The sequence below is a fragment of the Salvelinus sp. IW2-2015 genome, linkage group LG18 (assembly GCF_002910315.2).
Source record: "Salvelinus sp. IW2-2015 linkage group LG18, ASM291031v2, whole genome shotgun sequence".
Lineage (NCBI taxonomy): Eukaryota > Metazoa > Chordata > Actinopteri > Salmoniformes > Salmonidae > Salvelinus > Salvelinus sp. IW2-2015.
In genome coordinates this window covers 12584752-12727871 of record NC_036858.1, presented here as the reverse complement: position 1 = coordinate 12727871, position 143120 = coordinate 12584752, and the positions used below count along the sequence as shown (strand labels likewise).

Here is a 143120-nt window from a genome sequence, read left to right as displayed (position 1 = left end):
TTGAATGTGACAGGTAAATGAAGGGTAATGTCTGAGTAAGGTTACTGACTAGCTATGTGCCTCCCCCGCTTAGGACGGTGACATTACTGGGAAAGCTGACAGGAGCCCTGCTCTTCTCTCTGAACAAGGAGGACCTACGACAAGTCCTACCAGACGAGGGCGCCAGAGTGTACAGCCAGCTCACTGTGCAGAAAGCACTGTTGGAGGTACTGCTCCACCTTTTGTTGGTTAATACACGTTGGAATTCTTTAGTAGGCAACCTATGATGATTGCAGTGTTCCTCAGTATTAACTTACGCATAAGACTAATACATTTCCCAACAGTTTTACTCCAGTCGTACGCAGTTTTAAATCCATAATGTCCCTGGTTGTGTCGTCTTTCCATGTTTTGAACTAATTTGAAGTTCTGTTCTCCCAGGACGCCCGGAAGGCCACTGAGCTGGAGGCAGTGATGGAAAAACAGAAGATGAAGATGGATCTGAAGCTGGAGAGTAGCACACTATAAGACTCACGTTTCAGACATCATGTGTCACTCCCCCATAAGGAAGACTACAACTAAAAGAGAAAAATGCCTGCACACTGGCTTGATTCTATCTTACAAACATTCAAAAACTGTCAGATGTAACATTATGCAAATGTTATGCTTGCTCTTCCAAGCCAGACTGTGGAGTCTTGAATCCAGGCTTTCCTTTTTGTTGCAAATGCTTGCTTCAATTAAAACTTTTTAGGATAAAYTGTCCTCTGTTAAGCCAATGTACAATGTGCATCCGTAATCTTTGCTATATTCTATAATATTTTCTCCTTTCTATGTTGACTTAGAAACATTTGTGCATTGTACCAATTACACCTGCTATTTGCAGACTAACTTAACGTATACTGTATCTACTCGTCTTGTTTATGTCTGTTATTTATACACTCACACAATATATTAGAAGATAAATACTTTTCTTTGAGTAGAACATACATTTTACACTTAGGCCCTGAGCAAAGATCTCAGGTAAATAGATTAATACAATTCTGGGATTTTTATTCAGGCTTCAGACAAAATCATCTTCTAGCAAAATAATACGAACAGACCTGACCAATAATAGAGCTGGCATCCATTAGGAAAAGTGATCTATTCCTTTATGTGTGTTTGCATCCAATTTCAAGTGACTGACATACATGAACCAACATATTCAGAAGATGTACAAGCTGCGGATTCAGCATCAAAATACTGGAAAGTAAAACGAACATAAGCAGGTACTTAGGATATTGTTCCCAGCACCAAGTGTCATAGTCCAAAACCAGGGTAACGTGGCTGACTACCTGGGTAACGTGGCTGACTACCTGGGTAACGTAGCTGACTACCTGGGTAACGTAGCTGACTACCTGGGTAACGTAGCTGACTACCAGGGTAACGCAGCTGACTTCTAGGGTCACATACAGTTATTCTCAATCCAAAACAGCATTTCCTACTCATTCCATTGGAGAGAAATGCAAAGTCCATCATGTCTACTACACACAAATACAGACTTCACATAACATGAAAACTTGGAACTAACTTGTAAAATTCTATAAAAAAAATAATACTCCATTTGTGAACACAAAGGCAAATAAAATCTAAAGCGTAAGAAAATCCTGTCCGTATTATGACATATTCAATCGAACTGCTACAATCTCTCCAGATATAAATGTCCCGTCAGTCAGTCTAGGCCACAACTATAGAAGCAAAGGGTATTTCACAAGCTGACAGAAATGAGCTCACTAATGTTCACAACTGACCAAATTCCTTTTGTATTTCCAAATGTCCTGATCCAGTCAAACAACAATATGTTTTAGTTGATCAATCTTATAATCTGTTCTGCACATATCCGACCTATGATTACTGGAATGTTAAATATTTTTTGCAACTTTAAATGGCAAATTACTGCGACCAGCATTGTGAAATAGCCTCTAGGAAGGGAAGGAAGCCTCGCAGAGAGAAGCCAATCTAAGGCAGTATGCCAAGTCGTGTTCATTAGGGAACTAATTAAAAACCTTTCGCTACATTTTTACGGGAAAGCAAAAATGTGCTTTTCTTATTGGACAAATCCAGATGACCCCTCCCTGTTTCAGTCCGGTTTCTTCCGTTTGGTGCCCAATGAACACGACCCAGGACAGTATGCAGGAAGTATGATTAAGCAGTGTCTCAATCCCACAGCAATCCTGACAATTTAAAAAGAACAGTATCAAAACACAGAAACATTTAAATGCTCTATTCTTTAAGTTTATGGTTCATTCAATGGTCATTCATTTATCCTTTCTATAGCTACCACTTAACATGTATATTTAGGATCGTTTCATAGAATATATATATATATATAAAATCAAATGTATTGCAATCAACAGCCTTCACTTAAAACATATGCTGGCAAGACTTTGTGCACCCCCACAACATTCAACAACTACCATCCCCCACACCCTTATCCCAGGATATATTTGAATGCATGAAATATATACAGTCCCAGTCAAAAAGCCACAACACAACTAATTGGATCAAACGTATTAAGGGAAGAAATACAACAAATTAACTTAACAAGGCACACCTGTTAATTGAAATGCATTCCAGGTGACTACCTCATAAGGCTGGTTGAAAGAATGCCAAGAGTGTGCAAAACTGTTGTCTAGGCAAAGGGTGGCTACTTTGAAGAATCTCAAATATAAAATATATTTTGATTTGTGTAACACTTTTTTGGGTTACTACATGATTCCATGTGTGTTATTTCATAGTTTGAAGTCTGCACTATTATTCTACAATGTAGAAAATGGTAAAAAATAAAGAAAAACCCTCGAATGAGTAGGTGTGTCTAAACTTAACTGGTACTGTATATATTTGCGCAATATACAATATATACACACACCTGTGGTCATATAAGGTCTATTTATTTGGGACACAGTGGGTTGGCTGGAATATCTCAAATCAAAACGTCTCTGGACATTGCTGTTAAGAGAGTCCTTATAGATATGTGGACAGGTATGAAAGAGAGAAAAGGAGGTTGTGTTTTGAGGATGGATAGCAAGAGTCCTCAGAGGCCCCCGGTGTCTCTGTCCCTGTCCTGTGCCCGGCGGGAGTCCGTCCTCCCGTTCTGATCCCTGCTGTCTTGTCGCCGCTCGGAGGATCCCCTCTTCCTGCTTCGCTCCCGTGAACGGTCTCTGGAGGAGCGCTCTCGATCCCTGGACGACCTGGAACCGTTCCACACGGTCTTGTTACACACACATCTAACGTGCACTTATTATGAGAATAACTTTTATTATTGTGTACATGTCTGAGTAATGAGATGACGTATGTATGTATGTATGTGTGTGTGTGTGTGTGTGTGTGTGTTCTCCTACTTGTGTATGGTGCTGGGCTCGTGGCGGTGGCCCTTGCTGCAGGATCGGGAGTGGCGTCTCGTCCTCTCCCGGTCCCTGGAGCGCGAGCGGGAGGAACGCCGCCTCTCCCGAGACGAGGAACGGGAACGCCGTCTCCTACGTTCGCGAGAGCGGGACCTGCAGCATAGACACAGAAAACTCCTATATACAGTAATAAACTATGATATTGTGTATCTAATATAGTTCATATGGCAGCAGATGGCCCATACTAACCTATGTTCCCTGCTCCGTTCCCTGCTCCGTGATTTGGTCCTATAAAAACGACAGAAAACAATTAAGATGCCTCTGTGAAAATCTTAATTTGCCTCCACATACAGTACATAAATCAATATTTTCCCCCCCAAAGAAGTTCTGCCATCACCACCAACATGTTTATAAACCATGTGCCCATGTCAATTTAATTATTTCTGAAAAGTTAAGTCCTGTACCCACCTCTTCTTCATCATCTCTTCCTTCTCTTTCTCTTCTCGCCTCTTGAGACGATCCTGGTTCCTCTTCTCCTGCTTGTCAGTGACTATTTTCTGCCAAAAAAAAAAAAAGAGCAATGGCATTACCCGAAGTCTTAACATCAATTTGTTCTCGTGTTAATAAATTCTAACGTGAAAAAGTCCTTACTGCAAAATTCAAAGGAATCCAAAAGACAGACGTTGGCAGTGCTTTTAATCCCAATCAATGTCCTTGTATAATCTTCAAAACGGGAAATCAGTTAAAAAAAATTAAATAAAAAACTCCCCAGGTGTATTCAGCAACCTATGTGGTCTGAGGTGGTTCAGAGCATACCTTCAGGGCTTCCAGTTTCTCCCTGATCTGGATGAAGCCCAGGTGCAGCTTCCCGCCAAAGTGGTCGGCCAGGCGACGGTCGTTGTCGTGGAGACCCAGGTAGGCAGAGCATACCTCGCAGACACGGAGCTTCTGCTGCTGGAAACTGGAGGCAGGCATGGAGTTTCTGTACTCCTCCTGAGAAGCAGAGAACAGAAAATATGAAAGAGAATGAGTCAGCAAAAGAAAGAATGGGGTCGAGTTCATTATGGTGAAAATTAAGTGAAACCGGATGGTTCCCCCTAAACTTGTCCAATAAGAAGGCAATTTGAATGTTCCATTGCAAAATGTTTTTACTAAGGTGTGCCCTGATGAACACAGCCCAGGTTTATAGTCAGGATGAGTTAAATGGAAACTAGATGTGTTGTGAGGAAAACATCCCCTCACCTCGGCATCCCTCTTCCTGCTGCGGACCTTTTCCACTTCCTGTAGGATCAGCTGGGCTTCATCTACATTCCCCTCGGCTCCCAGCTGCTCTGCCTTGGCCAGGAGCTTCCCGATCTCTTCATTCAGCTCGTGGACAGTCTCTGCCTAGAGAGTCAGACACACACACAATCAGTCTGGATCAGAACGTTTCCAACATGTCCTTACATTCCACAATAAGGTTCATCTTGCTTCCTGATGAAGACAGCTTGGCTGTCGAAACGTTGGGTATTACATTTTTGCATCTGAGCTCCTAGAGAGTGTGCGGCTCTCCTTTATTTTCAAGTTTTCTACTCCGCTAGCCAGCACCTCGCCTAAATAGGTGTGCGTTTCTTTTTCTTCTAGACTCATCTTGCTTTCTTACCTTTGCAGCCACCTCCGCACTGATCTCATCCTGAGTCTCCACCAGTCGTTTCTTGGCCAACTCTGTTCTACGATCGCAATCAGCGATGAAAGACTCCAGGTGATCCACAGCCTACAGTCAACCACAGAAAAGTCAATGACATACAAGTCAATGGAACACGGACTGGTGCACAGGTAAAATGAACAACACTGAATCAAAATATAAAAACGCAACATGCAAAGCTATTGGTCCCATGTTTTATGACCTGAAATAGAAAATCCCAGAAATGTTCCCATTCGCACAAAAAGCACATCTCTCTCATTTTGTGCATAAATTTGTTTGCGTCCCTGTTCGTGAGCATTTCTCCTTTGCTAATATAATTCATCCACCTGACAGATGTGGCATATCAAGAAGCTAATTAAACATCATGATCATTACACAGGTGCACTTTGTGCTGGGGTTAATAAAAGGCCACTAAAATGTGAAGTTGTGTCATAAAACACAATGCCACAGATGTCTCAAGTTTTGAAGGAGCGTGCAATTGGCATGCTGACTGCAAGAATGTCCACCAGAGCTGTTGCCAGAGAATTTAATGTTAATTTCTCGACCATAAGCCGAGTACGTCCAAATGGCCTCACAACCGCATACCCACGTGTATGGCGTTGTGCGGGCGAGCGGTTTGCTGATGCCAACGTTGCGAACAGAGTTCCCCATGGTGGTGGTGGGGTTGTGGTATGGACAAGCATAACCTACGGACAACAATGGCAATTTGAATGCACAGAGATACCGTAATGAGATCCTGAGGCCCATTGTCGTGCCATTCATCAGTCACCATCACCACAATCAACAGCCTGAACAACTCCATGCGAAGGAGATGTGTCGCGCTGCATGAGGAAAATGGCAGTCACACCAGACACTGACTGGTTTCTGATCTACGCCCCTACCTTTAAGGTATCTGTGACCAACAGATGTATATCTGTATTCCCAGTCATATGAAATCCATAGATTAGGGCCTAACGAATTTATTCCAATTGACTGACTTCCTTAAATTAATTAACCCAGTAAAATCTTTGAAATTGTTGCAATGTTGAGTTTACATCTTTGTTCAGAACAAGTACAAATTACTTGGCACGGAAGGGATGAATGAAGTTGTATTTCATTGAACTGACTGTGAACATCACTTACGTCAAGCTCAAAGAAGAGTTCCCTCGCCTTGGAGGCGATTTCATAGTCGGCCCGGAGCGCCAGGTCGTGGGTCTTCGCACATTCTCCCAGATCCATACGCTGTCGATGAAGTCAGTCAGCTAGTCAAGACACAGCCACAGTTCCTGCATAATCTGCGGCAAACTACTTTAGAAAGTAGTTTACGGTCACTGCATTCAAATATTCAGAATCGATCAACCAATATTACTGACTAGACTTGAACTGCAATAAATCATATGGGAGGACGCGGCGCTTAGTCTGCTTACAGTTCCAGAGAGGATGTCGTGGGGACAGCAGTTCAGGAGATGGCTTTTGCAGACCCGCTCGTCAGTGAACTTGACCCTCTGCCGCGTCTCGTCCCCTGAAACATGCAAAAAGCAACAGTCAGAAATAGCTCACATAGCTATTGGTCCACTAGAGCGAGRTATCCAATGCTTTATACCCATATTAGGGTAAAGGGGCAAAGACTTGACAATTTTTATACAACTGCATCTTGGGATTCTCTTTATTGGGGTAAAATGAACATAGATATATTCAGCTAGAATGCATCAAGTGACAGAATGTGTGCCTTTTGGACAGTATTCAACGACATCCACGTTGTCTTAAGATATCCCAAAATGTGGCTTTGTAAAAACATTTTTACGTGTTTAAAGCCAAACCTTAGGTAATCTTAAACCTGACCCAGGTTTACCAGTCAGCGTTTTATCTGGTAAACATTGGGGGCTGCATTGGGACCAGAGTGGTGTGTCCCTTAAGGCTTGCTGTATTTTCTGCTGTAACCTAGAGGCTTACCTTACCAGAGCCTCGATACTACATTAAGAATATGGTTGTGCTAAGACAGTGACTTGCCACTCTCGTCATGGCTTTCTGAAAGCACCTGTTCAACTGAAGAATATAGGCCTATAGAAAAATCCAACAGCCAAATGGTTGTAAGCCTACTGTATGGGTGTTTTTAATGATTGACAAGGACAGGCTCATGAGGCTCCCTTGGTCTCATGACATTGTCACTCAGCTTAACTGGGATATGTCACCGTAACAGCTGTTACGGCGTCAGCTAGATCTCCTAACTTCAACAAAATGAGACCATTTAAAATAGATTCAGGCCTAGCCTATAGTTGGCGCCAACGAAGTCCCTGACACAAATGGAACATTGAAAGAAAACCCAAGAAAAAGGTTAGCTTTATACACACTGCGAGCTGCAACATACTGTACCCATCTGCATTCTCCAAGACCTCAGCTGCAGAATTTTAAACCCGCTGTAGAAAAGTATAAATGGGGACAGTTCTTGCTCAAACCTGTAGTAAGGAAGCGTGGAATGATACACAAGTAAGATTGTAAAGATCTGTGCAAAGCTTTCCGATGGCTAATATCGTCTCTGCTTGACAATAAACGTGGCTTTCAACGCAACCAGGCAACGTCTTAATTCAAGCTGCAACTACTTCCAAATTGTAATTCAAAGTGTCATTGAAGGTTTTAATATCCATTGTTGTGATGCTAAAAAAAAAGAAGGTACAACTTCYGGGAAAGAAAACAATTGTTTGGATTATTATTATTCATAACAGCTTTAAAAATCATGTGTGACTCACGGCTCGATGAACATGAGGCTTTTCTGCAACTCCTTTGCAGATTGATGTAGGCTGGCAAAGATACACTGAACCTTCATGAATGAAATAAAGGGGCCACAATTGTTCAGTTTGTATGCAACATATGTACGGGAAGAATTTGTATTCATCTCAACACACACACAAACTCTCGACACAAACTCACTTTGTTAGGCTGATTAAAGCCCAAAAAAGAACCATGGACTGGAGTCGGTTTATCCGACTTTACATGTCACCATTGTAGGCATGACATCCTTACTAAATGGCAGCTGTTATGTTTTCAATGTTTGTATCCGTGTAGCCTAATTTGACACCTTTATTAATGTTTTCTATTATTAATAAGCCGGGACTAATTGCATTCTATAGCGACAGCTTGAGAGATATTGCTGTACCTGTTTTGGACCTTATCCGTACAATTTGTAGACAGCCGACGCTGTTTGTGTCGCAGAGGGGTGACCAAGAAAGTATTACATCCAATTGTTTGACGCTACCGCCACCCCCGCCAAACGAATTCAAAAGATGGATTCCCGAGCTGTGCACTCGCATGGCACACTCTCACCTCTAGACAGGTAAATACAGACTGTCTGTAATTATAACAACACTTCCTGTCACGAGCTGAAGCACAACAGAATGGGCACGGCGCAGCCACCCACACGGATCAACAGAACAGTCTTGTTCGACAGTGCAGGCGACTGCCGACTGACCAACAAATTTTAGTTATTTATTTCACCTTTATTTAACCAGGTAGGCAAATTGAGAACACGTTCTCATTTACAATTGCGACCTGGCCAAGATAAAGCAAAGCAGTTCGACACATACAACAACACATAGTTACACATGGAGTAAAACAAACATACAGTCAATAATACAGTGAAAAATAAGTCTATATACAATGTGAGCAAGTGAGGTGAGATAAGGGAGGTGAAGGCAAACAAAATATATATATAAATAAAAATATAAAAAGGCCATGGTGGCGAAGTAAATACAATATAGCAAGTAAAAAAAACTAAAAAAAACACTGGAATGGTTGGTTTGCAGTGGAAGAAAGTGTAAAGTAGAGATAGAAATAATGGGGTGCAAAGGAGCAAAATAAATAAATAAATACAGTAGGTAAAGAGGTAGTTGGGCTATGTACAGGTGCAGTAATCTATGAGCTGCTCTGACAGCTGAGCTGCTCTGACAGCTGGTGCTTAAAGCTAGTGAGGGAGATAAGTGTTTCCAGTTTCAGAGATTTTTGTAGTTCGTTCCAGTCATTGGCAGCAGAGAACTGGAAGGAGAGGCGGCCAAAGGAAGAATTGGTTTTGGGGGTGACCAGAGAGATATACCTGCTGGAGCGCATGCTACAGGTAGGTGCTGCTATGGTGACCAGCGAGCTGAGATAAGGAGATAAAATCACCTTGCATCATAAATAACGACTCATTATTATTTGTAGAGCAATCAGTCGGTCACAATTTACCCGTGGTACATCAAGATTGATGCTCTCGAACGCGGCTAGCAACATTAATGGGTATCGCAGCCGCTGCAGAGGTTGGCAGCACCGTGCCCCTTTCGTTGGGCTAGTGCTCAGGACAGGAAGTGGTATGATTGCAGACAGTCTGTTTACCTGTCTAGAAGCAAAAGCGTGAGTCCATCTTTGAATTAGATTGGGAGGGKGTGAAGGTAGCGTCAAACAATTGGATGTAATACTTTCTTGGGCACTGCAAGCAATGTTTTTAATCAGAACAGTCTACGGATACCGTCCAACGTGGGACACGTGCTGCTAAATACAGGTAGAGCAAAGGGTCGGGTGCATATCTCACAAGCTGTTACTATAGAATGCCCTAAGACAGAAGGCTACTGTTAAAATAACTGTACTTACTGTTATTGACTGTATATGTGACGGCAAGCTTCGTAGGGCTAGTATCCTTGTAGCCAGATACGTCATTTACTATGGAAGTGGTGCTTGTACAAATGCTACACAATACTAGATACTGTGCACTGTATGACTAACTGTTTTAACCTCCTGTCAAGGACTTGCAGACTCTCTAGATATCCTTACTGACTATTTAGTATTTACAAGATAGGCTAGCTTTGTTATCCTATACTGCATGTAGGCCTTGCTAAATATAATTAGCTTCAGGGTTGGGGTTAATTCAGTTTCAATTCCAGTCAATTCAGAAAGTAAACCAAATTGTAATTCAATTTTTTTCTAATTGAAAATTATTTAAGAGAATTGGAATGGGATGTGCACTTCCTGAATTTACTGGAATTTAAATGGAATTGACCCCAACCCTGGCTAGCTATGTATCTAACTGAACAACATAAGAACGTGGATGTGTGTAGTAAAAATACATTCGATTGAAATGTATTAGTTATAACATGAGTTTTATCCCCGCTTTTTCAGGGACCACTTAAACTCAGGGTCCCCCAGGGGGGCGTCTAGATGATCATTACTTATCTAGCCAGCTGGTCAATCAACAATGAATGCCAGAGTGGACGTCATTAACTATGGATACAAACATTAAATCGCGAAACAACAACTAGGCCGGAGACAGATCATGATTGAGCTGATTTTATGTCAAACAGCCGTCCTCTTGTACGCCATTCATTCAAGATATGTCCAACTGAAACACGCCACAAAAACGAGTTAGCTAGATAGTAAACTAGCTAGCTAGAATGCTAAGTGCAAGTCACTGGCTCACACATATTAGGCTGCGTTCAGACAGGCAGAAATTCAGATTTTTTTTCACTAATTAATTCATTCGTATTTTGACCAATCAGATCAGTTCTGAAAACGATCTGATGTGAAAAGATCTCATGTGATTGGTAAAAAGACAAATTAGTGGAAAAAACATCAGAATTGGCCTGCCTGTGTAAACGCAGCCTTAGAAAAGTATCTCTGAATGGCTCCATCTTTTAGCTAGCAAGCTAGTCACCGCCGTTTTGCTACTCACCATCCCTCGCTGTCCCCATTAGTTGATCGAGCAAAGCTCTCATTTGAGCTTGGGCCGACATTGCTGTGGGTTAATTCTTCAAAGCTTCACACAAAACAGAAGGTTCCACGATCTATGGTATCCTATATTATTAATGCAATATGTTTATTATTTGGACAAGCTTCTTCAACGACCTCGTCAGCTCCTTCTTTCTTTGCTAAGGAAATGACGACACTTCCTCTATGCTAGAATTGGCCAATTGGAGTGGCTTGGTAACGAACCAATCACAGCCACTTGAGCTCAAATTAGCTCGTTTCACGACGGTGCACGCAATCGGGGATCCTTGGGATGTCCCTATCCCCATTGAAGCTGAAACGTAAAATGGGTAGGGTTGGGTCGTCCCAATGATCCCAGATTGCAATGACTATTTCACGATAGCTAGTAGGGCCTGTCAAGGTGTGAATTGTTTACGCAGGTGAAGTTGGATTGACAGTTCTCGATCAAACAAAGACACGGACAGAAGTAGCTTCTAAAGTAAGATAAAAAATAAATCAACTACTTGAAATAAATTAGACATTTATTTAAGGGCTCGAAATTGAATGGTGAACCTATCTAGATAGTTAGCTAACTAGTCTAGTCTGAGAGAATGCCAACGAATAGGTTTTGAGCCTGTAACGCGTTATCTAACGGTAGCTACTATGGCTAGCTATGCTAACTAGCTAGAAGTTGTGGTATCTTGACCAGGCTTTCAATGAAATTAACTCGCTAAATTGACATGTTATACATTATTACCGCAGCCAAATAACGCTAGCTAATTCTTAATCTAGGTTACCCAGAAGTAAAATTCTCTCGCGAAAGTTTATTTGACTGTTTCATCTGTCCACGACAATATGTTCATGAGAGATTAGTTAGTTCTTTGTTTGCGGAAGTGGTGAATCCAGAACCCAAACGGAGTCAGGGTGTATAGCTAGAATTAAACACTGAAATTGTACCTCAGGATATAATCAGTGCATGCTGTTACATGGTAGCTAGCTAGCTAAGGTCATGGGTTAATCATGTTATTGTTTTGTTCAGAAATTTCTGGAGGCAAACTTGAAAATGTTTGGAGTGAGATGGTGCGAGTGTGGAAATGGCTGGAGTCCCACAGGCAGACAGGAATACATTTGGTACTGTGTCAGTGCTGAGGGGGCAGTACAGGTTTGTGTCCTTTCCACCACATTTTCTCTGTGTTTAGGTCTGTTCGGGCTATGACACATTGCTGAAGAGATAATGGAGCCAACAGACCATGCCACAGAAGCCGACCCCCTGAAGAGGGAGGAGGATGGGGTTGAGGGCGGTGGAACGGCACCACCAGCGCAGACCAAGAAGAAGAGTTTGGGTCTGGCCAAGTTGTCCCACTGGAGGACGGCTGCCTTCTTCCTCTCCCTCTTCCTCTGCCTCATCATCGTCTTCGCCTTCTCTTTCATCATCCCCTGTCCCGTCCGTCCGCAATACCTCACCTTCTGGAACCGCACCTTCCCCCAAGCAGGTGAGGAAGAGATACAGTGACACAATAGACCAGAGAAGGCCAGTTAAGAAGTTATTTAACCCCTGTGTTTTGCACTATGGACTGGATGAAAAAGTCTCAATCTCCATGAAAATAGCATTTAGTACAGGACCAGGTTATAACTGTCTGTGAAAACAACCCTAGATGTACTGTTTGTTTCTTTACCCAAAAGGTTAAGCTTACTTCCTTTCCTTTCTCTCACAGCCACCTATGATTTCCTGGCCATTGAGGATGCAAGCAAAGACAAAGTGATGGACGTGTTGTTTGTCCTGAAGGCCCAGGAGGGCAGTCAGAACATTAGTTGTTTTGCTGAAGGTACTAGGAATACAGGTCTTACAGCAAATGCTTCATGCTTTGTCTTGCTAAAGGCCCATTGCAGTCAAAGTTATGTTTTCCCTGTGTTTAAGTATTATATTGTAGATAGCTGATGAAACTAACACTGTAAAAGGTTGAACAAATATTGTGTTATTCCCTGATAGCTTCTGGTTTAAAATACAATCTACACAGGACCTTCTAATCAGCAGGTTTGCATGGGTGGGAGTGTCAGCTTTCCATGGTGACATCCCGATTCTAGTTAAATAAAATAACTTTCTGGGAGTGAACAGAATGTTTTATATCAGAATTCTTGCCTGAGAAAGTTTTTTTTTTTAACAAAAAACTTTTTTCACATTTGAATGGAAATCTATAACAGTTAAGTACTTAGTTGTTACTTAGAAATAATTTGATATTAATATAAAAATGGCTGCATTGGGCATATAAGCATAATAATGAGGAGTATGTAGCTGCTTTTGTAGAATGGTTTCATTGAGATTGCAATAAAAGTAGAGGCTGCCAGCCAAAGATTCCCAGAAGACAAGCTAAAGTCCCCTCAATACAGAGATACTGTTTAATAATTCCTACTGTAATTGTTCTAACCAATATATTGTCTGCTGTGTCATTGTAAAATCTGTAGCTTGGCAGTGTCTGTGAGATTCACGTGTGCTGTATGACTTCCAGGTCTGGACACACCTTGTGTGTTTGTGTCGGCGGTAGCAGGGACCAACGGGGAGACTCTGTGGGAGCGGCCCTTGGCCCCTGAGTTCCACTGGGCCAATTATGGTCTGGACGGGCTGAGAGAGATGGACAGAGGCTGCCTTCTGTCCCATTCCAACCAGCTCACTGCTATCGACAAATACACTAGTGAGTGACTTAGATTCTCGTTTACTCACCTCCATCTCTACTAAAGTCACACTTCAAGCAATTATACTTTCTCTCCTCACAACTCTCATACTGCACAAATATGTGCCTTCATATCCCACTTTTGCGTAGTTTGGTCAGTGTCTCATCACTATTTTGTAACCAGACTCACTTCATAGAAAAGTGGGACAAACGGTCTTCCTACATATTTTTTAAAATGATTTCTAATGAAGGTGGGTTGTAGCTGTGAATGCATTCTGAATACCTGGTATTTCTGTACAGGAGTGGTGACGTGGGCGCGGCTCCAGCCTCCCAACCTGAGGAGTACCTTACCTGTCCTCAGTGTCTCAGACCTGGATGGGGACGGGGTAAGCGACGTGGCTCTGGTGGCGCCCAGCCCAACGCAGGTAAACCTCAGAGGCGTCCTCGATGTCTCAGTTTAGTCGCACTCACCAGCTGTGTTCCGTATGACGACCGCTCAGACTAGAGGATGCGATATTACAGGATTTTCACTGTTTCCGTTTTATACCTTTGCTTTAAAACACAGGAAAATAATGCATGAGAAAATGTGTGCTTCACACATGAAATGGCAACCTCTGTGCCAGTACCTTTCAACAGAAGACCTCAAGACAGTTTGTTCTATTGTTATTYGTTGCGCTCTAGACACAGCTGGTGATCCTCTCGGGGAAGACCGGTGTCCAGATTGGCTCAGAGGTGGTTCTTGACACCGCTGAGTGTGCCATGCATCTCCTCCATTCCACAGGGAAAGGCTCCAACTATGTACTGCTCCAGAAAGGTGAGCAAGCCATTTGCCAAAGCCTGCTAGTGAGCTCATTTATAGATCTGTTGTCAATAATTCACTGACCAAACTATTGATCTCATAACATTCTATGTGATAGAACACATTGATTTCAGTCCTACTGTATGTGACCTTGTCCAACGGTCAGTGAGCTATCCCAGTACATTGATTTAAGGGTCCTATATGGCCAGTTGGCTACAGCCCACAGCATATTGATGTCCGTGTAATGTTATAGGACTGTTGTCACTGCCCTTTGTCCCCTCTCCCCAGACTCGGGGTTGTATGGCCTGGCCCTGTGGAGGATTGCAGCCCAGGCTAAGGCAGGCATGGAAAAAGGCCTCAAGAAGGACAAGCACTGGGAGCGCAAAGCCAATGACTCCTCTGGCCTTGTATCAATCTATGAGTAAGCTGGAGCAGCAGCTAGACGCTAATACACAATTCTCACAATGCCTCAAAATGTCACAGCTTGGGAGCAAAACGTAACACCAATACACCAATTGTTTAGTGGTTAAATGATCATTTCTTATGTCTTATGTCCAATAACCTGGACAGAAATTAATTGCTAATGCTAACATGGAAGCTTTCCTTTGATGTTCATTCCTCCTCTGCAGGTCTGGGTCATTGAGACGTGTTGAGGACAGGAAAGGCAGAGGGTCTCTCCAACCTGCTACTGGTCACTGGGGGTAGTGTGGTGCTGATAGATGGCGACAGTCTGAACTTACTGTGGAGAGTCAACACCAGCACAGTCCTCAGGTAAAAATAAAACGTCATCACCCTACACACTGGTTAGTTAGTTAACATTGTCATGTAGCGTACTCTACACAGTTTTGAATGGTCATATCATAACTAACAACCTCCTCGTATTCATTAACATTTGTAATAAATTGCCACGCTCTGCATTGTGTGTGTGTGTGTGTGTGACGACAACTATGATAACCAAGGTATTTGGGCCAATGTCGTGTACTGACTGGGAGGGTTTTAAGTACAGTACCAGTCAAAAGTTTGACTGGTACTCATTCAAGGGTTTTTCTTTATTTTTACTATTTTCTACATTGTAGAATAATAGTGAAGACATCATAGCTATGAAATAACACATATGGAATTATGTAGTAACCAAAAAAGTGTTAAACAAATCAAAATATATTTTATATTCTTCAAAGTAGCCACCCTTTGCCTTGATGACAGCTTTGCACACTCTTGGCMTWMTCTCAACCAGCTTCATGARGTAGTYACCTGRAATGCAYKTSAMTKWWMAKTSAMRTGCATTYCAGGTRACTACYTCATGAAGCTGGTTGAGAKWAKGCCAAGAGTGTGCAAAGCTGTCATCAAGGCAAAGGGTGGCTACTTTGAAGAATATAAAATATATTTTGATTTGTTTAACACTTTTTTGGTTACTACATAATTCCATATGTGTTATTTCATCGTTTTGATATCTTCACTATTATTCTACAATGTAGAAAATCAAGAAAAACCCTTGAATGAGTAGGTGTGTCCAAACTTTTGACTGGTACTGTACGTTTCTCCTCTCCACTCAGCGAGCCTTCTTTTGGCCACTTCAACAAAGATGGCACACTCGACATAGTGATCGAGGAGGACATTGGCAACCGCATTAAAAGGGTATGTGGGGACCAGCTTGGAAGCAATAGAAGAGACTCAATTTACCTGCTTGGTATTTCATCCCTTTTTGTTTTTCCACTCCTAGCTGCATTTGCATTGAATGTGACATCTACCCCTGCTCTGTGTGCATTGTAGGTGGTGATCCTGGACGGAAACACAGGAGGTACAGTGTGGGAGGTCAACCTACTGGCCAGCCCCAACTCACCCAAGCCAGCCTCAGTCAACACCATCAACTCCTTCTCTGTGTTCATGTTCTGGGGGCTGATGCCCTCCGAGGCCAACACTACAGTGAGTACAGTGACTCTATGMGAACGGATCATTCACTGATCTTCATCTCGTTACATCTTCCTCTGTGTTCACGGAACCTTAGCCTGAGAATCTGAAGGCTTGCGTTAGCTTCCCGAGTTAATGCCTAGGATTCAGCTCAGTGGGCTAGCACAGGGTTGTGGCATGCAGAATACCCGGGTTCGAACCCAGGTCGATCCCATTCACATCTGTCATAGTGGTGCTGTTTAGACACGCTGACCTGTTTCTAAAAGAATGCTTTCCTACCAGAGGGATTTGAGTGAGGAGCGGCGCTCCTACATGCTGTATCCCCACTACTCCACAGTTCTCCTGGAGAAGAGCAACGTCATGGACCACATCATCGCATTTAAAGGTGAGCTACATGATTGAGCGAAACAATGTCATTATGCGGGACCGGTGAACCGTCTCAATAGCTCGGCTGTCTGAAAACGTTATTACCGCACCGCCCTCTCAGGGAGGAGGGACCTTGGATCTTTTCCTCCAATGCGCTTTGAGAGGAAGGTGAGGAATTGAGAGGAAAAAGGACTTGGGATGCAAGGATTTGACGTCTAGTAACGTTTTCAGACAGCCCTAGTCTACTGTACTTGAGGATAATGACTATTCTCTAAGTCTACATGACTTGTTGTCCATGTGTTTTCTGCCTGTCCTAGCCACCCTGTTGGAGCGGGGGCGCCACGCCTGCTACATCATGTTGACGGGGCCCGAGGGGGAGGGGACCGAGGGGACGGTGGACCTTAGCAAGCGCAAACTGAAACAGGACGTCACCGACAGCCGGGTCCTCCGCCTGGGCTCCATAAGCAGCAAAGACACTAACGAGGAAATCAAAGAGGCCTTCCAGAGACTGCGTTTCAGCGATGAGTGACAGGACACTGTTACCATGACAACATTGCTGCTGATATCGAAACTGTGTTACAATAGATATGACAACCGTTACTGCTGACAATCAACCAACTGTGTAGCTATGGTTACCTTAAAGCTGACTACTAAACCTTCTTCTGCTGACCTTGTATTCAGACTGTCCCATCATGACAATCAGATTAATTTAGCTCAGTTTTCTTAGTGTGGAAATAGGCACAGTAGCGGCAGACTTGGCTTTGGGTCTATGCAACCAATAACTGCACTAATCACAGAAAACTGCCAGGGTATACCAACCAGGCAATATGGTATTATGAGGTACTGTATCTGAATTAATTTATGCACAACTAGTAGGCTACCGTGTGGGATAGTTTTTAGAAACCTTTGCTGTAGCAACTTCAGCCTCTGTAAAGGTGGCTAAAGTGACTAAGTATTTATGTTATGCAACAAAGAGGCACTAAAAGCCCCAAAGAGCAGCATGGGCAACCCTGTGGTTAGTGGAGATATCTTAAGGGTACTGCTTCCATATAAAATTACAAGTCATAGCCTTATATTGTAGCCAGAGGTACTGTGGTAGATGACAATCAGATGAAACTAGTAGCAGGTACAGTACTATTCCAAGTTGCTGTAAATTAGGGTATTTTTAAATGTACATTGACAGAGCTGTAGGCCCTGTATGAGGGACTCAAGCCTTGAAAGTTGAACGTTTCTGGTGATCTGTGTTGACGTTCAAATCAGGCAAAAGATGACGGGAAAAGGAAAGCTTCAGAAAATCTTATGGGCTACCCCCCCCCCCCATCTCTTTAAAAAAAAAAATGCTTTAAAGTGATCTTGTATGGGAATGAGGGTTTAATAGTTTGCCTTATACATTAATATATTGAACCTTCTTTTTGAGATGATTTTTCCTTCTCATTTGACTTATCTATTCATCTCTAAAAACATTTTTTCAGATCTGCGCGAGCCGACACCCGCATAGCTGTTTTTGCGGTGTTGGAGGAGGAACTTTGGGTTCTATTCAATCCGTATCACAGAAGTTCAGCTTTGCAGCGTGATTGAAATGTAAAGGGATTGTTCGTGCTTTAGCGGAAACTGCATTCACGGTAAGCGCTACATGTCGGCTCAATCGGAAATGATCTTTACATTTCTATCGCTGAATCTGCAACTAGAAATAACTATTGGTTTTCTGGTTCGTTAAAAGAGCTAAACTTAGATATGTTTTTGTTGGGTTAATAAATTAGACCATGCCCATTTCAAGCTTATCTTTCAAAAAAAAGTTACATCAGAATATTTAGCTAAGTTAGCTGGCTAACTCATTGATCCTATTTTGTAGTATACCCCCCCAGCTCTCGAAGTCCCTGACTTAAGTCACAACTTGCTGTGTAGTTGCGTATCAGCCAGACTAGGTGGAACTGCATGAGCCGTCAAATCCGCAAGCTGCTCCAAGCATAACTGGTGCCACATTCAAAACAACTGGGAACTTGGAAATGGCCAACTTCAGTGCATTCAAAACAACTGAACTCGTAAAAAAAAAAAAAAGCTCAGACTGGGGGAAAATTGATTTGAATGGTCATTCAGCTCGGAATTCCAACTCGGGAACTCTGGCCTCATTCTAGAGCTCTGACTTTCCGACCTAAAGATCACTGAAGTCATGATTTGACCTCTTATTTTTCCAAGTTCCCAGTTGTTTTGAACGCAGCATGGGAACTCTGGGAAAAATACGAGGTCAAATCATGATGTCTGCAGTGGTGGAAAAGGTGCTCAATTGTCATACTTGAGTAAAAGTTAAGATGCCTTAATAGAAAATGACTCAAGTAAAAGTGAGTCACCCAGTAAAATACTAATTGAGTAAAAGTATCTGGTTTTAAATGTACAGTAGTTGAAAAAGTACTCAATTGTCATAAGTAAAAGTTGTACATACATTTTTTTATATTAAGCAAACCCGATATCACAATTTTCTTGTTTTTTTAAATGATGTACAATCAGGGGAACACTCCAACACTCATAATTTACAAACGCAGTATTTGTGTTTTGTGAGTTCACCAGATCAGAGGCAGTAGGGATGACAATGCGTTGTATTGATAGGTGCTTGAGTTGGACCATAATGCTGTCCAGCATGAGCATTCTCAATGTAAAGAGTAGGCTACTTTTGGGTGTCTGGGAAAATGTATGAGAGTAAAAACAAAGTACATATTTTCTTTAGGAATGTAGGGGAGTAAAAGATGTCAAAATAGTAAAGTACAGATAGCCCCAAAAAACGACTTATGTAGTACTTCAAAGTATTTTTTATTTAGTTACTTTACACCACTGGATGTCGGTGATATCCAGGTCGTAAAGTCAGACCTCTAGAAAGGGGCCGAGTTCCCGAGTTGGATGACCGTTCAAAACTATTTTTCCCAGTCAGAGCAACAAAAAATGTGAGTTCCCAGTTGTCTTGGACGCAACATATACCTATAGCGGACATTGGCTAAAGCATAAATCATAGTCCACAGACGCAAGGACGCGATAGTCCTGCTTCCCATAATAACATAGCTACATGTCTCTGGCACCATCATCCGCGGGGGATTTACAGCTCGAACGAGCCCTCCCCACAATGCCCAACCAACGCGACTCCCGGTATGTGTCTTCTACTCATTAGAATGAATGATGCAATGATTCACCACTCTGTACTTGCTTGTTTTGTTACATGAACTAAAATTAGGCTTTAGGTGAATTAAGAATTTTTAGCAACCAGGAAATGGCGGAGTGATTTCTGCATATTGTACCTTTGACACGAGTGGGATGGTTGTGGCTTCATGACAAATCACAAGAGAACCTGCAGACGGATTTGACATCTCCAGCTCAGTTACACCGTCAAAACGTAATCTATTGGGGTGTCTGCTATTGCCGGTTAATGCTTGATCTGATTTGAATCTAGGCCTAAATTATGTTGCAATTTCAAATATTATAAATTGAATTAGAAAAAGTACATCATGAATGAAGCTGTGTTATGGTGGCAAGCGAGTTTGAAAACAGGATACATATTAGTCGTTACTATACACAATGACAGTGTATAGTTTGGTCTATAGCATAATCATTTACTCCATTTACTTATGTTAAAGAAAGGGAAGTACGGAATTGTAACAGCAAATCCACTACTCTACATGGGTTGACTAGGGGTCGTTCACATCTCACTAGGGCCAGCTTTATTACTTCATCAATGGGCGCATTCGAGTGGATCACTTTTTTCAAGGCGTTTCAAAGTGTGTTGCATTATGTGTATAAAAATGGTCAGACTTGCGACTACAACAACCAAACGTCATGCACTTTCGACTGCAAATATCTGCAGTTTCTCTGCAGAACCAAAGCTTTGTGGGAGACAACCTTTTTCTGTTTTCTTGGAAGCAAAAGGCACTACATGCTCATAAATGGTTGATGTGGCCACCTATCATTGGTTATTATCAATGCATGTTTACTTTTCTGGGTGGATGACTATTTAGCATTTAAATACATTTTTATTCTTACAATTGAATTACATAGGCATATACATGTGATCCAAATTTCTAGCATAAATAAATTAAATATCCTACTCGTGACAATATACCTAATGTATTTATCTAGATGTTACTGTAATGTTGTCCAATGTTATAGCCTACAATTTGTCTTGTCTGCAATATTGCCTTCACCAAACAAATTCAAATGTCTTGATCATCTATTAAGTGTGTAAATAAAATGGAATACACTGAACAAAAATATAAACGTAAAGTGTTGGTCCCATGTTACATGAGCTGAAATAAAAAATCTCATTTTCCTTACACACAAAAAGTGTATTTCTCATGTTGTGCACACCTTTGTTTACATCCCCGTTAGTSAGCATTTCTCCTTTGCCAAAATAATTTAATGTTCATTTCTCTACCATATGCTGTCTCCAACATTGTTTTGGAGAATTTGGCAGTACGTCCAACTGGCCTCACAACCGCAGACCACGTGTAACCACGCCAGCCCAGGACCTCCACATCTGGGTTCTTCACCTGGGGAATCGTCTGAGGGGGGTGGGGTGCTGAGGAGTATTTCTGTCTGTAATAAAGCCATATTGTGGGAAACAACTCATTCTGATTGGCTGGGCCTGGCTCCCCAGTGGAGGGGCCTATGCCCTCCAAGGCCCACCCATCGCTGCACCCCTGCCCAGTCATTGGAAATCCATAGATTAGGGCCTAATGAATTTATTTAAATTGACTAATTTCCTTATATGAACTGTAACTCAGTAAAATCTTTGAAATTGTTGCATGTTGGTGTTTATATTTTTTGTTCAGTAAAGATATTGTAGACTACACATGGGTTATTGTAGGGGATTTCTACACTAGCAATTTTAGAGGCTTAAATCTGTGTCTGGGAAACTCATAGCCAGTATGAGAGATGATGTACATGTATAGTCTAATCTGTTTCTGTASAGTGAGTGTTTTGTCCTTCATGTGATTGAATGAAAGTATGTTAATTACATGCTTACTGACAAAAGCAATGTAAATGTTGAAAATTAATGAACTCCAGCCTGTAGTGATGCTGACATGCAATTAATTACCACACACTAAGAATCTTTATGGACTCCATCTAATCCGACCTGTTACAATTCACAAATACTAATCAGGAAGGTACACATAATGGCAATCAACAGAGCATATCCCATATGCTGCAAAAACACATATGTTCTCATTCTAGTAGCGTATGCATTCCCCACCTGGTTATATATTGAGAAAACCATCACAAAAATACAAAACAAGTTAGAAAGAGCTTGCCAAGTGGGTGGGCCTATTTCCTCATGACTTGCATTTCCTCTAATTTCCTGTTGATCATGTTCAGCTTCATGTAGGAGAAGTGGAATTTTGACAATAATCCACAATAACAAAGGTGAATGCCATGTCTGCAAGAACAGCACTTGTCTGACTTGCATATGTATCTCCCCCGAATCTACTCCTCAAATTCCGTCTACAGTCGGCTAACCACTCAAACGCGCCCAATGATATACCTATAACTGTAGGCTATAGTTTCCGCACTGAGCAGAATAATCTTTACGCATGGTGCTGGGAGGGAGAACGAGCGCTCACGTCTCACCCCGGTTGTGTCTATTGGCATGATGTTTCCCCATGACTTGCATTGGGTATAGGCATTTGGATACAAATATCCGATCCTTTTTGAGGAGGAGAATGTAACATCTTTCCTCGCGGAGTTTTAGACCGAATCCTACATTCGACATTATGTTGCATTCTATTTATTATTATTTAACCTTTATTTAACCAGGCAAGTCAGTTTAGAACAAATTCTTATTTACAATGACGGCGTACCCCGGCCAAACCCGGACGACGCTGGGCCAATTGTGCGCCGCCCTATGGGACTCCCAATCACGGCCGGATGTGATGCAGCCTGGATTCGAACCAATGCCTCTTGCATTGAGATGCAGCGCCTTAGACCGCTGCGCCACTCGGGTCTAGAGCAGACTCGTCCAGAAAAGGGAAAGTTCAATGTCTGAAGAGATGGAGACTGTTGCGCAGTGACGGTTGTCTCGGCGTTTGTTTGGGTTCATTTGAAAATGATCTTTATAGTGTAGGAAAAAATAAAAAAGTTTGTATATGGTTATTGTTTTACAAACCGACAGAACGATTAAACCAGCTCAGACATACGAATGATAGCCCGCATGTGTTGATGGATGTCTGTCCATCTATATCCATCGATTGATCAATAGGCGCATCTGAATAGCAGCAATTGTAACTTTAACTTGGCAATGGATTTGCATCCATTCCATGTCCCAAAATGGTACCCAAATACAGCTGGCTAAAATTCAACTCATTCAACCTAGCCTATCTTCATTAAATTCATTCACCAAAAGTTATCAGTGTAACATACTGTACAGATTACAGTTATTATTTACAAATAAAAACTTTTTTTCTGTCTTATCTAACCTATTTTGGCATTAGGCCAGGCCTATATCAATTATCTACTAGTAACAGGCGGACAGAATTCCTGTTAAACTGCCACTTCCTCAACTGCAAAATGTAGGCTATCATGTTTTGCCATACACCTATAATATCACACAAATGATGGCAATTACCATATTTTGGGTAAAATTAAAGGTTTCCAGTGATTTATCCTTAGTTGTATGTGATCGATCTTGCACATGATTAAACTATCTCAGTCATTCCAATGTGACCTGCGTCCGCCATACCGTTTTGATAGGACTGCACGGCTACAACATCCACAAGACCAGCGCGCGCGCAAGGGCGCACTCCAGTCATCAGCCAAGGGAACCTACGCGTGGTGTTCGGGTATCATCATCGTCAGTACAATAGTCACTTTGAACAACGCAGCACTTGCCACAAAGGTAAATATTTGTTACATTTTTAGTATAAGCCTAAATAAAAATCTGCCTATATTAGGCCTACACCATATTTTATGCAACACGAATATAGTGTTTTAAGGTGGGAAGMTTCTGAAAATGAAACCATGAGCAAACAAGTCGATCATTCGCCTAGTTATTTTATTTCCTCATTTGCTTGCGAGTGACTTGTTTATCGTATACAACACTCTAAATTAACAGACAAAAAAACGTAATTAGGACTAATTCATATTGATTAAGAAGGCTACTTCTTAGATATGGGTGATTATGCTTAAGAACATTGTATTGGCGTTCCTATTAGTCTATTGTATTTCTGTATTATTGTACCTAAATACCAATTCGTCTAATTAAGTTCTGTAATGTAGAAAAGTGGCCATTGTATTAGGCTTGTGGCGCCCCACTTCTATCCTCAGTGACAACATTTGGTCTGTAACCACAGAAATGCTTATTGGTACTTTTCCTTAAAAATCGACACTTAGGTCGTAGACAATTGAAATTAKACTATTTTGTCTGTAGTGTAGCCTAAACATAGCCTCATCATACCTGCTAAGGAGCTTTTTAGTCACCTTCACTCAGGGCCGGCCTTTGCCTTTTGGGGGCCCTAAGCGAGATTTGGTTGGGGGGGGCACCTCGTGAAAAAACATTTTAGTGGCCCCCCCCTCTTGACGATAAAGAGAAACATTTAAGTTTTAAAGTACATTTCCTGCAATTCTACACATTTTGCTATGGGGTGGAGAGAACATTTTGCAATTGTATAACAATTTTCATGCAATTCTACTGAATTTCAATTCTACAAATTTTGCCATGGGCCAGAGAGAAACATTTAGCAGTTTTACAGCGAATTTCCTGAAATTCTACACATTTTGCTATGGGGCGGACAGAACATGTAAAAAAATGTATAACACATTTCATGCAATTCTACTCATTTTGCCATGGGGCAGAGACATTTTGTTCTTTAGTTTTACAGCTAACTTCCTGCAATCCTACATATTTTGCCATCGGGTGGAGAGAACTTTTTGCAGTTTTAAAGCTAATTTCCTGCAATTCCAAACATTTTGCCATGACTTATGCAATGTTAATATGCTATCTGAGTGAGAATGATGAACAAAATCAAAATGGGCCCCCTGGAGGTCAGGGCCCATGGACACRTGCCCTGCGTGTCCGGTTGGTTTTCGGCCATGATTACTACAAGTTTAGATAGCTGGCTAAACTAACTACCAATCAAAAAATTGTCAGCTGACATGGCCAATTGAGTGACTGTTAGTGACTGACATAACAAGAGAAAAACTGCTGATGCACAACCACATTTCGAAATTGCACCTGCTATATTCTATTATTCTTACTCTCAGTAAGGTGAGAACATGACTGAGTTGCCAAAAATGTATAATAAACACACACACACACACATACGTATAATATATAGTGTGTGTGTGTGTGTACGTACATACATACGTACATACATATATTTCTATATATTTTTGGGTCGGGGCCCCCTAGCTGGCGGGAGCCCTAAGCAACTGCTTATGTCGCTTATGCCTGGGGTCGGCCCTGCCTTCAATTGATAGCGTCATTGTAGGCTTTTGACAGAGGTTATTCCATTTTCTTGCATCCTCCTCATTCAAGCATGTTTTCCCGACAGAACTAAAAATGGCAGAGGATATTGCGACTAAGCTCCAGAACTACCGCACTGCTCCCTTCGATGCCAGATTCCCCAATCAAAATCAGACAAGGAACTGCTTCTACAACTATCTGGGTAAGTCTGGACTCCAAGGTCAAAGTCTAGGACTCTGGTCCTGTAGTCATACCAGTCACGTAGGCAAGTACAGATAAATCCTTTATCTATCCAGTGCTTTTCTTAATTGTGAATGTGTTTAGTGTGTGCCAATTCATTTTGTGGACAGAACCATGTCCTTGTGGAAAACGTCTATTTTAGAATGTGTGTCAAAAAGGTGATTCATTTACCTGGTAAAATAAGGGTTCAAATTAAAGACCCTGACCGTAACCTTTTTAGAGGACTGTAATCCAATTTTTTATATTTACACAAGACCACTGACAAGACCACAACCCTTGCCCCGAACTCATTGACGTGCACATTTTTCCCCTAACATCCCCATTGTTGTCGCTATATTTATAGATTATCATCGCTGCCAAAAATCCCTGGACGCCAAAGGAGTCGACACTGCCCCGTGTGACTGGTATAAGAGGGTCTACAAATCACTGTGCCCCATTTCCTGGGTAATGCTTTTAAGATATTATTTCATTAGCTAAAAGTCCTTAAGTGAATTGGAAAGGATTTCTGAAGTAGACCTACAGTATTGATAACACAATCTGTGGGTTGACTGACTGGTCTATAAGTACATTGAGGTCATTTGAGGTCATGTGTCCATTGCTCATCCTGTTACACATTTTTCTTCACTTAAAAAGCWAAACAACAGGCTATTATGGTACATAGTGTGATTTGCTACACTTAACTGAATTTCAAGCATGGCTTTTTTATTTTTTATTAAAGAGGTTACTGGGTTCAAAGGGTTATAGACATCATTTGAAGGGGGGTCTGTCTTCAACTATTGCTGGTACAACAGACAGTAAGCATTATTGGAGAAAAAAGCTCTGGCCTTATTCAATTAGCCCTATTCTGAGCTATACATGACTCCGGCCTTATCAAGTCAAGCAAATAGTGGCCATAAAAAGGCTGTAACGGTTTTCCTCCTCCTCTTCATCCGAAGAGGAGGAGCAGGGATTGAACCAAGGCGCAGCGTTTTGAAATGACATGATATTTTATTAAACAAAAACAGACGAAGACGAAAACGAACTATACTTGATAACTAACAAAACAACAAACGATGTAGACAGACCTGAACGACGAACTTACATATAACACGAAGAACTCACGAACAGACTACAAAAACCGAGACAGTCCCGTATGGTGCGACAAACACTGACACAGGAGACAACCACCCACAAACAAACAGTGAGAACAACCTACCTTAATATGACTCTCAATCAGAGGAAACGTCAAACACCTGCCTCTGATTGAGAGCCATACCAGGCAACCCAAAACCAACATAGAAACAGAAAACATAGACTGCCCACCCAAAACTCACGCCCTGACCAATAAACACATACAAAACAAGAGAAAACAGGTCAGGAACGTGACAAAGGCAAACTCTTTAGTCAGCAGAGTTATTAATATTCAAACGTGATTCCTCTCAGAGTTCATTGACCTTTCGCAAAATGAGATACTGTATGACTATACCCAATCCAAATCTAATAAAAATCATGCAGGATAATTGGTCTGTTACAACTACGTCAACATGTAGGGGTTTTAACCGATCTGGTCTGTCAAGTAAATGTTTATTTTACCCGTTTGTCCCCCAGATCCAGAAATGGGACGACCAGAGGGAGCAGGGGACCTTCCCAGGGAAAATTTGAATGGCATCTCCAAAGAAGTGTACTTCATGGCAATATGTTTGTATGAGTAGGACTCCAGGTCGGTCGTCCACTACTCCTCTGGAATGTGAGCAGAGTATAACTGAATACCGTAGTCATTCCTTATCAAAGAGAATAATTGTGTTGCAGATTCTGCATTAAAGTGTCTTGGGCGATATTTATCAAACTGAAGAGTCCATATATTTTCTGGGGGCATTGAAGAGAAGTAGCATTACGTGACATCATGACACCAAGACTCACTCTGTCACTTGTTTTAAAAGGATTTCATTTTATTTATTCAAATAAAATACACTTATTTGAACAAGATTAAAAAAAGAATAAAAATATTTCAACACGGAATGTCACACTTAACAGTAATAACACCGTCACTCAAAGCATGACTGAGGTGCAGTGTGAAGCCTGTACCCACAGACTGACATTTTAAAATCAAATACATAAAACTGCATTTAAAAAAAACAACATGTAACTCCTCTATCATATACAAGAGTATTTAGTAAGAAATAGGCTATATTGTGGCTCAATGAAGCAGCAAATTCTTTAAAAAATACAAGGGTCTACCTTTTTAAATTTGTAACCGAAGCCACAACTGTGGTAACTTGTCCATGCAACAAAATACTACTGGGTATAAGGTATACCACGCCAACTATAGATTATACTCAAACATTCAAGATAAAATAAGACTTCAGCAAAGATCCATCCCTTTGTAAAGATCACATTTTACCTATTTGAGGTATGTTTTCAGTGTTTGCATATTAAATATTTCTGGTTACATATGGTTACATATTCTTAGGTGTTTTTCTAACTAAAGGCCAAAATGTTGTTTACACAATAATATATACCTTGATAATATATTTAAACTTTTGTAAATAACAACATTTTAGCCTACAACTACAACTATCGCTACAAGTGGGTGTCTCAAATAACTGTTTTCATATCAAACAACTTCAATAAAGGTCACTTAGTTTGCAAACATGTCTTTGTAATACATAGTGTTGAACGTCTATAGTTTCACCGATATATTACTTAATCAAAAATATTATATATTAATATATTCAGGATTGCAAAATGTATATCTAAGCAAGTGTACTGTTTTTGTGTTAAGCAAATGCAGCGGCCTAGGATGGCTTAAAACTGCTTAAAACTGTATCCGACCAATTGCTTTAATGTGACCAATACTCAGTACCGATGCCTGATTCTACTTTATGCAACAGACAGTCAGTCATATTATCCACCCTGCGTTATAAAACCTTTCAAAGGTTAAACCTCCATCCGACACCACAGACACCTAGAAAAATCATTCGACTGTGAGATATTAGACTAGAGAAAATATGAACTGGTTAACTGCATAGCATTCAGATGGGGTTGGTGCACATTGCAGGTGCATTACTCAATTGTCATGTGTTATGCCACTAGGCTAGGGGCTATTAAAACTAGGCTTTTCATCAACACAACTCATCCATAAAATGTCGCATCTGGATCCCATCTATTAAGAGCGTACTTGTTGCCACGGAGTTCATCTTTGAGTAGCTCTGCACCACGAGAGGCAGGTGAACGCAGCACAACATCAAGAGGGGCAGCGACAGACAGGAGTAGTATCATCACCAGGCACAAAGATGGCCGACATAGCAGCCTAATATAGGTTCACTCTGACACTGTGAAAAGGACAATCACAACTGGAGTTACTACAAAAAGGTTGGACGTGTGTGACGCAGTACTGACGTAGTACTACACGGGTACTATACATATTATGTAGTACTACACAGTTATTATGTGATGTAGTACTACTACACAGGGACTACTAATCGGATGTAACGTTAGCACTACACAAGTACTATACATCTGATGTAGTACTACAAAGGTACTATTAATCTGATATAGTATTACACAGGTACTATACATCTGTTGGAGTCTAGAGAGATCGGAGTGACAAGACAACCAATCCAACCAGAAAGTGGAAGGCCAACCCTGTGTGCGGATGGATACAAACCCAATGTGTTCTGTACAAGCCTCTTCAAAAGTAGACCCACCCCACACACAAGAGCTGTCACTAGGCAACACTATAGTTCAATGACTGATGGAAGACAATGGGAGTTGTTTTCTTTTCGGCTGGTCAAGGCTTTGTGTTAAAAGTCCCCAGAGTGGGATAGTGCAGATAGTCAGTAAACCCTCATCCCTTCATTACTGTTCCCTACAATTAACCAGTGAGACACCAACCACCATCTCTCTTTCTGATCGTCTGCCTGTCAGTCCGTCTGTCTGTCAGTACCTCCTTTTCCCCAGCTTTCCAGTGTCTGTCATGCAGGTTTTAGGCCGAAGCGCTGCAAGATGGGAAACCAAATATGGTTTTGGTTAATTATAGTGTCCAAAAAAGTTAAGGTTTGTTCACACACAAAAATAGATAAAACATCAAAAATTCCAAGTTCGTTTAAAAAATATATATTTTCTCCCCTTGCATTTCAGCAGGCAGGGGGGACATTCACACAGATGTTTTGTTGTATTTGGTATGTTTAAAAGACACCAAAACATCTGGGTCAATAATAGTGTAGAAATATCACCTCTAACAATATTGATAATGTAACAAGGTAGTTATAGCCTTTTGTTTAATTTGCTTCTCACTGTTTATTGTATTACACGTGGTATTTTAAAATGTATATTTACTGAACAAAGAAACTCTGACTGAATTGCATTGGCTACCTGGATCAGCTGTTTGTTTCTTCTTGTTGTGATGGACTATCTGATTCTCATTGGTCATCTTCACATCTTGGTCCTCCACATAGTTGCTGCAAAACAAAACAAGGAGGGGAAAAGAAACCAGTTTAATTTCTGCCTGTGCATCATCTGGCCAGGTATATGAAAGGCTGGAGCACAGGAGCCGCGGAGGACACAAAATGGACGACGGACAGACAAGCAAGCTTGAAGCTCCAAGTCTTATGTCCTACAAAGAAGCTACAGAGAGGTGGAGTGACAAGGGACCAGGAGGTCTGTTGGAACTTGAAGGACTTGGCATCACAAGCGAAGCTGTGGGTTGGAGGTTGGGATGACTGGGGTGACTTGGGGATATGAACGCAACCTGAGGGAGGGCTGACTGACACAAGGCCAATCTGGGACTCTGTTACTCACTGTTTCAGATCGTGATGTCTGCTACTACTGCGGGGGCTGGAGTAGAGAGAGCACATCTCCGTTTAACAAAGAAAAAGACTTGCCAATCATTCACTGATAGAACTAATAGGAATGTCCGTCCTTGTAAAGACATGACAGCTCCTCCACTATCCTACACAGTCTCCTTCCATTTGAAACAACTCATTTAAAATCAAATTTTATTTATCACATGCTTCGTTAACAACATATGAATATGGTAAATTACTTCACATACTCTGCCACTATGAACACGTTGACAGCAGCTGGACAGAAGAACCAATAAGCATGTGTGCAAATTGTTGGCCAAGCAGCCAAACCAATCTGCACCTGTGTGAATTTTGATGGACAGGCAGCAGAGCAAATCATTCACTTATATCAGGTCACAGCAGCCAATCCCATGCTGGGTTACCTGATTACAGTGTTCCTTTCACGGTGGGTGATGCGGGCGTTGTCGGTGAAGAGGATAGTGTGGTAGGGCAACACCGGGTCACAGGTGGGCAGGATGCCCCGCGCCGCCTGGCTCACGCTGTCCAAGACGCCGTTATACACCAAGAGGTCATCGACTAACAGCTACACAAAGGAAGACACAAAGGAAGACACAAGGAAGGCTAACAGGCGTCCATTACGCTACCCACGGGAGACTGTGGGAAGCATAGTGGAGGAACTCTCGTGTCTTTTCAAGAACAGACGTTCCTATCTAACAGTAAGTCATTCATTTATTCGCTTTGATTTTCACCCAGAAAGTTAAACAGAGAACATATTATTGTTTACATAAAATATCTAGGGAAGTTAATAGTAAGATTAATAATAGTACTTTATTAGTCCATTGTTGTCAGAAATGAGTCCTAAATTCCCAAGAGTCCCAAGTCCTAAATTCTGGATCTCTCTGATGAACATGGTCAGTGTTACCGTACTAAGGAGGAGAGAGAACAGAAGACTGACTTACCCCAAACTCCTTTACCCCCCTCTGTGGTGTCTTGGAGTAGTTCCACAGTTTGATCATGGACACGGTCACTGGCTGGTCAAATATGAGATACACGCGATTCACCAGTCCGGGGAGCACCGGTGCTAGCCACATGTGTCTGCCATCATGAGTGCCATCTACCAGCTTATCTGGAGTCCTCACATCACCGTTCACACTGTCCAGGACATTCACACTGTCTGGGAACGCAGCAATATCTAGGAGAAGCACTGTTAAAGAATGGACTACTATGGCTTTACTCCTGCCATTTATATTTCCTCCACTAGAGGACTCCCTTTAATTATTTCAGGGTATATTTTTTGTTTGGGATTTCACCAAACTTGGTCCCGGCTTGGGTTCCTACTTTATGGCCAAGCTGCAAAATCAAAATTGGCTATATTGTAGACATTTGTGAAGAAAAAAAAGAAAAAAAAGAAATATTTTTGGTGTTCATTTAAGGTTAGTGGTGGTTAAGGTTAGATCTAAAATCAGAATTTAAGAAGATAAATTGGAGAACTAGGCAGGGTTTTCGACTTTGCAAGTTGGCCAGATAGTGACGACAGTACAGGGAGAGCAGGCTTTCGTTCCACCCTAGCACTAAACAAACCGGATTCAACTAATCAGGTGTTTTAATGCTGGGCTATAACGAAAGCCTATACACCCTGTGGATTTCCAGGACCAGGGTTGGTGACCAGTCTCAGGCCAGACTCGAGGTATCACGCTAGCTACCCTACATGACCAAAAGTATGTGGACACCTGTTTGTCGAAAATCTTATTCAAAAATGATGGGCATTAATATGGAGTTGGTGCCCCCTTTGCCGCTATAACAGCCTCCACTCTTCTGGGAAGGCTTTCCACTAGATGTTGGAACATTGCTGCGGGGACTTGCTTCCATTCAGCCATAAGAGCATTAGTGACGGACACTGATGTTGGGCGATTAGGCCTAGCTCGCAGTCGGCGTTCCAATTCAACCCAAAGGTGTTCGTTGGAGTTGAGGTCACGGCTCTGTACAGGCCAGTCAAGTTCTTCCACACCGATCTCGACAAATCATTTCTGTATGGACCTCTTTCCACGGGGGCATTGTAATACTGAAACAGGAAAGGGCCTTCCCCAAACTGTTGCCACACAGTTGGAAGCACAGAATTGTCTAGAATGTCATTGTAAGCTGTATCATTAAGATTTCCCTTCACTGGAACTAAGGGGCCTAGCTCGAACCATGAAAAACAGCCCCAGACCATTATTCCTTATCGACCAAACTTTACAGTTGGCACTATCCATTGGGGCAGGTAGCGTTATCCTGGCATCCGCCAAACCCAGACAGATTTGTCTGTCGGACTGTCAGATGGTGAAGCGTGATTTATCACTCCAGAGAACGCGTTTCCACTGCTCCATAGTCCAATGGCGGCGAGCTTTACACCACTGCAGCGGACGCTTGGCATTGTGCATGGTGATTTCAGGATTATGTGCGGCTGCTCGGCCATGGAAACCCATTTCATGAAGCTCCCAACGAACAGTTATTGTGCTGACGTTGCTTCCAGAGGCAGTTTGGAACTCGGTAGTGAGTGTTGCAACCGAAGACAGACAATTTTTAAGTGCTTCTGCACTCGGTGGTCCCGTTCTGTGAGCTTGTGTGGCCTACTACTTCGCGGCTGAGCCATTGTTACTCCTAGACGTTTCCACTTCACAGCATCAAGGCAGAAATTCAACGAACTGACTTGTTGGAAAGGTGGCATCCTATGACGGTGCCCCGTTGAAAGTCACGGAGGTCTTCAGTAAGGCTATTCTACTGCCAATGTTTGTCTATGGAGATTGCATGGCTGTGTGCTCGATTTTATACACCTGTCAGAAACAGGGGTGGCTGAAATAGCCAAATCCACTAATTTGAAGGGGTGTCCACATACTTTTGTATATAGTGAAGCTCAGCCAGTCAGGTCTAGTGAGACTAGCGACCATCAAGTGCAGATTGCAGCAGTGATGGTTCTCAGTATGTGTGTGTGTGTGTGGTGTTTACATTGTAGGTAGGATACTGTTGTCACTGAGGGGGATCTTCTCATCGTTCTGGTCATAGAACTCCAGGCCGTTCATACCGATGTAGTAGGGGTCACCCCAGGTGGTCAGCAGCTGCAGCTGGAAGATGACTGGTGGGTCAAGGGTTAAGGAAGAGCGACGTGGAGCCATGTACACACTCAGGCCTTTGGCAGTCATCAAGTAATTTAGTGATTGTCCAGATCACAGTATCCCAGCAGGCAAAACTGATTGTAATGACATTTACGAAAAGCAAAACAATAATAATATATATTTGTCAATTTTATCCACTATAAGGTGATTTATTTATTGTTGGGGTCAATTCTATCCACTGGTCGCATTATTTCTGCATGTCCATGTAAGGGGACTATGTAAGGTGACATGTTATGTTAGTAAAGGCATACTGTATTCTGTGGGACTATTTCTTGTGAGCAGCAGGAGGAAGGATACATCCACAAGGCATGATGGGGGCCTCATAGTCCATGCTGGCGTGCTCCTGTCTTTTGGAACCAGCTCTGAAAACCACACAAGACACAAACCTTAAGATTATATCTCATATTGTATAGCAGTACTGTAGTTGAGAATATGAAATAGGCCGTGGCTAGTGTGGGGTTTTATAAAGTTTTTTTGACATGCTTAACTAACTATAAGCTAGTAGGGCTTCTTATGCATTAAAGTTTGAATTGCTGACTCTTGTGAACCTGCATTTTCCATTGTTCTCACTCTYACCAGTGCTCAGGGCCTAACCATGAATATCAGCCTGAAATGTGTGTGTGTTAAAGATAGCGCTGTACTGTGTGAAATATGTGTGTGTACGCAACAAATGTATCGGTCTGAAATGTGTGTGTGTTAAAAGGAGAGAAGCAACAAATGTATCAGTAGTGTGAAGCTGTACTGTGTGACCGAGACTGTGCTAATCTTAGAGAGACACAGGAGGGGKTGAATCATGAGACTGCTGACTGTGGTGTACAATGGACTATAACCCAATACTATAACAAACGTGATTAGCAACTATATCATATGTGATTGAATAATATAACAAACGTGATTAGCAACTATATCATATGTGATTGAATACTATAACAAACGTGATTAGCAACTGTATTAAATGTGATTGGATGTTGACAAACTGTTGGTCTGGGYGCCTGGGTGTCTGTGTGTGTGTGCTGGAAGTAACAGTTAGCTCAGATAAGAAGCTGGGAAGCTGTAGTTAGCCTTGAGCGAGAACAGTGGACATTGTGTGACAGGTGTGAATAGCTCAGACAATATTACAGAGCTGTCTGACCCCAGTCTTTGGGGTGAAGAAGCGTAATCTACACACAACAGCGACGGGACAGAGAGCGCAAAGGGGCTAGGACTAGCTTATGTGCCAACATCAACGATAGGCTGGGTAAGTCTAAACCACGCCCAGTCTCTACTCTGACAGGCCGGCTCGGAAGTGGGAACTATCTCTGTCATGAGTATTTATTATAATGTCTTTGTCAGTAACAAGTGTCTTCTCTGTTACCACCCTGCGGGGTGGTGCAGTGAACCCGTATATACGAAAAATGCATTTGCCATTTATTAACTTTTGAATTAAACAATTATTTTAATCAAGTTCAGGTGTCCTATTGTTCCTATCTCAGTTGAACTTACGCAACCCTAACACTAGTTTTCGCCCACGTTCCACCCGCCCCTCCGGAAACATATTTTTTAAAGGCAAGGATCCGGATCACGTTCTGCCCATGTGTTATTTCATGCACACATTCATTTTTCTAACATAGCTGCTGCTCCCCCCTCCCATCACGGTTCGTGATGATGATGTAGCCTATATCTCTGCCTCATATTTCTGAACAGCTGAAGTAAAAACCCTAAGGAGATTTGAACGAACATATATATAATGAAAGTTACAATCTTCTCTGTCGGTCTTTTGTAACAGATATCGCAGTTGCACAAGCAGGACTCAGTCCCTACACTTTGGACACATTTTGTGTAATCTTTATAGTTGCTGCCATATCGTAGTTACTGAAAAAGGAACACCTGTCCGCCTCCTGCGTAGACAACGCTGATGAAAAATGAACATTCGATCGCTAATTAGACTGCGTGTCTGTGTCTTGCTATGTTCCACCTCTGAACATTCTAGGCAGCCGAGCGTGTATCCGGACAGGGTAGAAAGAGTCTTGACAATGGGCAAGTTCGTTTTGTGTCATCCGGTGCCATAGTTACGCCATATGTTGATATCGCTGCGAGAGTAAATAGCTGCATGTAACTCAGTGCCTAAGAAGAACATGAAATCACTAGACTGCCTGTCTGTGTCGTGCTCATGTCTGCAATACTGACAACAAAGTTTGTACGAACATGTCGATAATGTATTGTGTATAAAACATGCAAATAGCTGGGTCGAGAGTTTCAAGTTCCTTGGTGTCCACATCACCAACGAACTATCMTGGTCCAAMCATACCAAGACAGTCATGAAGAGGGCACGACAAAACCTTTTCCCYCTCAGGAGACTGAAAAGATTTGKCATGGGTCACCAGATCCTCAAAAGGTTCTACAGCTGCACCATCGAGAGCATCCTGACCGGTTGCATAACCTCCTGACTGGTTGCATAACCTCCTGGTATGGCAACTGCTCGGCATCTGACCATAAGGCGCTACAGAGGGTAGTGCGAACGGCCCAGTACRTCACTGTGGCCAAGCTTCCTGCCATCCAGGACCTATATAATAGGCGGTGTCAGAGGAAAGCCCATAAAATTGTCAGAGACTCCAGTCACCCAAGTTATAGACTGTTTTCTCTGCTACCGCACGGCAAGCGGTACCGAAGCGCCAAGTCTGGGACCAAAAGGCTCCTCAACAGCTTCTACCCCCAAGCAATAAGACAAGACTGCTGAACAATTAATAACAATTATCTATTAATTATAGATRAAACGTATTGGTGCTCACCGGCCATTGGACATAAATATTACACAACAAGTTGGAAATGCAAATTCAATAATGAGTGGTTTGAAAGGAATCCGTGGCTAACTGCAAGCGCTGCAAAGCAATCACTAGCCTGCAATTCAGTGGAGAGGGTGTGTGGTCCAAGTCTGGGTTTAAGGGTCAATTCTCCAAGCTTAAAAGGATAAACATTCACATGAAACACCATGGGCCAGAAAAGGTTGAATACATAGGCCAGGCTGTCAATCCAGCATGGCTTCTTCTGTGTTCAAAAGAACTGGAAACTCGGAACTGGGAAATCTCAGACTTCAGTGAGTTCAAGACAACTGGGAACTCTGAAAAAAACGACCTCAGACTGGGAAAATACATTATGAACGGGAATTCCAAGTCCGGAACTAGGGCCTCTTTCTAGAAGTCCAACCTGAAGATCACTGACGTCATGATTCAACCTTGTCCCCCCCCCCCCCCCCCCAGAGTTCCCATTTGTCTTGAACGCCCCATAAATCCAGAGAATGCCAGACATTGATGAAAAAGTTTGATGACAAAATTTGCCGACAAGAAGGACCGCTGCGACATCTTCCTGTTCAAGTGAGCACAGTACAACAAGGTGAGTCCAAAAATGTCTTGTATGCTGCTGCATAAATTATGTAATATGCCAGGGTTGATATGTATACCGTAGCTAAGAAAGTAATACTAAGTGTATGTTGTGTAGTAAGATGTTAGTAGCCCATGTGTCTCACCCTAATAATTTGGTGCCTTTCCCCCTCATAACTTAGCCTACTGTTCTGACTTGGTGGTGCACATGTAGTCTATAGCCTGTTTTTGAGAAATGTCAACATTGAATATTGTAGGAGCTTTCATTGTCTGCTTATATGCCTGCCCCCTTTATCTATCCTACGGTTCTGACTTGGTGTACAGGGAGAATACTGTAAGAATGGCCCGTGTTCTGAATTCTGTCTCTGTACATTTCAAAAGTTCTGAACAAATAGTTATACTGACTACGCCCGTCTTAGCTCGCTCATTAATGTCGTAATCGAAATTACGAGTTGCCTCTTAACCACTCATTGTTTCCTTTATGCCATAGTTTGTACATCTCAGTTGTCAGTAGAAACCACATTTGTTTAAGCAAGTGTGCCATATCAGCTATGTTTTTTAAAAAGGAAGTACATGAGGCTGAATGAACTGTTTCGCTGCCAGACAAGGCTCAGCTGATAGCCAGGTGGAGCAGTGGTAACGATTCACTCCATGGTGCTGAAAAGAAAGCTCTGTTGGGACAGATTTATGTAGGCAGTTTGTGGGCACCGTTTGTCACCGTTATAGTGCAATTAATGTATTGTTTATTGTTGTGTAGTTGCTTTGCTGCCATGCAAAAAAAKAAAAMGTTTTTTTTGCCCCACCAAGATTTACATGCTAAAATTGCCACTGCACCAGTGACCAGACAAAAACGATCGAGGAGGGGGGAGTGGCAGCGAAGCACTCAGCACAGCAGCTACGTAGGCAGCAGAGTGGGCACTCAGCACAGCAGCTACGTAGGCAGCAGAGTGGGCACTCAGCTCCGTAAAAAAACATCTGTATTTTTAGCCTGGGCAAATTGGGATACAGAAACTCTGTATCTGTAGCCACTCTATATGAATTATCATATGAATTCGTCATACTTTTGATGCATGACTAAGTGTTTGGCACAGTGCGGATAATGGGCAGAATGCTGTTTTACGAGACGCTAAAGGCATCAGCACGCTTCAGTCCGGCTGGGCCGAACAGAACGAGTGTGCTTGAGTACTCCCTTGAAAGACMTTCGCTTCAAAAACTAGTAAAAAAAAGCGKCAATAGTACTGTTTGTCCATTTTGAGGCGCCCTAGCCAGTATACACTTCCTCAAAATAGTCTGAATTCATCTAAGATAAYTCAAGAAATCTGTCAGATATTTTTCTATTAAAAATGTTAAACTGGTCGTCTCTCGTTGAATGACAACAAAKACTTTATTTTAGAATCTCCACTGTTAACCAATCACAGACGAAGGGGCGTAGACTTCRGCTCCGAACTTCGGCTCGCCTCCAGAAAAAAAGTTGTGTGCCCGAACAGCCGAAAAAACCCTCACCGGAGTCCAAAACTAACAAAGACGTCACAAAATGTCATCATAATATATSCACCAACTCTACCAAACTGTTTCGGCTGGGAAGCATGCGGACRTCTTAAAACAGACGTCTTACAACAACAGAGCCATTACTTTAAACACCTTCCTATTGGGAGGTGGCCTACAACTAGCCTGGTCCTAGATCTGTTTGTGCTGTTTTGCCAACTCTTTTGGTCATTGGCAAGAYGGAACAAACAGATCTGGGATCAGACTAGCCGACAAGTACTCACTTCAGTGTGTAGGCCAAGTCCTCTGCTGTAGTCTTGCTGTTGACCAGGCCAGTGGAGGGGTTCTGGAGGAAGTCGATGAAGAGGATCTCCTGAGCAAAGTCAAAGTGACAGTTCCCTGGKCCCTTCCTGATGAGGAAGCCCTCTGCTGGAGAGATGAGTGTATTGTCCAGAGACACATGGATCACCTTCACCTGGAGAACACAGGAACAATACATGGGTGTCTTAACAAAATGTGGACCATGGTTAGAATTGTGTTTTTGTGTGGAAATAGGGATTCACCCCTTAAACAACATTCTCAGTCAAAATTCAGAGCTATTTAAAGATCTATGGCAGTTATTGCATATGTACTCCTATGGGGCATCGTATAGATTTGTASAACTACAACGCACCGCACATTTAAATGACAACTTCGAAATGCAATGGCAACCTACAGGGCCCAGATATTTCTATTTCAATTGACACTTCCACCAGAATATTAAAAAGGCAGGAAGTTCTCCATCCCAGTGATTAAACAAGTGACTCTCTCTCACCCCTCTGTAGGAGTCCTCTGGGSTCTTGTTGTAGTTCCAGATGCGGAGGCCAGCCACCGTATGGGCCTTGTCAAAGTTGACTGTCAGGGTGTGGTGCTGGCCACAGAAGAACGGGATCAGCCACATGTGCTGGTCTTCAGTGGTGATGTTGTGGCCGTCAATGAGTCTAGACAGAGGAGAGAGAGAGAGAGAGACAGACACCTCACTGGTTATATACATGTAATTCTGCAGCATATGCAGCACATGAAAACGTGGTATTTATGAGACACTTCGTTATACTTGGGACACTTAGGGGTACGTGTTCACTTCAGTGTAAAGTGAACCTTCAACTTTTTTGTTTTTGTTTTTACATTTTAGAAGAAAAAACCCCTTTTTCAAATACACAATTGTTCCATGCAAGGATATAGCATGATATTTGAAATACATAAAAAAAACGTTTACATTTCGTTTTTATGATGGTGCATTGAGCTGCTGCTGCTTCAAACACCATGTGACATTGTTTACGTTTTTCAGTGGCAGTTTTGTTGTGCACTGTTGTTGCGCCTACAGAGGGGTATACTACAAAGCAGAATCAACTTTGATAAGCAACCAGAAAAAAACTATTAATTTTATGGCTACTAAAAAAAGCTACACTTAAGCACTTAAGGCACTGGCCGGCAGGTATATCCTTGTCTCATCGCGCACTAGCGACTCCTGTGGCGGGCCGGGCGCAGTGCACGCTGACCAGGTCGCCAGGTGTACGGTGTTTCCTCCGACACATTGGTGCGGCTGGCTTCCGGGTTGAATGTGCATTGTGTCAAGAAGCAGTGCGACTTGGTTGGGTTGTGTTTCGGGGGACGCATGGCTCTCGACCTTCGCCTCTCCCGAGTCTGTACGGGAATTGCAGCGATGAGACAAGACTGTAACTACTACCAATTGGATACCACGAAATTGGGGAGAAAAAAGGGGTAAAAAAAATTATTATAATAATAACAATTAAAAAAAGATTTTAAAAAGCTACACTTAGATACAGTATGTCTTTTGGTTTGTGAAACTAACTAGACMATTTCCATTTCAAGCTCATCTTTCTACAAAAGAAAAAGTTGTACCAGAATATTTAGGCAAGTTGGCTGGCTAAYGCCTTGATAGCGGTTTTGTAGTATACCCCTCAGTTCTGAGGACGCACAAAGTTTTCATTTCCCCTCATGTTGCATTTGACATGAAAAGGCAATTTACTGCGACGCGGACACTCCATCTCAGAACCTTGAACGGCAGCCGATGTACACAACCATGGTCACCTTGAAACCAAAGCCTACGGCTAAACAAAGCGTCTTTATATTTCAAATCAACAAAGAAACTATTTTAAATTCTTTTGGATTTTCGACATAACGACTTGATAAACCTAATGTTGACCGATGCACAATGCTGTTGACTGAGTGGGAAAATGTAGCCTGGCTTTGCCATGCATTTCATATGGATAAAAAGTTTCCATTTCATTTTCCACAGTCACTACTGACCCTGACATAATCTGCTCAGACTGCCTCTTGATCCATCCTGATCCAACTCCTGAGAAATGTGCAGTCTTTCTCGCCCAGCTATCAGAAGGCGGCCGGAGATGGGCCGGTCACGGTGGGCCACGACACGGCCGTTCAGAACTACAACAGCGCCAAAGACAAGAACCTGAAGCGACACTCGCTTATCAACAAGAAGCGGAAGGAGGACAACATGACCCACCTCAACAACGAGAACCCGGAGAAGCCTCAGTCATGCACCAACCTGTCCACCCTTACCCAGGACCAGTGTCCCCCAGACCTCATCGAGAGCTCCGACAACACCGCCTCGCCGGTCGAGAAGGCCCCCCTGACCAACTCCAACACGGCYCCCGACATGCCCAAGRSGGTGATGGTCAAAGCCTTCMCTGGCGAGCTGCTGCGCTGCCTCGGTGAGTTCCTGTGCCAGCACGGCTACCGGCTCCAGAACCTGTCCCCCAACGACCCAGGGCTGTAGCATCAGAGCGTGGACCGCTTCCTGCTCGACCACGGCTGGGGGAACCAGAGCACCCTCACCCCGGCCAACATGGCGTTTAACTATACCGCAAGGTGGTCTTCTCTGAGGCGGGTACGGAGCACCAGCTGCAGGACGTGGTGATSACCTGCCTCTACCTGACCTGCTCCTACATGGGYAACGAGATCTCCTACCCAGTGAGACCCTTCCTTGGGRAGRGCTCCWGGGACATCTTCTGGGACCACTGSCTGTCCAYCATCAACCTAATGTGTGCCAACATGCTCCAGATGAACACGGACCAGCACTATCTCTTCCGACCTGAAAAACGAGAGCYAGGAGGAGGAGAGGAGCCGCTTGCTCATCGGTCTGGACTGGTGAGGGGCCCCGGGAAGAGGGCCCAGAAGAGGGTAGGGGCCTACTCCAGTCTGGTATTTCAAAATGGAGGGAGGGGGACTGGTTGAGGGAGTAGGAAAGGGTAGAGGTGAAGTTTCGATGGGATTCATAGATTATGAGAGTTTATATGAGGGCCTACCAGCCACCCATGACTGTTTTACTGACTGTCTAAGGTGTGCCTACCACGGAAGGGAGGACGACCACTGCTATATATCGAAACAAAGCTGTAATAAACATTGACATGATAGACACACAAGAGTTGGAGTCAGTTGAATAAAATCCCTTGCAAAGCTGTTGTCGTTGACAAGTTAACTAGATCASTTTGGCGTTTCATGTCTTAAAATACATCCTCAGAGGGTACGCAGTTAGATCCATCTACATTGTCAGCGTTGTGAGGTCAGACACACACACACACACGCACGCACGCACGCACACACGCACACACACACAGTACTGACTTGTCGAGGGTGCGTGTGTCCTGGCCGTACTCAGGCAGGTCGTTGAGGTCCCGTGGCGAGGCGTCCAACATGGTCAGGTCCAGAGGCAGGCTGTCCCCCTCCTTCCCCACCACCTCTAACCCCGTCAGGCCCACGTAGTGGGAGTCCCCCCATGTCATACTCAACTCTATCCTAAGGCCTGGAAAGAGGGACGGGGGGAAGGGAGAGAAGGAGAGAGAGAGCTTGGAGGGTCAGTGTGGAACAAGCTGAGCTAGCTATATTTTACAGACATTAAAAGCCTGTATGTAAAATGTGTGAATTGATCATGAATAAGACTAATTTAGAAGGGAGTACTCACACTTTCCATTGTACATTCCTGGGATCTGCTCCAGGGTCTCAGACTGACCAACAGTAGGGTTCAGATTGAGGTTTAACTGAAAAATGGCAGTGAATAGAAATCAGAAATGTTAGTGTTGGGCTGGAACAAAACCTGCATGTCCTGTATCAATCAAGGCGTTCCACGTTTACACTGTATAGTCCAAGTCAGTCCGGTCAGACTCACCGTGAGGTCGTCCTCGGGTCTGAAGCCAGCCTGGGTGAAAGGTCTCTCCTCCCCCTCTCCGTCGGCCGTGCGGGGCCTCTGCAGCTCCTCCTCGTATCCAACCAGCCCCTCGGAGCCCTTTGCCTCYCCGCAGAACGTCTCGTCGTAGCGAGACATGGCCTCCAGTATCTCATCGTCCGTGGTGAACAAGATGGTGTCCCCGAACTGGTCCAGACCTAAAATGAGAGCAGTGGAGGTTAGTTCTATAATCTAACGTAATAGTTCTAATGTTCTTGTCATTCCCAGATCGCATTTTGGTGATTTAAATAAATTGTGTGGTCATCCTCACAAGTCAAGCCAGTTCTCCATGAAAGCAATTCAGTTCACCTGGAATGGTCTAATACAGACCTTTTTTGAAGGGAATAAACTACACACAGAGGGGCCGTGTCCTGGACACAGATTATGACTAATGGAAGGACAAACTTAATTGCTTTCATGGACGACTGGCTTGAATTGTGCGGATCACCACACCACTTATTTTCATCATGAGCAAAAGCTATTTTCTACCCAAAATTGCAAAGACAATGTTGTGATCTATTTAATAAATACAAGAGACCAGCAACATGGATAAAAGGGTGTGGCAGTAGAAGAAACAGTGGCACCTAGTGGGCAAAACCTGGTATTTTAACACACATTTATGGGGGGAAATGCAAGCGACTTCAACATATAATTTCTCTAAACGGGGGGAAAACAATACCACCCAATTTACTGAGAATAMATTACACAGTATGAATAAACAATACTCCAAGCCACAGCTTCATACTACTTGTCAAACATAGAGAACTGATGCTGTATACTGGATGTTGGGGTGGGCTTGGTGTGGGGTTGGGGGGTCAGTGGGTGGCTTAATCATTGTTAAGAGGTTTGGTCCAAATTGGACGTTGGGTACTATATTTATTAAATATTATATGAATCCTATACATTGAAATGGCCAATTTGGGTGTGATCAATTAGTTGAATTTCTCAGAGTTCAAATGTAATGTTGCAAGAGTGCTTATCTTATCCGAAACCATTTCAGAACAATTTGAGATGGTGGGTGTCATGGCTTGCTGAAATGAAATAGAACTACCCATTTGGGTGTCATAGGAGAGAGCCTGTCCCTCACTAATGCTCCCCTACCTCCAGACAGAGTCCCTGATGCCTTGGCGATCTCTCCCCTGAAGATGCACCTCCCGTCCAGCAGCATTTCAGCTTCCTTCACCCCCCTGAACGAGTGGATCCTGGACTTGTTGTAGTTCCACACTCTTATCATGGCCACCTGACACGGCCCGGCGAACTCCAAGTAGATCACGTGACTCCTCCCCTGGGTGAAAGGTGCCAACCACAGGTGCATGTCGTCCTGTGTGAGGTTGACGCCATCGATCAGGTTGGTGACCACACGCGGGTCCTTTCCGTAGGCAGGCAGCACGTTAATATCAGGCGGGTCGGCGCGGATGTGGGTGGGAAGGAGGGGCTGACCGCTGGAGCTGAAGACTTCGAGACCGTTGAGGCCCACATAGTGGCGATCGCCCCACGTGGACAAGATGTTAATGACCAGACGTTGACCACGTGGGAGGACCGGAATTTCAAACTCCTCCTCGCGCTCCGGCTCGGCGGAAAGGTCATCCTCTGGGTCATCGCAGAGGCCCCCTTGAGGGGCGGGGGAGGAGAGGTGGGATGAGTTGGGGACGGGGCTGCAGGAGGAGGCTCCTGGGCCGGAGGAGGGGATTATGGCAATAGTGGCGGCTCTGGAGGAACGCTGGAGGAACTCGTCAAAGATGTCGCCCTCGAAGCTCATGTTGGAGATGCGACCACGCTGGCACTGGTTGAACTTGGTGAGGGAGTCCCAGGACTCCATGAGGGTGTCGTCATGGTCCTGCTGGCTGCGGAGATGGGCCCGGGGGGTACGTTGCTGCCTCCGGTTGCTGCTGCCCGATACTGAACCTGGCTCTTCTGTGGAATCAACACACACACTCTCATGTTACCTCAAAGGCAGTGCAGAGTACATAATAAAAGTGTAGTTAAGAGCAATAGGGAAGAAAGCAAGGTCATTTTGGGCCCGTTTTATACATTATAGCACTACTCTATATAATTTTGAGAGCAGGATTTATACTACTAAAGTTATGGCTCGCAATAACCTTTTTATTTWATTTTTTTAACATATTCCAGGTATGTAGAAGATAAAAGTCATGGTAATGTTGATGTCATTTTCACACTGAATAGCCCAGCTCCGACAGCTGGTGTGATGCTAGTCAAAGAGTCTTTGACCCACTTCAGGGTGATATGTCCACAATAGATATTGTCAGAGCCAGCTGGCATGTGCCTTGTGTGTTTCCAGATCGGGGGGGGGGGCTGACCCATAACTAGAGGGTCTGGCTGGGAGTCTGTTGTCAGGGAGATAAAGATTATTATAGGATGTAGATTTGATGTGATGCAGCAATCTGTCTGCTCTATAATCTTATTTAGGGACAAACAAAGATATGTCTGGTCTGCCGTTGACACGAACATTGGGAAACTAATGTCAGATTCCGGGGGGGGGGAATCATTATTGAGTTGCAGAATTAAGGCAAGTAGACAAACAGTCTCCCACTAGAGATCATTCTGTCTGACCTTAAGACGGTTACATGAATTCAAATGAACATCTCGTCTCTTTCCTGCACAGCGCAGTATGCAGAGTAGATAATAGAGCTGCAAAAGTATGGAAAGGTATGGAATGGATCACAACAGGTACGAGCACATAGCATACACACTGGGTTAGCTACCTATGGACAGTCCAATGGCTCCATGCTGGTGCTCCACTGCTGGTTTGCTGCTGGTACTACTAGTGTTATTGTGCCTGGCTGAGCTCCTACGTCCACTAACAGGCTGGTCCTGGCGCTGCTGGTCACTCAGCTCCTCCAGCAGGTCACCTCCCAGGTCCAGAGAGTCTGCACTCCCCTGGCCCCCGTTCACCGTCCTCTCCACCCCCTGACACACCCTCCCCGGGTTACAGCCCAGCTCCGGAAGCACCGAGGTGGAGGAGGATTGGGGGAGGGGAGGTTTGGACTCCACAGATTGCTGGGGAACTAGCCAGAGGGGCCTCTCCCTCCCAGCCTCGCAGCCCTCGGGGGCGCTCCGGGCCAGGGGCTGTAGCCACTGGGGAGTCCTGGAGGAGGAAGGCTGGGTGGTGACTGTGCGCTCTGTGGGTTGACCCGACTGCTCCAGCTGCTGTTTCACAGGGGGGTGGGGGAGGTCCAGTTCCGGTGGGTCCATGTCAAAGGAGTCCTTCTGTAGGGGACGGTGTGTTGACGTGGGGGTGACGGGGTTGTATGTGTTATCCTCTAAGTCTATTCTGACCTGGGCTAGCCCCTCAGCGAGAGAGAGTCCGTGGTTGGGGTCACGATGGTGCCCTCCGTTGTTCCCCTCCACGCTCCTGTCATAATGGCGCTGTGGGCTGGCGCCACAGAGACCGTGTCCGGACGCCATGGGGCTGGGAGAGAAAGATTCTGGAACTTGGAGTGCCTGGAGGGCAATGCTGGTGCTGTAGTCGAAAACCTGGTTGCCACAGCCCTTGTCCAGCTCGCCTTCGAACACCAGCGTACTGTTGAGGTAAAGATTCACATGCCGGGCGCCAATGTCCAGGTCCTGAAAAAGAACAGTACGGCTATTTCAGGCTCTAAGCAGGGCAATATTTAGTTAATGCATTGATATCATGTAAGAAAATAAACCTTAAAACAAACTCCAAGTCAAATACATAATTTTTTTTTTTTTTAATGCAGAGGTGAAGAGGGAAACGTCAAAGAGCTGGAATATTCAAGTTACCATGATATCGCTAGATCAACATTGAAACTGAAAGTGATACCGTACTTTTAACCAAGGAGCTTCCTCGTTGTAGGCCCCAATGTTCATACATACCTGGGGGAAACGAAGCTAACCGTGCAGACATAGTCAACTGTAAAGCTAACCGTAAGTAGCCTCCTTACCAACACACAGACAGACATAGTGGATGGCTAAAACCAGACTCAAATCTCCTCAGTCCCTGYTCATTAAATCAGCGCATCTCCACCCACTGGATCAAACTGTATCACACTGCTCCTTACCTCGCCGCTTAAAACACACCACCGGTACCCTAACAACAGACTCAATGAACAGAGACACTGTTAATATCAACCCATAACATCCATAGTTCCAGACAGACCCCTGGTTGCCTGGGCTTCGTGCCCCGTCAGTCCCGTCTGTGACAGCAGCAGGCCGGGAGGCAGAAGCAGTAACCCGGGCGTCCCTTCACTAATCCTCCAGGGTTAATCTCTCACTGTTCCACATTTGGACTGACTGGCAGCTCATGCAGCCACTGGTTAAACACAACTACCCTCCCTCCTAAAGCCTGCTGCCAATATGGTGGTCACCCTCTAGAATGACTGGGGCTGGCTGAAGCAAGCTGGATTTATGAGCAACTGTTAACAAACGATGGAGTGCATTTTGGTAACCCCGGAACTAGGACTGGCGTGATGAACCAATCAGAGGCTGCATATGTAAGTAAGGGTTGCACACACAGTACGTGCTAACAACTTAAGTACCATTTCTACCAGATTCCATTTGAATCTTCACCTAACGCAACCCTTTTCACTAGAACTGGCAACCTACCGGCAACCTCTATCGCAAAGGCTCGGGCCAAAAGTAGTGCACGACATAAGGAGAAATAGGGTGCCATTTCATACTCAACCTGTCAGTCTGGTCTCTTACATTGATGCTCTTGTTGTAGTTCCAGATCTTGATCCGGGATATCTGAAAGTCCGGAGAGCGCTCCGTGTTCCTGATGATGAAGTAGAGCTGGACCGGAGGATGGAAAGGACAGGTCCACATATGACGCTCCTTCGTGGTCTGGCGGTCAAAACAATACGCAACAACATATAGAGAAAAGCAGTCCGTTTCAGTCAGAAAACAGATGAATACATTCCCTTAAAATGACCAGAGACCCAATATAATCCGGTAACACTTTGAAGACCCCCTTCCCAAAGTATCAGTCCCAAGCCACGATAGTCCGGCGGCCCATTGTGACATAGCTATTTATTTTTTATTTATTTAACCTTGTTTGTAGCTACTGAGACACCGTCCGCGGGGGACGACCGCGCACCTCCCCAAGATTCCCAACCAACGTGGCTCCTCGTACGCGTCTTCTATTCATTTGAATGGGGTCACGGTTGGAGAAATAGCTTGAGCCGCACTGAGAGTTCGGAAAGCATGAAAGGCAATGGTCCAATATTCTAGAACATCTCCGTGTGGACATACACATTTTGGACTATGATCAGCGCTTAAATGGGTATAAAGCGTATTTATAGCACCAATTCAAAATGCTTTGTCATGCACGACATAGGCTAATAACAGCTCGTAAGCTGTCTCATGATTCCTTATGTGTTCTAATGTGTTCTAATGCCTTTATAGTGGATTACGAAGAGGGTATCTACTCATAGGAAGTGTCACCAAAAATCCCTCTAAAATGATGCATGAATAGTAAATACAATGCACCAAGACCTTTCCAAATAGTTCAATTAGTGTTATCAGAAAGGCTTGGGGGCAGAGCTCAACTCACCTTAGGTTTCCCGTTGACCAGCGCGCCAAGGTTCCCAGGGTAGTCGGCGTTCCGGATGTCCAGGTCGTGWGGCGACACGTACAGCTTCCTGTTCCCTGGGCCGAAGAACTGCATCTCCGTCAGCCCCACCTGGCCYCTGTTCCCCCAGTTACTTAGGATCTCCATGGTGACGTATACGGTGGGCGGTGCCTCGGCCGAGACGCGCCTCTTCTGCCACCATGACAACAGCAGAGCTTCATGAGTCGAGTCAAGCCGTCACTTCATACAGTGTATTCTTAGCATCATAAAAATATAGTTAGAACGCTGGTAGATCKCTCTTTGTGTGTGTCTCTCTCGCTCTATGTTTAGCCTCACTGTTTGTCTCACCTAGTTGTTTTACGCTTAGTCATTCCTAGCCCTGGTATTTGATGGAGTGACTCACCGGTGGTTTGCTATTGTCTGTCTTCACTGTCTGAGGGCTGTCAAAGTTTGTGCCTGCCTCCAGTTTCTCCAACGCCTTCAGTAGTCTCTGCTGTTGCCTGGAAGAAAATGATTAGTCATCAATTGTATTGTGTCTTTCACCACATCAATAGTCTTTGACCTTGCTCTCGGTGATCATCTATGGAAATGTATGCACGGTCACTGACAGTTATTGAAGACTCCCCACAGCTTTGTTGACTAAACCCGCTTCAAGGTCAGAGAGGTTAGGTTACCACCGACACGTTTCTGATTGTTAGAGAGCCTCGGTCGGAGGTATACGGTTACTGGTGCTCTTGTGCCGGCCATCCAAGACGTACTGCATTACCACAAGTTTTTTGTTACTGTACTGCAGTCTGTACACGGCGTTCTCATCCCAGCAAGGGAAAGCACATAGTACACAGGCATGAGGGAGTTAGCGATGCCAGTGTCATTCTAAACTGTCACCAGACAAGACTACATTTGGCCACATCCCGATATCCATACCTTATAGATGGTTTCTTTCTCTGTAGTATGCTAGTGTGGACACTATTGGAACATAGCCATTCAATGTTTTTTTCCTTTGTGACAGTCAAAGGATTAGTATAGACCCAGATATGGACCGCGAGCCCATTCAAAGCGGCCTGCGGGTGGTTTGAGTAAAATAAAAAAAACAAACATCAGTCTACATTAAAATGACTCAAACCAAACCGTAACTGTGTAGAAATGATATTGGACTTACATTTAAAGTCTCTACCCTCTTTCCAGGTTGCTAAGAATCACCAAAATGAAAGCTGAATAGTCAGGGAGCGTCGAAAATTCAAAAAAAACGATGGATAGATGACTATTTTTTGCACATTTTGAGAAAATATAACACATTTCCAGTGCGGCTCTCCGGACCTCGGTGAAGACCGAATGTGGACCACGGGGCAAAATGAGGTTGACACCCCTGGTATAGACTTAGATAGTAACTTCCCTTTTCCTCTCCATATAGTGGTTAAGGATCAACACCTAACGCATAGTGTGCAATGACACTAGCGTGTAACGTTGCAATACACTACCTGGGACCCATGAGGGTAATTCTCTGCATGGCTCTGGTCACCCCACTTTCATCTTTGTCGTCATCGTCGTCACGCAGCGAGCCGTTCATCATGTGGTGTCCTCTCACCTGTGGATTTAGAATGGAGGAGCTCAATGGAGTTAGACTTAAGATAGGGTGGTAGCCTAACCAGGTTCAACTGAAGGTAGAAAAGATGAGAAAATAAGAGAGATAGGGATAGGCTAGGATGTAAAACATGAATCATTACAGCAGACAGATTAGAAGAATACAACACAACCAACTAGAGGACCCAGAACAGCACACCCCTGATTGTGCCTATAGATATAGAATTACATTCTATGGTTGTTATCTATCCTACCGGGGTGCGGCTGAAGGCCCTGGGCTCGGGGCTCTGCAGTGGGCTGTTCTCGATCTGCAGGGCCTGGAGCACCCTGCACGCCGTCTCCTCCGAGTCGCGCTCCTCTTGGGAGGCCTTCCTCGCTGCAGACAGGGGGCGCTCTACGCGACTCCTCGGCCCTGAGAGAGGGGGAAGAGAGAGAGAGAAAGAGAGGGGGTTGGGGGGAAGTGAGACATACTCTTGAGGCCTCTTAGGTTTATGAATGACACGCATACAGGGAAGAACAGAACATACGTTGAGGATCTCTGCCATCCCTGCACTCCTTTGAAGAGGGCCTGTCCAGAGTTTTGCTCTTCACCGGCAGAGGCTTGGTGGGGACGTAGGCTTCCATGTTGTCTTTCCTCTTGGCCGACAGCGAACGCTCGATCTTACGGCCTGCAACATAATGGAGGAAACGTCTAAGAAAGGTAAAGGAATAGAGACAACCTGAAGCAAATTCCGGGCTGCATCTCAATAAAACCTCTTAACAGGCGTCTTCTACATGTCTCTTTCCCTTCAACTGCAATGACATCAAACATCTGCATGGGTAAATCCTAAGTAGGCATCCAACATATTGCTTTCACCTATCCTATCATTTAAGATCAGTGCAAATGAAGGGGGGGACAAGGAAAGGAAGCCACTATAGTTGAATGTTAAGATGCATCCCTGGCTGAATAACATGAATATATTGTCATCCGTATTGCTGGGAGTACCTTTAGGAGAGGGCCCAAAGTCCAACACCATGAGCTCTGCAGGGTCGCGAAGGCAGSCTTTGGGCCCAGTTACTTGCGGATGACTCGTGTCAGCAGATGTTTTGTTGGAGGAGGGAGGCAGGCCTAGCTCCTCCAGGCTCTCCGTGCTCTCCTCCCTCTCGATCTGCTCCTCCACCCACTCCTCGTCCGACTCTTCCCCCGCCGACCCCCTGCTGCTCCTCAGCACGCTCACCTCCAGGCTCCGTCGAAGCACCTGAGCAGCAAAAAACCCCAAGGGTATGTTCAAATGAGTTGAAACRGAAATGGAAACTGGTCTTCTTATCAGACAACCACGGGCTTTTCCTCCTCAGTTTCAAAAATGTTTTCATCCCGTTTTGTGACCAAAATGAAAACTACTCAGCTCTCACCCTCACGCCACTGCACCATATGTAACACAAACAAGGTTAACACTGAGCTATAACGCAGTTTGAAGAAACGGGGCCGTTATACATTTTATGTGCCTTGATTTATATTGCTTTGAAGGGAATGTCTGCTTGGSGTAAGAGGAAATTTAAAAAAGTTGTAAATTAAGTCAGCACTCTCTGGATAGAATTCAATGATTTACTGCGACATGTAATCTGGCGAGATGGAAATGATGAAGATGGCTGTATTTCTTGCACTTTGGTAGCCTGGATCAGTGTCTTGAATACGCTACAGTATCTTATGGAGCGAGAAGAGGAGAAAAAAGAAAGCGAGAAGAGGGAGAGAGAGAGAAGAGGGCCGAGGAGGAGGGAGAGACAAACAGTTGACCTCTCACCTTGACCTCGTCGATGTTGAGTAGGACCCGTTCGCTTTGATGTTCAGGCTCCGCCTGGCTACCTCCTCGGCCATCAGCCCTGGAGCCAAACGAACGTGACACCTTACAGGAGTCTCGCGGGGGGCTACGAGGAGAACGGGGACTCGACCGCTGGAGAGGCACAGGGTGAAGACAGAGCAGAGTGAGATGCAAATCATGCAAACTCAGGCTGACTGCTGTATTTGACATTTATAGACGCTGACACACACCATCGAAATATGCTGAAGAACAGTGCACAGCCACGCACGCATGAGCCTGGTGGGAATTATATATAATATATACCATTTAGCAGACGCTTTTATCCAAAGCCACTTACAGTCATGCGGTCATACATTTTAAGTATTGGGTGGTCCCGGGAATCGAACGTTACAAGCGCTATGCAGCTGAGCTACAAAGGACCGTTGTTCTCTTCCTACTGTACCTCCATCTCTATACTGTCGTAGGGTTCAAAGTCTTCAGAGTACCGTCTCTCTGGAGAGATCCGCAAACAGGGTCCTTGTTCTGTTCGAATATTGACCGACTTCTGCAAAGATGAAAATAGAACACTATTCAAAACACATACACTACATTCTATTCCATTTGTGACAACCCATGTCTGTGAGCGTTGATTCGTTCACTAAATCTATTCAACCACAACAGGGTTGTCGGCGTCACCCATTAGACGTAGAATGACCAGATACTATAGAAATAGAATGACTAGACATTCTCTTTCAAACATTCTCTTTTTAACTAGACTGGCGGTACCTGAACCCATTCTCTCCTCTGCACTTCTCCCGGGGCGGTGTGGCTCCTCTTGCTGCTGTTCACCTCCAGATCGTAGGTCTCCTCCTCTGCTAGCTGCAAACCCCTTCTGGAGGCATCTGGCGATGAGTCAGAGAAAGCGAGAACACAGACACTGCACATGAGCAGTCAAGTCCGCCCTCGAAGGAAGAAGAAAACCAGACACAGATGGTTCCATAACAAACAGAGGAGGGGAAAATGGCCGCTGGTTTACAACTGTCACTTATCGTCATTTGTTCAACGGCCGTGGGCATAGGATTATACTATGCTAAATGCTAACTGAGGGACGGGGTTGGTGTTCAGGGATGCCACAAACATTAGCTTAGTCATAAAGTAGTAACAAACAGGGACAGAATCTACAATAGCCTAACAAGGACGTAGTACTGTAGCAGAGATGGGTTGTAGTCTATACTCAGTTGCTGATGGGACACTGAAATAATATATTTTAGTGCTAAGTTGTTGGCGGATTTATTTTAGTCCTGCATGCTGCGTACCAGCCGTGTGTGTAGCTCTCAGAGCCGGCGGTGGCGAGGTGACAGACTTCTGGCAGGGTCTCTTGGTCTGCTTGCTAGCATTAGCGCCGTTCAAATAGATGGAGAAGCCCTGCTCCAGACGCTCTAGCTCGATCTCCTTGGGCTCTTTAGTTTTCAGTCTCTTTAAGATCCTATGGGTCAAAGGTCAACTCATCACTAGAAAATACACACATTTTCATATAAAAGAGGTTTATGAATCTACACCTGAAAATGAGATGRAAAAAAACATGTTTTAAGTCTGTTTCCATGGTTTTTGTATGCATGTGAGAGAGCATTATATTATATATATGCAAGCAGGTCAAACGAGCGAAGCCTTCTCCATGGAAACCAAATTGTCCTCACACAGTTTGCATGTCGGTATCACCCATACATCATTGGTGTCATTCAATCTCTCAGCACGAGGAACCAACCAAAGTCTACCCTATATGTGTGAGTATAAGCCTATTGACAGTCAGCTACTGAGTCCTCTCAGCGTTACCGGAGCTGCCTCTCCCAAAGGCCCGTGCCTGCCTCACAGTTCACCTGTTTTTGTGCTGAAGGGCGATTAAATATTCATCCAGTATCTCTTCAGCAGCCAAGCCTCCCTGACACCTCTGGTTCTCCTTCACAGATAGGTAGACAACAACAGGAAGCAGTGTCAGACAGAGAAGCCATGCGAAGACAGTACAGTATCACAATACACCGGGTCATGCTGCAGTGATTATTTTGAGAAGAGGTGCAGAGTCTTGAATCAAGCTAAATCATTAACCCTGTTTATTGTCATAGCCTAGCAACCAGCCTTCAAATTGAGTAAATACGACCCATGGTTGAGATGACACGTTGAAATCTTCACAAATAGTGTCGGCATAATCTTTGGTTATCGAAATGGAAATCCACAAATTCTTATTTYGGTTAAAAGTCCATACAAATGACTTCATACTCATCATTAGCATGGAGTTAATTAATAAGAGATGGGCCCTAAATTCAATTGGTTTATTGTAAGACTCATGCGTTACACAAGAAACACTAAAATACTGCAATACGTTTACTTACCATAGACATAACATTGAAAGACAGAAAGGATGTTTTGGTAGCAAGTGTAGTGTGAACTCTATAGTCATGCGCTCAGTCCACTGAAGTTGAAATGTGATGAGAAAAACAAAAACAGATAGTGTCAAATGATAAGATAACTTCAACCATTTTGAATGGGAGTATGTTTAGCATCAGACTGCATCTTTGAAATGAAGATAATGGATAGGCTATGAGGATTGTATTCTCGGTTGAGTATTGACAATAGCAAGACATTTAATATAACCAAGCTAGCAAATTCACAGACTCATGCAGGTTGTGAAAGGGCGATTCCACGTAGGTAGAAAATATTTTGGGTTATTTCAGATTGTTCTGTCAATTCTCACATAGAAACTTCATTGCGAGKGATGTTTGAAATGCTTTTTATATTTGTCTCACAAACCATTTTGTGCCCATTTTATACCTATACATGCCTCTTGTAAKACCTTATGATCCATGAACTGTACATGATACAGACGACCTCGTGGTCTCATTATACTCCTTATAGTGTGTTCTCAAATATGGAGTGTCTAGATTCTGAAATACACATTTTCACATTAATTTATTCAACATTATAAACATTAATAACAATATTACCCTCAAAAGTACCGTTTTGGATTTTGAGAATTTAAAGACATTGTTTGGAACAATATACCCTACGAGAACATCATATTTCCAGAGTGGGCTCTCTGCTCATTCTGAAATTATGGGAAAATTGATTAAAAAAGAACTCTGCTGGTGATTTGCAATCCTAAAGGAGGRCTGTGACTGGTTAATTTTTATTTTACCTTTATTTAACTAGGCAAGTCAGTTAATTAAGAACAAATTCTTATTTCAAATGCCTGTGGGTTAACTGCMTTGTTCAGGGGCAGAACGACAGATTTTTACCTTGTCAGCTTGGGGATTCGATCTTGCAACCTTCCGGTTACTAGTCCAATGCTCTAACCACTAGACTACCTGCTGCATTAGGTGAATGACCTAATGACCTATTAAAATKACCAGAGAGCCCACTCTGGAAATTTGACATGTTTGAAGAGTAGCCTATATTGTTCTTAACAATATGTCAAAAAATATGATAAATCTAAAAGGGCACTTTTGAGATACATTTACATTTAAGTCATTTAGCAGACGCTCTTATCCAGTATTACCATTTTTTATGTTGAATAAATTAATGTGATTTTTCCCCCTTCCGAATCTAGACATACTCTAAGGAGTATAACAACACCAATATGTTGTATGTATCATGTATGGTTCACAGATTTGTGATACAAAATGTAAAAAGCATGTCGAACATTCTTCCTTCCAATGAAGTGTTGATGTAAGAATTGCCAGAACAATCAGAGATACCAAAAATATTTTCGGCCTAYGCTGGCATGGAATCACCCGAAAAGGGGATGAAATCCCTAGCTCTCTTACATAAGTCTAGCAGCCAACTAGGCTTCAACATCTGCAGGAGCACTGGAGGAAGAGGGGGAAAGGTGAAGGAAGAAAAGAGAACAGCAGAATAGATGCACTATATGACTACAACCAGAATCTGGTCTTGCAGGAGATGTTGATGTGGCGAATCTCCTTTAAACCCAGGAAGTAGCGGCCATTCAACAGCTTTTCAAGCTTAACAATGTCAAAATAAGTTTGTTACTGACCAAATATGGTGTTTCGATTAGCAACTATCCTAATTTACTGCCGTCACGGATGGTATGTACTTCCATAAAAGGTCCAAGTAAAAAAGTTACATGCAACCGAAATAGAATGCTTCTTTTTTTCGGTTGCTTGTACATTTTTATTTAAACCTTTTTTGGAACTACATACCCGCTGTGGTGGCAACACACGACTATAGGTGGTAATCAAAACTCCATATTTGGTGCGTAATGAATGCATTTTAACATTAATAAGCTTGAAAAGCTGGTGAATGGCAAATTGAATAGCTGCTTCCTGGGCTTAAAAGGAGATTCACCATAAAGCCAGATTCTGGTTCTTATATGACTATGTTATAACAGGTGCAATACTGACTTTGGCAAGTGACCATGTAGGCAATCTATTGAAAAGAGGGTTATTCGCACACCTTATGTAATTCCAGATCCATATAATACTTTTTTTAAAGAAACTCCAGGGAAAATTGGAGTTGAAACCAAATTGAAAATTTGGTGCATCCTTGTATGCACCAAACATCGAATCAATTGAAATCCATAAACCACATTATGGAGCGAGCATAGGCTACAAGAACGCGTGTACCCCACCCCGGCTAATATAATCATAATAAAATACCCAAAATACTAAATGTGCTCGAGTTTCTTGTCACAACGTAGGTAATCAAATCATAAAAAAAGGATGTCGTAAAGAGGCACAGACATGACATTAACCCTAAAAACGTTTTATTCATCCTTTTAATATTTGTCAGGATATGCATCTCCTTTACAAGGCTCCCTCTGCCCGACCAAAATCCCCCACTAGGCACATAAATCAAGCTTCATGGCAGTGAGACGCAAAGCCATCCCTTTTTGTAGTGGACGTCTATCCACATGACCTCAGCTACTGTGTTCTCCAATTATTTGAATATAAAATAAAACGGAACTCACCACTTTATCCATTGTGGGATCACAGACACTGGTTTTCACATAGCCCTAACTCCACATTTTGAGAGGATGTCAATCCACGATGGTTTTCTAAATTCAACTCTGTAGCAAGGAAATAGAAATGAACCGAGATTATGACCTTTTTATGAGGACCGTCCGACAGCAATGTTGCCGCACCCGAAATATTTTTTTTTCCCCGCATAAGAAAAAACTGCACGCCGCTGCTAAAATTCTGGCCCTGGCTACATTTTTGGTCATTGTTACAACGGCAGTTTTTTTGCATTTCACATACATTTCAACAATGCTCTCCAGATGTTGAAGTTAGCTCACTCGGTGACTTAAGAAACATAGCTAGCTAGATAATCAGCTTTATTTGTGCAGGCTATGCAGCTAGCAAGTCGGCGCTAGCTAACGTTAGCTGATGTTGCTGGCTGCAGGAATAAACTGTGGCTAAACTAGCCAGCTAAGCTAACGAATGACTAGGCTAAGGTAGTTTACCACTCATAATTTTTATCAACTTCCTGTTTTTAGACAATATAAACTTTGATTAAATGGTTTAAATATTGTTTAAATACTCACAACCCATATATATTTACACGGGTAATTTAACGCCGTTTCTCGACATCAGATGAAGTTTCCGATTCTCATGTGTCCAATGTTGTTGATAACAGTGAATGCTGGTTACCAGGAGAAACATCCACCAATAGCGAAAGCCCCTGTGTTGGACACACCCCCTGAGGAGGAGGACCATGTTTTGTGTACACTGCCTGCCTACAGCAAATACACTACAGCAGAGCGAGAAATACTGTACTTTGCCCAGCAACCCCTACTAACCATAATAGATTATACTCTATTATGGCCATATCAGAGCTACAATTTTTGCAATTTTCTCAAACTTCACCAGGGTATCAATAAAAAGTTATATTTCTAAAGAAAAACATTTTGTTTGAAAAGTAGAAACCAGGGCAAGAAGCATCCTGGTACATATTAGAAAACAGCAGATTTGTCAGATCAGATGCCCGAGTCGTGTTCAAATGTTCTCAAAAGCCATACTGCAAACCCTCCATCAGAACAGGAAAATGACACCACAAAAACAAAATGAAACTCCCCATATGCATTTCGTGGTCCACTGTCAAAAGTTGGAACATGATTTTATTCATTATAAATCAATGCATTTTATATAAAAAGGGCAAAGGAAATGTAAACCTCACAAGGGCACCCCCTGACCACACCGGACTCAGTTGCTGACACTCAATGAGCCAAAACACCTGGTTAACAATGATCCACTGTCACAAAAGGCCTGGGCTCTGTTCCATTATAATTCAACTGTTGTGAATGGTTTAGAAGCTGCAGACATGAATGAGAGCATTACAAGCATGGTGACTAGGAGGGCCATTGTGTTTTGTGCACTTAACACAACAGTCACTAGCAGCCGACACACATTCTTGACATGCCCACAAAACTAGAGTCAATAGCTGTCCAATGGTGTAAGATTGTAGCAAACTTGGTAAGGTCTTAGCTTATTCTAACTAACAACAGAGTCCCTAAAGCAAGGGTGTCAAACTCATTCCATGGAGGGCCTAGTGCTGTGGGTTTTTGGTTTTTCCTTTCAATTAAGACCTAGACAACCAGGTGAGGGTTGTTCTTTACTAATTTGTGACCTCGATTCAATCAATCAAGTACAAGAGAGTAGCGAAAACCCATAGATACTCGGCCCTCCATGGAAGGACGGGGGGGTAGGGACAAAAACTTTGTAATGACCTAACAACAGTCCTGAATGTAGCCCAGGTACAGTCACCTTCTGTCCTGTTCACAGATCTGAAATAACTACATATGTGCAAGCTATAACTTCAGGTAGAAGTCCACAGTCCATTGAATGGCTTGGTGGGGTGGTGGCCAATACCATATTGCTTACATGTGTTCAGTCCTTTGGGATCTGTGAACACTAAAGGGACAGGGGCTAGGGACCAACATGGAACCAAGCCCTGGTAGTTAGAATAAGCTAAAGACACTACCGCGGTCTAGAGCACTCAACTTTTTCATAAATTACACTGCAGAAGAGAGAAAAAAAAGGGCGTGATTATTTTTGAAAGAAATCAACTTGAAATTTAAAGGACTTATTGATATATAGCTTCAACAAATTTTTTTATTTAGATAAATAGAATAAAAATAGTAACAAGGTATTTTCACTGTCACTTCACTTCAGTTTTTACTTTAGGACATTATGCACACTCGAGTACGACCACGTCTTGAACAAATCTTGGTTGGCCATCACAACTACAGGCAATAGATAAGCCAAGAATATAACCCTTTAAATAGTCCACATTTCAAAATGAAAGCCAATTCATCCACACTCAAATGTTGTTCCAAAATAAAACAATTGCAATCAAGTTGATTTCACTGACCCCATAAAGATAAAGCTCAGTCTCTGGTAATAAGGAGTTATTTGAGGACAAATAGATTGTCCCAATTTCCCTTCTTAATGCAATATGAGGATTTAATAAGCCTACGTCTTTGGGTGATAGGTCCAGTCACCAGTGTTTCCAGGTCAATACGAGCTGGAAAATGAGACTTAGGAACTGGTATGGCTTTCTGGCACCTGGTTTTTAAAGCAACCCTATATACTGAGCTTTCTTTGTGAGTTGGGAAAGATTAAAATGGACCACATGTCCAAATTATTWAAAAAAAAAAGACATTAAAAGACAAATAACTTAAACAGAAGTGCTTAAAAACAATACAGTTCTTAGAGCCCTTTCAATAACCAGAAATAAAGCAGGGTGCAAGGGAACCCTGTCCCACCGCAACAGAAAAGGAGCGAGAGGAATAATGTTAATGTTAATACTAATTTGTCATCCATTGATTCACAGATGTACAGTTTACTTATAGGTCAGAACCCACCAACCCCGACCTTCCTTCCTTCCCAGAATTCCATAGTCAGTGGCCCACCCAGGTCTGTGAGCCCCATCCGCTCTCTGTTTCAAGTCCGTCTGTGCTGGAGGGAGAGCCCTCGGTCTCAGTGCATCCCCTCTCCTCCTCCTCTGCCCTCTTCAACTGCTCCTCCTGTGCCTCCTTTTTCCTGCGCTCCATCTCCCACTCCACAAAGGTGTCGAAGAGGCTGGGCCAGGCCTCGTCCTCACTGTAGTTGCTCAGGTCCGGCCCGATGGCCTGTGTGAAGTTGAGGAACATGTTCCAGGTGTCCCGCGAGATGCCCCGCACGCCCGACGGGTTCTCGCCGAGGAAGTCCAGCCAGTGCTCAAGGATATCCGGCGTGTCCTGCGTGAAGACCAGGCGCCACAGAGCGATGGCGATGTCGCGCTGAAGCGAGCGCTGGCCCTCCTCGGCATCCAGGCCGAACTGGAAAGTGAAGCGGTACAGGTCCTTGAAGCTCTCCTCGCCCTGCGCCTCCAGCAGCATGCAGGTGAACCGGGAGCAGATGCCCTCCAGACTGTCCGCCTGGATCGCCCTGCATCCGTCCACAAACTCCTTCCTACAGACAGGAGGGGAGAAACAGGGCTGCATTATAGAACGCAACATAATATCAACCTTTGACTCAGGGCAATGAGCCATAGGGAGCAAAACCTGTCAGTTTYTTACATTTTTGGCAACAAAGACAACTTGGGCAATTTTAAGTAGTTAGAAGGTAAAAGTTTCCCAACTAAGCTAACTCCGATAAACATCACATGGGCCTCAACATAAAGTCAGGTAAAGTAAAAACAGAAATAACTGTGCCTTTTAAAGTCTCTGATAAAAGAGAAGCATGCTTTAGAGCACAGGGAGAGAAAGGGCAAGAAGCCCCCTTGATGAGAATGGCGCTGGAATGTATAGCGGCCGTTTTACGGGCCCCTGCTCACCCCGGGCCAGGCCTGAATCCCCGACATGCGGAAGAGAAAGAGACGGGCGATTTAGAGGCCGACGTGCGTGCACCCTGATGAAATTATGGCGGCGAGTGAATAAGCCTCCTCTACGCTCTGTTCTACTGGCGAATGTACAATCACAGGAGAACAAACTGGATGAGCTACGATCAAGACTATCCTATCAACAGGCCGGAAGAACTGTAATATCCTGTGCTTCAAGGAAACTTGGCTGATCAAGGGCATGGATAATATTATTGCTGGTTTTTCTATGCATCGGCAGGACAGAACAGCAGCGTCGGGTAAGCTCAAGGGGGGGGTCTCTGTTAACTACAGCCGGTGCGCGATCTCTAATATTATGGAAGTCTCGAGGTTCTGCTCACCTGAGTTAAAATACATCATTAGCTGTAGACTATACTATTTATCAAGTGAGTTTTCATCTATCTTTCGAGGCTGTCTATTTACCACCACAAACTGATGCTAGCACTAAGACCGCACTCAACGAGCGTACAGGGCTTTAAGCAAACAAGAAAATACTCACCCAGGTGGTGCTCCTAGAGCCCAGTAATTTTAATGCAGGAAAACTGAAATCGGTCTTACCTCATTTCTACCAACATGTCACCTGTGTAACCAGAGGCAAAAAAAMCTCTAGATCACCTTTACTCCACACACAGAGATGCATACAAAGCTCTCTCTTAATGTTTTTTAGGCAAATCTGACCATAACTCTATCCTCCTGACTCCTGCTTACAAGCAAAAACTCAAACAGGAAGTACCAGTGACGCGCTCAATACAGAAGTGGTCCAATGAAGCAGATGCTAAACTACAGGACTGTTTCACTATTGGGTCATTCTCATGAAATCCTTAAAATACCATGGCAGTAATGATTTTAAATATAAAACATGTAATTTAGTAATATAACAAAATATCATAAAGATAAGTGTTCTTTGTCTTGCACAAAGAGTAATTTCAACATAGGAATTAATTATTTTTGTATTTTATTGCATTTTCGGCTAAAATTCTCATTACCGCAACGCGTCCAGCTGTCGGAATGTATGTTATGTTGTATGTTATGTTGTAATTTAAACAGAGTAAAATGAAAATATTCTGAAAAAAATAAATGGATGTTCTACTAGATGTTTTCAAATGACAGAAAAATTATTAACTGAATATTCATGTATAATAATGAAAAAAATATAGGAAAAATTAAGTGTCCATGACTGATGTTATCATCCTCCGCAACATTTTTGAAGGACTGTTTATACACACACAGAGAGAATTTTAAATAAAGTTTGATTTTGAATGAAGCAACACATCTGCCAGTACCTTCAAGATGGCTACCAGGTACGTAGATCTCTTTATATTTCTCCAGTTAAAAGTTAAACATTCTCTTGGCAGACTGCGTACACGACAGTATTGATTATCATTACCGATACAGGTAGTTTTCCACRTTTAGAAAAACATTAGATTTAACATTTTCAATGAAAATATACTTCATTAATGTCTAATTATGTACATTGAGTAATTTGCTTAGTCATCATGTCTCTCTATTGTTAGCAAAACATGCTAGGGTTCCTCATCCTTCAGAACACCATTCTCACTTAATGCTGCAATTTAAGGCCAGTTGCAGTAGAGAGAACTTCTGTTGTTTCAGTAATGAGAATTTAATCATACAGACTATATTTTTTWAAATATAATTAACTATTAATTTGAATATTATTTACTAACTGTTGATATTTTGCTTAACCTCTCTTGGGCACGTGAGACAGCCAGTGAAACTGCTGGGCACCAAATTCAAATACAGAAATACTCATTATAAAAATTCAGAAAACAAAACATATTTTACATAGGTTTAAAGATTAACTTCTTGTGAATCCAACCACGGTGTCAGATTTTAAAAATGCTTTAAGGCGAAAGCATACATTACGATTATGAGAACATAGCCCACAAGACAAATCATTACAAACAGTAGCCAGCCAGATAGAACAGTTACAATTTAGAAATAGAGATAAAATCAATCGCTTACCTTTGATGATATTCATATGGTTGCACTCAGCAGACATTCATTTACTCAATAAATGTTCCTCTTGTTCGATAAAGTCTCTTTATACCCCAAAACCTCTGTTTTGTTTGCGCGTTCTCTTCAGTAATCCACAGGCTCAAACGCAGTCAAAACAGGAAGACAAAAAAATCTAAACTGTATCCGTAAAGTTCATAGAAACATGTCAAACGATGTTTATATTCAAACCTCAGGTTGTTTTTAGCCTAAATAATCGATACTATTTCAACCGGACAATAACGTYGTCAATATAAAATGTAAACAAGAAACGCACTCTCTCGGTTGTGCGCAAGAAAAAGCTCCGTGAMACTTTAGGGTCCACTCATTCAGACTGCTCTTACTTCCTCATTTTTCAGAATACAAGACTGAAACACTTTCTAAAGACTGTTGACATCTAGTGGAAGGCATAGAAACTGCAAGTTGAGTCCTAAGTCAAAGGATACTGTAATGGCATTGAATAGAAAACTACAAACCAAAAAGAAACTACTTCCTGAATGGATTTCTCTCAGGTTTTCGCCTGCCAAATCAGTTCTGTTAAACTCACAGACACTATTTTAACAGTTTTGGAAACTTTAGAGTGTTTTCTATCCAAATCTACCAGTTATATGCATATCATATCTTCTGGGCCYGAGAAACAGGCTGTTTAATTTGGGCATGTATTTCATCCAAAATTCCGAATGCTGCCCCCTACCCTAGAGAAGTTAATGTCCTGTTTAATTGCAGACAGTCAGCAAGTCACACAAATAAATCTTTAGCGAAGGCTGACAAGATTTAGAGAAAAAGTTTACACCAACCCAGAACTGTTGGAAGAGTACAGAAGGAAGGAGAGAGAGGTTAKGGGTTGGAGAGGTTACAGCAAGCATAATTAGCATATATATAGTCTATAGGAAGCCTATGCCCTCATACAGTGTCTATAGGAAGTCAATACGCTACAGTGTTAGGAAGTCTACACTTGCGCATGCACGCACACATCCACCACACACACACACACGAGCGCGCTCACACACAAAATCAGTAAGCCGTTTATACTATAGGATGTCCACACACAGTCTAAGTGTAAGCCATTCAGTCCCTACTATAGGATGTGTATACACACACACACACTGTAAGCCATTCAGTCCGTACTGTAGCACACACACACAGTCAGTAAGTTATTCAGTCTCTACTATAGGATGACGTGTCCATAACAGTAAGATTTTTCCCATGTTTTGAGACATGCTCATTTCATGTCATGCTTCCTTTCCATTTCCAGATATCAAAAACGAAAGCAAAATTGTAAAATCAAGAAAACTGAAGATCTGACAAAAAAGCAACTTGAAAAGAAGAAAAAACAGTGGCGAGAAAACTCAAAAAAGGTATTAAGAGAAGAAAGAAACAGCTAAAAGCTGTTTTGGACATAACACCATCAAGCCAGGAAGATGATACACTTCAACAAGAAGTTGTTCAAAATCCTCAAGACACAGCCTCCCCAAGAGAACAGACTTTCTCACATCAGCAGATAAATAAATGTCCCTGCCGTCAACTCAACTCCTAAAAGAAGAGAGACATCTCTACAGACACCAGGACCAATGACGATCTACCCCAAAGGAATCACCAAAAAAGAGGAACAGAAGAAAGAAATCACTATCAAAATGGAGGTCAAAGTTGCTCTACACAGAAGAGAAGCTGCTGGAGAGGACCAAAGAGATGGTCAACCTAAAGAAAAGACTGAAAAGACTTGAGATTATGGCCAAGAGGAAGCAGGTAATTGTCAACATAGAARGCAGAGAGGTCCAGAAGAAAACTACAAAGAGAAGTCATCAGAGAACATTACCCAATAACAGCCAGAGAAGACTAATGCGCAAACTTGTCAGCCGCTTCCCTTCATCAAGATGAAGTCTCCACTGTAATAAATGGGAAATCCAGAGAAATTCTGAAAAATGGCCAGATATTTCGTAAGAGAGCCTTAACGGACACTATGGCACATCTTCATAGAAGATTTCTGTCTGAGAACCCAAGGCACAACCTTTCCAAGGCTCAACCTTTCCAAGGCTCAATTCTTTAAACTTGAGCCATTTTGGATTGGCCAGCGAAGAGTCACAGACAGAGAAACGTGTGCTTGCAAAACGCATGAAAACTTTGGCTTGAAGATAAAGGAGCTGCACCAGCTTGGGGTCATAGAAACATCATCCCCAAGAGACACTGTACAGGCCAGTGTGTGTAGTGACGATATAATGTGCTGTTCTAATGTTTTTGTATGTGTTGTTTTTATGTGTTCTCTGTTTTTAGCCTATGTATGTTATGTACTGTTGAAGCACTGCAAAATTAAATTGATTGAACTTGAAACCATTATTGTGCCAATATTATCTCATTTATCTTCTACATTAAATTTGATGTTTTTAACCATACCTCAGTCTTAGTGTACTTATTATCATTACCRAAATCAACAACCTTATTTCCGAAACATATGTATCATTACCGCAACAGGTGTTCATTTTATGTTAATTTAATGAAAGGAAAAATAGTAGTTTGCTTTTAAATGCAGGCTTGCCACTCAGTCTTGCCACATAATTTTGAAAATATGTCAGGTTTAAATGAAATATCAAAAATATTAGGTTGTAGATTGCAGAAATAAAAATGTTAATTGAAAAAATATMTATTATTTCAGAGTTTCAAGTAACTGTGCATGACTTAATAATCCATAAAAAAAAAATCTGAAAATGTATTAACTTTACTAATGGTCTTGACGTTTTCAGACCATTGCGGTAATGAGATTTTTAAGGACTTGTTTTGGAAAATATGTTTAAAAAGGTCTTAAATTGTCAGTAAATGTTTTTAAATTAATGCTCACAAACACTTCAAATGCCTAAAAAGGACATTTGTTGATGCAAGTCTTTTTTAAAGATTTCATGTTTGAAATCTTTGAAACCAAGATTTCGTGAGAATCACACTATTACAGTCTGGAATATGTTCCGGGACTCATCCRATGGCATTGAGGAGTTAACCACATCAGTCACCAGCTTCATTAATAAGTGCATCGACGACTTTGTCCCAAAAGTGACCGTACGTACATACCCCAACCAGAAGCCATGGATTACAGGCAACATCCACACTAAGCTAACAGCTAGAGCTGCCACTTTCAAGGAGCGAGACACTAACCCGGATGCTCATAAGAAATTCCGCTACGCCCTACGAAGAACCATCAAACAGGCAAAGCGTCAATACAGGACTAAGATTGAATCCTACTACACTGGACGACTGTGTGATCACGCTCTCCGTAGCCAACCTTTAAACAGGCTAACATTCACAAGGCCGCAGGATTACCAGGGCACTTTGTCAGAGCATGCGATGACCAGCTGGCAAATTTCTTCACTGACATTTTCAACCTCTCCCTGACCCAGTCCGTAATACCTACATGTTTCAAGCAGACCACTGATCGTGGACTACAGGAAACRAAGGGCTAAGCACGCCCCCATTCACATTGACGGGGCTGTAGTGGAGCGGGTCGAGAGTCCAAAGACACCAACACATTCGTGAAGAGAGCACAACAATGCCTCTTCCCCCTCAGGAGGCTGAAAAGATTTGGCATTGTCCCTCAGATCCCGGAAAAAAGTTCTAGAGCTACATATTGAGAGCATCTTGACTGGCTGCATCACCGCTTTTCATGGGAACTGCTTAGCATCCAACCACAAGGCGCTACAGAGGTTAGTGCGTACGGCCAAGTATATCATTGGGGCCGAGGTCCCTGCCATCCAGGACCTCTATACCAGGCGGTGTCAGAGGATGGACCTCAAATTTGTCAAAGACTCCAGCCACCCAAGTCATAGACTGCTCTCTGCTACCGCACGGCAAGCGGCACTGATGCACCAAGTCTGGAACCAACAGGACCCTTAACATCTTTTACCCCCAAGCCATAAGACTGCTAAATAGTTTAATAGTTAGCCTGGTTATCTGCATTGACCATTTTTGCACTAACTCTTGACTCATCACATACACTGCTGCTACTCTTTACTATCTGTCACTTTATTCCGAGTTATACGTACATATCTATCTCAATTACTTCGTACCCCTGCACGTCGACTTGGTACTGGTACCCCTTGTATATAGCCATGTTATCATTGTGTTTCTATTATTTCTCTATCTTCTTTCTCTCTGCATTGTTGGGAAGGGCCTGTAAATGAGCATTTCACTGTTAGTCCACACCTGTTGTTTACGAAGCATGTGACGAATAACATTGGATTTGACTAACTTAACCACATCCTGTCACATTGTTCTGCTGTCACTTCAGCATGAGTCCCTGGCCAGATATGTACCCTAATATACATTGCTTTTCCACCCCCTTTTATACAGCAGACATGAAATCAGACTTGGTGTGAACAGCAAAGCAACAGTAAACCTTTCAAGTTTCTGGCTCTAGGTAGCTCAGATGAGAACATTCGTTAATAGGTCAAATGATGGTAATAGGTACAATCTTCAGACTAGGTAYAAGATTACATGAAAATTGAGAATACAAAATCATCTGAGCAATAGACAATCAGAGAAAGACACTCTGTCTAATCCCTACTCATTACAGAGTGCAGTGTCAGAGCCTGATTCGATTTCCTGTGTGCCCCCTACCTGTCAGCTAGCAAGTGAGCTGCAGAACTGCTAAAAGCTGAGAGTAGTGGGGGTGGGGTGGCCAGCCAGACCAATGTTAAATGAAACACTGCACAGTGAGAGGGGAAGCTAGCCTAAAACATACAGTGCAGGGCAGCAGTAGCCATTTTAGAAATTGAATCAGCCGTGCTAATCAATATTACAGGCTAATATGGTCTCTTTTGGACCAATAAATGACTTGAGGAATCTTCTCAGAACATGTTTTCTGAATATCAGGCTAAAACACATTGATGAAGCATCATCTGTCTCATCCTTACTCCTTCCGATCTCATCCCCAACCCGTCTCTCACCTTGTAAACTTGCACATGGTGGCCGCCTGGAACTTCCAGGCGAGGACCAGCACGCGGAACTCGGCGGGGTCCACGCACAGGTCGTTGCAGAACCTCTCCATGCCCTCCTCCAAGATGTCATCCTCATGCGGGTCCTTGTAGCAGCAGAAGAGCTCCTCGATGCGCAGCAAGGACGGCCCCTCCCTATCCGCCACCGAGCGGTCCTCCTTCCTCAGGTCCCCCAGCATGGCCGACGCAGGGATCACTGTGGTCTCCACGGTAACCTCCATGGCGGTCTTGGTGCCGTTGAACATGTGCTCACCGGAGGCCTTTCTGCACACGGTGCCAGGCTCCTCTTTGTGCCCTCCTCCCTTCTTGTGGTGGGACTTGGACCCCTGCTCCTTGTCGCCACTCTTGCTGCCGAGCGAGGACGATGGGTTCTTACACTTGGTGACGCACTGGCCCATGTCTCTCTCTCTGGTCCTCTCGGTCTGTCCTCCCCTCCTTCAGGCCCCGTCTGCCCCACCAAGACGCCTCTGCTCTGGCCTGGTGAGACGTCTCAACATGCCCTTGGGCCCTGGACCAGAGGAGGAGTCAAGCACAGTCACACAGGGTCAACAACAACAGTGACAATGAGTCACTGAATCAACAAACCCGTTAGTCACAAAGGGTCAAAAGCCACAACACTGAGGTAATAATTACTAGAGAAGACAACTGCTAAATGCTAAAATACGAAAATCATATGAAGACCATACAAGTAGGATACATCACCAATGGAAAAGGGTGAAGTGTCTGGCAGTTTTAAGCCTGGCCCAGTTACCATAGAAGCTTTGAAGCTGGTACTGTACCATGTAGAGGAGGGTTCATATCAAACTAGAGGGCTGAATAACTACTTATAGAGAAGAGCCTAATACAGCATGGGTTACCATATAACTGACTAAAATACTAAAACCACAAGATACAACCACCAAATAAAACACTAAAATTTAAATGTAAGTTGTCTGGATCATACATACTACTAGCCTGCACAATACGCTACTTGCTCAGTGATAGCTAAGAAATGGGTTGGTTCTGATAATAAGTACTTACAGACACTTCCTCAGAATGCCTTTATCACTCTAGATGAAGGTGTCATCTTTTTCTGCTCCATCGTGGTGACCTTAACATCAGCAATGCTGAAAGACACACAGCATCTTGTCACCATAAGCATAATGTGATACAGGGGTATCGTTCGCCCACATGTAGATTCAGTGTATGAACTTGCTGTGAATTTGTAATTTCAGATTAAATGACTGCTTTCTCAATACATGCATTTCCACAGCAGGGTAGCCTTGTGTCAGGGATTAACTACTTTTAATTGAAAACAGCCAGCGGTGTAAAGCACTTAAGTAAAAATACTTGAAAGTACTACTTTAGTTTTTTGGGTATCTGGCCTCTGACCTGGCGGACTCACTAAACACATGCTTCATTTGTAAATTCTGTTTGAGTGTTGGAGCATGTCCCTGGCTATTGGTAAATAAAAAAAATCTAAGTAATGGTGCCACCTGGTTTGCTTAATATGAGGAATTTGAAAAAGGTATACTTTTACTTTTGAAACGTAAGTATATTTTAGCAATTACATTTACTTATGATACTTAAGTATGTTTAAAACCAAATACTTTTACTCAAGAAGTATTTTACTGGCCAACTTTCACTTTTGAGTCATTTTCTATTAATTAAGGTACCTTTACTCAAGTATGCCATTTAGGTACTTTTTTCACCACTGAAAGCAGGAAACTATAGAGATAAATATGCCTAGCCCTTTCCTTTGTTAGAGACCTTTTAATTACGTAGGCCTACATTTGAAATATTCTGTTACTCAATGAGGAATTCATGATGGCTTCCAGCTGTTGCAAGATTCATAAGCCAAATACTGTACTACCATTCTTGTTCAACTAGTTGGTGTTTTATTTTGTGCCTGTCTTTCATGATTTGATTAAACACTTAGCAACAAGCGAAAAGCCCCTGATCACATTTATTGAAACTATTCATGAGGAATGAAACTTCCGTGGACATGTACAGGCAAAACACCTCCTGGAAAGCCTGCAGTGCTTTCAACCACGTTCACCTCATTCTAATATGATATACTTTATTGTTGTAGTTAGCTGACTAGGAACACATCGGCATGTATATACTGTGGGGAATATCTAGCTATTTAGTTAGCAACCCATTTATCAAAATAACACTGCCAACAATTATCTTTAAACTTGGTAGGTAGCTCAGCTGTGCAGTTCTAGTTTGCATCTGAACGTTGGCTAACATACCTGTTTGTTTGACCAGCTAACATGGTAACCTAATCAACTTGACTGTAACAACTACAGCAGCTAAGTTCCCTGTTAATAATATAGCCTCGTCTGTGGCTGGTTACACTTCGCCATCATCATACTTAGCTACCGACTTGCTAGTTAGCACGTCATCATGTAGTTAGCTAGTTATCTGTAAAGTTAGCAATCTAGTATGCCATAAAAATATAAACTGTTTTAGAACACATACAGGATAAGTAACGTTACCTCTTAAAAATAGTTGATTGTCGAGAAAATCACGTACGCCACTCCAATAACATCAGTAAAACAAATAGCGAACTTAGGACACAACGACACAATCAGCCCCACTTAGCTAAAAAGCTAGCCAGCAAAGCTAATGCTAGTAGGAAGCTAGTCAGCACCATAAACAAAAACGAGCGTTTAAGTTGGCTTTTGTCTGATAAGAACGCACCTGGTTTGCAAACAACCGCCCTAGACGACTGTCTTTTACTTTAATTGACTAGTAAAAAAAAAGTCGGATGAACCAGTACGAAAGGCTTATAGTTTCTTTGTGTTTCCCTTTTAGTCATTGAGTGGATTTTCCCTGCATCACTTCCTCCCAACAGAGCACCAGTTAGATAGCTAGCAACTATACCATCCACTGATCTGTATGGTTAAGGTCCCCTGTTTAGATTTAGTTCAAAATTGTAGTAGCTGGCAACCTGACTAATACAGCTAAAACCCAACGAACATGAATTAACATAATATTTGGTGAAATCGTCTTTGGGGTTGAACTTGAAGGGCTTCGAAAAGTGAATGAAAAATTGACTATTTAATTGTTTCGCAGCGACTTTGCAACACTAATTGCTGCGAACACACCTCTCAAATACGTCAATTTAATCGTCATTTCGATGCGACATGTTGTCAAAAAGCTAACAGCACAGCAGGTAGGTCAAGTAATAATTGCCATATAATACTACTATTCGATAAGTCAGCATGGTGTTATTGCAATGTAAACATACAGCGTTAGATATTCCTACCCTAGACTTTCGTATTAAATGAACGATAAGCGTGTCATAAACAGGTACTTTGTCTTGTTACCCTGCTAGCTCACGTTAGCCCATATTCATAGGTGTGACGCACAGACCCCATTATGCCGCGTTCAAATCAACTGGGAACTCGGAAAAATACGAGGTAAATCATCACGTCATTGAACTTCAAGTCGGAATGTCGGAGTTCTAGAGAGATGGATGACTGTTCAAATCGATTTTTTCCAGTCGGGACCTCGTATTTTCCAGATGTTTTGAACGCACTGAAGTTGGACATTTCGGAGTTCCGAGCTCCCAGTTGTTTTGAACATGGCATTAGATAACTAACTCAGCTATATATGCCGCGTTCAAAACAACTAGGAATTCGAAAATCTCTGACTTAAGTGCGTTCAAGACAATTAGGAATTTGGGGAAATAAAAGCGTCTATTGGGAAAATAATTTAACGGTCATCCAACTAGGAATTCCAAGTTRGAAACTGGCGTCTTTCTAGAGCTCCGGCCTGAAGATCACTATCACTAAGTCAATATTTGACCAAATTTTATTCCAAATTCCTAGAAAAGTACACTTTTCAACATTAATCAGCTCATTATAAATCAMATTTTATTGGTCACATACACATGGTTAGCAGATGTTATTGCGAGTGTAGTGAAATGCTTGTGCTTCTAGTTCCGACAGTGCAGCAATATCTAACAAGTAATCTAACAATTCCACAACAACTACCTAATACACACAAATCTAAGTAAAGGAATGGAATAGGAATATATAAATATATGGATGAGCAATGACCTAGTGGCATAGGCAAGATGGGATAAAATACAGTATATACATATGAGATGAGTAATGCAAGATATGTAAACATTATTAAAGTGACTAGTGATCCATTTATTAAAGAGGCCAATGATTTCAAGTCTGTATGTAGGCAGCAGCCTCTCTGTGTTAGTGATGGCTGTTTAACAGTCTGATGGCCTTGAGATATAAGCTATTTTTCAGGTCCCAGCTTTGATGCACCTGTACTGACCTCGCCTTCTGGATGGTAGTGGGGTGAACAGGCAGTGGCTCGGGTGGTTGTTGTCCTTGATGATCTTTTTGGCCTTCCTGTGACAACGAGTGCTGTAGGTGTCCTGGAGAGCAGGTAGTTTGCCCCCGGTGATGCGCTGTGCAGACCGCACCACCCTCTGGAAAGCCCTGCGGTTGGGGACGGTGCAGTTGCCGTACCAGGCGATGATGTAGCCAGACAGGATGCTCTCAATTGTGCATCTGTAAAAGTTTGTGGGGGTTTTAGGTGACAAGCCACATTTCTTCAGCCTCCTGAGTTGAATGGTGCTTTCAAGACAACTGGGAACTCTGAAAAATACCAGGTCAAATCATGACGTCAGTGATCTTCAGGTCGGAAAGTCGGAGCTCTAGAAAGAGGCCAGAGTTCCCGAGTTGGAATTAATACTTGGATGACCATTCAAACTGATTTTTCATAGTCAGAGCTTGTTTTTTTCAGAGTTCCCAGTTGTCTTGAACACACTGAAGTCGGAGATTCCGAGTTCCCGGCTGTTTTGAACGCTGCATAATTCTAGTCTACATAAGACAGCTTCTACATGTATTGCTTGCTGTTTGGGATTCTGTATACGCACTTTGTGACATCTGCTGATGTTAAAAGCTCTTTATAAATAAACTTGATTGGATTTTTAACCAGTCACTGGGGAAGGGTCGTCACTAGTTACCACAGCCACAAAAATCATAAACTCTACAATTTATCTTCTTAAAATGTGATTTTAAACCTAACCATAACCTTGACCACACTGCTAACCTTAAGCCTAACGCTAACCTTAAATTAAGACCAAAAAGCTCATTTTTGTTTTCATACATTTTTACGTTATAGCCTATGTTTAAGACGTGGATGTCGATTATGGCAGCCCCCGCACCTCTCTGATTCAGAAGGTTGGGTTAAATGCGGAAGACGCATTTCAGTTGAATGCATTAAGTTGTACAACTGACTAGGTATCCCCATTTCCCTTTCCTTTCCCTTACTTTGTATTTGTGGAAACCAGTGAAGGGCTGTAGTTGTAGAAGAAGCAAGTAGCTATTTAGTCCACTGAGGTATAATTAAGCAGTAAGGCCAGAGGAGGTGTGGTATATGGCCTATATACCATGGCTAAGAGCTGTTCTTATGCGCAACACAGAGCGCCTGGATACAGCCCTTAGCCGTGGTATATTGGCCATACATCACAAACCCCCGAGGTGCCTTATTGCTATTATGAACTGGTTACCAACGGAATTAGAGTAGTAAAAATAAATGTTTTGTCATACCCGTGGCATACGGTTTGATATACCACGGCTGTCAGTTTTTATAAGAACTATCTAGTCTCTGCTATTATTACTAAATTTCAGATGTTATATCTCCACCTAGTGGTTTATTGAAACATGCATGTACATGTATTATTTACCCACATGTCCAGCACTAAACCTACCTCTGTTTAAGTAATCATTCAAAGCAATGTAATGGAATCTTTACTTTCACCAACCGCCGTATATATTCTAAATGTATATGTTTTCACCTATTAAATTATGTTTGATCACAGATTATATCAATTCAAACGGGGCCCCCAGTCTTTTGCCGTACTCTGGATCCTTTGGTTGAGTCTGGTGTTAATTATATAGGGCAAGTTACTCCTTGCATATTTTTTTTTCTATTCCCTGCTTTGTATTGTTTTTAGACCAAATGACGACAGCCACAAGTAATCTGGTCCTGTCACTGTATATTAGGGTATTTCGGATCGCCTGGGGCGCAGTCCACACTCCCACAAGACACTGAGCGACAGAAGGTATATTGTCCAGGAGGCCCAGACCCTCTTCAGACAGGACCAACAGGTAAAAAGACAGACCCTATGTTTGTCTGTGTAGCTCGGTATCATCTTTATCTGTTTGATTAATCTGTTGCTCTGTGTATCCCTTTCAGTTGACAGATCAGGAATCAATAAAGAAGTGCTTAGCAGAATGTGAGGCAAGGATAGAAATTGGTGAGTGTCAAGAAAAGCCTGGTTGACGTTTTCGAATTCTTTCATTTAGTAATAATCTCTGGACAAATCAGACACGTTTTAGAGTTCACACTTAAATGCTTTGGTGTGAGAATCTGAGTGATGTTTTTCCCCACTAAGTTTCGCAGGTCTTTATTACAGAAATCCCTATCCAAGACTTGTAAGTGACAGACATCTAAACCAGAAGAAATGTTTATATATCTCAGGCAATATTGTGTGATTTCACTATTATTTAATGTAATGGTTTTATTTCGGTTCCATACCCTTCGTTGCAGATCTACCTGCTTATAATGGGACTGGCAACCCAGAAAGGCAGGAAGCTGAAAGCACAGCAACGCATGAGGAAGCAGGCCAAGCCAGTTTACTTAGTCACATGAGGACAGCTGATACTACAGCTGATACTAGATGAACTCTATATTCTTGTGAAGGTTTTATGTTACCAAGGACAGGAGGGGAGTTACTGACTGATCTCAGGAGTTGAGTTGAAAATCCATCTTATATATTGGAGGAAAATAGTCATTAATTTCCATTGTTCATCACGCAAATCAATGTTCATCAAGCACATTGCATTGTAAACTGCACTGTAGCATCCAATCCATGATGTCTGCAACAGTACACTGTACCAAGTATATTTATGCATGTGATTCCTGACAAGAGCTGCTATGTGGATGTCAGCATTGTCTGTCCTGTAAGATAAGTAGCCATAAAGATTTATGATACTATTTTGAATATATTTATCATTTCAACTCTGCATTCATTCGTTCAAGGAAATAGTAAAAAGTCAGATGAACTCTGTCGGGTTGAAAAATAGACTTAAGGATTTATTGAGTAAAGTGCATTAGAGTGCATACACACAACAAAGGTTTTATTCATTTAACACCACCTTCAGTTTATCAACTGTTAAATTTAACTGATAGGAACAATGTCTTACTATAACCAGTTAAAGATTAGTAGGCTACTCTCTTTAAAGAAAAGCCTGCTTTTTTTTTAGCGGCTTTCCAGTTTTAAAGGTAAAGTGCAACCACCCAAAAATATTTTCTGTCCTTGGTTGCAACACTCACTACCGAGTTCCAAACTGCCTCTGGAAGCAACGTCAGCACAAGAACTGTTAGTTGGGAGCTTCATGAAATGGGTTTCCATGGCCGAGCAACCGCACACAAGCCTAAGCTCACCATGCGCAATGCCAAGCATCGGCTGGTGTGGTGTAAAGCTCACCGCCATTGGACTCTGGAGCAGTGGAAACGCGTTCTCTGGAATTATGAATCACGCTTCACCATCTGGCAGTCCGACGGACTAATCTGGGTTTGGCGGATGCCAGGAGAACTCTACCTGCCCCAATGCATAGTGCCAACTGTGAAGTTTAGTGGAGGAGGAATAATGGTCTGGGGCTGTTTTTCATGGTTCGAGCTAGGCCCCTTAGTTCCAGTGAATGGAAATCTTAATGCTACAGCATACAATTACATTCTAGATGATTCTGTGCTTCCAACTTTGTGGCAACAGTTTGGGGAAGGCCCTTTCCTGTTTCAGCATAACAACGCCCCAGTGCACAAAGCGAGGTCCATACAGAAATGGTTTGTTGAGATCGGTGTGGAATAACTTGACTGGCCTGCACAGAGCCAGTCAACCCCATCAAAACACCTTTGGGATGAATTGGAACGGCGACTGAGAGCCAGGCCTAATTGCCCAACATCAGTGCCCGACCACACTAATGCTCTTGTGGCTGAATAGAAGCAAGTCCCCGCAGCAATGTTCCAACATCTAGTGGAAAGCCTTCCCAGAAGAGTGGATGAAGGCTGTTATAGCGGCAAAGGGGGGACCAACTCCTTATTAATGCCCATCATTTTGGAATGAGATGTTCAACGAGCAGGTGTCCACATACTTTTGGTCATGTAGTGTATGTAAACACCACCAACCCTCTATGGTTTTTGAGTAAACAGGTTAACTAGTTGGTTAATCGTTGCCTATGAAAGGAAGTTAGGCTAGCGAGCAAGCATTTTAGCCAGGTTGCCTAGGTCAACAAAAACTAAAAGCGTGTACTGTATGATAGAGTGATAGACCGTTTCGTCAACATGACAGAGAGGATGGCGTTGGTGTTTCTCTACAAGTCGGGTGAGTCAACATGTTTTTTCTACTTGCACACACACAAGCGTTATTTCTGTGGTTCTAAATCAATAGTTGATTTAGTACTCTGAAAATGTTGGAAATTTTAACTTGCTTGACCATGCTTTGGGTCATGTAACTTTGTTACATGCAATATGCTTTGTGGACTTCACCGGACAGAGGTTGTTCTCCGACTTCGTGATGAAACAAAGGTCTGGTTCAATTTATTTTGCCACAGTCTTCTTATTGTCTCAGCCTTAGGCCTATATTTCACGGTGACAAGGCATATGAACTATCAGGTTATAGAGCAAACGACGCAATTTCACAACACATAGGTTGTAATATGGCTTTTTTGTTTCTGGCTTCCCCAGTGACTTTACCCACGCACCGCTACGGAAGGGGATCATCTCTAGACCGCTAGCCTGGTACCAGTGACTTTACCCACGCACCGCTACGGAAGGGATCCATCTCTATGACCGCTAGCCTGGTACCAGTGACTTACCCACGCACCGCTACGGAAGGGGATCCATCTCTATGACCGTAGCCTGGTACCAGTGACTTACCCACGCACCGCTAGCGGAGGGATCCATCTCTATGACCGCTAGCCTGGTACCAGTGACTTTACCCACGCACCGCTACGGAAGGGGATCCATCTCTATGACCGCTAGCCTGGTACCAGTGTCTTTAACATTCCACTCCTTGTCATTACCAAAGAGATCGGCCTTTCGGCAATATTCAAATATGAACGTTCTACCATTAATGAGCTCCAGGAGATCAGAGGATTCGATAACCTTCACAGCTATCATCCAATCACAATGTTTATGCAAATTAGACTGATAGGGGGAAAAAATTGGAAAGGAGAAATTAGATTTGTTTGTGTCTGAGGTGTGCTGGTGGGTTTGATTGATGGATCCTTTTAGGGKGTGTGTGTGTGTGTTCGCTAATTCTCGCTATGTCCATTCAGAAAGTTTCCTAAAGTATCCCATCTTGACTCAATCTCTTATTAATATGAGAGGAGGGACAAATAATAGAACTGAAATGGCAACCTGGTCTCAGAGCATTTCTTATTACTCTGCATATAAATCCGAGACACTCCATTTAGTAATAAGTATGTTATATTTGGTACGGTTTCATAAGACAGATGGTTAAGACAAAAATGAAAGGAGGGTGGTTGGTCAGTGTGGATGGGTGGGTATATAGCGTGAACGTCTAGCAACCCAAAGGTTGCGAGTTCGAATTTCATCACGGACAACTTCAGAATTTTAGCTAATTAGCAACTACTTGCTACTTTGTAACTACTTAGCATGTTAGGTAACCTTCAACCTTACTCCTAAACTTAACCCTAACCCCTAGCTTAGCTAACGTTAGCCACCTAGCTAGAATTCGTAACGTATTAAACGTTTTGCAAATTCGTAACATATTGTACATTTAGAAAATTCATAACATATAATATGAATTGTAATTCGTAACATATCATATGAAATGGGTAATGGACATCCACAAATTAATACCTACCATACAAAATGTAAGATATACTAAATAGTGTGTCTCGGATTTACATACAGAATAATCCAAAATGCTCTGAGACCAGGTTGCAACGAGCATACTTTTTTTTTTTTTTAAGTAAGCAATTTCATGATGATCAGCATATGTGCGAGTAATGACGACAGGTGCCAGTTTTGCATTTCTTTCCTCTCATTAATGGGATGCAACTGAAGCAAACGTAGCTCGATTGACTCTTGTAGGCTAATATTTTACGTATCATCATTTCACTCTCATTATGGAGTCCTCTCTAGCCAATTTGAACAACATGATCTTGCATTGACACTGCTTCTCACCAGGGAATTACCGCAGCAGGTCGTAACGGTTTTGTTTGTTGCCGTTCTTAAAATTCAAATTCTATATTGTGCCAAATTTGCCCCATGTTCCATAACATTGTCATGGAAAATATTCATGTTGTTTCCAACAACCAACCAGCAACTGTGCTGTAAAGCCGGCTGCATATTGAACATTGAGAGGCCAGTCTCTTTGGCAATGACAAGGAGTGTCAAGGAGTGGAATGTTAGCTAAAGAGACTGGTACCCAGGCTATATGACAGCCTGTGCAATGTTTAAAAATATCAAATTGAGTTGAAAATATCCAGCATACAATTCTGCCTTTAATAGCTATTTAAAAGGAGTGAGTTGATTGTCTGTCTCTCATATCTAACATCCTGCAAGATGTCTGCAGAGCTGTGCCTAGTCATCCAGCTGGCACAGACAGGCCACCCCGCGGTTGATCCAATGTTTCTGTGGCCGGTCGGAGGGAAGCTCGATAGGCATTACGTAGTTGGTGGAGTGGCCCGTGGTGGACAGGGTTCCGCGCCGGGCACTGGTCTTGTACACGGGACACACGTAGATGTTCTCATGCAGGAACTTTGACATCTCCCCTGGCCTGAGCCAGATGATGGGCAGGGGGTCGAAGAGGATCTTGGGGAGGGACTCTCCTATGACCATCTTCTCCCGGTCCCAGCGTGCCCCTTCCAGGAAGAACCCCTTCACGTAGGCCCCATCATCTGGTTTGTTCTCCATGTGGGTCTCTTGCTTGGTCACCTGATAGAGACAGGGAAGTCATGCCATGCATTCACTGGACACAAAGATAAGGTTTACATTGTACTCCCTTACCTCAAATTCAAAGCCGATGAAGTCGATGGGGATGGTATACTTTCGGGCAAAGTTCTGAGATACTCCCGTGAGGAAGGACTGAGTAAAGTAGAACCCAGAGAGCCAAAAGACTGGTGGTGGCCCATTGTTGATCCAGTCCTGTCAAACACACAGCCCAACTCCCATGCATCAGTATTTGTGTCTTTCAGAAGTATCAGTTTCACAGGAAACAAAATCCCTGTCCTCAAAACAACTTTAATTGAACATACAAACACATTTGAATGTGTATTGTTGGGGTTGAGCAGCTCAGTACCCTCACTCTCTTGGCGATCATAACTGACCTGTAGAAACTTTAGCCTGGCGAGGAGGTCGGACACGTAGCTGCCCAGAGGCTTCAGAGACGGGTAGGACTTGGCCGACCACATGGTTGGCACCTTGCCCACCACCATACTGTTGAAGACGTTCTCCAGCTCAGAAGACATCACCACCTGACCCTTGAGAGCCTTTCCAATGTTTATCAGACTGATGCGTACCACCTGAGTTAACCTGAGGGGGTCAGAGCATCATTATCAGCATGTTATGAACACATAATTGCTAATCCCAAATTCCCCATAGCCAAAAAGGCATGTAATGATTGTGTAGTAATGACCGTCTGTACACAGAGTACAAATCAACTGCTTATAGTGGTCATTAAATGTGGGACTAGTGTTGTAAAACTACCGGTAATTTACCGAATCTATTGTAATCTATGGCAACGTTGGTAATTTATACTTAAATAACTTCTAGTGGATAGACCATATGGTTCAAGAGAAAATAGCTTAATTATTGAAAAAAAAACATCTAATCAACAATGAAACTCTACCAACTATAGACTTTTTTTCACAAGTGCCACCAGTTTGGCGCCAAAATATTTAAAACAAAGACAAATTGACATAGTAAAATAAGTAAAAGTGTATAAAAATGTAAAGGATATTTCATGCTGTAACCCTTTTATTAAACACCAATGCTATTGACTGAGTTGATGGGTTATATTTAGGATAATGTTTAACAGCTTTGTCATAATTTTTTTTTTTTTTGAAAATCATCTTATTTTATATATATTACATGTGATGAAAATTCCATGTATATAATAGGCAGAAAATACTGCACACCCAAAACCGATTAGTGAAGGTGCTGAAGGCAAAATGCTAAACTGGAGAAACRGGGGGAAAAAAGTCTCTGCACACTTCCAGTCAGATGCCCATTTATTTGAATAGAGGCTGAAGCTTTCGGTCAGTCGACCTTCATCAGAGCATATCTCCACAAACAATAGTGAGACAGAAACGGCCACACAGAGGGCCAGAGATAATTACAGACACCTGTGATAATCTGAAGTATCCAAAAAGGCCACTAGTTGTAACGTGATAAAGTCTATAAAATCATTGAACGTTATCAGTAATATACCCTCCCTTTGCAACCCTATGTGGGACACAAAACATTTTACTTTGGTTTTAATCAATTGASCATAAGACTCCAATTACCATGGCCAGATGTGGAGTAAGTATTTTATGASTGCATTCATTGTATCAGTTTGAAACGCTACACTTCCTGACCCCCTGTTTCTTTATTCCAGATCATGACATTTACCTGTTGAAGCGGATCAGTTCCTGTCTCAGCACAGTGTTCATGGACTCCTCATACATCACTGGGTATTTGTTAATCACCATCTGGATGTCAAAGTCTGCTGGCAGCTTGGACAGGATGTCTTCCGCAAGCTCATCAACCACTTCCTGTAGTAATCAAAGAGATATAACTACCAGTATAATACATTCAAAACAATTGAAGCTTTTGTACAGAGCTGACATATCAGGGCTTGTTCTGAGGCATCACAACTTCTTATCCACATAAAGTGCCAGTCTGTGAGAATGTACAGGTTTTGATCACACAGAGAAGTGTCCACTAGTGTTGAATTTCCCGGTATTTTACAAATGTTCCATCCGGGGAATAAATCACTTTTCTCCTAGGTAGTATTTCCCAAACCGGAAGTGTTATTAAAAAGCGTTATAAAGCATATAAATAAGCCTCTCTTTGGATTTGATTAGAGATTTGATWAAAAAATTCAACCCTGATTCTACCTGAGACTGATTGATTATACATTAAATCCACTTTATGAGCCCTACATTAAAGACATTTAATAATCCCAAGTTCAGAAAAGCCCAAATGATTGTGCTGTCAGCAAACAAGAGTTTACGTTCCTCTTCGAATAGTCTATTGATATAAGAAATGCTAGAAAAAGTCATGTCCAGCAAGCGATTCTAGTCTAGCTTTTCCTGCACGGGACTCTAAGAGCTAAGGAGCGTTTTTTAAAGGAGAGAGGCCAGCAGAGCACAGGTGGGTGCGTATTGCGCAAGAGACATAAGTTAGAAGCTTATTATGCATAACCCATCATTAATTGGCTGAATATAAGGCTAATACTGCATTGAATGTATTACCTGAAAGAGGTAGGCTAGGACATCTATATATAGGGCTATATATCAATCTAGAACAGGATGATCTATTTTGGATGCGATTTGAATGGAGTTGATGGAGGCAGAGAAAGACTGAGAGAGATTGCTTGCGGTTGTACTGATTTAAAGCAACGATATTCACGTGTTAGGCTGTTTTAAAACTCTGCAGCTTCAATTAAAAAAAAAAATTCTTTACAATTAAGAAATAAGGTGACCCCCGAAAGCCAGGCGGAGATTAGATGCGCATTCGGTCTTTATATTTCTGTATTATAGGCTTTGCTGCAGCAAATGCAGGTTTACCTGTCACAAGAAAATTACCATGATGACATGATAGGTCTACATGCATTGTGAGCTGCGCTCCATACTGAGATGGGCTGTCTGTCCCCACCCTGAGCGTTGGTGATTCATCATGCAGAGGCCATAGAGACGCCAGATTTAGACTTCGCATATAATTTAACAGTTCCATTTCACATCATGCTGTTCATGTAAATAATTTACCGGTTTCTCACAGTTATTTATCCTGGGAAAAGGGAGTGGTTTTGGACAGTAAATCCCGGTAAATCTCAGTAACCGGGTTCCCGCCATTCAACCCTAGTGTCCACTGTCCAACTAACCTGAGGGGATTTAGCCCCGCCTCCAGTCTGCCTGGGAAGTGTCAGCAGCACTCCATCCAGCAGCTGATTGGTCTCCTGGTTGTCCTTGGTGATGTCAGCATTGCTGTGGAGTCCAAACACGCCAGGTTCCGCCGCGATGGGTAGGTTGCGGATGTAATCAACATAGGTCTTGAAAAGACAAACAGTACAAATTAGTTAAAATCCCCCAAAATTGTACTTGTGCTTCGTAAACAACAGGTGTGGACTAACAGTGAAATGCTCATTTACAGGCCCTTCCCAACAATGCAGAGAGAAAGAAGATAATAATAGAAAAGTAAAACACTTAATAATAAAAGTAATAGATACACAATGAGTAACTATAACGTGGCTATATACAAGGGGTACCAGTACTGAGTTCGATGTGCAGGGGTACGAAGTAATTGAGGTAATATGTACATATAACTAGGAATAAAGTGACAGTAAACAGTAGCAGCACCGTACGTGAAAAGCAAAAAGGGTCAATGCGGATAGTTCAGGTAGCTATTTGTTGAACTATTTCACTAATTATTTAGCAGTCTAAACGCCAATTTATGTTTGATCTGGCAATGTGGTCCAGAGGCTCCATACAAGAGGGTGTGACAAAATCTAAGCAGATACCAGTAGACTGCCCCTAACCACAGATCTAGGATCAGATCACTCTACCCCCAATGCACATCCTGACCCCTGAATCATTAAGGCGACAACAAATATCTGAACCTTAAGCGCAACAGCATAAAGATATCATCGACTATGGATATGACAGTCCGCCATCTTGTATGATAAATGGATAAAGACACGACGGAGGTGACAGTAGTACCTGGTACGGTCCGTGAGGGGGGATATAGTACATGTCTCCCTCACACACGTGGTAGCCCTCCTGCTCTATCAGCTCCCTGCTGTAGAAGATGGACAGTAGAGACACCAGCAGACGCCTGTCCTTGTCGTCCGTCACCCTGCCACCGTAGTTACACTCACCTGAAAGAGAGAGAAAGGGAGAGAGAGAAAATGTATGTGTCCGTCTTCCACTAGTTCAGGTTAGTAAACCCTCCTATGCTCTGATACAAACAGAGAATGAACCTCTTTTATTGCTATGTGATACAGTCTCTCTCTCCCGCTATACCAATCCACACAGCTGTGTCTGTGCGAGCCTCACCAGTTAGGTAGGAGAGGGCCTCCAGAGGAATCTCCTCATACTCATCCAGGAACATCTGGATCTGCGTCATACTGATCCTCAGGTCAGACTCATTGAACTCATACGGGATATTCCAACCTTGGGGTCAAATGCGGGAAAAAAAACAATGACAAGTTTTGACCCTTTAACTCAAGTTATAAGAGAGGATATTCAATGCAGTAACATTTTTCGTTCATCATGACGTATACTGGGGGAAAATGTGTTTCCCCAGAGAGAGAGTGAGAAGGAACAAGAAAGGTATAGGATGAGGGAAAACACCAAAATACAATTTCAGTGACTGGAAGTGACTGAGAAGGGGAGGACATTTTGTCTTAAGAAAAAGGGGTAAAAAGAAAGAAAAGAGGACCATAGAAGAGTGTTAGTCTCACCTAGAGGTCCGAAGGTCCTCCTCTCCTGCACCAGAGCATGAAAAAAGCAGAGACCAAACAGCAGCTTCTGCCACGCCTCCTGTTTCTTGGAGCTGTTGAAGAAGGCGGGGTCGGAGATGGGGTCGCTGATGTAGGAGCGGAACAGGTTGGCCCTCATCCCCTTGGGCGGCTCGTTGGTCATCTTCACCCCGTTCTGCAGGATGCTGACTGGGAACTTGTCAGACGGGTAACTGGTCAACCACAACCTGTGAAGTTAGCAATGATAGTGTTAGTTTAGTTTGTTGCTCTTGGTTTTATTTGTAGGCAATACAAATGTATAGGATCATAAGCAACCAGAGTATTACAACCAGGGTATTACAAACCAACTGCCTGGCCAATGGCTATAATAGATAAAAACTCCCCCTGCCCTGCAACGGCTGACCTAAAGGTGGGGTTGGTGTTTTCGGGGGTGATGCCCTCCTCACAGATCCTCTCCAGGGCGGGCATCCAGCTGGTGCACAGATGACAGTTCTGTAGCACCACCCAGGTGCCATCCTTGATGGCAGCATTGATCATCAGGGCTGCGATGGGCCCCTGGCCCTGGCCCAGGGAGATGGTCTGGGTTTTACTGCCCCCCATTTCAAGGTCGTCAGCAAACTTGAGAAGACCTGGAGATCAAAGGAACATTTAAGTACTGGTATGAACTTTTGAGCACTCAAAAATCCAATCAGATGTGACCTCTTTAATGCAGATGTATAACAGATGTATGTAAAGTTGGTTAAAGACTAGTTTAGTTTGAATAATTTCTTGATGTATCATAATTCAATAAGTTAAGTGAGCAGTACACAAAAAAACCAAATAAATATCCAAAACCTAAGTTAAAGCACAGAATACAGCTCAAAAGTCACAGGTATCTCTAATGAATTACCCGCAGTGGGATCAGATCCTGGAGAGAGCACAAAGATGAGAGGAGAGCAGCAGTTGGAGTCGTTGTAACTCCCGGCCAGGTCGAAGGTCGGGGGCTCAATGTAGCTGCGCCCCATGTTGTCCACAATGAACTCTTGCACCGCCGGAACTAGCTTGTCCGGCCTGAAGCAGCGCAGCACCACCATGCGGTGCATCCCCACCAGAATCCCCCAGCTGTCAGGCAGCTGCTCCTTGTGAGGCTTCCCCGAATCGTAGATCTTCTTCCACTTGGGAATGTTGTCTCGGACGTGCTCGAAGAGACCTTCTAAGTTTGGCAGCTTGGATGCTCTTACGATTTCTGACCAGGACTTGTCGGAGAGCCACTCAGGAGCGGGGTTGGGGTTGGGGTTGTCCAGAGTGATGCCACCGGTGAGGAGGAAGCGCCAGATGCTGTCGTCCACCTGGCCCTTGCCTTGCATGATGCCCACGGTGAGGAGCAAGGAGAAGAGCAGCTTGTCCTTCTCGAAGAGCGATCGGCACACGTTGTTATAGATGCTGATGGTGAAATGCTCCACAATGTTCTCGATGCGGGTGGCCAGGTCGTCGCTCTTCAAGCTCTGGGCGATGGACTGCAGGTAGAGGTTGATGAACCAGGTGAGGGAGTACTGGTACATGGGCTCTATGTTGGCCAGCTCCGAGATGCAGAAGAACAGGATGGACGAGTGCTCGGCCACAGGGCGGTAGCCCATGCGCGTGTCGTCAATCTCCTTCTCTGTGACACTAGCAATCTTCTGCTTCTCCGAGATCTCCTCGGACAGCACCTTGGAGGAAGACAGGACCTTGATGGCTGTTTCGTCTTCTAGGATGTTACCCTCTGAGGAAGACAGGATTTTGAGGATTTTATCCTCAATCTCCTTCAGCTGCTTGTTGTTGGCGGCACTCTCCAGGATCAGCTGGTTCTTCTTCTCTTCTAGTTCTGGTTTCTCCTTGGCGGCCATGATGCCCAGAAGCTGGTCCTCCAAACCCAGTGGGGTGATCATGAAGTTGAGCAGGCAGACTTTAACCGCCACCTCGGGGAGGTAGTGAGGGCTTCTCAGGCTGGTGGTCATGTAGAAGAGGAAGTCTTTGGAGTACTCCACAATGTTCTCACCTAGCTTCATGTACTCCACACCTTGTTGTCTGAAGGTCTGTTTCAGCAGCACCGGTTCCAGTACTGCATCAAGTTCTTCTCCAACGTTCTCCAGCAAAACAGGTGTGCCGAACGCGATGGAGTTCTCCAGTGTTCTCACATAGTTGCCGTCTGACAGCTTGATGACGGCCAGCTTGTTGGCCTTCTCCATGTTCTTGATCCACTTGTTGGCCTGGCCCTGCGGGTCGATCATGAGGGGCCAGCGGCGTGAGTTGGACACGATGATGCCGTTGTCAGTGGAGAAGGAGTCGACGGGCAGGCCGGCAATCTGCCATGCCCGGATGGACACCTGGTTGCCCAGGGTGTTGCTGAGGGTGAAGTCCTCGGAGCATGGCACCTTCTTGGCCTGGCAGAGCAGATGCCACTCCCGCTGGCACTCCACACGGTAGTCCACGGTGAAGGCCCCCAGGTAGGACACAGTGCCGGAGGAGAGGAGCACGTCGCCTGTCAGGTTGGTGTACCTGATCCCCAGCAGCCGGGCAGCCTCCGTCCACCTGTCCTTCTCCCCACCCAGCCCTCCAATCAGCTGCTCTGCCCTGATCAACTTCTGGGAGCACAGCTCAATGTTTTCTTCCAGGTCTTTCTTCTTGTTGCACATGGCCTCGAACGTGTCGTTTAGATCCTGGAGCTTGTCCACCACCTCCTTCAGCTCAGCTCTCTTCACTGACAACATCTGCATCTGCACCCCAAGCTCGTCCTCAGCCTCCTTCAGCTTCTCTATCTTGGGGGCCACCACTTTGGACACACGCTCGTACACCTCCATGGCCCGCACCCACTTACAAAGGCCCTCACAGGCAGAGGAGACGTTCTTGATGATGGAGGGCTGGAACTCGGGGTTGTCAATGAATTTGTCGCGGATCTTCTTGATGTTGGCGGCAGCGATGTTGTCTTTGTCATAGGCTTTGAGGTTCTCCAGGAACTTCATGTCTCCCAGGAGCTTCTTGGAGGGGCCCCAGAAGTCCTCAATCATCTTACCTGTAACACAAATAATCAAACATCGGGAAAAAAACATAATTAAGCCCATGTTCTTTCAAACATATTTACAGAAAAGTATCTGCTTTCGTGCATAATTTCCTGTTTCATCTGTGTAATTTAATATTACATAAATGATCAGTTTGATAATAAACATTTAAAGTAGGCCGATACAGTACATTACAATTTGATTATACAATATTAGTGTCTTCTTTACAATGCAATGAGTGCTTACCTGAGCCACCAGGATCGGGCTTCCTCTCTGGCTTGATGCCTTTCATGATGCAGATGGACTCCATGACCAGTTTGACCAGACCTGGAGGGTTCGACATGGACTTGACCACTGTGATGTCTGAGGGTTTCAGGGTGTCCAGGGCTGACAGGGCAGCCTCAAGGGCAGGCATGGCCTCCGCCAGGTCACCCTCACACTCATCCTGAACACAAACAGCAGGCAGTCACTCACTTTTAATATAGAAACTACTGTTTCTACTCATATGTCAACATTTTCTTCCTTGCTAGCAGTTACATTACAGATACTAACATTACAGATACCGAGCTAATTGTAATTGGAACGTGCAACGCCAAATATGTMATTTACAGTATATCGTCTTTATAATTCTAGTGTGAGTCGATCTGAATGATACAAGGTGTTGTAAAGTGACAGTGTAGACCTTTATACCTTTATAGCTTTGGCTGCTGCAGCCGCGTCGTTGGCCACCTTCTCGTCTGCCAACACCAGCTTTTTCTTAGCATCCACCACTACTGTCTCCTTCTCAATGTTGACCATCATCTTATCTGTCTCAGCTGATGTCTGGATCAACTCTGGCTGCAGGGCGGTCAGCTCCTCCTGCATTATCGATACCTGTGGAGCCAACATGGAGTGGAGTCATTCAGATGGAAGGGGCAGAGTGCTTAAGACTTGTAACATAATGTTAGTCAATTTAGGGACTTTACAATGTGAGTTTTTGCTCTTTGTATTGATTAACTAGGCCTTATTGTACGTTAAAGGGTTAAAGCTGCAATATGTAACTTATTCACATTAAAAGCAAGTCTAAGAAGCGATATCTGTTCTATGTGTGTTATTTCTATGCTTCCTGTTCTTAAGTTTTGTTTAAACATATTTTACTTTCGGTTTTGTACACCAGCTTCAAACAGCTGAAAATACAATATTTTTTGTTATGGAAAATACATTTCACAGTGTTTAGATGGTACAATGATTCTCTACTCTATACTTGTTTTGTCACAAACATAAATTCACATTTTAGCAACAATACAATGCACAGTGCATCTTTAAGACGTGATGATGGGACACCGAGGCCTCATAATTCCCACAATGGGGATTGTTCTGCCAATCACATGTCAAAATAGGCCATAGTTATCTGTTAACTCTGTACCAAAGCATTGTAACTCAGCAAATAGAAATGGGCCTTATGTAAGTAGACTTAGTTGACTAAACTTCCTACCTGAGATGCAGCAAAGTACAGTTTCTCCAGACCCACAATGTAGCGGTTTCTCTGAGTGTCCACCTCACTCCTCTTGGAGTTGAGCAGGACCTTGTATGTGAGAATGAGCTCCAGGTAGGACGTGGGCGTCACATAGTTGTGTCTCCTGAGTTGAGAGAAGTACCTCTCGGACAAACCTCCCACGCTCTCCTGGAAGGTTTTACACATCTCCACCACACTGAGAGACACACAAATCACTGACTTGGTAAAACAAATCCATGAAATGGGAGGGGAGTTGTGACTGTTAAACGATGTCCCTTTCTGTCACAATAAATTGACAAGAAGGGTCAAGCTCATGTACATTTCCATCAAGTGTGTGGTCATCAATTTGCAGAAACCTGAAGAGAAATGGAATATTAAGTACCTAGTCTGTTGACTATTAGCTAGTCCAGTAGCCTACCATAGATTACTAGCAGCCTAGCAGCTAATAGCTATTTCGTAGCTTGTAGCTAAATCTACAGAGAGAGACACTCTAGCTGGATGTTATGAGTGGATCAGTTTCTTACTGTAGCCTGAYGTTGTCTTCCAGCTCCACATCCTGCAGGAACTTGTTGGCCACCATCTCCAGAGCRTCTTTAGGCCAGGCCTGGAACCAGTCGATGGTGCAACAGTTGATGAGGGAAGGGAACATCCTCAACCGGTTTCGGAAGGCGTCCCCAATTGGGCTCATTGCTATTCCAAAGACAAACACCATCACTGTTTAGACATGAAGACAACGTAACTCTTAAAGCAAGGTAACTCTAAAAGCCACAATGGATGTGGGATTGAAATCATCACAATTACCAGTAAGGAGATTAAGTATGGGGGGTAACCTGGTAATAATACTAAATGTATGAAATGTTGAAGGTACCCACCGAGCACAATGTGAAGGTTTGCCTTGACACGCTCGATGAAGAAGTTGTACATGGAGAGTGGTGTGGCATCGATCTTCTTGCCCTCCGTGCGTGCGATGCCCTGTACCTTGTCGATGATGTCGGCRCGCTCGTCGGCTGGGAAGATGTTGGGCACGTCGCCTGTGTTGAGCAGCATGTTGATGTCCTCCACAAAGGCCTCGTCCTTGATCTGGCTGTCATTGAACAGGAACACCATGTTCTTGCCCTGCAGGCCCGCCTTCAGCATCAACCGCTTTAGGTCGTCGCGCCACTCCGACACTCCGTAGTTCTTGGTGAATAAATTAATTAATGAATTGGACTTATAGACTTATTTCCAAACTTTCATGGACTTTATCAGATGGGTAAAAGAATGGGCAAAGACTGACAGCACTTTGGTCACTAAAGGCGCTTAACATACTATCCAAATGGGAATACATATAATACATACAATATACAAATGCAAACCATCATCAAGACTACACAAGATACGTAGCCTAATTAGCATGACCTCGAAAGTCAAAGAAAACCCTTACAGTTACCAGTGAGTACTTCTCAGAACCTTCTTTCAAACCCTCCCTCTGGCCCTGGGATTTAGAGACAAACTTTGTGACTTCTTACAGCTGAGGTAGGCTACCAACCCCTCGACCTCAGCCTGAGTCTTTTGTCCTGCTGCAGAAGGCCCCTTCAAACCTATGTGCTTGGGACCAGGTTGCCAGGGAACAGAATCAGCTGACCCAGTTAGCCAATCAGTGCCTAGCCTGGGGTTGGAGACCCAAGTCTGCCATTGAACTCTTTAGTTGTTTCCAGGAGGGCAGGTTGAGACAACCTCTATATTACCTCCTGTCCTCCAGCTCAACTCACATCTGAACCCTTTCCAAATGGAAAATCCTTCTTCTGGACTCAATGACTGGTGTTTAGAGCGTTGTTGACCATTAACCACTACACCACTATCACTACCACTACCACCTACTCTGTAAAGTCGTGTGTCTGTTTGAGGTGACAATAAAGTGTGGATTGTATCCCTGTCTCCTGCTGGTCATTATCAGTCCTCTTACCTATATATTTAAACCGGCACCTCTATCGGAGACCAGCACATGGTGGCGCTATTTTTCACTAAGCTACATTCATTAACCTTCAGAGTTTTCTTGATCCAGTTACCTTGGTTAGCTCAATCTGGAAGAGGTCGTAATCGTTGATGAAGGTGCCCAGCTTGGTGGCGCTCTGCCGCCCTGAGCCCCCGATGCCCACCAGGAGAAGATGCCCGTTGTCCTGCTTGAGCACACGGCAGATACGTGAGATGTGCTCGATGGCAAACTTGAACATGACGAGGGACATGGGTGCCTTGCTGATGTTGTTGAACTCGTCCAGATAGTAGTCCATGACGTTGGTCAGAACTTGCAGGTCGGTGATCTCGTCGTAGGCCTTGGCGTCCGAGTCAGGCTTGGCGTAGTCTCCGAAGAACAGGCTGCGGATCGTCTCGTCCACAACCTTGCCGCTAGGCGTCAGGTGGGTCAGCAGCTACATACAACAGGGGGCAGTAGAATGGATTTAGAGTAAATAACATGTGCATTGCTCTTGAACTAGTAACCATTAGACTAAGATCAATTCAGTCCCTTAAAATAAATCCCACATACACTAATGCAAAAGCCTGACAGAAGATACATGGTAAATCTTTGAAAGGCAATGATCATCCAACAATGAAGAACTGTGAATGTATAAAAAGGGTAATGTGGAACTTACCTTATCCATGCTCTGCTTGAAGTAGCCGGAGGTTCTCTCCTTGACAATGTTGAAGAATGTCTCTCTGTCCTCGTTGTCAATGAGGCGGTCGTAGAACACGCGGTAGACCTCATGGATCCACAGGCGGATTAGCTTGTCTCCCTCCTGCTCACACAGAAACAGATCATACATAAATTATATATATATCATACATATATTAGTATTTTTATAAGGTAAAGTATTTAGTAAAAAATGTATATAGAAGTTGTATAAACGTTAACTATGAGCTGTTGTCGTCTGGCCTTGCCTGGAGGTGCGTGGGTGGGCTGAGCAGCACCCCGCGGATCACCCTGGCAAAGTCCCTGAGGTTGAAGATGTAGTGGGACTTGGAGGGAGTGGGCAGGAAACTCTCCATGGCATCCTGATAGACAGCCATGGTGGCCTGCACCATGATCTTCCCCAGTCTGGACACACAGACAACATACAGTGCATTCGTAAAGTATTCAGAACCCTTGACTTTTTCCACATTTTGTAATGTTATAGCCTTATTATAAAATGTATTAAATTGCTTTTTCCCCTCATCAATCTACACACAATACCCCATAATGACAAAGCAAAAACTGTGGCTCTGGCTGGGCCACTCAAGGACATTCAGAGACTTGTCACGAAGCCACTCCTGCGTTGTCTTGGCTGTGTGCTTAAGGTCGTTGTCATGTTAGAAGGTGAACCTTCGCCCCAGTCTACTTTGCTCCGTTCTTCTTTCCTTGATCCTGACTAGCCTTCCAGTCCCTGCCGCTGAAAAACATCCCCACAGCATGATGCTGCCACCAAAATGCTTCAATGTAGGGATGGTGCCAGGTTTCCCCCCGACGTGACGCTTGGCATTCGGGCCAAAGAGTTCAATCTTAGTTTCATCAGACCAGAGAATCTTGTTTCTCATGTTCTTAGAGTCCCTTTAGGTGCCTTTGGCAAACTCTAAGTGGGCTGTCATGTGCCTTTTACTGAGGAGTGGCTTACGTCTGGCCACTCTACCATAAAGGCCTGATTGGTGGAGTGCTGCAGAGAGGGTTGTCCTTCTGGAAGATCCTCCCATCTCCACAGAGGAAATCTGGAGCTCTATCAGAGTGACCATCGGGTCCTTGGTCACCTCCCTGACCAAGGCCTTTCTCTTTCGATTGCTCAGTTTAGCCAGGCGACCAGTTCTAGGAAGAGTCTTGGTGGTTCCATTTAAGAATGATGGAGGCCACTGTTCTTGGGGACCTTCAAAGCTGCAGAAATGTTTTGGTACCCTTCCCCTGATCTGTCCCTCGACACAATCCTATCTCGGCGCTCTACGGACAATTCATTCGACCTCATGGCTTGGTCTTTGCTCTGACATGCACTGTCAACTGTAGGACCTTATATAGACAGGTGCGTGCCTTTCTAAATCATGTCCAATCAATTGAATTTACCACAGGTGGACTCCAATCAAGTTCTGGAAACATCTCAAGGATGATCAATGGAAACAGGATGCACCTGGGCTCAATTTGAAGTTTGTTTCATAGCAAAGGGTCTGAATACTTATGTAAATAAGTTATTTCTGTTTTTTTAAATCTACAAACCTGTTTTCGCTTTGTCATTATGGGGTATTGTGTGTAAATTGATGAGTAATTCCTTTTATTTAATCCATTTTAGAATAAGACTGTAACGTAACAAAATGTAGAAACAGTAAAGCGGTCTGAATACTTTCCGAATGCACTGTAAGTCAGAGGTCAGAATGTATTCCATTGAGTGAGATGATCCATTGGTCGCACATATAGGCTCTCTCTGTCCTTTCCTCAACAGAGATTGTTGGTTACATAAATTGCTGGTTACAAGCCTTTTAGGGGCCATTTTAATTGAACAGATATCATTTTCATTTTCATTCCTTTAACAGATATTAATTCATGTCTCTGTTCATCACCAAGTTCATCACTCTAAAACATAAATGGGCCTTAGAACTGCATAGCCTCTCAATTCTAGGTTAGAATACCTTTAAGACATCTCACCTATAGAAAGCAGCATCAAATCCCTTGCCAAAATGCCAGTCGGTAATGGAGGTGAATATCTTGCTCAGCGTCTCATGGTCAAAGGAGTCGATAGAAACAATATTCAAATGGCGAGTGAAGCGGCCTATGATTTAAAAGAGAAACTAACTGGTAAACTTTTACAACAAAATTATATGCACATTGAGAAAACCTACCTACTTGAAAGGTAACACAATTTATGCATACCAAATCACTGAAGCAAAGGGTCTTGTTCAGTACGATCGAAATGGGAGAAAATGTTTTAAAATGGAGCGCTAATACCACAACTTTTTCAATAAGAAACGCAAATTGATGTGCCTTACTGAACACCACCCAGTACTGAAGTGCAAAGAAAGAGTACCTGTAATGTCATTCCTCCCCCCTCCAGGGGGCCCCATAGCGGATACGAACAGAATGTCCACAATGTCAATCCTGGAGGTGTCTTTCTTGTCGTACCAGTGGTAGTGGTCGATCCACTGCCTCAGCAGCTCGATGGGTGGCTGGGCGCCATAGATCTCCTTGGCAGGCATGTTGAGGTCATCTGATAGATCAAAGGTCACTAGGGTGAATCTCAATTGTATTTCCTTGATTACTCACATCCTCTCTCCTCACCCACTTTTTAAAATGTATTGGAGAAGAAAAGTCAAGGTTCCTCCCCTCTGACCTTCTTCAACAATGCGTTTTGAGCAGGGGAGAACGACTGCCCCCTCTCATTAAAGCCACAAAGTTCAAAGCTGACCGTGGTACTGCAGGCATTGTTTGCAGAAAACAGGATCCCCCATTATAGTGAATGGGAAAATGACAATCTTCGTGGATAATCTTTGTGTAAATAAATGAACAATTCCAAGACAAYCATGGTACCAACAATTGCTTCTATTACACCAGATGTATGTCCTTGAACCACACACAGAATAAGTTCTAAGGATAATTTAGTTGCTAATTGGAGCCTGCAGTACCTTGGTCGGCACTCGACTTGAAATACTCAATGAGAGGGCGCAGCACTAAGCTAGCCTGCAATGTCACATCCTGGAGTAGCTCAAACTGCGCACGTTATCTATCCATGAGATGCCATCTTAACCAACTTTTTTGGCTTCAAATGCGCTATTGAGTCTTCATAAAGGAATGAATGGTGTCACGTGATCAATGGCTTTGTCCATTCATATACAGTCATTGGCTTTGAGGAGGGGAGGAGAGAGGATGTGAGGAACCAAGGAACTGAGGATTCATAAACTCTTTGAGGTGAAATGGTAGGGGAGACACTGGCTGTGTCCAAAATGGCACCCTATTCCCTATTTCTTTTGAGGGGGAAAAGTAGTGCACTATATAGGGAATAGGTTGCCATGTCAGACGCACCTGTGTTAAGCATTGAGTAGCATGGACACAGTAACGTGCTCCACTGAGTGCCCTACTCATTCCTTACCCACGTAGACGACACACTTCTTTCCCATGGGTGGCCCGAACACGCCCTTCCTCCGGCGGTCCAGCTTGCCCATGATGATGTCCTGGGTCTGGTTGGCTGAGGTGCGTGCCGAGAAGTTGATGCAGTTAGGTGTGTAGCGCTCCTTAGGAAGCTTGAGCAGAAAGCTGTTGTTGATGACTGACTTGCCCGTGCCGGTKGGCCCCACGAACAGCATGGGCACCTCGTGGGCCAGGTAGGTCTGCAGGAAGAACAGCTGACGGGCTGTCTCCATGGTGGGGATGATCAGGTCTGACACCTAATAGTGGGAATAGAGAGAGAGAGAAGGGGAATTTTAGTTAAAGAGCATGACAACCTGGTTACTTGCATTTGAACCCCTCCAATCACTAGTAAACTGACAAGGAGAAGAGAGATTTTACAGAACATGGCCACCCAGTTACAGCTCCATTTGACCCCGTCAAGCAGTCACACTCTCAGGTAAACAACTGACATTGGCTCCAGCGGCAATAGTGGACTCCTCCTTGGTGATGGAATCAGTCCATGTATTCCACTGCCCTGTGCCCTGCTTGTGGAAGTAGTAGTCATAGATGGTGCCTACAGAGGAGGGGAAAAAATAAAAATATGACTAATTGTACCTTTGATTCTTTCACTTGCTCAATACAATAATGAATCAAATGCATTTCAAGGTGCTTAACAAATAAAATAATACAACGTGAAGAAGATAAAACAAAAAACGTTTCTGTGCAAATGTAAAATCAAGATAGACATCGATAAAATTAAGAGATTGAAATAGTAAAACAATAGTAAGATAACCGTGGATATGAGAGACTAATGCAGCAATAAATAAAAGGCGATAAAATAAGATACTTAGAAAGGGATGAATTAAATCAAGTAGATCATATGCCTAAGAGAACTACAAGCACCCTGGTTAAAAGCACGGCTGAAAAGTGATGTCTTAAGCAGCAACGCTTTGGGGACTGTTGTCAGGTATGGTTGTCAGTCACAGCACAACTCATTAATAGGGTCATGTCACCTCTCTCAGGGAAAACGTTGTTCTTGGTCAGTTTGACACTTTTGGGCCGGGGGTGGTTGTCATCCATGCCCATGATCAGGTTCCTGTAGAAGGCGTCAAACTTATTGCGGCTCTCCCCGTTGATGGTCCCGCCCACGCTCCACACCACAGCGAATAGGAACAGGCCCTGTAGCCACATGGTCACCTGCTGACTGGACATGGGCTCCGCGCCATCGGCCCCCGATGATGCAATGTCGTCTGGTGAAGCAGTACATGCGCAGCAACACGCACAAAGGAACGCGGTCACGCACATACATACAGTACATGCATTCAAGGTCATCAATCAATAAGAAAGGTCTTCTAAACCGTCTCCAGACAGATATAACACTAGTTTATGTTTGGACTTCATAGTTTGGACATTGTATGATGAAACAGCTGTGTGTTGGCTGACCTAGGAGACAGGTGTAGAGCCTCATCAGGCTGTAAGCCAGGTGGATGGGGGATGTCGACACCAGGAAACGACACTCTCTGGAGATGAAGTCCAGACAGGGCTGGACCAGCCAGTTGAACATGTCTACAATCTGCAGAAAGACACGAGACGGTGTGTCACACATAATACAATGGAAAGGGGATACCTAGTCAGTTGCACAACTGAATGCATTCAACCAAAATGTGTCTTATAACCCAGTGGACAAAGCGTGGTACAAATCATTGATTATGCTGTATGGGGATAATTATATATAGGAATATTCAAATTGACCTTCCTTAAGTAAAACAAAAAAGAAAAGTGTTTTTGTATGTGTCTGTTCTCACCAGGTCTCTATGTTCAGTGCTCAGGCTCTCAGGCAAGGTGTCCATGTAGGAGTCTCTGAGAGGGGCCCAGCCTAACTGGTGAGGCTCCATGTAGATCATACCACATCTGAAGATACAAGGACAGTCAGCCAGCCATGTACAATTCATTAAGGGGCAAATCCTAACATCCACCTAAGTCAAATGTTCACTTAGCTTTCCATTGACATTAATGGATGACTAAGTGAACATTCAAGTTAAGTGGGAGTTAAGATCCACCCCTAAAAGCAGAACAATCATTTCTTCATCAAAGTATCAACAACCAGCAACCAACTTGCTGTAATACCACTGGTTGACTCAACACCCAACCAGAACGGTTTGCTCCTTTCTTCCAGTCACAAAATACAGTAAGCCACAACATATTGAATTTGAGGACACTACTTCTCGAAAAAAAAACACCCCCACTCACCTGCTGACCGTAGCTGGGGAGGCCTGCTCCAGATCGGCGGTCTCAAAGATCAGACTCATCTTAGCGCTCATCTGGATGATCTCGCCACTCATCAGACACAGCTACAGAGAACAAAGTACAAAACCTACCTTAGTGTTTGGCACGAGACGAACAGGGCACTCGTTATTTAATCAATGGACACTGTACTACTGTCCAAAGAGGGCAAATCATGGTAAAAGGTGACTTGTAGTCACTGGAAGGAGTAAAAAGAAAACTCAATTTACTCAAAGCCGACATGTATAATGCTTACAGTAGTTACTTGTTATACGTGCGTATGCACCTCTATAACTTCATATTATAAAGCTTATATGTTATGTCTCCCTRTAACCAGATTTCCATCCAACCTTTTTATGAGAGTAAAGTACATGTCAGATATTTTTTTTTTTATAGAAACAGTGACTTTGTCGGTAAAATTTCYAAATGTCGACAAAACAAAATACGCTAGACAAGGTGGGATCTTTTTGTGTCGGTAAAATTAATTATGCGAGAAATGGCRGTGGAAACGCTTTTATGCGCAAATATTGATATAATAACCATCATACAGAAGTAAACTTGGGTTCACACTACGACTCGGGAAAGCATACAGTTTATTAGGCTACAGATGAAATAAGTTAGGAGGATGAACTTCACATGGTGGTGAAAGTGCACAGTGATGAGCTTGATGCTCCTTTCCAATAAATATTGAGGGACTTATTCTGGYGACATGATGATCAATGCTTGGCCTTTTATCCCCAATAAGTCAATTTGATGGAAAAAYATCGCTGGTGGGAAAATCTTTTTTGTAGATTTTAGAATATTTGCATGAAAATCTGTTGCCAACTGAATGGAAACCTAGTTAATGAAGCTAACTCCTTACCTTCTTGTTGTCGTCCAGCACGGTGTTCATGTTCTCGATCCACACCGCGTCGATGGGCCCGTCGAAGAGGATCCACTGACGGTCGTCCGAGATGGAGACGGCCTGCTCCCTGAAGGAGACGGCCAGCACCCCGTCTGACCACTCGTGGCTGACCRGGTCGAAGCAACCGTACAGCTGGCCCATGGTGATGGCCTTGGGGTTGATGATCCGGTAGTCGACCGCAAACTCCTCCATCAGACCAGCTGGGGGTAAACAGGATGCCAGAGGATGGAAACATGGTGACCATAAAAATTGAATATATATCATATTTTGGTGCAATTTATTTGTTGTTGCCAAAACTGACGCTACTTATGGCTTGATAATGTGGACTTTCGATGTCATAAAGTTGCTGTCTGGTAGGACTAACCTTCAAACAGATCACCCAGGGCCCCAGCCAGGACTTTATAGGCAGAGGTCTTCCCACCCAGAGGGTCTCCCACGATCATGAAACCGTGACGCACCAGCATCATATCATACACCTACCAACACGAAAGAACCAAAGGGAGAAATTCTTACAGCATTGATCCTTATTCAACCACAATGTCTTCGAATAATACGTGAGCTTGAGACATCAGTGTCACTGAGAAGGACAGAGAAATGCTGCCATTTTGTTTTTGGATTACCTGGATGATTTTGCCAATGAACCAGGGCACGGGCTGGAGCTGGAGCTTGGTGATGTTGTCATTCAGGGCCTGCATGAGAAGATCGTAGTCTGGTTTGGGAAGGACCACCCCAGGGAAGAGATCTGATATGATACCCTATGGATACAATTCAAGCATACAGTCATGTGTGAAAGACTGAGAGATAGCATAAAATTACTCAGTTTGTAATGATGACATTGGTGCATAGGTGCATAGTGTTACCTAGTGTTGATTTTTCAGTGTAACATTTCTACTGTTAATTCCGGAGTGAATTTAGCACTGTAAATGTTAAATTAACACTTATCGGTGTAAATGAACCCCAGTGTTGGTTTTAATAACAAGAGTTAAACTAAAACCACACCCATCATTATCAGATTTCTCAGCATGCGCTTATTGCAGGTGTATTTTAAGAATTGTTTATTTCAATATCTATGTTTTTGCATGGTTGATGAATTTTTAATTGAACTAGGCAAGTCAGAACAAATTCTTATTTACAATGACAGCCTAGGAAAAGTGGGTTAACAGCCTTGTTCAGGGGCAGAACGACAGATTTTTACCTTGTCAGCTCGAGGATTCGATCAAGCAACCTTTTGGTTACTAGCCCAACACTCTAACCACTAAGGCTACCTGCCGTATGCTACTGTAATATAAATAACATACATTTTTCTATACTAATCCAATCTGTTACTGGGGCTTGTTGCACCCGTTACTGAAATGGTTGTTCCAGTTAAGATGCTTTAGGAAATCTCATATCTTATTCTTCCCAAACCTGGCAGTCATTCTGAATGCAGGTTGTAGGTGAATACAAATATTTGAGATCCCCACTCTGGCTGGATTCTAATAGGAATTACACATCACGTTGCTAGCCAGCATAATGTGACTTGATGTGACCTGGAAACAATGAGTTTGAGGCAACTGTATTAAGGTAGAACTAGGCCCTCAAAATAAGGCCTTATGAAATACTGTATGTATTGTAATAATTACATTTTAATGATAACATATGTGCTTAGGATCTCATCTGGTAAAGGCCACAGGACTGAACATGAATGAATGCAACCACCATTTCTCTCTCACTAACAAATACAGTCATGGGTGGTAACTCATCACTCGAAAGRCACACTGGGAAATGCAAAGTGGTAATTTTACACTGAAAAGTGTTGACCAGTATGGACACTGGAACAGTGTTAAATTTAACTCTCAGTGTTGATCTAACACTGGAGAATTTGCTGTGTGACAATGATGACATTGGTTACCTAGATAGAGAAATCATGTAAAAAAAACTACCTGATAAGATATACAAAATCAGGGTATACCAAGTCAGTGTGACAAAGCTGAATAATGCTGAAACATAAGCAACATTACTTGAAACAGAGGCACATCCTGGGCCAGAAACTTGGCCATGTTGACGTCCATCAGTGCCCTGAGCAGCAGAACACTCTCGTTCTCCTTCGGGTACTTCAGTTTCAGGTTCCCCGCGGCAGTCAGGACTGATTTCACAGCGCGCATACCATAGTCGTAGTGATGCTGCGAGGACAGCTGCTCTGAACACAGGCGGTAGGTTGCCACAATCTTCCCGGCAAGACTGATAGGAACACCAAGAATTTTTTTTTTTTTGAGTCAACGTGAGAAGTTAGAGAACTATGYATGACAAGACAACCACAGTAGATTAGTTATATATCAGTATGATTCATACCTGCGAGACTCGATAAAGCCCACGGAGTAAAGTGAGATCTCACCAATGAGACCATAGTCAGGCACCATCATAGCCACYGTACGGAAAAGAACCTGCAAGAGAAGATTGACAGCTCCACACTCCCAATCTTATTGTTTTTCTTGCAATAAACCTAATGCTAAACTAGTTGAACTATACAATGTAAATTGTGACCTATCCCTTTTAAGTTTGAAACAACTACTGTTGATCCTATAGTCAGTGGTAGGTGTACTGTACCTTGAGGTTGTCTGGGAGCTCGGCCCTGCCTGCATAGCCAGGGTTCATGGTGATGAAGACGGAGCAGGTGGGATTGAGGGACAACTCGGTCCCCTCRAACATGAAGGTCTTCAGGTCCCTGGCGATGGCCTGCTGGATACTCAGCACCTGCTGGGCCACCACAGACAGCACCTCCACTTCGATTCGGTTGAACTCGTCGAAGCAGGCCCAAGCCCCGGACTGTGCCAGTCCTTTGAAGAACTTACTCATGGCCTTGTAGTCCAGGCCGTCAGAGCAGTTGAACACCACACACTGAGAGAAGCAAAGAACAAGACATAACAAATCAAATTGTAGTGAATGAATGCAATTAAATATGATACCTGAAGACTGAACAAACTTTGGGTGAAAAGTTAAGACATAGTAATGCATTAGTAGGGCTCTCGAGTGGCGCAGCGGTCTAAGGCACCGCATCTCAGTGCTTGAGGCGTCACTACAGACACCCTGGTTTGAGTCCAGGCTGTATCACAGCCGGCCGTGATTGGGAGTCCCACAGGGTGGCGCACAATTGGCCCATCGTCATCCAGRTTTGGCCGGTGTAAGCCGTCATTGTATATAAGAATGTTCTTAACTGACTTGCCTAGTTAAATAAAGGTTAAAAAATACAAAAATAATCATGTACCTGCTTAGCCAGAGCTTTGGCCAGATCCTTGGTGGTCTCAGTCTTGCCTGTCCCTGCAGGGCCCTCGGGGGCTCCTCCCAGGTTCAGCTTCAGGGCACCCATCAGTGTCCTATGGGAACACATAACATGCAACCTCCGACATGACTGTTCTCTTTTCATAGACATAGAGTACCTTTCAATATCCTTACGGAAGAAAGTTATGTCCAGCAACTGTGCCCATGTATGTATCATTGCATTATAACCATGGTCATGACTATGTTAGTGGTAAGTCAACCAAGTCGGGGGTTACAGTTGATGACTGACCTATAGCAGCGGTCAGTGAGTGGGGTGATGACCAGGCGGCCGGAGTTGCCCAGGTACTCGTAGCCGTACTTGACAGTGGTGGTGATCATACGCAGGCGCACGTCTCCGTCCTCCCAGAAGTACCTCAGCTGACTGATCCAGGAGAAGTCATTCAGGGAGGAGATACGGTCCTCAGCCAGTTTAGCTACCACGTCCCGAGCTGGGAGAGAGAGGAGAGAGTGTGTGAGTGAGAAAAAGTGTGTGTGTGAGAGATTTGGCACCGACTTCCTCTGGGGTGAACTCAGAAGAAGAACTAATATAAAGGAAAAAGTGGRACATACCGTGGACATCAATGACTGTGAGAGATCCTAAGGTCATTCTGGCCCCTCCATTCAGCTTCCCACGCACCAGCTCCACAATGTCAGCTATTTGGGCATTGCTCTTATCCACATAGGCCTTAGAATGGATCAACATATACAGTACCAGTCAATAGTTTGGACACACCTACTCACTCAAGGGTTTTTCTATATTTTTACTATTTTCTACAATGTAGAATAATAGTGAAGCCATCACACTATGAAATAACACATGAGGGGTAAACTGGTGTGAGGGGTAAACTGAAAATGAGCTGTTATAGGCAGAGGTTTGGAACTCTCTTATTGGTCTATTAACTAATTTACCACCTGGTGATGTCATCAGGTAGGCCAAAATTCCCACCAAACAAACAGCTCTTACACTAAATGACCATTATCATAATTTTCACAATTGTGCAGTATTATTCCAACCTCATAGTGTGGAAATATACAGTACCAGTCAAAAGGGGTTTTCTTTATTTTAACTTTTTTTTACATTGTAGAATAATAGTGAAGACATCAAAACTATGAAATAACACATATGGAATCATATGTAAGTAACCAAAAAAGTGTTAAACAAATCAAAATATATTCTTCAAAGTAGCCACCCTTTGCCTTGATGACAGCTTTGCACACTCTTGTCAGTCTTTGGTCTGATGAGTCCAAATTTGAGATKTTTGGTTCCAACCGCTGTGTCTTTGTGAGACGCAGAGTAGTTATTGATCTCAGCGTAGTTTGTGAGGCGCAGAGTAGTTATTTATCTCCGCATGTGTGGTTCCCACCGTGAAGCATGGAGGAGGAGGTGTGGTGGTGCTTTGCTGGTGACACCGTCAGTGATTTATTTACAATTCAAGGTACACTTAACCAGCATGGCTACCACAGCATTCTGCAGCGATACACCATCCCATCTGGTTTGCGCTTAGTGGGACTATAATTTGTTTTTCAACAGGACAATGACCCAAAACACACCTCCGGGCTGTGTAAGGGCTATTTGACCAAGAAGAAGAGTGATGGAGTGCTGCATCAGATGACCTGTCCTCCACAATCCCCCGAACTGAACCCAATTGAAATGGTTTTGGATGAGTTGGACCGCAGAGTGAAGGAAAAGCAGCCAACAAGTGCTCAGCATATGTGGGAACTCCTTCAAGACTGTTGGAAAAGCATTCCTCATGAAGCTGGTTGAGAAAWTKCCAAGAGACAAGGGGGGCGTTTGATCAGCAACTGGGTCAAGTAGGCGGGGCTACATTAGGTGAATAAGGATGTAGAGTAATACCACTGAATTTCGAAACACAGAGGCGCAACATCGCAAGACTTCCAGGAACGCTTGCGAAGCAGACCAAGCAGACCAAGCAGACCAGGCTGGGGTTTGTGGTTAGAGAAGTCAATGAGAGAAGTGAAACATTCTTACTTGGGCTCCCGAGTGGCGCAGTGGTCTAAGGCACCACATCTCAGTGCTTGAGGTGTCACTACAGACACCCTGGTCCATTTAAAAAAAAAATCGAAGGTGTGCCTTTGATTTGACAGCCTGCACATGCACAGTTCGACGCAAGACGACTGTCAGACCCGATGACGTGTTTCTGTGCATGAGCTTAGCTAGCCAACGTCGCCTTGACTTGCCTACAAGAGTGATCAGGGATTTCTATAGGAGATGCAGTTTCTGCCTATCTTCATACTGTACTGTCTTTGGTAATGCTATGTATTATGTGACTCACGTGCAGGGTATTGGTCTCGATGGCCTCAGAGACCTCACTGGTCCAGAAAATGGACGAGGCACAAATTACAACCTGACCAGGCCACTGCAACACCCATTTTTTCCTGGGGACCTGYAAAATAATCATGCATAAAAAATAAATACAAAATAATACATTTGAAGTGTAATTGTCCAAAAACATTTCAATTGACATTTTTTACATTTTCTAAATTGTATTTATGTCTTCACTGTACCTCGACATACTGGTCCACTCCTTTGTGGATGACATCTCGAACGCTGGTCATCATCATGCTTTCCACCTGCTGTAGCCACTTCTCCACCATACCCTGCATGGGACCACACCACACAGTCACATCACCGTGTGTGTGTGTGTGTGTGCCTGAATGCATGTGTGTGTGTGTCCTACAATAGTACCTTAGCTTTGGCAGGGTAGAGCTTGGTGCTAAACGGCACTAACTCCTTCTCAGAGCTGATCATGCCAGTGATCTCCATGTCCTCGGTGAACTCCAGCTTGGCGATGCCCTCGAAGCACTTCTTCAGGTGGGGCTGGACACGCCTCGGGTCCTTTGTCTCTGACAGGATCTCCAACAACTCATCGTTGGACAGGAAGAAGAACCTGTGGATTAGATTCAGTCAGAGGTGAGTCCGAGATGGCAGCCTTATTCCCTATGTAGTGCACTATAAAGGGAATAAGGTGCTCTTTCAGACACATCCCCGGACTCATTGCATTTTGATTGGAGCATAAGCCATTCACTGTGATTGAATTGAATTGAGATGTACCCAGTTAAATACTAAATCAGTTAACAGTTCTGACAGTTCTCCAAGGGCATGACTCTTCAAGGGCTAAATGGGCTACACAATCTTAACTCACAAGTCTCCCATAGACATGAATACATACAAGATTGACGTAAATGCTAAAATACACACATTTCATGTGAGCATTAACATACAGTGGTACTTACACTGAAGAGTATGTCAAAGCGAGAGGCAATGTCAAAGAGAATGTTAATAGTTGTTYGAGTTACCTGGGGAAGAATAGTCTCTTTTTCTCCAGGTAGGTGTTGAGGCCTCTCTGGATGTCCTCCAGAAATACATTGGCCTCCTCGAGACGGCCCAGCATGTTGGCCTGGTCTGTAGCCACCAGCACACGCGTGTCCTTCATCTGAACACACACATACAGGGTATTGGTCAAGATAAGGAAATCCCCACACACATATAGGCACGCACACACACGCACACACAGTAATTTCGGAGGTGTGTGTGTCTCACCGCCTCAGCGATGATATCTTTCCAGTATCGGTCCACGATGGCAAACTTGCGTCCCTCCTCAGGCATCTGGGCKATGATGTCCTCAGAGCTGAAGATGGGCTCCAGGTAGAGCCAGGTAGCTTGACACTTCAACATGGAGTCCAAGATGTCCTGCATCGTCAGCAACTTCTCCTCCCATTGCTGAGAACGGGGAGGAGAAGGGAAAATAGAGATTTGAGATTGAAGTGAAAAGGATAAAGAAAGTGAGAGGTAAGAGAAAGAAGAAAGAGGGAGTGAGAAAAACAGAAAGATTTAAAAACCCTTAGAATGAATGTACAATACGAACGTACATTACAGGAGAACATTGGCTAGTATCAATTTTCATGGCCATGAATGATCTCAACTGGGATGTCACCCAATCCAGTAGACCAGAGATGACAGGTGGCAGTGTGATGATCCTACCTTACAGTCAGCCTCTATGGGCTTGATGAAGGGTGACCCTCGCATGGTCTGGGTCTTGATGACGTGGTCGTCTAGGAGCACTTGGATGTCGTCCACAGCAGATACAATACTCGTACCCTACACTCGCACACACACACGCGGAATAAGAGATGGCTTCTTTCCACACCCAACATCACACAGCACACATCAAACTGAACCAGTCTGGCCTATTAAAGGCCCAGTGCTGTAAAACCATGATTTCCTGTGTTTTATATACAGTATCAGTCAAAAGTTTGGACACACCTACTCATTCAAAGGGTTTTTCTTAGTTTTTACTATTTTCTATATTGTAGAATAATAGTGAAGACATCAAAACGATGAAATAACATATATGGAATCATGTAGTAACCTAAAAAGTGTTAAATATTTGAGATTCTTCAAAGTATCCACCCTTTGCCTTGATGACAGGTTTGCACACTCTTGGTATTCTCTCAAACACCTTGTCATGACTTTTCATCCTGAGTGAGGATCAAAGAGAGCCCCCCCACCCCCCTCTCCCACCAGAGAGGAAGGGGGGGGGGGTATTATGATTTTAACGACCTATCATAAACTTTCTCTCTCTTGCCTTTGCAGTATTGAGAATGGAATGTCTGAGTGTTAGAATAGAGAGAGACTTTGCAGTACTTTAACATCAAAAGATTGGATATTGAAACAATATTTCTAACATAAACAATGTGGGGAATGGTTGGTGGGGATCGAAACAATAATCATGTCATATAATTTAGCATTTTGTGATGTCATTACGGATGGTATAGCAAGATAACTGTATCTTTAAGAGCTTTCACGGTGTAGTTATCAGATTTGCATCTAAATGTTGTAAAACTTATATGATTAAATATGAAACTAGTTGTGAAAAGATTAAGTGTGATTTTGGCCTTCTAGATGAGAATTGTTTTTCATGTAAGCTTTTGCCGAGTCAGTGACCACGCTCACGTGAGCACAGACATTATGGCAACGTGATGGAACCGCCCTCCAAGGCGAGTGCATAAAAGGACTGCTAACGAAATTTACAACAGACCAGTATGCGTGCAGCGCGAGCTGAATACGTTGAAATGGTTGCAATTTAAATACAGACTAGCGTGACCGACAGCGTGAGCTGAATGTTACGAAATGGTTAAGATCCTCTGAAACTCGACGAGTGAAGAAGGCAAAGACTATACCAAATATTCTCAGTCTGCAGCTGGGTAATGTAATGTAGTCTAGAACTTTGACAAAAGACACGAGAAGGATCCCATCAAGCAACCATTGGAACGTCTGAAGGATCCATTCTAACAAACAGAACAAAGCAGCCTACTACAACTTAACTGCCATCCAGGACCTCTACACCAGGCGGTGTCAGAGGAAGGGCCAAAAAATTGCCAAAGACTTCAGCCACCCTAGTCATAGACTGTTCTCTCTGCTACCGCACGACAAGCGGTACCAAGTCTAGGTCCAAAAGGCTTCTTAACAGCTTCTACACCCAGGCCATAAGGCCATATGGCTACCTGGACTATTTGCATTGTCCCCCTCCCATCCCCATATCTACGCTGCTGCTACTCTCTGTTTATTATCTATGCATAGTCACTTTACCTCTACCTACATGTACATATTACCTCAATTAACAGGTTCCCCCGCACATTGATTCTGTACCGGTACACCCTGTATATAGCCTCGTTACTGTTATTTTATTGTTGCTCCTTAATTATTTGTTATTTGTTATTTATTTATTTATATATACACATTTTTTAAATTATATATATTCTTTTTATTTTTTAAATATTTTATTTAACTAGGCAAGTCAGTTAAGAACAAATTCTTATTTACAATGACGGCCTACCCTGGCCAAACCCTAACCCGGATGACGCTGGGCCCTATAGGACTCCCAATCACTGCCGGTTATGATACAGCCTGGAATTGAACCAGGGTCTGTAGTGACGCCTCTAGCACTCTAGCCTTAGACGGCTGCACCACTTCAGTTAATTTTAGTAAATAGTTTAACACTTTTTTTTCTTCGTAAAACTGCATTGTTGGTTAAGGGCTTGTAAGTAAGCATTTCACTGTAAGGTCTACTACACCTGTTGTAATTGGCGCATGTGACAAATAAAATTTGATTTAACTTGCTYGGGCCAAGAAACACAAGCAATGGACATTAGTCATTGTGAGACGCAGAAGTGAACGGATGATCTCTGCATGTGTGTCTCCCACCGTGAAGCATGGAAGAGGAGGTGTGATGGTGTGGGGGTGATTTGCTGGTGACATCGTCAGTGATTTATTTAGAATTCAAGGTACACTTAACCAGCATGGCTACCACAGCATTCTGCAGCGATACGCCATCCCATCTGGCTTGCCCTTAGTTGGAATATAATTTGTTTTTCAACAGGACAATGACCCAAAACACGTACAGGCTGTGTAAGGGCTATTTGATGAAGAAGGAGAGTGATAGAGTGCTGCATCAGATGACCTGGCCTCCACAATCACTCAACCTCAACCCAATGGTTGGGATGAGTTGGATTGCAGAGTGAAGGAAAAGTAGCAAACAAGTGCTCAGCATATGTGAGAACTCCTTCAAGACTCTGAAGCTGGTTGAGAGAATGCCAAGAGTGTGCAAAGCTGTCGTCAAGGCAAAGGGTGGCTACTTTGAAGAATATATTTCGATTTGTTTAACACTTTTTTGGTTACTACATGATTCCATATGTGTTATTTCATAGTTTTGATGTCTTCACTATTATTCTACAATGTAAAAAAAAGTTAAAATAAAGAAAACCCCTTTTGACTGGTACTGTATATTTCCACACTATGAGGTTGGAATAATACTGCACAATTGTGAAAATTATGATAATGGTCATTTAGTGTAAGAGCTGTTTGTTTTGGTGGGAATTTTGGCCTACCTGATGACATCACCAGGTGGTAAATTAGTTAATAGACCAATAAGAGAGTTCCAAACCTCTGCCTATAACAGCTCATTTTCAGTTTACCCCTCACACCAGTCCCAGACAGTCCTAGCAAAATTCTTGCTTGAGAAATTGCTCTTGCTAAGAAGCTATGTTAAAACAATCACAATAAGGTACTTAATTGTTACCCAGAAATTATTTGATATTGAGATAAAAAACAGCTGCATTGGGCCTTTAAGAAAGTTGATCCTGTCTAGGGTGTAATAGTATCTAATATTGGCATACTTGATTACTTTTTAATAATTTAAAAGTCCAGATGGCAAATTCTGTAATTAGTTAATACCTGTCTCTTATACACATCTAGATGTGTATAAGAGACAGGTGTGTGTGTGTGTGTGTGTGTGTGTGTGTGTGTGTGTGTGTGTGTGTGTGTGTGTGTGTGTGTGTGTGTGTGCTTTCGCGTGCCTGCTGCTGCTTACCGTGTCTCTGTAGGCGGTGAAGGCAAAGCGGAGCTCAGCCCATTCAGCCTTCATTTTCTCCATGGCCTTCTCCAGAGAGTACTCCTTACTGGCAGACGCCCCTATCTCCTCAAGCCTGAGAGTCGAGGCAGGAAATGTCAGAGACAGCTTCACATTGTACAGCAAATCACAACATAACACATTTATGGAAAAGAGCAGAAACCCACTGAAAACGGTAATATCACTCGGGCTGGGACGATACCAGTATCGCAATATTCTTTCCGTAGCAAAAATTAAAACACGAAGCAGACCATACTCTTTGGTCCTTTATAAACCTGCTGTATGTAAAATATTGTGTGCTATAGCTTGGAAAATAAATGGATGTGACTCTGGATGACAACATAATGATGTTTGTTCCCAATATTAGGGCTGGGTTCCTAAAGAAGTAAAATCCGCTTTGTGTTTTGTTTCCTTGCCACGGTATTAATGAGTAAGGTGCTACTGGTATAATACCACATTGAATCTCATTATGGTAATAAAACACCAATACAGTCCCTGTTTCTCACCAACAATTATTTGGATTTCAGGTCCCTCCTATCTATCGCAATGCTAAGGCAGAGTGTAGTGTAGGAATGAGGGGTTCTTACTTGTCGGAGAACTTGGACAGGCCCAGCTCCACCATGTTAAACAGTGAGGTGTCCACATCTGGCTTGACATCGAAGCCCACGATGGTGCTGATCTGAGAACAGGACACAGAGAAGCATCAATTATTCATCTCAGCTTCATGGATCACAGGTATGCAGGACTTACTGACCATCTTATCTGAGGTTGAACTGTCTGGTACTGATAAGAGTTGTACTGTGGCTACTGACTGTTTATGAACACAACGTTTTTCAAAAAATAACTAAATGTGACCCGTTTTCAGACTAACTCCAATTTTAGGACAAGCTGACACTGTTGTGTAATGTGTTATCATACATAAATCCTTAAAAACACATGATATTCTGTCTCCGTGTTCAGTGTTGGTGCTCTGCTTCAGAGCTCCAGAGAGGGAGGGTCAGGGTACTGACCCTCTCCCAGTGACGGTCCTTGATGCCTGGATTACAGATGGTGGTGAGGATGGGCAGGTGCTGCTTGAACTTGTCGATCTTGATCTTGAAGCTGTCGGCTACGCGGCGCGGCCCTGGCAGGTCGGAGAAGGACTTGGTCAGCTTGTACATGGTCCTCCACATAGTGACCAGCTCTTCTGAGATCTTCTCAGCATTCAGGTGGAGGAAGGGACCTGGGGAGTGAGGCGCAAGATGAGAAAGTACACAAACAAGTAAGCAAACAAACAATCGTTTCGGACCACAATGTGTAGAAACAAAATATATAGTTATTAAGGCAGTTCTTTCGATTAAAAATCTTATGCGTGGAACCGTAAAGTTGTAATACCAGTTGACATTAATCATAAAACTATGATACATCTTGATAAATGTTTTACAACATGGCATAGTTCTGTACCGTTCATCCAGATCTCTGATTTGTTCTGGAAGTTGAGGGAGTTGGTCCACAGCTGGTCATAGGGCTGCTTGTTGCCCATCAGGGTCTGCAGCATGGGAAACTGGCTCTGCTCCTTCTCCAGCAGAGTCTCCTCTTTGTTGATGTCCTGGAGGTGAGCGGAGAAGGCGACAAACCAGTACCATATGAAAGTCATTCAGTAGCAAAAGCAGCAAACACAGCAACAAAACCCACAAGGTGATCCGATGGCTGACAAATTCGTTTCACATATCGCTCCTCATTACAAGCAGTTTCAGTGAAGGCAGGTCCAAACTGAGTTAGTGAAGTGAAACAATTCTTAAACGATTCTCCTTTCACTCACGTCCAGTTCGGTGACGGCGGCGTCCAGACAGGAGGTGAGCTCGTTGAGCTTCTCCACGTTGTTTTTCATCTCCTCCAGACTCATCAGCTCCTTCTTCTTGAAGGCCTCCACCTCCTTCCCCACACACTGCAACATCTGGTCAAACTCTGCTGTCCTGAGGAGGAGAGACAGGAGAGGAGACTCAGCATGAGACATAAGACGTCTGTGGTTTTGGTCTAGTATTTCTGTTTTGGTTTAGTGTGCATTTCACGAAGAGTATTAGGGCATTACGGTGAAGTTTGAAGAGTGTGAAGAGAAAGAGGGCAGGGAGAGAGAGAGAGAGAACAAAGAAGTGAAAGAAAAGAGAATAGAAGAGAAGATGTCTCCATGCAAGGTTTAGTATTGGAGGTTCCGGTTGTAAAGTTGACATGATGGTTCGGGATGAGGATTAGCCTTATTAGGGTCAGGACTGTCAATATGTACTGGTGTGTAGTTACCTCTTGAGGAGGTGGTCTTCGGCATGTACTCTCCTGGTGGCCAGACGGCTCTTACTGATCTCAAACACAGCCAGGATCTGCTCTGGCCAGTGGAACACACTACTGTTCAACTTCACATCATCGTCTGGAGAGAGAGAGAGCACAGAGATATCATGGTAGGTATAGAACTAAACATGCAAAACCTCCACCACAATAAGCAATAACACTTCAAAGGCGTTATCCATAAGATTTCAATTCAATTCAATTGAAATCTTATGGATAACACCTTTGCGATCCATAAGATTTTCCCATTTAAATCCCAATGCAGAAATGTGTTTCCTAGAACGACAGGTGTTCTACTCTACATGACCAAACAACATATCTGCTCAGTGCATCTCAATTCTATGCCCAAATCCCCAACTGTAAACAACTATCGACAGAGGTCCTCCATTACGCACGAGGCAGGGTGGCGTAGTCCAAGAGGAAGCTGAGGCGGTTGGCAGCCTCGTTGATCTCATCTTTCAGCTTGTGGACGGTCACCTCGCTGGTRTGCTTTAGGTACTGGTTCAGGGCCACCAGCTCCTCCGTGTTGCCTGGGGCCCCTGTGATGGTTGCAGCGATCTCGTCATAGCGGTGACAGATGCTAGAAAAAGAATATAGGATTTCCGATTATTTTCTTCCAACAGTAAGGGAGATTTAGCTCTTTGTTATAAGTCAAACACTTCAAAGGTAGCAGTAACATTAGTACACAATAGTAGGAGCATTACATCATTGAGTCAACTGTGAATGAGTGGATTTACCATCCAGTCATTTTTGTGTAAAGTGTGGCCTTATGGGTAGTGTAGTTCTATCTAAAACATAAGGAGTTCTTCCCTCTCTCACCTCTTGTTGAGCTCTCGGTTCTCGTCCACCTCGAAGACGATGAGCCTGTCCTTCAGCCTCTCAGCGCGGTCACACAGGTCCTTGTTCAGGCTCAGAACGTCCAGGCAAAACATGGACAGGGGCACCGTGATGTGCATTGAGGCAATCTCCTTCCACAACTGCTGCACACCCTCGATTTTCTGAGAAGGGGTGGGTAGAAGTAAGTGTTCTCATCCAATCTCCAAATTCGCCATTCGAATAATAGCCTCTATTTTCAGCTTGACAATGCAATTCATGTTAAATTGTTGAATATTTTTTACGTTATACAGTACCAGTCAAATGTTTGGACACACCTACTCATTCCAGGGTTTTTCTTTATTTTTGCTATTTTCTACAWTGTAGAATATTAGTAATGACATCAAAACTATGAAATAACACATACGGAATCACGTAGTAACCAAAAAAAGTGTTAAACAAATCAAAATATATTTTATATTTGGCATTCCTCAAAGTAGCCACCCATTGCCTTGATGACAGCTTTGCACATGTAACAGTATAACTTTAAACCGTCCCCTCGCCCATACCCGGGCGCGAACCAGGGACCCTCTGCACACATCAACAACTGACAGCCACGAAGCGTCGTTACCCATCGCTCCACAAAAGCCGCGGCCCTTGCAGAGCAAGAGGCAACACTACTTCTAGGTTTCAGAGCAAGTGACGTAACTGATTGAAACGCTAGTAGCGCGTACCCGCTAACTAGCTAGCCATTTCACATCCGTTACACACACTCTTGGCATTCTCTCAACCAGCTTCATGAGGCAGTCACCTGGAATGCACGTCAATTAACAGGTGCCTTGTTAAAAGTTAATTTGTGGAATTTATTTATTCTTAATGCGTTTGAGCCAATAATTTGTGTTGTGACAAGGTAGGGGTGGTATATAGAAGATAGCCCTATTTGGTAAAATATCAAGTCCACAATTATGGCAAGAACAGCTTAAATAAGCAAAGAGAAACAACAGACCATCATTACTTTAAGACATGAAGGCCAGTCAATCTGGAAAATTTCAAGTGCAGTTGCAAAAAACCATCAAGCACTATGATGAAACTGGCTCTCATGAGGACTGCCACAGGAAAGGAAGACCCAGAGTTAGCTCTGCTGCAGAGGATAAGTTCATTAGTTACCAGCCTCAGAAATTACAGCCCAAATTGTGAGGATCGACGCTGGAGACGAGAAGCAAGTACAGGGAGTAAACATTTAATAAACAACCGACATGAAACAGAACATGAACAGCGTCTGGACAGGGGAAAAATAACGACATCAACGACAATAATGCTGACACGGGGAACCAACGGAGGAACAGACAGATATAGATGGGGCAATCAAAAAAGTGAAGGAGTCCAGGTGAGTCCAATGAGCGCTGCTGCGCGTAAAGATGGTGACAGGTGTGCGTAATGAAGGCAGCCTGGCGCCCTCGAGAGCCAGAGAGGAGGAGCGGGAGCAGGCATGACAGTACCCCCCCCCCTCTAGGGGTGCCACCCGGCGTCCCACCTGGGTGAGCCTGACGGGCCGGCCGAGGCATGGGCACTGGACAAGCTGGCTGAGGCGTAGAAGACTGACGAGCCGGCAGAGGCGTGGGAACCTGACGATCCAGCTRATGCGTGAAAGCCTGACGATCCGGCTGAGGCGTGGGAGCCTGACGAACTGGCTAAGGCGTGGGAGCCTGATGGGCCGGCTGAAGCATGACGTGGGGTGGGCGCCTGCCAAACCGACCGATGCAAGAAGACCTCTCGAGCCAGCTAAGGCGTGGAAGCACGACGAGCTAGCTGAGGCACTAGCGGTTCCATCGGCGATGGCACCAGGACCCGACGTCACCAACCAAAACAAAAAACAAAAACTCCCTGATACTTCCTTTAGTGGTGTCAGCATTCTGTGAGGATCGACGCTGGAGACAAGAAGCAAGTACAGGGAGTACTTGTTTGGGATAGGGGGCAGCATTTTCACTTTTGCATGAAATGCGTGCCAAGAGTAAACTGTCTGCTACTCTGTCCCAGATGCTAATATATGCATATTATTAGTAGTATTGGATAAAAAACACTGAAGTTTCTAAAACTGTTTGAATGATGTCTGTGAGTATAACAGAACTCATATGGCAGGCGAAAACCTGAGAAAAATCCAAACAGGAAGTGGGAAATCTGAGGTTTGTAGGTTTGAGGTTTGTTTCAAAGCTTGGCCTACCGAATACACAGTGTCTATGGGGTTAAGTTGCACTTCCTAAGGCTTCCACTAGATGTCAACCGTCTTTAGAAACTTGTTTCAGGCTTCTGCTATAAAGGAGKGGGGAATGGGAGCTGAATGAGTCAGTGGTCTGGCAGAGTGTCTCAGGCTCGTGATGCACGCTCCCGACAGAGTTAGCTCTCGTTCCAGTAAAGACAATGGAATTCTCCGGTTGGAACATTATTGATGATTTATGCTAAAAACATCCTAAAGATTGATTCCATACATCGTTTGATATGTTTCTACGACCTGTAACGGAACTTTTTGAGTTTTTGTCTGGACCTAGTGCTCATGAAGATGGATTACTGGGCTGAACACGCTAACAACTAGTGGCTATTTGGACATAAATTATGGACTTTATGGAACTTTATGGAACAAATCAGTCATTTATTGTCGAACTGGGATTCCTGGGAGTGCATTCTGATGAAGATCATCAAAGGTAAGTGAATATTTATCATGTTATTTCTAACTTCTGTTGACTCCAACATGGCGGAAATTTCTTTGGCTGGATTTGGCTGGATTGGGCTCTGAGCGCCGTACTCAGATTCTGCTTTTCCCGTAAAGTTTTTTTGAAATCTGACACAGCGGTTGCATTAAGGAGAAGTCTATCTTTAATTCTGTGAATAACACTTGTATCTTTTATCGATGTTTATTATGAGTATTTCTGKGATTTCTGTRGCTATCTGCAAGATCACGGATGTTTTGGAATCAAAACATTACTGCACGTAACGCGCCAATGTAAACTGAGATTTTTKGATATAARTATGCACATTATCGAACAAAACATACATGTATTGTGTAACATGATGTCCTATGAGTGTCATCTGATGAAGATCATCAACGGTTAGTGATTAATTTGATCTATATTTYGGCTTTTTGTGACTCCTATCTTTGGCTGGAAAATGGCTGTGTGTTTTTTTGACTTGGCTCTGCACTAACATAATCATATGTTGTGCTTTCGCTGTAAAGCCTTTTTGAAATCGAACACAATGGGTAGATTAACAAGATGTTTATCTTTCATTTGCTGTATTGGACTTGTTAATGTGTGAAAGTTACATATTTCMMMAAAATATTTTTSAATTTCCCGCRCTGCCTTTCAGCGGAATGTTGTCGAGGGGTTCCGYTAGCGGAACGACTGCGCTAGAAAGGTTAATAAACAACGGACATGAAACAGAACAGGAAAAGTGTCTGGACAGGGGAAAAATAACGACATCAATGACAATAATGCTGACACGGGGACCCAACGGAGGAACAAACAGATATAGACGGGGCAATCAACAAAGTGAAGGAATCCAGGTGAATCCAATGAGCGCTGCAGCGCGTAATGATGGTGACAGGTGTGCGTAATGAAGGCAGCCTGGCACCCTCGAGTGCCAGACTTGGCGGAGGCAGACGTGGCGGAGGCAGACGTGACACAAATAAATGCTTCACAGAGTTCAAGTAACAGACATCTCAATATCAACTGTTCAGAGGAGACTGCGTGATTCAGGCCTTCATGTTCGAATTGTTGCAAAGAAACCACTACTAAAGGACACCAATAAGAAGAAGGTACTTGCTTGGGCCAAGAAACACGAGCAATGGACATTAGACCGGTGGAAATCTGTCCTTTGGTCTGATGAGTCCAAATGTGAGATTTTTTGGTTCTAACTGTCGTGTCTTTGTAAGACGCAGAGTAGGTGAACGGATGATCTCCACGTGTGTGGTTCCCACCGTGAAGCATGGAGGAGGAGGTGTGATGCTGTGGGGGTGCTTYACTGGTAACACTGTCTGTGATTTATTTAGAATTCAAGGCACACTTAACCAGCATGGCTACCACAGYATTCTTCAGCGATACGCCATCCCATCTGGTTTGCGCTTAGTGGGACTATCATTTGTTTTCCAACAGGACAATGACACAACACACCTCTAGGCTGTGTAAGGGCTATTTGACCAAGAAGGATAGTGATGGAGTGCTGCATCAGATGGCCTCCACAATCACCAGACCTCAACCCAATTGAGATGGAAAAGCAGCCAACAAGTGCTCAGCATATGTGGGAACTCCTTCAAGACTGTTGGAAAAGCATTCCAGGTGAAGCTGGTTGAGAGAATGCCAAGAGTGTGCAAAACTGTAATCAAGGCAAAGGGTGGCTATAAAATGTATTTTGATTTGTTTAACACTTTTATGGTTACTACATGATTCCACATGTGTTATTTCATAGTTTTGATGTCTTCACTATTATTGTACAATGTAGAAAATAGTAACCCTTSAATAAGTAGGTGTGTCCAAACTTTTGACTGGTACTGTAGGTCTACTAGTAGTGTTTGAAGGAAGGAAGGCAGAGAGGCAAATCTACCTTAGTAAAACCTTGCAGGGAGTGTTTTTCTTTGAGAAACGCCACTATATCCTGCTTTGCAGTGTTGTCTAGTAGGTTGCTGTACTTCTTATACACGTTCAGGTACCTGGAGATCATATTGAAATATTGCAATGAGTAATTTTCTTAAAAGAGCCTTCATCCACCAAACAGGTTAACATAAAAGTATTGGAAGAAAGTAGAATGTCAGATAGTTGACTCAAATTTAGGTAGTATAGGTTTAGTTATGTCCCCATACTTCTTTGGTCCCACAGTGTTCTTCTGGAAGATGCTCTTGGCTCTGTTGATCAGGTCTGTGACCAGCAGCTCGTCAGGTCTGACGGAGTGCAGATAAAGGCCTTGTCCCTGGATTTCTGGGAACAGGTTACACTCCACCTGTACAGAGAAGACCAGACAAACTGTCAGTCACAATCCTTTCCATGCTAAGCACCAGAACAGATTAATTATATTTGTTTTTTTGTAGATAGAGGTCACATTCAATGGGTACAAATGTGAATAAGCGATTTTAAAGCCCAMATGCAGTCTTTTTTTATTACATTTATAAAATCATCACTGTATGTTTAATAAATAAATACGTTATTTTCCATGAAAATAACTCAAAATATTTGTTTAATCATTTATTTCCCTGAGCCTCCTTTTGCCATTGAAATTATCAGTCTGTGCGGTTAGGATCATCTAGACTCTGAGCCTACCCYGCTTACCACTTCAAAGTATGAGGATACATGTACAAATAAAAGATGAATGGTCATTGGTCAGAATAATCTGATCAGATTGTGATGTCATGATGTGGGCCAAAAACTCCATCCCATCTAAACAGGCTGAAATTCCAGGATTTATTTTCAAAATCTCTTATACTAAAAGGGCATTATCATATTTTTTCACAATTTCAGAGTTTTATTTCAACCTCATAGGGTGTAAATATCATAAAACAGGACTGCACTGCCCCTTTAAACTGTTAATATTGGAAATGTTTTATTTCCAGAAATAGATTGAACAGATTAGATAAACAACTGAACATTAATCATGAAGAACTGAAAGGACAGGAGGCTGAGTGTTCTTTTTTTTATACCCGTGGGAGTTTCTGGGCGCTCTTGATGATCTCCATGAAGCCCCGGTGGATGAGCTCCCAGCATTCTTGAAGGCTGGGCAGAAAGACAATGCGAGGCTCCTCCACCCTCAGCTTGACCAGCAGCACCTGAGGCTGCACGAAGCGCATCTCGTCAAACACTTCACCGAAGTCATTCCCGTCCTGTCCAACAAATCATAGAGAACAGAAWAAATAACATTGGTTTTCTTTATAATGAACTAATTTAAATATATAGGCACAGTATGTGTTTCTATATCAAGTGTAGAGCGGATCTGGTCTGATCAAACGGGTGTAATCAAGTTAGGGTAAACCATGTGTGTAATTATAGATCAGGGGCATCAAACTCACAGACGATGCAATCGGCATCACTCTGCACACTGCCCTATCCCATCTGGACAAGGGGAATACCTACAGTTGAAGTCGGAAGTTTACATACACTTAGGTTGGAGTCATTAAAACTCGTTTTTCAACCACTCCACAAATKTCTTGTTAACAAACTATACTTTTGGCAAGTCGGTTAGGACATCTACTGTCACACGGAATGACGCTGGAGAGACGAAGCAGGTACGGGAAGTAAACATTTAATAAATGACGAACATATAACGAGACAGGCACAGCGTCAGCAAACAGGAACTAAGACAAACGACAATCAATGCAGCAGCAGGGAACAGAGCAAGGGAACAAACAAATATAGGGGAGGAAATTAACATGTGATAAGTGAGTCCAGGTGAGTCCAATAACGCTGATGCGAGTGACGAGGGAAGGCAGGTGTGGGTGATGGATAGAGAGCTCAATTTTTATGGAATGGTCTGCCTACCCATGTAAGGGACACAGACTCGGTCTCAACCTTTAAGTCTTTACTGAAGACTCATCTCTTCAGTAGGTCATATGATTGAGTGTAGTCTGGCCCAGGAGTGTGAAGGTGAACGGAAAGGCTCTGGAGCAACGAACCGCCCTTGCTGTCTCTGCCTGTCTGGTTCCCCTCTCTCCACTGGGATACTCTGCCTCTAACCCTATTACAGGGGCTGAGTCACTGGCTTACTGGTGCTCTTCCCCATGCCGTCCCTAGGAGGGGTGTGTCACTTGAGTGGGTTGAGTCGCTGACGTGGTCTTCCTGTCTGGGTTGGCGCCCCCCTTGGATTGTGCCGTGGCGGAGACTTTGTGGGCTATACTCGGCCCTGTCTCAGGATGGTAAGTTGGTGGTTGAAGATATCCCTCTAGTGGTGTGGGGCTGTGCTTTGGCAAAGTGGTTGGGGTTATATCCTGCCTGTTTGGCCCTGTCCGGGGGTATCATCAGATGGGGCGACAGTGTCTCCTGACCCCTCCTGTCTCAGCCTCCAGTATTTATGCTGCAGTAGTTTATGTGTCAGGGGGCTAGGGTCAGTTGGTATATCTGGAGTACTTTCTCCTGTCTTATCCGGTGTCCTGTGTGAATTTAAGTATGCTCTCTCTAATTCTTCTTTCTTTCTTTCTTTCTTTCTTTCTTTCTTTCTTTCTTTCTTTCTTTCTTTCTTTCTTTCTTTCTCTCTCTCGGAGGACCTGAGCCCTAGGACCATGCCTCAGGATTACCTGGCATGATGACTCCTTGCTGTCCCCAGTCCACCTGGCCGTGCTGCTGCTCCAGTTTCAACTGTTCTGCCTGCGGCTATGAACCCTGACCTGTTCACCGGACGTGCTACCTGTCCCAGACCTGCTGTTTTCAACTCTCTAGAGACAGCAGGAGCGGTAGAGATACTCTCAATGATTGGCTATGAAAGCCAACTGACATTTACTCCTGAGGTGCTGACTTGTTGCACCCTCGACAAACTACTGTGATTATTATTATTTGACCATGCTGGTCATTATGAACATTTGAACATCTTGGCCATGTTCTGTTATAATCTCCACCCGGCACAGCCAGAAGAGGACTGGCCACCCCTCATAGCCTGGTATCTCTCTAGGTTTTTCCTAGGTTTTGGCCTTTCTAGGGAGTTTTTCCTAGCCACTGTGCTTCTACACCTGCATTGCTTGCGTTTGGGGTTTTAGGCTGGGCTTCTGTACAGCACTTTGATACCTCATCTTTACTAGATGCTGTTCTCCACTAATCTCATTGCAACTCCCCTCCAAGTCTCTGACCACTACCTTGTATCCTTTTCCCTTCTCGCTCTCATCCAACACTTCCCACACTGCCCCTACTCGGATGGTATCGCGCCGTCCCAACCTTCGCTCTCTCTCCCCGCTACTCTCTCCTCTTCCATCCTATCATCTCTTCCCTCTGCTCAAACCTTCTCCAACCTATCTCCTGATTCTTGCCTCCTCAACCCTCCTCTCCTCCCTTTCTACATCCTTTGACTCTCTATGTCCCCTATCCTCCAGGCCGGCTCGGTCCTCCCCTCCTGCTCCGGTGGCTCGACGACTCATTGCGAGCTCACAGAACAGGGCTCCGGGCAGCCGAGCGGAAATGGAGGGAAAACTCGCCTCCCTGCGGACCTGGCATCCTTTCACTCCCTCCTCTCTACATTCTCCTCTTCTGTCTCTGCTGCTAAAGCCACTTCTACACATCTAAATTCCAAGCATCTGCCTCTAACCCTAGGAAGCTCTTTGCCACCCTTCTCCTCCCTCCTGAATCCTCCTCCCCCCCCCCCCTCCTCCCTCTCTGCGGATGACTTCGTCAACCATTTTTGAAAAGAAGGTCGACGACATCCGATCCTCGTTTGCTAAGTCAAACGACACCGCTGGTTCTGCTCACACTGCCCTACCCTGTGCTTTGACCTCTTCTCCCCTCTCTCTCCAGATGAAATCTTGCGTCTTGTGACGGCCGGCCGCCAACAACCTGCCCGCTTGACCCTATCCCCCTCCTCTTCTCCCAGACCATTTCCGGAGACCTTCTCCCTTACCTCACCTCGCTCATCAACTCATCCTTGACCGCTGGCTACGTCCCTTCCGCCTTCAAGAGAGCGAGAGTTGCACCCTTCTGAAAAAACCTACACTCGATCCCTCTGATGTCAACAACTACAGACAGTATCCCTTCTTTCTTTTCTCTCCAAAACTCTTGAACGTGCCGTCCTTGGCCAGCTCTCCTGCTATCTCTCCTCAGAATGACCTTCTTGATCCAAATCAGTCAGGTTTCAAGACTAGTCATTCAACTGAGACTGCTCTCTTCTGTGTCACGGAGGCGCTCCGCACTGCTAAAGCTAACTCTCTCTCCTCTGCTCTCATCCTTCTAGACCTATCGGCTGCCTTTGATACTGTGAACCACCAGATCCTCCTCTCCACCCTCTCCGAGTTGGGCATCTCCGGCGCGGGCCCACGCTGGATTGCGTCCTACCTGACAGGTCGCTCCTACCAGGTGGCGTGGCGAGAATCTGTCTCCGCACCACGTGGCTCCTCACCACTGGTGTCCCCCAGGGCTCTGTTCTAGGCCCTCCCTATTCTCGCTATACACCAAGTCACTTGGCTCTGTCCATAATCCTCACATGGTCTCTCCTGTCATTGCTATGCAGACGACACACAATTAATCTTCTCCTTTCCCCCTTCTGATAACCAGGTGGCGAATCGCATCCTGCATGTCTGGCAGACATATCAGTGTGGAGACGGATCACCACCTCAAAGCTGAAACCTCGCAAGACGGAGCTGCTCTCCTCCGGGGAAGGACTGCCCGTTCCATGATCTTGCCATCCACGGTTGACAACTCCATTGTGTCCTCCTCCCAGAGCGCTAAGAACCTTGGCGTGATCCTGGACAACACCCTGTCGTTCTCAACCAACATCAAGGCGGTGACCCGTTCCTGTAGGTTCATGCTCTACAACATTCGCAGAGTACGACCCTGCCTCACACAGGAAGCGGCGCAGGTCCTAATCCAGGCACTGTCATCTCCGTCTGGATTACGCAACTCGGCTGTTGGCTGGGCTCCCTGCCTGTGCGATTAAACCCCTACAACTCATCCAGAACGCCGCAGCCCGTCTGGTGTTCAACCTTCCCAAGTTCTCTCACGTCACCCCGCTCCTCCCTCTCTCCACTGGCTTCCAGTTGAAGCTCGCATCCCTACAAGACCATGGTGCTTGCCTACGGAGCTTGTGAGGGAACGGCACCTCCGTACCTTCAGGCTCTGATCAGGGCCCACACCCAAACAAGGGCACTGCGTTCACCACCTCTGGCCTGCTCGCCTCCCTACCTCTGAGGAAGTACAGCTCCCGCTCAGCCCAGTCAAAACTGTTCGCTGCTCTGGCACCCCAATGGTGGAACAAACTCCCCCACGACGCCAGGTCAGCGGAATCAATCACACCTTCCGGAGACACCTGAAACCCCACCTCTTTAAGGAATACCTAGGATAGGATAAAGTAATCCTTCTAACCCCACCCCCCCTTAGAGTTAGATGCACTATTGTAAAGTGGTTGTTCCACTGGACATCATAAGGTGAATGCACCAACTTGTAAGTCGCTCTGGAAAGAGCGTCTGCTAAATGACTTAAATGTAAAATGTAAATGTAATAAGAGGGCTATATAAATTGAGTTTGAATTTTGATGGCAGGAGCGTGTGATGCAGGGTAATCTGGCGCCCTCAAGCGCCAGGGGAAGGAAGAGAGAGCAGAACGTGACAGTACCCCTCCCTCTTGGGACGCCACCCGGAGTCCCACCTGGGCGAACCGGCCGAGACATGGGCGCAGGGCAAGCCAGTTGGGGCGTGAAAGCCCGACGAACCGGCAGGAGCGTGAGAGCCTGGCGAGCCGGCTCAGGCATGGGAGCCTGACGATCCGGCTGAGGCAAGACGCCTGTCGATCCCGCTGAAGGGGAGCCCGATGATCCCGTGGAGTGTGACGTGGGATGGGAAGCCGCCGAGCCAGGAAAACCTCTCGAGCCAGCCAGGGCGTGAAAGCCTGACGGGCTAGCTTAGGCACCCCGGTTCCATCGGCAGCGGATTCCACCCCAACGTCACCAACAAAACACAAGACAAACAAAAAAAACTCCTGGACCGGCTGGGCGAGCAAAAACTGACGATCCAGCTGAGGCCCGACGTGGGATGGGCGCCATCCGAGCCAACCGGGGCAAGGAAACCTCTCGAGCCAGCTAGGGCGTGAAAGCCCGATAAGCTGGCTAGGCTTCCCCGGTTCCATTGGTGGCGACCCAGAGCCGCTGCCACCATTCCAACCGGAACACCAGTACTCCCCGATGCTTCGTATGTTGGCTGCTGCATTCTGTCATGCTGGCTGCTGCATTCTGTCATGCGGAATGAYGCTGGAGAGACGAAGCAGGTACGGGGAGTAACATTTAATAAATGACGGACATATAACGAGACAAGCACAGCGTCAGCAAACAGAAACGTAGACAAGAAACAATCAATGCAGCAGCAGGGGAACAGAGAAAGGGAACAGACAAATATAGGGGAGGAAATGAACATGTAATAAATGAGTCCAGGTGAGTACATTAACGCTGATGCGAGTGACGAGGGAAGGCAGGTGTGGGTGATGGATGGCAGGAGCGTGTGATGCAGGGTAATCTGGCGCCCTCAAGCGCCAGGGGAAGGGAAGAGCGGGAGCAGATGTGACAGTACCCCTCCCTCTTGGGATCCCACACGGCGTCCCACCTGGGCAAACCGGCCGAGACATAGGCGCAGGGCAAGCCGGTTGGGGCGTGACAGCCCGACGAACCGGCAGGAGCGTGAAAGCCTGGCGAGCCGGCTCAGGCATGGGAGCCTGACGATCCGGCTGAGGCAAGACGCCTGTCGATCCCGCTGAAGAAGGGGAGCCCGATGATCCAGTGGCGTGTGATGTGGAATGGGAAGCCGCCGAGCCAGGAAAACCTTTCGAACCAGTCAGGGCGTGGAAGCCCGACAGGCTGGCTTAGGCACCGCCGGTTCCATCGGCGGCGGAATCCACCCCGACGTCACCAACAAAACAAAAACACTACTGGACCACCTGGGCGAACAAGAACTGAAATTCCGGCTGAGGCCAGACGTGGGATGGATGCCATCCGAGCCAACCAGGGCAAGGAAACCTCTCGAGCCAGCTAGGGTGTGAAAGCCCGATGAGCTGGCTAGGCTTCCCCGGTTCCATCGGTGGCAACCCAGAGCCGCTGCCACCATTCCAACCGGAACGCCAGTACTCCCCGATGCTTCGTATGTATGGCTGCTGTATTCTGTCACGCGGAATGACGCTGGAGAGACGACGCAGGCACGGGGAGTAAACATTTAATAAATGACGGACATATAACGAGACAGGCACAGCGTCAGCAAACAGAAACTAAGACAAAAGACAATCAATGCAGCAGCAGGGAACAGAGCAAGGGAACAGACAAATATAGGGGAGGAAATGAACATGTGATATGTGAGTCCAGATGAGTCCAATAACGCTGATGCGAGTGACGAGGGAAGGCAGGTGTGACATCATTGGTAATCAAGCTTACTACTGTTGTGTCGTCGGCAAACTTGATGATTGAGTTGGAGGCGTGCTTGGCCACGCAGTCATGGGTGAACAGGGAGTACAGGAGGTGGCTGAGCAAGCACCCTTGTGGGGACCCAGTGTTGAGGATCAGCGGAGTGGAATTAATGTTTCCTACCTTCACCACCTGACCGTCAGAAAGTCTAGGTCCCAGTTGCACAGAGCGGGGTTCAGACCAAGGGCCTCGAGCTTAATGATGAGCTTGGAGGGTACAATGGTGTTGAATGCTGAGCTATAGTCAATAAACAGCATTCTTACATACAGTTGAAGTCGGAAGTTTACATACACCTTAGCCAAATACATTTGAACTCAGTTTTTCACAATTCCTGACATTTAATCCTATTAAAAATGTCCTGTTTTAGGTCAGTTAGGATCACCACTTTATTTTAAGAATGTGAAATGTCAGAATAATAGTAGAGAGAATGATTTATTTCAGCTTTTAATTCTTTCATCACATTCCCAGTGGGTCAGAAGTTTACATACATTAAATTAGTATTTGGTAGAATTGCCTTTAAATTGTTTAACTTGGGTCAAACGTTTTGGGTAGCCTTCCACAAGCTTCCCACAATAAGTTGGGTGAATTTTGGCCCGATTCCTCCTGACAGAGCTCCGCAGGGCTCTCCTTGCTCGCACACACTTTTTCAGTTCTGCCCACATGATTCTATAGGTGTCACGCCCTGACCTAGAGATCCTTTATTCTCTATTTTGGTTAGGTCAGGGTGTGACTAGGGTGGGCAATCTATGTGTTCTATTTCTTTGTTGGCCGGGTATGGTTCCCAATCAGAGGCAGCTGTCTATCGTTGTCTCTGATTGGGATCATACTTAGGCAGCCTGTTTTCCACCTTAATTTTGTGGGATCTTGATTTTGTATAGTTACTGTGTAGACTGCACACGTTACGTTCGTTTATATATATATATATATATATATATATATTATTATATATATATATTTATTTTTGGTGTTCATCAAATAAAGAAGATGTACGCTTACACGCTGCACCTTGGTCCTCATTCCAACACGGACATAACAATAGGATTGAGGTCAGGGCTTTGTGATGGCCATCCAATACCTTGACTTTGTTGTCCTTAAGCCATTTTGCCACAACTCTGGAAGTATGTTGGGTCATTGTCCATTTGGAAGACCATTTGCGACCAAGCTTAACTTCATGACTGATGTCTTGAGATTTTGCTTCAATATATCCACATATTTTCCTCCTCATGATGCACTATTTTGTGAGTGCACAGTCCCTCCTGCCAAAGCACCCCCACAACATGATGCTGCCACCCGTGCTTCACGGTTGGGATGGTGTTCTTCGGCTTGCAAGCCTCCCCCTTTTGCCTCCAAACATAACGATGGTCATTATGGCCAAACAGTTCTATTTTTGTTTTATCAGACCAGAGGACATTTCCCCAAAGTACAATCTTGTCCCATGTGCAGTTGCAAACCGTAGTCTGGCTTTTTATGGCGGTTTTGGAGCAGTGGCTTCTTCTTGCTGAGTGGCCTTTCATGTTATGTCGATATAGACTCGTCTTACTGTGGATATAGATACTTTTGTACCTGTTTCTCCAGCATCTTCAAAAGGTCCTTTGTTGTTGTTCTGGGATTGATTTGCACTTTTCGCACCAAGTACGTTCATCTCTAGGAGACAGAACGCGTTTCCTTCCTAAACAGTATGACGTCCCATGGTGGTCCATGGTGTTTATACTGTGTACTATTGTTTGTACAGATGAACGTGGTACCTTCAGGCGTTTGGAATTGCTCCCCAAGGATGAACCAGACTTGTGGAAGTCTACAATCTTTTTCTGAGGTCTTGGGCTGATTTCTTTTGATTTTCCCATGATGTCAAGCAAAGAGGCACTGAGTTTGAAGGCAGGCCTTGAAATACATCCACAGGTACACCTCCAATTGACTCAAATGATGTAAATTAGCCTATCAGAAGCTTCTAAAGCCATGACATAATTTTCTGGAATTTTCCAAGCTGTTTAAAGGCACAGTCAACTTAGTGTATGTAAACTTCTGACCTACTGGAATTGTGATACAGTGAATTATAARTKAAATAATCTGTCTGTAAACAATTGTTGGAAAAATTACTTGTGTCATGTACAAAGTAGATGTCCTCACCAACTTGCCAAAACTATAGTTTGTTAACAAAAAATGTGTGGAGTGGTTGAAAAACAACTTTTAATGACTCCAACCTAAGTGTATGTAAACGTCCGACTTCAACTGTAGGTCCATTATTATTTCGACACAGTTTCGATTTGGTTTTAGTAATTTGAATGTCGATTGAGATCGTCCCACAGGAAAAATAACAGGGATAACAGGCCGGATTGAATGGGCTCGCGGGCCATATGTTTGACACCCCTTGTATAGATAGTTGAACCGTGGTTGAACCCTGGCAGAGTTGAGTGGTTAGACAGACCTGGTGCAGGGTGAAGAATTGGAGCAGGTCCTGCAGGGAGGCAATGATCAGGCTCCGGAGCTGCAGGGACATGAGGGTGGCCACGCAGGAGAAGAACTCCTGGGCACTGACTGGGGCCACGTCGTCACTCTGGGGCACCAGGGGCAGCCAAACGTCCTTATAGGTGACAAACAGGGACACACAGCGCGGCAGCCACCTGCAAAACACAGACACTGGGGTCTCATATAGTCCAAATGAGGGATTGTTGTATGTACACCGAACAATAATATATACACAATATGCAACAATTTCATAGATTAAACTGAGTTACAGTTCATATAAGGAAATCAGTCAATTGAAATACATTTATTAGGCCCTAATCTATGGATTTCACATGACTGGGAATACAGATACGCATCTGTTGGTCACAGATACCTTAAAAAAAAGGTAGGGGCATGTATCAGAACACCAATCAGTATCTGGTGTGACCACCATTTGCCTCATCCAGCGCAACACATGTCCTTCGCTTAGTTGATCAGGCTGTTGATTGTGGCCTGTGGAATGTTCCACTCCTCTTCAATGGCTGTATGAAGTTGCTGGATATTGGCGGGAACTGGAATACGCTGTCGTACGCGTCGATCCAGAGCATCCCAAACATGCTCAATGGGTGACATGTCTGGTGAGTATGCAGGCCATGGAAGAACTGGGTCATTTTCAGCTTCATCCTTGAGACATGGGGCCATGCATTATCATGCTGAAACATGAGGTGATGGCGGCAGATGAATGGCACGACAATGGGCCTCAGGATCTTATCATGGTATCTCTGTGCATTCAAATTGMCATCAATAAAATGCAATTGTGTTCGTTGTCCACAACTTATCCTTGCCCATACCATAACCCCACCGCCACCGTGAGGCACTCTGTTCACAACGTTGACATGAGCAAACCACTTGCACAACGCCATACACGCCGTCTGCCATCTGCCCGGTACAGTTGAAACCGGATTCATCTGTGAAGAGCACACTTCTCCAGAATAACAGTGGCCATCAAAGGTGAGCATCTTCCCACTGAAGTCGGTTACGATGCCAAACTGCAGTCAGGTCAAGACCCTGGTGAGGACAACGAGTACGCAGATGAGCTTCCCTGAGACGGTTTCTGACAGTTTGTGTGATTCTTCGGTTGTGCAAACCCACAGTTTCATCAGCTGTGTGGGTGGCTGGTCTCAGAAGCCGGATGTGGAGGTCCTGGTCTGGTGTGGTTACACATGGTCTGCGATTGTGAGGCCGGTTGGACGTACTGCCAAATTCCCTAAAACAACATTGGAGGCGGTTTATGGTAGAGAGATTAACATTCAATTCTCTGGCAACAACTCTGGTGGACATTCCTGCAGTCAGCAAGCCAATTGCACACTCCCTCAAAACTTGAAACATCTGTCATTGTGTTGTGTGACAAAACTGCACATGTTAGAGTGGCCTTTTATTGTTCCCATCACAAGGTGCACCTATGTAATGATCATGCTGTTTAATCAGCTTCTTGATATGCCACACCTGTCAGTTGGATGGATTATCTTGGCAAAGGAGAAATGCTCAATAACAGGGATGTAACAAATTTGTGCACAACATTTGAGAGAAATTAGCTTTTTGTGCATATAGTAAATGGCAGGGATCTTTTATTTCAGCTTATGAAACATAGGACCAACACTTTACATTTTGCATTTATATTTTTGTTCACTGTATATGCCCCCAGTGATTGAATAGAGGCTTGCTGGCAGCGGTGTGACACCATTTTGCCACCAGTGGTTGATAGGAAAGTTGCCACCAGCATTCTGCCGCCGACAGTGGTCTGATACAGTAGGTGCTTGCTTGCTGGTCCCCTGTATGTATGTTACTCTATGATGTAGTTTCCGCCTCCAGAAAAAGGACGAAACCTAGCAACTGGTGCAATGTTTAGGCATTGGTGCAACTGGTGCAATGTTTAGGCAGCGCCACACCAGAACATGATCTCCTTTGGCTCTACTGTGGTTGGCAAGGGAGACTGAACTATAAGGGAACAATGGTATCCAAGCAGGCACAAACTCAGAAAAAAAATCAACACATTTTTGTGAAATTTCAATGGCTCATATTTCAGCCACAAATCATGTTTACTGGTCCCTTGCTCTAAACACAGCAGGTTGCAATGGAATCCTTAAGTGAGAAGAAAGACACGACAGGGGTATGACAGAGTGAACAAGGAGAAAACATGAGACTCTCACGACAACACCGGGATTAGCCATGCAGACCTTGGCCTATCTGCCGACCTGTATGTCAACCCGTCTGTCTGTCTACCTGGCTGACTGACTGTCTTACAGGCTCTGACTGTCTGTCTATCTGGTTGACTTGACTGACTGTCTACCCGTCTGTCTGGCTGGCTGACTGACTGTTTCACTGATTGTTTGATTAACTGCCTGACTGACTGAAGACAGTAGGTTACTAACCTATTAGCCAGGTCGTCCCTGGTGATTTGGCACTGTCTCTGAATCAGCTCTTCAAACTCGGTGGGCAGCAGGGGGAAGTTGGCAGAGAAAAGGTCCCCTAGTCTCACAAACCTCAAGGAGGAGAAACTGAAAGGATGAGAAAAGAAAGACAGAGAGACATAAGGGTTAACTTGTATTATCTGAACTGTGTGTCCACTTTAATTTCGCACACCGATCAACTCTTATTTGAGACATTTAAGACATGGTTATTAACAGTAGGGGTTCATGGTGATTCACTTGGTTTGATCAGCTAATGCAGGTTAATACGGGAGATCCACAGAGCACCATGCATAGGCTCAGGCAAGTCCATTAAGAAACTGTATCTGAAACTCTATCTTCTGATCCACAGAGAGGAGATTAGCTCTTAGAGCATTTAAACAATTGTTTAGCTTGTGTTATGGTACTGAGCTTAGTTTTGCTTCCTTATGTTTTTTTTTGGTAAACAGTTTATATGCCATTATGAGATTGGTTGCCAGAGCAACAGTGTATTCTGCCACACATAGACCTACTACCAAATGTGATCTGTGATTTGGGGAATGTAAACCTACACAAACCATTTTGTTACCTAGTTTACTGGAACTACAAACCCTGACACAAAATGGAAGATGGTTACTGTTGATGCTCATTTTACGCCAGTCTTTGCTCAGGCTACTAGGCTACCTGTTCACCCAGAGGTCCTGCAGGTGGAACATCATGGGGTTGAGAGTGAAGAGGTGCTGGCTCTGCCAGGTGTGGGCCTGGCTGTAGTTGCAGGCCCAGGGGACGGGCCCTCGGATCACCCTCCTGGGGAAGGRCCTGGGGATGCTGGAGATGAACAAACGCTGCCTCTCCGACGGGTCCCTCAGGATGTAGTCAACTGGTTGAATCCAAGAGGAAAGACAGAAAACATGGAGGCAAGGGAACTTTCAATGGGGGAAGGGTGATTTGATAGACAACCACATTGCTTTAATAGGAATGTTTGCGAATATGTGTAGGCTATATTCTTTTAAGTTGTTGCTGGATAGTACAATTAAAATGACTATCTACATTATTAGTACACTCATTACAAGTAGTGTATTAATAAATGAAAGTAGTATTGCAGTACATGTAAGAAACATTGCAGTCATGTAACAAATCCTCCTGCTACCTATGCTCTTCCTGAGACTGAAGCCGTAGTCTTTGTTGACCTCGTCTAGCAGCTTCCCCTTCAGTATCTCCATGTCCCTGCTGCTGTCCTGAATGCCAGGGGGCAGGAGCTTCATTATGTTCTTAATCTGCTGGGGGGGCTGGTGGGCCAGCATTGGGCTGTGGACGCCGTTACTAATGTAGTACAAGTACCTCTGTAGAAACCAGCAAAACACATCCAAAATTAACAAGCTGCCAAAAGAGTGAAAGCAATGGAACAATTGACTGACTAAATTGGTTGAACGGACTGGAGGCTATACTATTCTAATTGCCTGCTCTATTCTATTCCCACTATTCTATTCTCCTCTATTTGATTACATTCTATGTAATTCTATATAATATATAATATTTCCTTATCTATTCTATTTCCTTCCATATTCCATTCTATTTCCCTATCTAATCTATTTCCTTATCTATTCTATTCTGGATGCTTACCTTCAGGTCTCTTTCTGTAGGTTCTGTCTCAAAAGGCCACATCTGTTCCTCTTGGCTCCGCATGATGTCCAGCTGCTGTTTGGGAGTCAGGGGTCGGCTGATGGGGGGCAGAGGCTCTCTGGGGCTGAGCTTAAGTCCAGGTGAGTTCGAGGTGTCAGGAGCTGAATCCCTGGGATTGAGATGACAAAGCATACAAAGACCATTTCAATGACACCCCTTTGTCGAGATTTCAGTGGTCAACACTTAATGTTGATGTATTTGATAGGTATCTTACCATCCCCTGGGGGCGAGTCTCTTCCTCTTCTCAGCTGGGCTAGATGCTAAAATGAGAATTAAGATCAAATGTTCTATCTTGTTTTGGATATTATTGTTTTGATGCCACTCAATTCAGCACCGATCAGGTGGTCAGCAAAGGAGCAACAATGGGATGAATCAGAATAAGAATTATTCACATATGAAAATGCCAAAAGGATACAAGGTGCAGGTACATCCCCAAGTGAGTCTTTGACGGTTCCAGGTCTCCTCTGTAGGTTTCTGATCTTCAGGTGACGAGCCTGGGGGCTGTAGTTGTTCCCAATGGACTCACTGGGGGTGCGATGGTGCCGTTGTTCCTTATAAGGGACAGCCAGAGTCCAAGAGGTGTTCTGGAGGATGGGTGGGTGATGGCTGTGCCTGAGAACAATCTGGAACAATTTAAAAGTAATGAGTTAACTTGCAGGAATAACATGGAATCGTCCTAGTAGGTATGCACACAAAGGAACACACTAATATTTYCCCCCCTATCAATAGCACTTTAGGGACTGGCTTCTTTACATAAAGGTCTTACTTGGTAAAGCTCTGAAGGTTCTTCACTAGAGGCCTGGGGCTGAGGTGGGAGACCAGGTAGTCCTCTTGCATGACTCATGTTATATATAGAATCATCCTCCATCTGCAGTTCAAAAAGAAACTCTCACTCAGCTGAGCAAGGCTCTCTGGCCACTACATTCACAAACACACTTATGTGGTATGCATAATTCAGTTATCAAAACAAAGCATAGCCTACCTCTTTTAAGCGTTCCATTTTAATTTAGGAAATTGTCAATTAAATAAGTAACGTCAAACTAGAGGCAGTGGTTTTACAGCGGATATAACATGTTTTAATACTAAACCMTTTGAAATATGTGTCTAAAACACACGAACCCACTGCAAAACCTGCGCACACCAATGTGCGATGCAATTTTATCCACACAGAATGATTTGAAACATTCCAATACACCCGAAACGTTCCATTACAGTATGTCATAATTAGCCTACCTGTCGCTGGTGCTTTCGCGACAGTATTTCCATTCTRGCAACATGTCGTTTCTTAGCAAATGCCATTCCTAAAATGTATCACAAAGCTTCGTTTGTGACATGTCTCACAAAGTTTTMAAAGTGCCACTTCCACACCGCTTGAAAGACCACCTCTGGCACCAACTCATACAGCCATTGTTATGATGAGTTGTAGGCGAAGTAGCTACTGTAGTCCACCATTCTACCCGGCTGATATAATAATGGGAAAATCAATGTTGATGACACTATTCTGTAGTTAAAGAACTACAATCAGCTACAATGTCTCTATCCGGGGACTTCTCTCCCATGGTAACAGCTGTCGTTACCTAGCAACGTGAGGCACTAAAACTTTTAGGCATATGTTTCAATCAAATGTTTTTACTAGAATGACCAGCAAATAGTACCAAATATTGTGCTTGAGCTGGACTAGAAAGACAGTTCTTAGCCTGTCATGAKATTTTGTTCTGACTGAGAGACTTGACAGAATACACTTTGCTGAGCCATACATATGGGATTTGAAGATTTATTTGTGCATGCAGTCATCCATAAACGCAATCATATTATGCTTCAACATGCGATGATTGTTGATAGGGAGATGGACGAAGGGGATTCCCACGCATGCAATCAGTATCGCTAATTTGTGTGAAAACATCGATTTACAAAACGTTTCTACTGGCCACTAGGGGTCACAACACGCTAGTTCGTGGTAGTGAGGTCAGTGAGGGTTTGGTTGCGCTGATGTGGCAAACAGAGGACAAGCTTATTCAACTGTTCTCTGAGATTTAAAAGAAAGCAAACTTTGGGATATTTGAAGATTAATATTGTTGTTTCAAGGTTGCACAGTGACATTGAAGACCTGCATCTCAATTCACGAGAGAGTAGACTAAAAATGACTTCTCATCCTACATTCCAGGTAGGCATATGATGCCTGCTTTTGCTTATGTTTTGGGTTTTCTTATGCTGCTTTTGATGAATTACCATAGTGATGAAGTTATAGTGAGTGCAATATGAGTCCTTTATTTCCTGTGCTGTCCTGACCCCTCTCTGGTACAGCCCGTGCTGTGCATTCTGGATACCTGTGGCTAAATCTCTTATAAAAATCAAAAAATCACCTTCAACACCCAACATGGTGCAAGAAGATTACGTCAAATGCTGCCCGAACTTGTCGAGACAGGGTCATTCCAACTGTGTTCAAAATTAGATTCACTCAGAGATAGACAGCTGATTTGACTTTTGAAAAACATTGCTGCTTTTTTGTGATAAAAGTTACTAAAGCAGGTTTTGTGAACTTGCCATTCTGTCTTTGTCTTGTATAGAGTAACATTTATATTAGCTTTGTCTGACACAAAGCTAATATAACTGCCAGTGGCACTCTATTCAAGAAGAGAAGAGGACTGGACTGGTAACAAATAGACATTACATGATTTGTTGTGTTCCTTCATGCTCGTCTGGTGTAAATTACTGGTAGTTGAATACAGGTGATTTAATGAAACCTGTTGTGATAATTATTTTAGTCTTGCACAGTCTTAATTCATACAAGCACGAGTGACTACTATTTCTCCATCATTTTTCCATTATTATGAGTGACCAATGGGGCCAATAAGTGCTGATTGTAGCATACCTCAGCTTTACATTGAGAATGTGACTTTTACATGTAAAGTTATGTTTAAGGCCATACAGGTTACAGGTAATAGTTTGGGAGTTCATTCAAGTTCAACTATAGTATTTGGCCATACATGGGCACGTCCAGGTCTGTCTGTCGGGGAATGGCTTTTATGCACAAACATGATAGATGAGACAGACCTCAGGGGATTTGAGATTTTCAAAATAAAAGTCCCAGAGCAGGCCTCTGACCCATTTTCATTGTGATGTACCATAAAGCGAATCATAAGGAAAAAGCTGTCTTTTCATGCTTGCCTGATGTAAATATAGGTGTTTAGACACTCTCGCCTGAGAGCAATGTGGCATTACAGGGATGATGGATAAGTAGTAGGTAGCACAACAAGAATATAAGCGGCCTGGAAAGAGAAGGGGGGCGATCCATCACACGCCCCCAAAGCCCTTCACTCGGTGTCTATTATTTAAGGGATTTCAGAGAAACCCTGGGGGAATGAATGAGGGGAAGAATACTAAAAAAAAGGAGGGAGGGAGGGAGGGAGCAGGCAATGAAAGAAGGAAACTGTGGTTTTGAAGAGAGCGCGAGAGAGAGGATTGACTAAGACCAGAAATCAGTTTGCTTAGAAGAACCCCATCAATACCCCATTGGTAATGTGCTGTGGTTTTTCTCTCTCAATATGGTACTTACCGCGGGTCTTAAAATGTAAAAAATAAAATAAAACCCCCCCGGCCCACCCAAGTTAAGGAACTCAGTTGGGCTTTTAACTTAATACTTACTTTGTTGTAATGCTTCAGCAACTCAGATATCATATGCAGTGGCGATTTTAGCATATAAATCTTGGTGGGGCAAAAATAAAAAGTTTTAGATTTAGACAACGCAACACTAAACAATACATGAATTGCACTAGAACGGTGACAAATGGTGCCCACAAACTGTTAGGGCCTACATAAAGCTGTCCCAGCAGCAGAGTCACAACAACAGTCCCAACAACTTACCTCTGCTGCACCTGGCTATCAGCAGAGCATTGTCTGGCAGCGAAACAGTTCATTCAGCCTCATTTACTGCCTTAAAAAAAWATATATAGTTAATATGGCTGACTTGCTTAAACAAATGTGGTTTCTACTGGCAAATGAGATGTACAAACTATGGCATACGGGGACGACGAGCGGATTAGAGGCAACCCGTAACGTAGTCAATATAACTATTTGTTCAGCACTTTTGAAATGTACAGCGACAGAATTCAGAACATGGGCTGTTCTTACAGTATTCTCCCTGTACACCAAGTCAGAACCGTAGGATAAATAAAGGSGGCATATAAGTAGACAACGAAAGCTCTTACAATATTCGATGATGACACTACTCTAAACAGGCTATAGGCTACATGTACATCACTAAGTCAGAACAGTAGGCTAAGTTATGAGGGGAAAAAGGGACCAAATTATTAGGGTGAGGAACATGGGCTACTAACAGCTTACTACACAACATACACTTAGTATTACTTTCTTAACTAGAGTATACATATCTCCCTGAGATATTACATAATTTATGCAGCAACATCGAAGACATTTTTGGACTCACCTTGTGCTGTACTTGAACAGGAAGGTGGCGGGCGGTCCTTCGTGGGCAAATTTTGTCATCAAACTTTATCATCAAAGTCTGGCATTCTCTGGATTTATGGTGCTAACAAGACAACTGGGAACTCTGAAAAAAACTAAGTCGAATCATGATGATGTCAGTGATCTTCAGGTTCGGACCTCTAGAAAGCGGCCTGAGTTCCCGACTTGCAATTCTGAGTTGGATTACCATTCAAAACRTATTTTTCTGAGTTCCCAGTTTTCTTGAACTCACTGAAGTCTGAAATTTCCCAGTTCTGAGTTTCGAGTTGTTTTGAGTGTGGCCATAGTCATGCTGGATTGACAGCATGGCCAATGTTGAATGTTCATCATTTTTTTACTAGGAAAAGAGACGCTTAAATCCAGACTTGGACCACACACCCACTCCACTGAATAGCAGGCTAGTGATTGCTTTGCAATGCTTGCAGTTAGCCATGGATTCCTTCCAAACCACTCATTGTTGAATATGCGATTTCCAACCTGTTGTGTAATATTTATGTCCAATGGCCGATGAACACCGATACGTTTTATCTCTAATTTCTCTTCATAATTTCTCTTCATATGACAAGGATTGAAAAGGATTTGCCAGTAGATTGTCGACTTGATTCATGATGATGACTGCTAGCTTGCTAGCTAAGATTTTTGAAAGTATGATGGCCAATCAAAGCTACGGTAGATATAACGTGATTTGATGTCATTTTATTTGTGGCCAATGACCTCGAGCCTTCTTGGATGGGCACTTCTTATGTAACTCTGTGGCAGCACCCAAGGGGCTTGAATTTTCGAGCTCTAGCCTTACTTTTGGCGGTGAGGTAGTGTCCCCATGAGTGACAGAACAATGAGCCAATCTTGGCACAACTAGAGAACATTACCAACCCCTACTCTCCATATTTTCCACTGGCTGCCCCACCACAACAGAAAGCTGAGCTAGGTTGAATAACCAGCATTTTGKAGCTGCCATACTCAAGAAAGCAAAAAAGAGACCAAGATGGTCTGCTGCTTTATTAACTCAATAATTTTATATWTWTTTTTTTACATTGTTTACAAACTGACATGTGACACGTATTAATGCAAAAATAACATGCAAAATAGTCAATGTTTTTATTGCCTGCCCCACCTGCCCTAAATGACGGGTCGCTACTGATCATATGAACACACATAAGACATGGCAAAATGTGTAGAATTGCAGGAAATTCGTTTTAAAACGGGAACATTTTCTCTCAGCTCAGCCCCATGGCAAAATGTTCAGAATTACAGGAAATAAGTTTTAAAACTGAAAAATGATCTCGACGCCAACAAGAGGTGTGTGAGCAGTTTGTGTCATGGACAGTTTGTGTGTGTGTGTTGGGGGGGGGGGGGGGGGGGGGTTACTATGCTGATAAATGACAATATGCATCCGGTCCTTTGCCACTTTGGAAATTTGTGTGACCATACCTTCTCAAATAGTGACACTTAATGATTCGAGCTAACAAGAATAGTCCTGTCAAAATATATATATTTTTACCTTTATTTAACTAGGCAAGTCAGTTAAGAACAAATTCTTATTTACAATGACGGCCTACCCGGCCAAACCCAGACGGCGCTGGGACAATTGTGCGCCGCCATATGGGACTCCCAATCACAGCCGGATGTGATACAGCCTGGATTTGAACCAGGGACTGCAGTGACGCCTCTTGCACTGAGATTCAGTGCCTTAGACCGCTGCACCACTCGGGAGAATGGGCCATCATATGTAGGGAKGTTTTTAGGTAACACTTCATTTGGATAGTCCATCCCCTTACCCTAACCCTTATTATAAACTTAACCGTAACCTTAGCAAGTAGTTGCTTATCAAGATAGTTTGTTGATAGTATGACCATCTGTAGAGCATCTAAAGATCGAACATGCGGATTATCCAAATAAAGTGTGACCTGTTTTTATGCTCTTCTCTTCTTCTCTTCTTCTTTTTCAAGTGATACAATAGGACATGAAACACAAAAACCCAGAGCTACTGTTCTATGACTAAGCATTTAATTACCCTCCCTCTGAACCAGCATTTATATGAACCTCTCCTCTCCCTCCTACTCTCTCCTTTGTTTTACTTGTATTTTAAACTGTCATCATCTGAATAGTCCCCTCTTGTTTTCTTCYGTTTTCTTCCATTTGGTACGTAATGAACACGACCCAGACAGCAACCGTTGTAGCCCCTGTGGGTGCAACAGCATAGMCCTTGGAGTGACAGCGTCTGTAGTAGTTGAACTCTCCTCTAGGAAACGATAACTTGGCCGTGCTAGCAGGGGATGCTGCAGGTCAGAGACGGCAACCTGTGACAATATCACCGTCAAGTGTGGCTCAAGTCCTTACTCGGAGAAGATAGATTGCCGTACTGTGAGCTGCATTCTGAGTAAACAGTTGCGGATATTATACATGACTGTGTACATCCATACAGTGACTTTGCACAAGTCCATGACAGAGCAGTACAACTTCTATAGTCATCCAAAAGTGTTATCCCTGAACAACTACATTACATGCCTCAAGCTTTTTTGTGTAATATGTATATGTATGTATAATATGTAATGTAATAACATTTACAGTCTCACATACAGTATAGATACTGTATTTTGAGCCAAGGGTGTGCTACCAAACTGTGTGACCAAGGAATGTGGAAAGTGATGTGTCCAGAGATAATGGGAGTCTGTGTAAATCACAGACATACGTATATGTTGATGATGTGAGTCCGGGACCAACAAACAGTCTTGAGGTGTTTAACAATGACTCCACGGCTCTCTTGAAGTACAATCCCAGGCCTGGGTCACAAGGTGACTGTTCGATGGGTAACTCGAAGAAGCCATTAAATATTTAGGTGGCCTCCTTTTCATGATCATTGTATGTAAACAAGCATATTCTCTGTGTGATTGACGCACGATCTATTGGCCTGGCACGGCAGTGAAAGCTTATACAGCCCCTTAGTGCGAAAGGAAAAGAGGGCTACAGAGGGTAATTCATTATCCACTGAAGTCTTCTCAGATTTGATAAGACCGCTGAGTAGATTGTCAAGGTGTTATAAGATATTATGGACAAAATCCACTTTTGGGTAAATTCAAGGTGAAAGACAATATGGTGCTCTACGCACTTAGAAAAGAGGGTTCATCAATAGGTATTTGGCAAGAGTGATGGTTCTATGTAGGGCTCCCAAGTGTCGCAGTGGTCTAAGGCACTGCATCTCAGAGCTAGAGGCATCACTACAGACCCTGGTTCGATTCCAGGCTGTATCACAACCTGCCGTTGTTGGGAGTCCCATAGGGTGGTGCACAATTGGCCCAGAGCCGTTAGGGTTTGGCTGGGGTAGGCCATCATTGTAAATAAGAAATTGTTGTTACTCGCCTAATAAAATAGAACCATAATGACTCAAAGGAGCCATTCAAGGTTTTTTGATCCTTTTTTAGTGAAAATGTAAGGCCGGCAGCTCTGTTCGTGTAACCATGAGTGAGTGTCATTTCTGATTATCTAATCTGTTGCACATGATTACGGCCAGTAACGGTGTCTTGATAAAGACTCACGTAAGTCGTTGTGTCAATTAAGAACTGTTGTCTAAATCAGCGGTTCTCAAACCTCTCCTCGTGGACCCCCGATTTTCCATGTATTTGATCTATTCCAGAAGTTGCACACTTGATTCAACTTGTCAACTAACACAATAACCACGGGGCACAGATGTCATTGGATTTAGATTCAAAAATAAAAAATTCCCTTATGTTGATGACTTTTTAAAAAATCCAATCACTTTTCCACGTTGATTCAACATCATCGCATTGAATTCAACCAGTTTTTCCCAGTGGGTAATTACACATATGGAATATCAATTAAACATAAAACAATGGGCTCGTTTGAGCGGATCAATTTTATCTAGTCAGTGACCATCATTGGTCACTGCTTTTCAAAGCGTGTTGCATTACAGGGACCAAAATTGTCTGACTTGYGCTTACATGTCGACTGCATGAACTTTACAAAAAACATGTCATTAAAGGTCATGCAGGTTTTGATGAAGTCAGCTTCAAGTTGCTGCAGTTGTTTCTGGCTAGTGGGAGACACTACAATGGGAGTCATTGTCCCAAAGGCAGGAAGGCAGGCGGTTTGCTTATCGTGGACAGGTTTTGGCGTGAGTGAACCCTCTCGCTTCACCTCTTCCTCTGACCTGACCAAAGATGTGAATTTTGACGTGATTCATGTATACAAAAGATGTATACAAATTAATGTAATATTTGAGACCATCTCTCTCACCAATTTGATTTTACAATGTACACACAAATGGCTTTAGTTTGTGAGTATGTGTCACGACTTCCGCCGAAGTCGGCCCCTCTTCTTGTTCGGGCGGCGTTCGGCAGTCGACGTCACCGGCTTTCTAGCCAGTGCCGCTCCATTTTTCATTTATCCATTTGTTTTGTCTTGTTCCCTGCCCACCTGGTTTTCATTCATTCATTCATCTTACGCTACACAAACATAAATAACATACATTTTTCTAAACTAATCCAATCTCTTAGTAGTTTGACTTTTTACACACGTTACTGAGATGGCGGTTCCAGTTTATATGATTTTGGCTGTCTCAATAGAGAATCAATCCCCTATCCCGGCAGTTATTCTCAGTGCAAGTTGAGTGATTAAAAGTACCAGTTGTTGGATATTTGGCTGGATTCCAATAGGAATTACACACGGGCCATTCCGTGTGTAACGGAGTTATGCAGGAACTCTGAATTTTCAGATGAACAAACCATACAACTCTTTCAGTCTGCACTGTTAAAGTAAATTTGTTTTAGTGCAAATTGTTAAAAGTAGTCATTGTGCGTAGAGTTATAAGGTTTGTTAAACTTTGAAATCAATGGATTTTGTTTGGCATACATTTTAAAGTGATAATAATTCTGTAACCGTGGAATTAYCCACATCACTTTGCAAACCAGCATAATGTGACTTGCAGGCTTGATGTGCCTGTAAAGCCGGAGTCTCAGACCATTGCATTAGGGTGTAACTATGCCCTTAAAGAAAGGCCTTATGATATATGTAATGTATTGTCATAGAGTTACATTTTACACTGCAAAATATACAAATAATATATATATATATATATTTTTTTTTAAACATTCTCAAGTTGAATTGTATGTTCACTCAACCCAAAATGCAATGTTGAGTGAAAATACAAATGGTTGGTTCAGCTACAGTGCATTCGGAAAGTATTCAGACTCCTTCACTTTTTCCACATTTTGTTAGTTACAGCTTCTTCTAAAATGTATTTAATTAATTGTTTTCCTCATCAATCTACACACTATACCCCATACTGACAAAGCAAAAACAGGTTTTTAGACATTTTTGCAAATGTATTATTAATAAAAAACAGAATTACCTTATTTACATAAGTATTCAGACCCTTTGCTATGAGACTCAAAATTGAGCTCAGGTGCATCCTGTTTCGATTGATCGTCCTTGAGATGTTTCTACAACTTTATTGGAGTCCCCCTGTGGTAAATTCAATTGATTGGACATGATTTGGAAAGGCACACACCTGTCTATATAAGGTCCCACAGTTGACAGTGCATGTCAGAGCAAAAACCAAGCCATGAGGTCGAAGGAATTGTTCGTAGAGCTCCAAGACAGGATTGTGTCGAGACACAGACTGGGGAAGGGTACCAAAAAACCTCTGCAGCATTGAAGGTTCCCAAGAACACAGTGACCTGCATCATTCTTAAATGGAAGAAGTTTGGAACGACGAAGACTCTTCCTAGAGCCTGCAAAACTGAACAATCAGGGGGAGAAGGGCCTTGGTCAGGGAGGTGACCAAGAACCCAAACTGAGCAATCGGAGGGAGAAGGGCCTTGGTCAGGGAGGTGACCAAGAACCCGATGGTCACTCTGACAGAGCTTCAGAGTTCCTCTGTGGAGATGGGAGAACCTTCCAGAAGGACAACCATCTCTGCAGCACTCTACCAATCAGGCTTTCATGGTAGAGTGGCCAGTGACTTGGAGTTTCTCTGGTCTGTCTCTGGTCTGATGAAACCTAGATTGAACTCTTTGGCCTGAATACCAAGCGTCACGTCTGGAGAAAACCTGGCGCCATCCCTACGATGAAGCATGGTGGTGGCAGCATCATGCTGTGGGGATGTTTTTCAGCAGCAGGGACTGGAAGACTAGTCATGATCGAGGGGAAGATAAACAGTTCAAAGTACAAAAAGATCCTTGATGAAAACCTGCTCCAGAGCAATCGAACATCTCTGGAGAGACCTGAGAATAGCTGTGCAGCGAYGCACCCCATTCAACCTGACAGAGCTTGAGAGGATCTGCAGAGCAAAATTTGAGAAAATCCCCAAATACAGGTGTACCAAGTTTGTAGCKTCATATCCAAGAAGACTCGAAGCTGTAATCGCTGCCAAAGGTGCTTCAACATAGTACTGAGTAAAGATTCTGAATACTTAGGTAAATGTGGTATTTCAGTTTTCTATTTTTTATAAATCTGCTAACATTTCTAAAAACCAGTTTTTGCTTTGTCATTATGGGTATTGTGTGTTTGATTAGAAGGGGGGGGGGGACAATTTAATCAATTTTAGAATAAGGCTGAACGTAACAAAATGTAGAAAAAGTCAAGGGGTTTGAATACTTTCCAAGTGCACTGTATACCCAAATGTTGCGCAAACTCACAAACGTATTGCAGCTGGTTGCCTTACAATTGTATGTGGAATCAACTTCAATGCTATTGTGTTGAGCAAACTAACAATCCTATCGCTGCTGGTGGCCTTACAATTGATTGTTGAATCAACATATTTGTTTTTACAGTGCACCAAAAAGAGTTCTGTTATTCTTACAGGCCACAGCACCCTTATTTGACACAATATAGAACTATTATTACTATTAAGTAATTAAGTGAACTACAGTGAACTGTTACAGTAATAGTATTATATTTTCCCATACCAAGGTAAGCCTCTATGATTTCTGAGTGGCTTCCATTTTTATGACAACGCATGACTCAAAGTGATAAAGAAAGGGGTGATAAGACCCCTTTACTTTGCCTGTTCATGTTTCTTCATTTCCCATTTCTATGGCCATCCCTCTGCTGAAAAATGTCACCTCAAGTTGTACTTCCTGGTCCGTTACACACTTCCTCCTCTTTCCTCAACTTCATACTGTATAACAGCATATTGTGTGGGCCACAACTAAATTAAAGAAATTGGACACAATACGTACAGTATTTTCCATTAATTGCAGATGATAGTGGTGTGTAGTGGATGGAAAACTCATTAAAGTTGGGGAATGAATAATGAATTAGGGCGAGCTGGTGTTGTGGTAGCTTGGTTTACATCTTCCCTGGGCCGGGCCCTATTTTGTCTCCCATGGGGGGGCAGAGAGATGGGGAGGTGGCTAGGGTCAGCCGGTGACAAAGTGAGGAAGGGAGACAGGTAGGCAGAGGGCCATATCAACTTAGCACCCAAGGTGAAAGTGAGGAGAAGGCCGTGCTGATTGGCTAAGCCAGCGCTAGGCTCATCAGGCAAAAATGGAAAAAGACCCAGCTAGCCAGGGGTACACTGAGCCGAAACATGTGGTCTGCAAGGGAACCATGACCACCGGCGGCCATTAGAGGAAACACAACCTACCCTCTTTGTAGTTCTGTATTTGAGAGAGAGAAAAGCTCAGTAGTGCTTACTGCAACATGAGAGGTGATGTATATACCTGATTATGAACGTGGATGAGGTCTTAAAATACAATTTTATATAAAGGCTGCTGTGTTAATCATATCTTTTTTGGTACAGAAAAAGATATGGCTGACTTGAAGAGTTGATAAATCATGATATCAGTGACTGTTTCCAAACATTGTTGTAAGACTATGCTCCATGAAAACAATTGACCAAGTTCTTATTCAGTAAGAGGTGGAATGGGTTTGGTAATGCAAATTCATATAGACTTGTCATTTTAAACTAGCTATACCTTTCAAATGTTTGATAAGACACTTGTAATCTCAAAAGGTACCCTAACCTTTCCACCTTGCGGGGTGGCGAAAGTGACATGTGACACAGAGTGGTCCCATGGTGCCAGTGAGTGCACTGTCTCAGGCGACCAGCCTCACATGGTCAGAGAAGTAACTGGAGTAAGGACACTGGCAGAGTCTATCTTCAAAATGGAGACTTGACTGGTCATCGTCCACTATCTGTGTGGCCTCAGCGACATGCAAGTTGACAAAGGCAATACCTGTTTCCGGTTCACTGAAACTCAAATGTAATTTAGGCAAAGATAAATAGCACTGGCACATTGTCATTGTGTGTTGCCACCATACATTGTCATTGTATCAAAGGATCAATGTCGAGTCTTGGTTTCACTGGTCTAGAATGTCACACAGCAGCAGCTTGTCAAACCACAAACTGGGACGAACAGAACAAAGACCCAAGGCACACCTAAATATCTCCTTTGACAAAGTCAGGATTCAGGAATCATAACGCTATCCTGGTCCCAGATCTGGAGTTGGCAAGACAACACAAACAGATCCGAGACGAGCCTGTGAAAATGTTATCTTGCTTTTCTTTCCCACTCATGTCATATGTCATATGATGGATAGACAATGTCCTCCTCCCCCCCATCTCTCACATGTTGTTCACAGCAAGGTCTGATGTTGAGGAAGCTTTTGATSGAGCTTAGCTACTCATTACGCATTCTAACTAACAAAAGACACCTCACTTTCCATTGCGGCCCACTCATTGGGAATGCTAATCTGTCTTTTCATTGCAAGCCTTTTTAGCATTTCAGACAGAACCTCTTTGATTATTCTGCTTTACTCAATCACCATCAGTCACCATCCGATCTATAAATAAATAAAGTTAGAAATCACATCGGTGAAAGAGGTAAGAGGAGCTGATTTCTCTCTACCTGTGGAGCACTCTATTTTAAATGTCAGATAGGAGGGTGGTAAGGGAAAGGGGGAAGAGGAGGAGGCTTAGCTTGGATTCAGTTTGGTATGGTGCCATGACCTCTGCTGTGGGTAGACTCGGCACCCTGGTCAGGGACAAGGCACTCAACCAGCAGAGGATGATTCATTTGGTTGGAGTGTCTGTGATTGCAGAGCCCTAAGAGGAGCTGGTTAGAATGAACACTCTAGATGAACAGTCATCCCAATGCTAGCTCCCTGAAAATTTTCCATCTCTGAACCATACAAATGAATACAGACACAGCACAGATGAATAAGAATAAGACATTTTTTGAATTTATTTTAAAAGTTTGATTTATTGTACATGAATTTGAATGTTTGAAAATAATGATTGTTTGATTTATTGTACATGAATATGAATGAAAGATTAATGTAAGAATGAGTGTGCTGTGCACCATCCAACTGCAGGGAAACCCTCATTACATGAATGTACAGACACTGTCTGGATACTTTGCACTAGCTAGTAAGTTGAACTTAAATGAATTGAACTAATAGCTATAGGCTGGACATACAATCAGTCAGACTATACGGGTCATAGGGACTGCATGGCAACGACGACCTAGTTGCTAAAAATGTCTCTGGTGCATAATTAGTGAGGTAACTAGATTACACAGCGTGATTGGAGAGGAGTGGACAGTGGAGTCTGGAGGAGAGGGAGAGGAGAGACTGGAGATTAATACAGCCTGTTCATTAGATTATATATCACATCAC

At 43.6% G+C, this 143120-nt stretch overlaps 8 protein-coding genes and 1 pseudogene across 19 annotated transcripts in view; 5 read left to right on the top strand and 4 right to left on the bottom strand.

The window, feature by feature from the left end:
- The window catches only part of LOC111978473 (epidermal growth factor receptor kinase substrate 8-like protein 1), an 11873-nt gene extending 11004 nt beyond the window's left edge, over positions 1-869 (top strand). For all 3 annotated transcript variants that reach the window (XM_024008561.2, XM_070448301.1, XM_070448300.1), the window contains exons 18-19: positions 74-206; positions 418-869. In XM_024008561.2, coding sequence (XP_023864329.1) covers positions 74-206; positions 418-504 — 220 coding nt within the window. In that variant the 3' untranslated portion in view covers positions 505-869. The remainder of the gene's footprint in view (positions 1-73; positions 207-417) is intronic.
- Positions 870-1009: 140 nt separating this feature from the next.
- LOC111978474 (putative RNA-binding protein Luc7-like 1) lies at positions 1010-10920 on the bottom strand. Of its 3 annotated transcripts, XM_024008564.2 has the most exons (11): positions 10715-10800; positions 7767-7837; positions 6447-6541; positions 6163-6261; positions 4999-5109; positions 4599-4742; positions 4173-4349; positions 3825-3913; positions 3606-3644; positions 3354-3509; positions 1010-3203 (listed from the first exon to the last, which is right to left on the bottom strand). In XM_024008564.2, exons 4-11 carry the CDS (start codon positions 6256-6258, stop codon positions 3047-3049), a joined length of 969 nt encoding a protein of 322 aa, XP_023864332.1. In that variant the 5' UTR covers positions 6259-6261; positions 6447-6541; positions 7767-7837; positions 10715-10800; the 3' UTR covers positions 1010-3046. The 3 variants fall into 3 exon arrangements, with proteins under 3 accessions (XP_023864332.1, XP_023864330.1, XP_023864331.1); XM_024008562.2 differs by lacking the exon at positions 7767-7837 and having other exon boundaries at positions 10715-10920; XM_024008563.2 differs by having other exon boundaries at positions 6163-6281; positions 6447-10920.
- A 162-nt stretch (positions 10921-11082) lies between these two features.
- fam234a (family with sequence similarity 234 member A) lies at positions 11083-17139 on the top strand. The gene is given in 13 exon segments (XM_024008573.2): positions 11083-11227; positions 11928-12221; positions 12444-12554; positions 13236-13418; positions 13698-13822; positions 14079-14211; positions 14485-14617; positions 14826-14840; positions 14842-14967; positions 15750-15831; positions 15967-16119; positions 16387-16489; positions 16788-17139. Coding segments are annotated over 12 exon segments (1635 nt in total). The 5' UTR covers positions 11083-11227; positions 11928-11962; the 3' UTR covers positions 17000-17139.
- A 6093-nt stretch (positions 17140-23232) lies between these two features.
- cox6b1 (cytochrome c oxidase subunit 6B1) lies at positions 23233-26972 on the top strand. The gene is made up of 4 exons (XM_024008572.2): positions 23233-23341; positions 24996-25109; positions 25491-25591; positions 26735-26972. The coding sequence occupies exons 2-4, from the start codon at positions 25004-25006 to the stop codon at positions 26786-26788; spliced, it is 261 nt and encodes an 86-aa protein (XP_023864340.1). The 5' UTR covers positions 23233-23341; positions 24996-25003; the 3' UTR covers positions 26789-26972.
- Positions 26973-27054: 82 nt separating this feature from the next.
- LOC111978471 (katanin-interacting protein) lies at positions 27055-57101 on the bottom strand. Its single transcript, XM_024008555.2, has 28 exons — positions 56632-57101; positions 56056-56154; positions 52955-53034; positions 52394-52563; positions 51864-51979; positions 51541-51642; positions 51081-51230; positions 50285-50537; positions 49827-49967; positions 49554-49711; positions 49197-49303; positions 48122-48218; positions 47701-47910; positions 46854-46991; positions 44894-45755; positions 43272-44084; positions 42114-42328; positions 41910-41985; positions 41573-41750; positions 38739-38904; positions 38209-38399; positions 33381-33445; positions 32933-33043; positions 30891-31123; positions 30354-30514; positions 29501-29586; positions 29073-29124; positions 27055-28458 (listed from the first exon to the last, which is right to left on the bottom strand). The coding sequence occupies exons 2-28, from the start codon at positions 56065-56067 to the stop codon at positions 28437-28439; spliced, it is 4965 nt and encodes a 1654-aa protein (XP_023864323.1). The 5' UTR covers positions 56068-56154; positions 56632-57101; the 3' UTR covers positions 27055-28436.
- LOC111978259 (cyclin-dependent kinase 5 activator 1-like) lies at positions 40256-41099 on the top strand (annotated as a pseudogene).
- A 68-nt stretch (positions 57102-57169) lies between the features above and the next one.
- dcun1d3 (defective in cullin neddylation 1 domain containing 3) lies at positions 57170-70297 on the bottom strand. Of its 3 annotated transcripts, none has more exons than XM_024008568.1 (4): positions 70249-70297; positions 67955-68040; positions 66887-67442; positions 57170-59539 (listed from the first exon to the last, which is right to left on the bottom strand). In XM_024008568.1, the coding sequence occupies exons 3-4, from the start codon at positions 67330-67332 to the stop codon at positions 58987-58989; spliced, it is 999 nt and encodes a 332-aa protein (XP_023864336.1). In that variant the 5' UTR covers positions 67333-67442; positions 67955-68040; positions 70249-70297; the 3' UTR covers positions 57170-58986. The 3 variants fall into 3 exon arrangements, with proteins under 3 accessions (XP_023864336.1, XP_023864334.1, XP_023864333.1); XM_024008566.1 differs by lacking the exon at positions 70249-70297 and adding an exon at positions 69620-69705; XM_024008565.2 differs by lacking the exon at positions 70249-70297 and adding an exon at positions 69415-69595.
- Positions 69989-75837, top strand: LOC111978476 (LYR motif-containing protein 1-like). 6 transcript variants are annotated; one of them, XM_024008571.2, is made up of 5 exons: positions 70010-70094; positions 72955-73059; positions 73148-73208; positions 73368-73386; positions 73502-75837. In XM_024008571.2, exons 1-5 carry the CDS (start codon positions 70059-70061, stop codon positions 73515-73517), a joined length of 237 nt encoding a protein of 78 aa, XP_023864339.1. In that variant the 5' UTR covers positions 70010-70058; the 3' UTR covers positions 73518-75837. The 6 variants fall into 6 exon arrangements, 2 of the variants coding, with proteins under 2 accessions (XP_023864339.1, XP_023864338.1); XM_024008570.2 differs by having other exon boundaries at positions 73347-73386; XR_011481407.1 differs by lacking the exon at positions 73368-73386 and having other exon boundaries at positions 69989-70094; positions 73502-75835.
- A 1629-nt stretch (positions 75838-77466) lies between these two features.
- On the bottom strand, positions 77467-129996 carry dnah3 (dynein axonemal heavy chain 3). Its single transcript, XM_070448299.1, has 60 exons — positions 129979-129996; positions 129763-129864; positions 129425-129619; positions 128937-129065; positions 128464-128656; positions 127998-128193; positions 127299-127424; positions 124847-125042; positions 115994-116173; positions 115163-115299; positions 114907-115012; positions 110320-110498; positions 109896-110080; positions 109459-109582; positions 108983-109136; positions 108625-108769; positions 108192-108403; positions 107769-107860; positions 107143-107257; positions 103755-103871; positions 103314-103493; positions 103070-103206; positions 102459-102660; positions 102278-102370; positions 102046-102156; positions 100322-100436; positions 100002-100200; positions 99699-99807; positions 99041-99331; positions 98786-98877; positions 98455-98674; positions 97075-97209; positions 96819-96930; positions 96413-96654; positions 95518-95618; positions 95073-95178; positions 94711-94840; positions 94281-94517; positions 93738-93841; positions 93251-93545; positions 92192-92371; positions 91813-91936; positions 90093-90249; positions 89807-89950; positions 89225-89584; positions 88049-88355; positions 87701-87866; positions 87156-87372; positions 86372-86554; positions 85928-86126; positions 83554-85695; positions 83068-83293; positions 82647-82891; positions 82240-82356; positions 81904-82061; positions 81069-81236; positions 79595-79737; positions 78310-78514; positions 77990-78127; positions 77467-77917 (listed from the first exon to the last, which is right to left on the bottom strand). Exons 1-60 carry the CDS (start codon positions 129994-129996, stop codon positions 77564-77566), a joined length of 12045 nt encoding a protein of 4014 aa, XP_070304400.1. The 3' UTR covers positions 77467-77563.
- Positions 129997-143120: the final 13124 nt, after the last annotated feature.

Bases quoted from the DNA above. Each gene is read 5' to 3' on its own strand.
- LOC111978474 (XM_024008562.2), bottom strand. From the start codon at position 10,775: ATGTCGGCCCAAGCTCAAATGAGAGCTTTGCTCGATCAACTAATGGGG. The intron at 6,262-6,446 runs GTAAGCAGACTA...CTTCATCGACAG, and splicing joins ACGACATCCTCTCTGGAACT to CGTATGGATCTGGGAGAATG. The intron at 4,743-4,998 runs GTAAGAAAGCAA...CTGACTCTCTAG, and splicing joins GTGCGGAGGTGGCTGCAAAG to GCAGAGACTGTCCACGAGCT.
- cox6b1 (XM_024008572.2), top strand. From the start codon at position 25,004: ATGGCAGAGGATATTGCGACTAAGCTCCAGAACTACCGCACTGCTCCC. The intron at 25,110-25,490 runs GTAAGTCTGGAC...CTATATTTATAG, and splicing joins CTGCTTCTACAACTATCTGG to ATTATCATCGCTGCCAAAAA. The intron at 25,592-26,734 runs GTAATGCTTTTA...TTTGTCCCCCAG, and splicing joins CACTGTGCCCCATTTCCTGG to ATCCAGAAATGGGACGACCA.
- LOC111978476 (XM_024008570.2), top strand. From the start codon at position 70,059: ATGCGACATGTTGTCAAAAAGCTAACAGCACAGCAG. The intron at 70,095-72,954 runs GTAGGTCAAGTA...ACTGTATATTAG, and splicing joins AAAAGCTAACAGCACAGCAG to GGTATTTCGGATCGCCTGGG. The intron at 73,209-73,346 runs GTGAGTGTCAAG...TTCCCCACTAAG, and splicing joins TGAGGCAAGGATAGAAATTG to TTTCGCAGGTCTTTATTACA.
- dcun1d3 (XM_024008568.1), bottom strand. From the start codon at position 67,332: ATGGGCCAGTGCGTCACCAAGTGTAAGAACCCATCGTCCTCGCTCGGC. The intron at 59,540-66,886 runs GTGAGAGACGGG...TCCTGTCTGTAG, and splicing joins ACCATGTGCAAGTTTACAAG to GAAGGAGTTTGTGGACGGAT.